Genomic DNA, 144,179 nt, shown 5'->3' with positions numbered 1-144,179 from the left:
CCCCCTGGTGCCTGTGCATTAAAACACCTTAAGTGTCACGCTGCCCGCTAGTGTCTGTCGTACTTCTGCATTCGGGTCCCATGTGACTACAGGCATATCACCTCACACACACCCCCCATGTGCTATAATGCCGGCAGCCACGTGAGGAGCCAATGCAAAAGCATGGCAGACAGCTAAATTATTTTAATGCTCGGGGGCGGGCACATATAACATCTGGGAAGATGTCCAGGGGCAGTGAGGCCAATACCAAACGTTTTCATGCTGAAATCGATCAGGAATCGTCCTGTAGTATATGAGCAACCAAAAGATCTCTCTCTGATCGAGATCTCTCTCTTGGTCATTTTGCCCATACATCGCTACATGTATGGCCACCTTTAGCAAACATGGGTTTACTAAGGACAGGTCTAGTTTGACTAACACGCTCAGCTTTTATGAGGTGGTAAATGTGGATACTGGGAATTCTGTAGATGTGATACTGTATACTTGGGCTTTGCAAAGGCCTCTGATACTGTTTCCCATAACAGGCTGGTGCAGAAGTTGAGGATGCAAGGACTGGGGAAGAGTCTGTGAGAATGGATAAGGAACTGGCTAATGCAGGGGCCCCCAAACGTTTTGGGTCGAGGGCCGGGTCAACATACTTCAGATTGCTGGGGAGTCGGAGTATACATAAAATGATGTAGAAGTCTTTGCTGGAGAGACAGTGAAGCATATCCAGGTAACATCCTGTAGTCCAGTTGGACAGCAGTGTCACATGATGTGGAATTAAATTGGAAACTAGCTAATAAATAGCCATTTGTAAGGTTCCAGAAGGGTGTAAACGGCACTGAGCTTGCATCCATGGACTACATCTCCCAGCATGCATTGAGGCGTGAGAAAGAGACACTTCTGGGAGCTACAAAATGCGGAAGATGCATCTGGTCCAAGGAGAAGGTGGCGAATCCTGCACAGGCTGGGGACCAGAGCAGCAGCACCCTATAGATAAGTTGTGATGCTCACCCCAACCTAAGCTGCCCTCCCCCCTTCACCCCACAGCACAGTTCATTACAAATATCCCTTATGGAGAGGTTTATTGTAAAAAAAAAAGTGTGTGTACAGTGGCTTGCAAAAGTATTCGGCCCACTTGAAATTTTCCACATTTTGTCACACTCCTGTGAAAAACATGGATCAATTTTATTGGAATTCCACGTGAAAGACCAATACAAAGTGGTGTACATGTGAGAAGTGGAACGAAAATCATACATGATTCCAAACATTTTTTAAAATAAATAACTGCAAAGTGGTGTGTGCGTAATTATTCAGCCCCCTTTGGTCTGAGTGCAGTCAGTTGCCCATAGACATTGCCTGATGAGTGCTAATGACTAAATAGAGTGCATCTGTGTGTAATCTAATGTCAGTACAAATACAGCTGCTTTGTGACGGCCTCAGAGGTTGTCTAAGAGAATATTGGGAGCAACAACACCATGAAGTCCAAAGAACACACCAGACAGGTCAGAGATAAAGTTATTGAGAAATTTAAAGCAGGCTTAGGCTACAAAAAGATTTCCAAAGCCTTGAAACATCCCACGGAGCAATGTTCAAGCGCTCATTCAGAAATGGAAGGAGTATGGCACAACTGTACACCTACCAAGACAAGGCCGTACACCTAAACTCACAGGCCAAACAAGGAGAGCGCTGATCAGAAATGCAGTCAAGAGGCCCATGGTGACTGGACGAGCTGCAGAGATCTACAGCTCAGGTGGGGGAATCTGTCCATAGGACAACTATTAGTCGTGCACTGCACAAAGTTGGCCTTTTTGGAAGAGTGGCAAGAAGAAAGCCATTGTTAACAGAAAAGCATAAGAAGTCCCGTTTGCAGTTTGCCGCAAGCCATGTGGGGGACACAGCAACCATGTGGAAGAAGGTGCTCTGGTCAGATGAGACGAAAGTGGAACTTTTTGGCCAAAATGCAAAATGCTATGTGTGGCAGAAAACTAACACTGCACATCACTCTGAACACACCATCCCCACTGCCAAATATGGTGGTGGCAGCATCATGCTCTGGGGGTGCTTCTCTTCAGCAGGTACAGGGAAGCTGGTCAGAGGTGATGGGAAGATGGATGGAGCCAATTACAGGGCAATCTTTGGAGTCTGCAAAAGACTTGAGACTTGGTCGGAAGGTTCACCTTCCAGCAGGACAACGACCCTAAACATAAAGCCAGGGCAACAATGGAATGGTTTAAAACAAAACATATCCATGTGTTAGAATGGCCCAGTCAAAGTCCAGATCTAAATCCAATTGAGAATCTGTGGCAAGATCTGAAAACTGCTGTTCACAAATGCTGTCCATCTAATCTGACTGAGCTGGAGCTGTTTTGCAAAGAAGAATGGGCAAGGATTTCAGTCTCTAGATGTGCCAAGCTTTTAGAGACATACCCTAAAAGACTGGCAACTGTAATGGCAGCAAAAGGTGGTTCTACAAAGTATTGACTCAGGGGGCTGAATAATTATGCACATCCCACTTTGCAGTTATTTATTTTTAAAAAAATGTTTGGAATCATGTATGATTTTCGTTCCACTTTGTATTGGTCTTTCACGTGGAATTCCAATAAAATTGATTCATGTTTGTGGCAGTAATGTGACAAAATGTGGAAAACTTCAAGGGGGCCGAATACTTTTGCAAGTCAAATGTATATGTACAGTATATATTCGACTCATCTCTCTCTTTTATTCCTCATGTTCACCCCATAACCAGCTGCTGCCATCTCCAACTCAAAAACATATCTCGCATCTGACCTTTTCTCACTCAAGACACAACTAAAATATTAATACATGCTCTTATAAAATCTCGTCTGGACTACTGCAACATTTTACTTTGTGGACTACCTTCTAACAGACTGGCCCTGCTCCAGTTGGTACTGAACTCAGCTGCTCATCTCATTCATCTTTCTTCCTGATCTTCCTCTGCTGCCCCTCTCTGTCAAGCTCTTCACTGGCTGCCAATTAACCAGAGGATCCAGTTCACACTCCTAACCCTAATCTACAAAACTCTCCACAATCTCTCTCCCCGGTACAAATCCTCACTAATTTCGAGTGGTCGAAGAAATGAGACCAATTAAGGAAGCAATTGCAGGAATAACATAAAGAATGGAAGTCCTGGAAAAAGAGGTGGAGGCACTGGGTAGAGATGGGCCGAACGGTTCGCCGGCGAACGGTTCCCGGCGAACTTCGGTGGTTCGCGTTCGCCTCCCGCAGGCGAACGTTTCCGGTAGTTCGGTTCGCCCCACAATGCACTATGAGGGTCAACTTTGACCCTCTACATCACAGTCAGCAGGCCCAGTGTAGCCAATTAGGCTACACTAGCCCCTGGAGCCCCACCCCCCTTATATAAGGCAGGCAGCGGCGGCCATTACGGCCACTCGTGTGCCTGCATTAGAGAGAGTAGGGCGAGCTGCTGTCTGTCTCTCATAGGGAAAGATTAGTTAGGCTTAGCTTTTCCTGGCTGCATACCTGTTCAGTGATCCTGCCACTGCATACCTGTTCTGTGAACCCACCCACCACTGCATACCTGTTCAGTGATCCTGCCACTGCATTCCTGTTCTGTGAACCCACCCACCACTGCATACCTGTTCAGTGATCCTGCCACTGCATACCTGTTCTGTGAACCCACCACTGCATACGTGTTCTGTGATCCTGCCACTGCATACCTGTTCTGTGAACCCACCCACCACTGCATACCTGTTCAGTGATCCTGCCACTGCATACCTGTTCTGTGAACCCACCACTGCATACCTGTTCTGTGAACCCACCCACCACTGCATACCTGTTCAGTGATCCTGCCACTGCATACCTGTTCTGTGAACCCACCCACCACTGCATACCTGTTCAGTGATCCTGCCACTGCATACCTGTTCTGTGAACCCACCCACCACTGCATACCTGTTCAGTGATCCTGCCACTGCATACCTGTTCTGTGAACCCACCACTGCATACCTGTTCTGTGAACCCACCCACCACTGCATACCTGTTCAGTGATCCTGCCACTGCATACCTGTTCTGTGAACCCACCCACCACTGCATACCTGTTCAGTGATCCTGCCACTGCATACCTGTTCTGTGAACCCACCACTGCATACCTGTTCTGTGAACCCACCACTGCATACCTGTTCTGTTCAGTGGACCCGCCACTGCATACCTGTTCTGTTCAGTGGACCCGCCACTGTATACCTGTTTAGTGAACCCGCCACTGCATACCTGTTCTGTTCAGTGAACAGTTTGGTGTGTCAGTGTGAAGCAGTACCTTAATTACACTACCTGATTGATGTATACACATGCAAGATGTTTTAAAGCACTTTAGGCCTGTCATTTAGCATTCAATATGATTTCTGTCCTTAAAACGCTGCTTTGCGTCAAATCCAGATTTTTCCTGGGGACTTTTGGCGTATATCCCACTCCGCCATGCCCCCCTCCAGGTGTTAGACCCCTTGAAACATCTTTTCCATCACTTTTGTGGCCAGCATAATTATTTTTTTTTTTCAAAGTTCGCATCCCCATTGAAGTCTATTGCGGTTCGCGAACTTTAACGCGAACCGAACCTTCCGCGGAAGTTCGCGAACCCGGTTCGCGAACCTAAAATCGGAGGTTCGGCCCAACTCTAGCACTGGGCCCAGAGACTAAACGACTGGCAGGAAGACTATTGACACAAGAACAGCAGCTATGGACCTTAAGTTGTAAAGTGGATGATTTGGAGAATAGGGGGAGACGGAACAACATCAAGATTAGGGGAATTCCAGCAGCGGTTCCCCCTCAGGATTTACATGCCACTGTGCAAAAAATGTTTGCAGAGATTCTGGGAGAAAAAACCCCAGCAGTTATAGAGCTCGACAGAGTGCATCGGGTAGGAAAAGAAAGAACTATCAGTACAGGGAGAAGCTTTGATGTACTATGTAGAATACATTTTTTTAAGAAAAAAGAAGAACTAATGAATATCGCCAGGACGAAGGGACGGATGCAGTATCAAGGATACAATATTGAACTGTTTCACGATAATTCAATGCGAACAATTCAAAGAAGACGGTTATTAAAACCCATCCTAGAGGCTGTAAAACAAAAAGGAGGTCGTTATAGATGGGGTTTCCCCCTATCAATTTTCATTACAGTGGATGGAAAAAGCTTCTCCATCCAAGATGGTGAACCACTAGTCGAAGTGCTACCACTCTAAGGGCCTGTTCAGACTATATGCGTTCCTAGCCGTTTTCAGGGAACGCGTACTGGTACCAAAAACGCATAAGAACGGCTCGTAATGCTTTTTAATGGGGTAGTTCACATGTATGCGTATGAGACGCATACGTTTCTCATCCGCATTGCTGCACGCAGTTCTGTGCGATACGCATAGAAACGGACGCAATGAAAGTCTATGGACGCGTATCAAAAACGCGTACTATTGCGTTTTTAGCGTCCGTTTTCCTCTGCGGTTCCCATAATTCTTTTTTTCCCCCTGGGTCACGTGTTTGTGCAAAACACAATAGAAAACGCATTCAAACGCAAGAAAAACGCATGCGTTTTTTCAACTTGCGTTTCTTTGAATTTATACGCGTTCTACAAACGCAGCAAGTCTGAACAGGCCCTTAGGGTTAGACAATGTAAAAATAGAGGGATGGGACAGACCATAGAGTTTGTACTGATTAAAAATCGATTAGTGGATAGGAACTTCCTCCTTACCTAACCGACATAAATCTCAATTGCTTCTTTTTCTTTTTCACTCCTTGTCTTTCTCTTCCTCTCCCTGTCTGTCTCTCTCTCTCCCTGTCTCTCTCTCTCGCTCTCTCTCTCCCCAAGAGCGTATGGTAGTATATCCCCTCCATTCCATGGTAGTAGCAATCCTAGCTACCGCCAACGCATTGAGATTAATAAGATCAATGCGTGGGCAAGAGTGTCTAAGAGACACACGTTGACCACTTAAAGAAATCTGGTGTGGTCGACCATTTGATAATGACTCTGCTGTTGGTTGTATGCGGAATGAATGGTTAGTATGTATGAACCGGGTCTGGCCTCTAGGTTACCGATTTTTTTTTAACTTTCCTATTATAAATAAAAATGAATGTTCTAAGAATTGAAACATTGAATGTCAGAGGTGCAAACTCGCCATTAAAAAGGAGTAGAATTTTAGAAGAATTAAATAGAAATAATATCGATATAGGCTTCTTACAAGAGACACATTTTAAAGAAGGGAAGATCCCATCCCTATTAAATAAAAAATACACGACCTGTATAAACAATGTAAACTCAGTCCAAAAAAACAGAGGAGTTTCGATCTGGGTATGGATATGGGTTTGGACAGCACTGGGGGGATTGGAAACATCTCAAAAAAAGAGAGGGATGTATGCCTAGACCTAATAAAAGCTCACAAACTGGTTGATGCCTGGCGTATATTTAATCTGGGAATTAAGGATTATACTTATTATTCTGAAACGCATAATATGTCCTCGCGACTTGACTATTTTTTGATCCCCCAGGACCAACTCCAGGACATAATCGATATAAGTATTGGTAATAGATCCTTCTCAGATCACGCCCCAGTAAGATTGTCCATAAATGGTTTTAGCGAAATTCATAGTCCCAAAAGTTGGCGGTTGCAGACAGAATTATTAAAAGATAAAGAGATTATAGGAGAGATCCAAGATGCTATAAAGGAATTCTTCGAATTTAATTACTACCCCAGTATATCACAGAATGTATTATGGGACACTTTAAAATGTGTATTAAGAGGCATATTTATTAAAATAAATGCAAGGAAAATAAGAGAAAAAAAAGGTGAGCTTAACGAATTACTGGATGAGTATAATAAATTAGAAAGAATTCTCAAACAAAGTCCGGATGAACCTGTCCGGTCAAAATGGAATATCGTCAGAACTCGGATTAATAAATTATTAGATGATCATTGTCTAAAATATTATAAAGATATTAGGAAAAAATATCGAATTGGAAGGAATAGATCAGGAAAAATTATGGCATCCCTACTAAAAAAAGAAAAAAGTACAGTGTTCATTGAGAAGATAGAGGATGAGAGAGGTGATCTTCAATTTTCAACGCAAAAGATAGGTACAGCATTTGTACATTATTACCAAAAGCTATATAATCTAAATAATAGTCAGGGAACAGAAAATGAGTGTCCTTTTTTAGATAAAACTGACATGCCACATATCACTAAAGAGCTAAAAGAATCATTAGAGGCCCCAATAGAGAAAGAAGAATGTCTGAGAGCAATCAAGTTCTCTGCTAAGGGGAAATGCCCGGGACAAGATGGATTCCCATTGGAATTCTATGAACAATTTTCAGAGTCCTTGGCACCGTTCTTTTGTGCAATGGTTAATGAAGATGGTCGTGAGTTGATGTTCTCTAATAGAACAAATGAAGCCATAATCTCTTTAATACCAAAGGAGGGCAAATCACTCTTGAATTGTTCGGACTTTCGCCCGATCTCTATCATTAACTGCGATATTAAGATCTATTCCAAGATATTAACAAACAGATTGGAAGAGGTGGCGGAGTTGGTCCTGGGGGAACAACAGTCAGGATTTAGGAAATATAGGCATATGAAAGATAATATCTATACAGCCATTGATGTCGCACATAGATCTAGAGCCAGTAAAAAAGAAGCAATACTTGTAGCAATAGATGCAGAAAAAGCATTTGATAGAGTGTCAAGATCTTTTTTGATAAATACATTAAAAAAGATCGGACTAGGGCCGTTATTTATATCTAAAATAGCCCAACTATATAGTAATCAATCAGCTAGAATAAAAGTAAATGACTATATCTCAGAACCGTTTGGGATAACAAACGGGGTACGACAGGGCTGTCCCCTCTCCCCGGTGCTGTTCAATCTCTGTCTGGAATCATTAATCAGAAACATACAATCGGATTCTCAGATAAAAGGTGTCAAAGTGGGAAATGAAGAGGTTAAAATTATAGCTTATGCAGATGACATACTCTTAACTCTATCTGAGCCTAAAAGCTCATTGGAAAAATGTATGAACTTGTTTACTGAGTACGGCAAAGAAACTAACTACAAACTAAACCGACAAAAAACATATGTTTTAGACTTAGGCTGCTCGTCACAGACAAAAGAAACCATCAAAGAGCAATCCGGGTTCCAATGGGAAAAAAAATCGATCAGATATCTGGGGGTGAATGTATGCGCACACTCGCAAGATTTGTACAACCGTAACTTTGGGAATATTTTGAGGGAAAGTAGAGTGGCATTACAAAACTGGGATCGCTCAATTTTTAATATACTGGGAAGAATTGCGATTATTAACCACCCTGGCGTTCTATTAAGATCGCCAGGGCGGCTGCATGAGGGTTTTTTTTTAAATTATTAAAGCCCACTAGAGGGCGCTCCGGAGGCGTTCTTCCGGTCGCCTCCGGCGGCCAAAAGTAACACGGAAGGCCGCAATGAGCAGCCTTCCGTGTTTTGCTTACTTCGTCGCCATGGTGGCGAGCGGAGTGACGTCATGGACGTCAGCCGACGTCCTGACGTCAGCCGCCTCCGATCCAGCCCTTAGCGCTGGCCGGAACTATTTGTTCCGGCTGTGCAGGGCTCAGGCGGCTGGGGGGACCCTCTTTCGCCGCTGCTCGCGGCGATCGGGCAGCACACGCGGCTGGCAAAGTGCCGGCTGCGTGTGCTGCTCTTTATTTCATCAAAATCGGCCCAGCAGGGCCTGAGCGGCACCCTCTGGCGGTAATGGACGAGCTGAGCTCGTCCATACCGCTAAGGTGGTTAAGATGTTGATCTTACCTAAGATATTGTTCCGTTTGCAGTGTGTGCCTATATCCCTCCCAGTTAGGTGGTTCGATGAATGTGGTACCATATTACAAAAATTTATCTGGTCTAGGACTCGGCGCAGACTGTCGTACTCCACGATCTCGAGAGGAAAGAAGTACGGGGTTTGGCTGCCCCGGATATATATAGATACTATGTGGGTACTCACTTGCTACGGGTATTAGAATTGAGAATTGATGATAATAGTAGAACATGGGTGAGATTGGAGAGTGACGATCTGCGCCGCGAATTATTTGAGTCATGGGTACCACAAAAAATTAAACCAGCTGTTCTATCTGCCTCGCATCCATTGCTGACACCGTCAATAGACATCTTCTCTAGGATAATTAAGCAATGGAACCTTAGTGAAGGTCCCTCCCCAATGATGACTCTTGCAGCTGACCCAGATTTCGCTCCGGCCAGAGATAGAGCTTGGTGTAGGACCAATAAATTAGAAACAGATATGAGACTTATTCACATTATGGGTTGTAAAAAACTAAATATCATATCGGTCCTGGATAGTGGGGAGTTAACAGCTTTTAGTAAAGTACAACTTCTTAACTTCTGGAAAAGGTATATAAGAAAAAATGTAGCGTTAAGACAGGATATAAATATATACGAACAGTGGTTCTTGAAGAAACTTAGACCACCTAAGGCACTATCAAAGATCAATAATTTACTAGATGAGACCTCACATAGGACATTGCCCGCATATGCGACCAAATGGGGAAAAGAGGTGGGCTTAAAATTGGATGGGAGGTTATGGGATAGGATCTTCCGCTCAATTTGGATAACTTCGGATACAAGTACCCAATTAACACAATACAAACTCATAACGAGATGGTATCTTACACCGGCAAGGATGGCGAGTAGTGGCCTAATAGCAAATGACACATGTTGGAAATGTATCAATCAATGTGGTACTTTGGTACATATGATGTGGGAATGTCCTATAGTGAGGAATTTTTGGGTGAAGGTAGAACATTTTTTAAAAACTAAATTTACTAAGCAATTAACCATCGATATTATGGGGGCTCTGTTTGGAGTGCTGGAGGGAGCTCAGGGACTGGGTCAGGTATGGGAGTCATTGTTGATCCTGGGAACAGCGGTTGCGAGGAAACTTATTATAAAATTATGGAAAACACAAGGAGCACCATCTGTTCAAGAATGGGTAACTGAAATGACAGTAATTTTGGAGGACGAAGTAGGTAATGAGGTAGTAGAAGAAGCGGAAGATAGAACACAACCTACTTGTAGAATAGGGAAAGAAATGTGTATATTATGGAATAGTAGGATATAATCTGAATTTAATGATGGAGGAGGCCAGTCCCGGAATAAATGGATGATTGGACGGGGTGAATATGGATGAATGGATGTAGTAAGAGGAATGAGGTAGGATGTGGAAGAAGGGGTGGGAAATATCTACCGCCTTATGTGTCTCTCTATTATGATAAAGGAAGTAATAGACCCTTATAGCCAGCAATGAGGCGCGGACGAGAAGAGGATGGGGGGTCTAAAATAGGTCTGGGGCGGTAGAGGGGGGGGGGGGGTGGCATCTGATTCGAAGGATTTAGTGTTTGTTTTTTTCTCTAGCTTAATTTATTATATAATAAAGATGTTTATAGATCAATGCAAACTATGATGCAAATCACTCCCAACTACAGGAGGTCTCTGATGAAGCCAGGTTAACAGGTTGGGACATGGCTTTTGTTGAGCTGCTGACTGTTTGCAAAAAAAAAAAAAAAAAAAAAAAATCCTCACTAATTTCCAGATACAAACCCAATCGCAATCTCAGATCTGCACACGATCTTCTGTTGTCCTCCTCTAGAATCACCTCCTCACATTCACGCTTACAAGATTTGGCACGCGCGTCACCCCTTCTCTGGAACCCCCTCCCACAACACATCCGTCACTCGCCAACCTTTGTCAAGGTCAAGGTTGAACACAAGGAAAGCCTCAGGCCCAGATGGAGTGTCAACAAAAAGAAGGATATAGGGAGCACAGAGCTGGTGTAGTAATAAAGTATGAAAATTTATTGCAACTTCTTATGGCCTATAGACAAACAAAAACAGACAAACATGTACCCTCCCTTAAAAACAATCCCTGGAGCAACTGTGGGGCTATAGCGACTGCGTGAGACCGGAGTGCACTCCTATATAGTCCTTTAGCATGCATATATATACTTTATTTCTTTCTTCAGGCCCAACATTGACTTTAAATCCAGGTACAAACCAGGTACCGTCACCGGCAATAACACTTCTAATCAGCCCGTATTACCATTCATATCATTGTACACCTCTGCAACAGGGTTGCATACGCATCTCATTACTGACACTGCAAACGTGTCAAACCTCCGCTCCCCGCAGATGGACCACAACTTATTGCCCGATCAGTTCCCAAGATTAACAGCAGCCATTCATTAAAACCTGCCGTGGATATATCTCACCACACCAGTATGTCGGTCGTCATCGGGGCAGCCTGCGGCGCTGTGAGGGTTCTTAGTGGTGTCAAACGTAGTGCGGGGGGAGGAAGAGATGCGGAGGTACGGGTGATCCAAGCCGGGACGCACTTCCGGATAGCGCTGTGTGTCACGTGACGCGTTTCGTCACGACCCACGTGACTTCTTCAGACGTGACGTAGGTAGGGGTGTGCTTCCTTTTATGGCTTCAAAGTCCTGTTCTTTGGCTTGAGCCAATCATATGTGAGTTAAAACAGTCCGTTTACTGCCATCTACTGGCCATATCAGCTACATGCACCTAGGAAATGGTAACAGGGCTGTTTTTCAGCGTTTATAAAGCATTAATGTCTGCCTACTTGCGTTTTTTTACAAAAAAGATTTTATGTTCAAGTCCCTATTGAGGCCTTTTGGATATAGACTCTCACACTTATAGATCCACATCGATTCTTTTCTCAAGAGTTGAGTGTCATAGTCCCCGCGACGTGGGCTAATATTTAATTTGTATATGCCCATAAAACGTAGACCAGATACATCAGCATTATGAGTGGTTTTAAAGTGTAGAGCCAGGGGATTCAGTTTCTTTTTATCCACATTGGTACTTTTAATATTAGAGATATGTTCACCAATCCTAGTATTTAGAGGTCTATATGTTTTCCCAATATAAATTAAGTTACATGGACACTTAATCTGATAAATAACCCGAGGGGTATTGCATGAAATATAGTCATTAACGCGGAAGGATTTGGATCCATCAAAATTGGGGAACTGACTACTCTTATGGACATATCGGCACATATCGCAGTCCAAACATTTATGCATACCTTTTTTAGACATTTTACATTTAGGGGGTCCACCCCATCCAAATTCACTTCTAACTAGAAGGTCATTTAGATTATTGCTCCTCTTAGCGGCCATATGTGGGTAGTCACCAACTATTTTTGCCGTGATTGGATCCCTTTTTAGGAGGTGCCAGTGTCTTTGTAAAATATCTTTTATCTCCATGTAGTGAGCACTGTATGGGGTCACGACTCGTGACACACATTTAGTTGAACTTCCGATTCTGGGATAAGATGGGGGTATCCCCGACTGTTCCTCTGTTCTTTTTAAGAGATCCCCCCTATTTCTGGCGAGGGCTCTTTTGTATGCAGTAATAATGATCCTGTTTGGATATCCCCTTGACAGCAGCCTAACCCTCAAATCACCCGCCTCTCTTTCAAAATCACTTATGTTACTACAGTTTCTGCGCAGTCGCAGAAACTGCCCAGTGGGCACAGCCCATTTTTGGGCGGGTAAATGGGAGCTACACGCCGACAAGAGGGTATTACCCGAAGTGGGTTTTCTATACGTGCAGGTCTCTAGGGAGGTCCCTACTTTTTTAATCATCAGGTCAAGGAAGGAGATTTCTCTAGCATCATATGTATAAGTAAGGAAGATGTTTCTATCGTTCAAGTTGAGTTCTGCCACAAATTCTTTTAGTTCAAGATCGTTTCCTTTCCAGAGGAGGAGGATGTCATCCACATAGCGTATCCAGAGGGTGACGTGCTCCGCATACCCACGCGTGCACCTCACCACCTCCTGCTCCCAATATCCTAGGTGAAGGCACGCGTAGGCCGGGGAGCACGCCGCCCCCATTGTAACACCCCTCTTTTGTCTGTATATTGATCCCCCAAACTCGAAATAGTTGTTTTCCAGAATTAGCTTCATAGAGTCCAAGACAAATTCGGCATGGGACTCGTAACCAAGATAATAATTCGTTATTCGATTTTGAAAGAGAGGCGGGTGATTTGAGGGTTAGGCTGCTGTCAAGGGGATATCCAAACAGGATCATTATTACTGCATACAAAAGAGCCCTCGCCAGAAATAGGGGGGATCTCTTAAAAAGAACAGAGGAACAGTCGGGGATACCCCCATCTTATCCCAGAATCGGAAGTTCAACTAAATGTGTGTCACGAGTCGTGACCCCATACAGTGCTCACTACATGGAGATAAAAGATATTTTACAGAGACACTGGCACCTCCTAAAAAGGGATCCAATCACGGCAAAAATAGTTGGTGACTACCCACATATGGCCGCTAAGAGGAGCAATAATCTAAATGACCTAGTTAGAAGTGAATTTGGATGGGGTGGACCCCCTAAATGTAAAATGTCTAAAAAAGGTATGCATAAATGTTTGGACTGCGATATGTGCCGATATGTCCATAAGAGTAGTCAGTTCCCCAATTTTGATGGATCCAAATCCTTCCGCGTTAATGACTATATTTCATGCAATACCCCTCGGGTTATTTATCAGATTAAGTGTCCATGTAACTTAATTTATATTGGGAAAACATATAGACCTCTAAATACTAGGATTGGTGAACATATCTCTAATATTAAAAGTACCAATGTGGATAAAAAGAAACTGAATCCCCTGGCTCTACACTTTAAAACCACTCATAATGCTGATGTATCTGGTCTACGTTTTATGGGCATATACAAATTAAATATTAGCCCACGTCGCGGGGACTATGACACTCAACTCTTGAGAAAAGAATCGATGTGGATCTATAAGTGTGAGAGTCTATATCCAAAAGGCCTCAATAGGGACTTGAACATAAAATCTTTTTTGTAAAAAAACGCAAGTAGGCAGACATTAATGCTTTATAAACGCTGAAAAACAGCCCTGTTACCATTTCCTAGGTGCATGTAGCTGATATGGCCAGTAGATGGCAGTAAACGGACTGTTTTAACTCACATATGATTGGCTCAAGCCAAAGAACAGGACTTTGAAGCCATAAAAGGAAGCACACCCCTACCTACGTCACGTCTGAAGAAGTCACGTGGGTCGTGACGAAACGCGTCACGTGACACACAGCGCTATCCGGAAGTGCGTCCCGGCTTGGATCACCCGTACCTCCGCATCTCTTCCTCCCCCCGCACTACGTTTGACACCACTAAGAACCCTCACAGCGCCGCAGGCTGCCCCGATGACGACCGACATACTGGTGTGGTGAGATATATCCACGGCAGGTTTTAATGAATGGCTGCTGTTAATCTTGGGAACTGATCGGGCAATAAGTTGTGGTCCATCTGCGGGGAGCGGAGGTTTGACACGTTTGCAGTGTCAGTAATGAGATGCGTATGCAACCCTGTTGCAGAGGTGTACAATGATATGAATGGTAATACGGGCTGATTAGAAGTGTTATTGCCGGTGACGGTACCTGGTTTGTACCTGGATTTAAAGTCAATGTTGGGCCTGAAGAAAGAAATAAAGTATATATATGCATGCTAAAGGACTATATAGGAGTGCACTCCGGTCTCACGCAGTCGCTATAGCCCCACAGTTGCTCCAGGGATTGTTTTTAAGGGAGGGTACATGTTTGTCTGTTTTTGTTTGTCTATAGGCCATAAGAAGTTGCAATAAATTGTCATACTTTATTACTACACCAGCTCTGTGCTCCCTATATCCTTCTTTTTGTTGATACTTAATACATGGGTGAGACGAGCCAACTTGAGGTGATATCCCGTACCCCTATATATATATTTTTTGCTTGGTATTTTTTGCTACGGTAGATATCCCTGGTGTACGAATAAAGATAACAACTATACCTTAATTACGAATTAACTTAACCTGGTTCAACTTCATATAATGGCTTATGTACCTAAATTTGACACCTCACAGGACTCTGAAGATCCCTATGAGGGGATAGAGGATGAGGTTGCTAGCGAAGATAAACTGCTATTGGTACGACTATTTCACCAACATAAACGCATTGTTATTAAATTCATTAAGAAAAAGCTAGAAATTATAAGCATGGATAGATACATAGACAAAAACATCATCCCAAGAGGTATTAGAGAAAGAGTAGCCCCGGCCGAACATCTGCAAACTCTACGCATGCTCCCTGAGTGGGAAAAGGAGTGCAAAGCACATGGTCTTAGAATCATGAAAATATTTGTAAAAGAGGATAAAATCCAATTTAAGGATGTTGAAAAAGAACTCGAGATAAGCACACAGAAACTAAATGAATATAAAGATAAAGATTCTTTTCAAGAACTAAACGAGAGATTAAAAAAGGAAATGGAAAAAGAACAGAAAAGAATCAAAGAAATTAAAGAAAAGAAATTTAATCGTGATATTGAGGAATTTAAAAATGGAGACATATTTAATTTAACTGGTCGAAAATATGGAAGCAGGCGTGGACCAGGCAGACGTGTCGGCTGGGGTAGCAACACGGAAGAGTCAGGGACTGATACCTCAGGTCATGAGGACAGTGCTGGCTCCGGCAAACCCAGAAACAGGGGTAAGAAGGGAAAATATAATAGACGTAAAAGAAACAGTAACAAAAATAAGGACAAAAAGCAGACCAAGGGTGATGATCCCCGTTTTTTAGGAAAGGGAAAAGGAGAAGGGGGAGACGAGGAAGAAGAAGAAGAGACAGGGATGCAGTTGAGACAGAGGCAGAACAAAGGGGGGTCGTCCCGCTAGACTTAAGTGAGGGACGCCCCGAGGAATCACTGGATGTAATTAATCTAACACAAGAGGAATTATCTGAAACACAAATTTCCCTTTTACGTAAAGGACGTAGCTTCTGTCCAAGACAGAATGGCTGTGAATTCGAGACCTTCAAAGATATCCAATTATTTTTACGTAGGGTTCTTCTGAGACGCATGCACCTCTCCGATGCCCCCAGTACATCCCTGGATAATGGCAATCCCCCTGCCCCTATAGATATAGATGACTTTGATCTGGACGATCTATTTGAGGAAGCCGAAACGGCCAGTCGCCCCAGAACCTTGCATGTTAATGTCTTCCCAAAATCAAAATATATGCCCCCTCTGAGCTCAAACAGGCATGTGTCCATGTTTATGGACCTTGTGGCCGAAGATCTAAAAAGCATTGATTGGGACAAAAAAGGTCGGGACAACCTATCACAGACAGAAAAAGAGGCCTTAAAAATGCTCCAAACCAACCCTGGGATCATTATAAAAAGAAGTGATAAGGGAGGAAACGTTGTTTTAATGACAGCCAGTAATTATGAACTGGAAGCTAGAAGATTACTTAATGATAGATCAACTTATGAGAGGATTAATGCCAGCCCCTTTAAGGGATTGATGGAAAAAATCAACCTTAAAGTACAATGGGGTTTTCTTGAGGGTGTATTAACTGAGAAAGAATTGAAATTCTTAACTCTAACTGAATATACTATTCCTACTTTTTATTTTTTACCAAAAACCCATAAAAATCTACTTAACCCTCCGGGCCGCCCGATTGTCTCGGGCAACAATGGTCCCCTAGAAAAATTAGCTAGTTACGTTGACTTAAAAATTAAAGATATTGTGACAGCCCTACCCTCTTTTGTAATGGATACCAGGGATGTGCTGGCAGGCATCGAGGGTGTGTGCGTCGAAGAGAGCTGGCTACTCGTGGGACTAGATGTAGAGTCCCTATTTACCTCCATCCCCAATTCTAGGGGTTTGGAGGCTCTTGAATTTTACCTAACGAATTATTATCTTGGTTACGAGTCCCATGCCGAATTTGTCTTGGACTCTATGAAGCTAATTCTGGAAAACAACTATTTCGAGTTTGGGGGATCAATATACAGACAAAAGAGGGGTGTTACAATGGGGGCGGCGTGCTCCCCGGCCTACGCGTGCCTTCACCTAGGATATTGGGAGCAGGAGGTGGTGAGGTGCACGCGTGGGTATGCGGAGCACGTCGCCCTCTGGATACGCTATGTGGATGACATCCTCCTCCTCTGGAAAGGAAACGATCTTGAACTAAAAGAATTTGTGGCAGAACTCAACTTGAACGATAGAAACATCTTCCTTACTTATACATATGATGCTAGAGAAATCTCCTTCCTTGACCTGATGATTAAAAAAGTAGGGACCTCCCTAGAGACCTGCACGTATAGAAAACCCACTGCGGGTAATACCCTCTTGTCGGCGTGTAGCTCCCATTTACCCGCCCAAAAATGGGCTGTGCCCACTGGGCAGTTTCTGCGACTGCGCAGAAACTGTAGTAACATAAGTGATTTTGAAAGAGAGGCGGGTGATTTGAGGGTTAGGCTGCTGTCAAGGGGATATCCAAACAGGATCATTATTACTGCATACAAAAGAGCCCTCGCCAGAAATAGGGGGGATCTCTTAAAAAGAACAGAGGAACAGTCGGGGATACCCCCATCTTATCCCAGAATCGGAAGTTCAACTAAATGTGTGTCACGAGTCGTGACCCCATACAGTGCTCACTACATGGAGATAAAAGATATTTTACAGAGACACTGGCACCTCCTAAAAAGGGATCCAATCACGGCAAAAATAGTTGGTGACTACCCACATATGGCCGCTAAGAGGAGCAATAATCTAAATGACCTTCTAGTTAGAAGTGAATTTGGATGGGGTGGACCCCCTAAATGTAAAATGTCTAAAAAAGGTATGCATAAATGTTTGGACTGCGATATGTGCCGATATGTCCATAAGAGTAGTCAGTTCCCCAATTTTGATGGATCCAAATCCTTCCGCGTTAATGACTATATTTCATGCAATACCCCTCGGGTTATTTATCAGATTAAGTGTCCATGTAACTTAATTTATATTGGGAAAACATATAGACCTCTAAATACTAGGATTGGTGAACATATCTCTAATATTAAAAGTACCAATGTGGATAAAAAGAAACTGAATCCCCTGGCTCTACACTTTAAAACCACTCATAATGCTGATGTATCTGGTCTACGTTTTATAGGCATATACAAATTAAATATTAGCCCACGTCGCGGGGACTATGACACTCAACTCTTGAGAAAAGAATCGATGTGGATCTATAAGTGTGAGAGTCTATATCCAAAAGGCCTCAATAGGGACTTGAACATAAAATCTTTTTTGTAAAAAAACGCAAGTAGGCGGACATTAATGCTTTATAAACGCTGAAAAACAGCCCTGTTACCATTTCCTAGGTGCATGTAGCTGATATGGCCAGTAGATGGCAGTAAACGGACTGTTTTAACTCACATATGATTGGCTCAAGCCAAAGAACAGGACTTTGAAGCCATAAAAGGAAGCACACCCCTACCTACGTCACGTCTGAAGAAGTCACGTGGGTCGTGACGAAACGCGTCACGTGACACACAGCGCTATCCGGAAGTGCGTCCCGGCTTGGATCACCCGTACCTCCGCATCTCTTCCTCCCCCCGCACTACGTTTGACACCACTAAGAACCCTCACAGCGCCGCAGGCTGCCCCGATGACGACCGACATACTGGTGTGGTGAGATATATCCACGGCAGGTTTTAATGAATGGCTGCTGTTAATCTTGGGAACTGATCGGGCAATAAGTTGTGGTCCATCTGCGGGGAGCGGAGGTTTGACACGTTTGCAGTGTCAGTAATGAGATGCGTATGCAACCCTGTTGCAGAGGTGTACAATGATATGAATGGTAATACGGGCTGATTAGAAGTGTTATTGCCGGTGACGGTACCTGGTTTGTACCTGGATTTAAAGTCAATGTTGGGCCTGAAGAAAGAAATAAAGTATATATATGCATGCTAAAGGACTATATAGGAGTGCACTCCGGTCTCACGCAGTCGCTATAGCCCCACAGTTGCTCCAGGGATTGTTTTTAAGGGAGGGTATATGTTTGTCTGTTTTTGTTTGTCTATAGGCCATAAGAAGTTGCAATAAATTTTCATACTTTATTACTACACCAGCTCTGTGCTCCCTATATCCTTCTTTTTGTTGATACTTAATACATGGGTGAGACGAGCCAACTTGAGGTGATATCCCGTACCCCTATATATATATTTTTTGCCAGATGGAGTATCACCAGCCTGTCTGAAAACATGCGCACGGCAGCTCGCTCCTGTTCTCTCCTCCATCTTCAATAAGTCAATTCAGGTCTGCAAAGTCCCTGCTTGCTTCAAGAGGTCCACTATTATCCCTGTCCCTAAAAAACAGGGAGTATCTGACCTCAACAACTTCAGTCCAGTGGCTCTCACATCTGTCATCATGAAGACCTTTGAAAGCATGGTCCTGCCGCTCCTAAAACTATCCACTGAGGTGCTGCTAGACCCTTTCCAGTCTGCGTACAGAACGAACAGATCCACTGATATCACCATAAACATCTGCCTGGAACTTGTTAATGTTCACCTACATAGGCCAGGCTCATACGCTAGGATCCTCCTGCTTGACTTTAGCTCGGCGTTTAACACCATCAGGTCCAAATTCTTCAAGAGAACCTTGCTACCCTCAAGGTCCACCCCACCCTACGCCTGTGGACCACGGACTTCCTAAACATCAGATCCCAGGCCGTCAAGCTGGACACTATCACCTCGCAACCAAGGACCACTGTCACAAGAGCCCTCAGTGGCTGACCGCACTTAGCCTTCTAAACGGTGCCAGCGCACAGATCGTGCGAACTCTGGTCGCAGTCAATGCGCAGGAACCGTTAAGAATTAGCCGCAGACAACTCAGAAGGGAGCCTGTGAGACACGGGTAATTACAACGTCACCTACTGGTTCAGAGTAAACTGCCACCACCGCGGTTACTATGGGACCGTGGGGCCCACTAACTGACTGACTAATCCTGCGAATAAAACGGTTAAACACACGATATTCTGTCTAGCCAACAACAAACAAACAGTAGCGTATCTTCAGAGACCCGGGATCATTTCTGTGTGTGCTGATAAGCAGGGTAGCGAAACAGTGAATGACTTGGGGAAAGTCGTTTATTCACGCAATATAAATAATTAATATATACAGACAATTATGAAAAATCAACAATTATTAAAACAGTAATAGCCAGTATGAAAAATAAAAGAAGGGAGAAAAATACTTAGTTCCTGGAAAGATGTCCTTATTGTGGGAAGAATCATAAAGTCCTTGGTTTCAAAGTCCAGAGTTCAGAGTTCAGACCAGGTGGATACCAGCATATCCTCAAGCTGGCATCTGATGAGTGCAAGATGGTTCAGTGTGGAGGACCCTGAGTTTGGGTCCTCAGCCATTCTTATGCCCCTGCTTCAGTAGGAGGGAGTGAGGGCGGGGAGCTATACACCTCCTTCAAAGATGAGATGAGCCCTCCTCTTGTACTGGGGCTAGAAATCATATCTACCCATATATGGGCTCTATCTCACAGAACCGTACAGGTCAGGGCAGATTTACTAATATTTTCAGATCTGCCTCGATGTACCCAGCAGTCTGATACCAAACATGAGGGGTGGGACCCCTGTGGTACCATTAGGGCACTGTTGGACTGCCTAACGGGCAGTCTTTACCTCAGAAGGTTCTGAAATGTTCTCAGAACCAACGCCAGGCAGGGCCCTACCTGCTCTGTTAGTTTGGAGGGTCTGCCAGCCTGGCAACACAGAAAATATGATACATATAGCAATTTATGGAATATGAGAGACCCCTGGGATTTATACCAGGTCATTCCCAGGCAAAGGTTCTTTGAAGTTGGCAGCAGCAAGCCACATGTCGGCTCCCTGCTGGGAAAAGGAGTCGGAGTGTCTGAGTTTCCTCACTCTAAATTGGTTCTGTCATGGTGTTTGTCACCTTATACCTGATGGATGGGCCATCAGCACAGCTTGAAGCCAGGGACTCTCTGGGCCCAGGCTCATTAGCATATCAAAAGAGCCATCCTGCAGTTAAGGTGATGCTATTCCTCTGCTAAGAAAGGACTGCAGACCTCCTACACAATAAATCCAGATTCTATCGATTTGAAGCGCAATCGACGCAGAGAATCGAGTGCGATCGCTTTTCTTCACGGGCGGTTACAGGACGCGCCTGCGGCCCCGCAACCGTCCGTGACAGCCCTCCCTGGGGAGAAGGCAGATAGACATTCATCAGCAAGATGTGTGTCGTTGCCGCTAACCTGCGAGATCTGATCTAGTTCCCCGTTGGCGTTCTGGGGTCGGCTGCCCGCTGCGTGTCGGCCAACCTGGCTGACGGGTCTCGGGTTGCCGGTGCGGCGGGAAAACCTATTGGAGCCTGTGGCTCGGTTTCCCTGGACCGGGCGCGGTCTGCTACCCTCAGGGTTGACCCGACATGGACCGTTCTGGACAGGGCGTTTGCGCCACTGCAGTCGGACGTGGTGTCTGCCGGGACTGCTGACAACGGGCAGTGGGTTGGTTAGGTCAACAGCCAGCCCACGCAGGGTTCCCCTGCCAAGTGGCTGTGGACCCAAGGGAACCCCGCGGGCATCCCTGGACCTTCCCAGCTCCTGACAGACGGCACATGCCCTGCAGTAGTTCGCTACATCCCTGTTCATCCGGGGCCAATAATACTGTTTCCGAATACCGGCAAGTGTCTTGCGGACACCCGAGTGCCCTGTCAGAGGATTACCATGTGCGGATTTCAGCACATGTCCCCTGAACGCACTCGGGACCACAAGCCATTTGGTATTCGCGTGTGATCTACCGGTAGGGGGCTGTACAGACTCACTGTACAGTCTCCCACCTTCCCAGTACACCTTGAAAGCGGCCCCGTCTGCGAGGGGCTCAGCGGCTTGCTGCCGGAGCACCTCCAGGTTTGGGTCACTTTGTAGTGCGGCTGAGAATACGGCGCTGTCAGTTTCAGCCAACTGGCTCATGTCACACGAGGCCAGCGGCTGAAAGGTCTCATCCCTGCGGTCAGAGGAGGGGGAGGAGGCCGGAACCCCCTCCACCTGTTCTGAGCTCGGGTTCCGAGCAGTGCAGCTGCGCGGTATGGCTAGCACAGGTACACTGTCAGAATGGCACCTATTGGCATTACCTACATCATTGTCACAAGCATTTATAACAGTAACAGGAACATTTTCATCACAGACAGTTTGTACAGTAAACTCAGGTACAGTTACAGCATCATCACAACAGACAGTCTGTACATCAAACTCAGGTGCCTTTGAAGCAGGCACTATTGAACCGGGTACCCTTGAACTGGGCACATTTAACCCACCTCCCCCTGGTGCTCCCCCAAGTGTATAAAGTACCTGGTGGTGGGTGGAGAGTCCGTCTCCTTCCGTGAGCGACAAGGCGGTCGTGGCAGGTTCATAGTAGGACACAAGCTTGCCCAAATCAGTCCCTAGCAACACAGGGACTGGGAGATCCTTCATAACCCCAACAACCCTTTCGTGGACCCCTCCCACTCCCCAATCCAGCTTCACTCTGGCGTGGGCTATGTGGAAAAGGGTGCCCTCTACTCCAGTAAGGGCAAGGGATCGGCTGGAGCTGATGCTCTCCTTTGGCACAAGATGTGAGTGAACTAACGTGATGTCAGCTCCGGTGTCTCGAAATCCGGTGACAACTTTGCCGTTCACTCTAACAAGTTGCTGCTGGTCGGTTCGGTCGCGGATTTCCTTTCCGCGGGCAAACAGGACAAAATCGGATGATCCAGGCTGTGGTTCGCTGGCGGGCTGCCTCTGCTGTGGGTGAGGTGCAGGTGATGCAGATGATCCAGGTGCTGGTGGTGTCTGTCTCCGCTCCGGACAGTCGAATTTCATGTGTCCGGGCTGGCGGCAGTAGTGACAGGTGACCTCTCCAGGCGCTGCAGGCCTGGGTGCAGCAGCTGCGCTGGGTGGCCTCTGTGGCGGATGGCTCACAGGGGCAGGAGAGTCTGCCGAGGTATTGGGCTGACCTCCCCTCCAGCTGGATGGGACAGTCCTGCGGGTATCAGCCACCCGGGTAGTTGCAAAAGTCTCAGCAAGGTCTGCAGCGACAGTGGCTGAAGCCGGCCTGCGTTCTAACACAAACTGTCGTACATCAGCAGGGCAAATGTTCAGAAATTGTTCGAGGACTATCAAGTCCTCCAGGACGCCATAAGACCCTTTGGTGAGGCCTAGCGTCCACTGGCGGAGTGTGGTGAGCAAGCTGCTGGCCACATCTCGGTACGAATCAGAAGACTTTTTCTGCCAGGCCCTAAACTTTTTCCGATAGGCTTCTGGCGTCAGCTGGTACTTAGTAATGATAGCGTCTTTTATAGCAGCATAATCATTATCCTTCTCCGCAGGCAATTCTGCGAAGGCATCAAGCGCTTTGTAGCGCAGCAAAGGTGTCAGATGTCTGGCCCACTGGTCTTGGGACAGACGATACTGACGGCATGCTTTTTCAAAAGACCGCAAAAACAAGTCAATGTCTGTGTCTTTTTCAATATTAGCAAACTTAAATTTTGCACTTACGGGTGCTGCAGCTCCTTCGGCAGGGAGGCTGGGCGGTGAACTCCGGCTGGCCTGTTGAACCTTTGCCATGTTGAGCTCATGCTGTCGTCTCTCCCGCGCCTCTGCGGCATCCCTCTCCGCGTGGCGTTCAGCAGCAGCAGCAGCAGCAGCAGCAGCTTGCCGCTCCCGTTCCTCCCGCATTTGGCGCTCTGTCCGCGCTTCTGCAGATTGGCGCTCCTCACGCATGTACTGCAGGTACTTGTCCAGGTCAGTGTCCATCAGCTTTTGTAATGCCTGCTGCATTAGCGGATCAGTACAAACGGACAGTCCAGTACTGGCCGGTTCCAGGCGAGTACTTTCAGAAACTCTGGGATTGGGGTCCATACTGACAGTCTCTGGCGTAACTGTTGCAACAGGGCCCGCAGGATGCTCAACCTCTGTACGCCTAGGATCTTCAGCCTCTGGTTCCCCTTGCCTTGAGTCAGATGGGGCAGCGTCTACCTCAGCAGACACATCCAGCTCCCGCGGTTGCTGGGTATCCCATTGAAACAAGTCATTTACCATGTCCTGTTTGTTCCTGCGGAGGGTGTCAATGCCCCGCAGCTGACAAAGATTTTCCAGGTCGGATACGGCCATGAGCTTGTAGTTCCCGGACATTTCCATGCCAAATAAAATAAAACTTTTGGGGAGGGGTACTGGCTACACAGTTTCTCTGTATATATAAAAAATATATTGCCTTCCAGCTACACCAACGAATTAGTTCGTTTCTCGATAGCGCTAGCGCTATCGCAGATACTTTCAGCACAACACAGGTCCCAACCGCTGCCTACCACTGTCACAAGAGCCCTCAGTGGCTGACCGCACTTAGCCTTCTAAACGGTGCCAGCGCACAGATCGTGCGAACTCTGGTCGCAGTCAATGCGCAGGAACCGTTAAGAATTAGCCGCAGACAACTCAGAAGGGAGCCTGTGAGACACGGGTAATTACAACGTCACCTACTGGTTCAGAGTAAACTGCCACCACCGCGGTTACTATGGGACCGTGGGGCCCACTAACTGACTGACTAATCCTGCGAATAAAACGGTTAAACACACGATATTCTGTCTAGCCAACAACAAACAAACAGTAGCGTATCTTCAGAGACCCGGGATCATTTCTGTGTGTGCTGATAAGCAGGGTAGCGAAACAGTGAATGACTTGGGGAAAGTCGTTTATTCACGCAATATAAATAATTAATATATACAGACAATTATGAAAAATCAACAATTATTAAAACAGTAATAGCCAGTATGAAAAATAAAAGAAGGGAGAAAAATACTTAGTTCCTGGAAAGATGTCCTTATTGTGGGAAGAATCATAAAGTCCTTGGTTTCAAAGTCCAGAGTTCAGAGTTCAGACCAGGTGGATACCAGCATATCCTCAAGCTGGCATCTGATGAGTGCAAGATGGTTCAGTGTGGAGGACCCTGAGTTTGGGTCCTCAGCCATTCTTATGCCCCTGCTTCAGTAGGAGGGAGTGAGGGCGGGGAGCTATACACCTCCTTCAAAGATGAGATGAGCCCTCCTCTTGTACTGGGGCTAGAAATCATATCTACCCATATATGGGCTCTATCTCACAGAACCGTACAGGTCAGGGCAGATTTACTAATATTTTCAGATCTGCCTCGATGTACCCAGCAGTCTGATACCAAACATGAGGGGTGGGACCCCTGTGGTACCATTAGGGCACTGTTGGACTGCCTAACGGGCAGTCTTTACCTCAGAAGGTTCTGAAATGTTCTCAGAACCAACGCCAGGCAGGGCCCTACCTGCTCTGTTAGTTTGGAGGGTCTGCCAGCCTGGCAACACAGAAAATATGATACATATAGCAATTTATGGAATATGAGAGACCCCTGGGATTTATACCAGGTCATTCCCAGGCAAAGGTTCTTTGAAGTTGGCAGCAGCAAGCCACATGTCGGCTCCCTGCTGGGAAAAGGAGTCGGAGTGTCTGAGTTTCCTCACTCTAAATTGGTTCTGTCATGGTGTTTGTCACCTTATACCTGATGGATGGGCCATCAGCACAGCTTGAAGCCAGGGACTCTCTGGGCCCAGGCTCATTAGCATATCAAAAGAGCCATCCTGCAGTTAAGGTGATGCTATTCCTCTGCTAAGAAAGGACTGCAGACCTCCTACACAATAAATCCAGATTCTATCGATTTGAAGCGCAATCGACGCAGAGAATCGAGTGCGATCGCTTTTCTTCACGGGCGGTTACAGGACGCGCCTGCGGCCCCGCAACCGTCCGTGACAACCACCAACACGGGCCCCTCAAGGATGTGTGCTGTCGCCATTCCTGTTCTCCCTTTATACAAACAACTGCAGGTCCACGGTGAACTCTGTTAAAGTTATCAAGTTCGCTGATGATACCACTATAGTGGGTCTCATCTCTGGGAATGATGAGCAGGAGTACCGCCACCAGGTTGACAGAATTTGCCAGTGGTGTACGGAGAATGGCCTGGTCCTCAACACTGGAAAAAACGTTGAGCTGATTGTTGACTTTAGAAGGCACGCTCCCACCCCGCCTCCGATCTGTATTGATGGCACGGAAGTGGTAAGCGTCCCCTGTGCACGCCTCTTAGGCACTACAATTTCCAAGGACCTGACTTGGAAAGCAAATACGACCTCCATCCAGAAAAAAGCCCAGCATAGGCTATTTTTCCTCCTCCAACTGAAGAAGTTCGGCATGGCCCAGGAACTTCTGACGAGCTTCTGCACTGCCACGATCGAATCTGTCCTCTGCTCCTCCATCTTGGTCTGGTATTCTGGCTCCTCCACCAATGACAGACTCAAACTACAGAGGGTCATAAGATCAGCGGAAAAGATCATTGGGAAACCTCTTCCCTCCCTGGATCAACTTTTTAACTCCAGACTGCGCTCCAGAGCTCTGAGTATCGTCAAGGACCCATCTCATCCGGGCTTCCGCTTCTTCAGCCAGCTTCCCTCGGTGCGGAGAGTCCGGTCAATCTACACCAGGACCACAAGACACAGGAACAGTTTCTTCCCTTCAGCTGTCAACTCTTTGAACTCTCCTCACACCGGACAAAATTAGCGGCCAACTTGATATTTTTGCTATGTTTTAATCTGCTGTATTTTTCTTTAAATATTGTTTGTTTGTTTGTTTGTATGTATGTCCTGTTTCACACTATCCCTGTACCTGCCAAAACCAATTCCGGGAACGACCTAGTCATGCTTGGCGAAATAAAAAGATTCTGATTTTGATTCTGAGTAATACAATGGTAGATTTTACAGGTATTTTACTGCAATTATACCTAACTGTAGGCTCACACAGATCTCTCCCTATCCCTAGACCCCCCCCCCCCCCTTTGTGTAAATATACATAATATAATACATTGTATATATTTCAAATTTGTACTGTAACTACACCTAACTCTACTCTCACACAGAAGAGAACCCTTCCTGTACCTATCCCTAATCCCTAGACCCCCCTGGTGGTGCCTAACCCTATTTGTAAATAGAAAGGACCATAAATAGTTCATGCAGAGTCAGAATCAAAATCAGAATCTGTTTTATTTTGCCAAGAACAGCAAGAGCCATAATCGGAATTATTTGTGGTACACATGGCAAAGACAGAGTAAAGACATACAACACATACACTTTGAAATGCAGTAATCAGATATACAGATAGTGATACAGATAGTGATGCCGGTAAACACTAGTAAAAGGCCCCCGTTTCCGGATAAGAACCGAGGGAGGCAGCGGCGGGGACCAGCTGACCGACCCGGCAACTACGAGTGCAAGCCGGTTCGGGAAAGGTCAAAGTTCAGTGACCGAACGGCTTGGGGGAAGAAGGTGTTCTTCCGCCTGGTGGTTTTAAATAGTATAGTCCTGAAGTGGCGGCCCAACGGGAGGAGCTTGAAGTAGTGGCTGCCAGGGTGAGAAGGGTCACGGGAGATTATGGTGGCCCTCTTCCTCAATCTAGCGGAGTGGAGCAGATCAAGAGGTGGAAGAGGAGACCCGATGATTCTCTCTGCATCAGCTATGACCCTCTGCAGTTTATGCTTATCACTGGCCGTAGCGCCCGCGTACCAAACAATGACTGAGGAGCAGAGGATGGATTCTATGGTGGCCAGGGCCGGATTTGTACTTTCCAGTGCCCTAGGCCTGCAGTCACCAAGCGCCCCCCCTCCCCCCTTGAGAAATGACGCTGATGTATGACCGGTACTTGTCAAGAATACATAACACTGTACCGGCCTCGGTTGCTGTGCACATCTGGGCAGGAGCGAGAAATTACAGGGAGCGCGAGAGGCCCGAGCATGCGCTGCTTCCTTGTCCTCTGTGCGACTGGCTGCAGTCAGAGCCACAGACAGGTGGCAGGGAGTGCGAGTGGCCAGAGCATGCGCTGCTTCTTTGTCCTCTGTGCGACTGGCTGCAGTCAGGGCTGCAGTCAGAGCCACAAACAGGTGACAGGGAGTGCGAGTGGCCAGAGCATGCGCTGCTTCTTTGTCCTCTGTGCGACTGGCTGCAGTCAGGGCTGCAGTCAGAGCCACAAACAGGTGACAGGGAGTGCGAGTGGCCAGAGCATGCGCTGCTTCTTTGTCCTCTGTGCGACTGGCTGCAGTCGGAGCCACAAATAGGTGGCAGGGCAGTGCAAATGGAGAGAAGCCCATCCAAAACAGAGAACAGGTAAGTAGCAAACATTCTGTCAGGACCCACTTTGGATGTTCTGTTGTAATTAGAGTGGACCTGAACTCAGAACTTCCTCTCTGCTCTAAAAGATACGCAACAACATAACCTTTAAATAAAAACATTTCTTTGTTACAGCTGATACAAATCCTGCAATAAATCTGCAGTGTGTCTACTTCCATCTTTTATGGAAGCAGACATATTTTTAACATCCTGTGCTTTCAAATGAGCTTAGCTTTTTTGGCAGTCAGGTGACACAGTGTAGAGATTAAATTACAACTTGTGACACAGAGGAGGGGGAATTAGACAGGCTCTCGAAATACATACAGGGTACATATCTCTGTTTTTGTTCTGTCCTGTGCAAGAGTTCAGCTCCACTTTAAAGCATCTGAATGACATTTATTTATATTTGATGAAAAATCTATGCATCTCTTTTGAATGCTGAATGTACATATGGTGGTGTGCTCTAACATATTGGCAGTACACGGGAACAAAGTCTGAAGAAGGCTTATTTAAATTGCCTTTAAAACGTTTTTTAGGGTAAATGAGGCATGTAGCATCATGTTTTTTTAATGATGTGGGGACTTAAAATCCCTCTCTCTCTCTCAGATGGGAAATCCGAGTTTGCTCTGACAGTGCTATTCAGATTTTAAAAAATATCCGAATTGCTATTCAAAGTTCGGATAGTGGAAAAAGTTCAGATTATCTGGGTAGTTTGGATACCCAAATATTGGATGAGCACCACTGCTCAGGTGTCATTTAAAATTACAATTTAGCAATGAAAGGGAAGAAAACAGCATTTTTTATCCTGCAGTCTCATAGATTTTAGGAGCTGGAGCACAGAAAATTAGTCAGGAAAGAGTTAACTAAGGAACAGAAGAGACCACTGCTAGCTAGGGAAAAAAAAGTCATAACAACAGTCATAAATTAGCATTAGATAAATTAACATCTGCTGAGGTCAGTGTCAAAGCTGTAAAAAGAGGTGAAGAAACTGCATAGCTCACTGATGTTTGGGAATGCCTGCATTAAAACTCAGCGGAACTTAGTTCTATCTGCTTTGTAAAGTAAATCTCTGGTATTTCTCACATCGATCTGTAAGTCCATCATAGAAAGGAATGGATTATCAGATGACTGTTATGATTGATCCTGATTGTTTTATCACATCAGGAAGTGAGAGAGAGATGCAGGGATTGGGGAACTCTGGAATTCAGCTATTAGTGCAGAGCAGGGCGCTGGCTGGCTGCGCTGCGGGACCAGAAGAGATGATTTACTTTGACATATGACCTCTTCTCTCTCCAAGTCATGCCGCCCTTCTTATCTTATCTAATTTTATCGCCCTAGGCCGTGGCCTTTCTGGCCTTTCCAGAAATCCGGCCCTGATGGTGGCAGTATAGAAGCTGGCCAGCAGCTCCCGTGGCATGCCAAATCTCTTCAGTTGGCGCAGGAAGAACAACCTCTGCTGGGATTTCTTTTGAATTTTAGTGGTGTTATGCCCCCATTTCAGGTTATTGGTGAGAGTCGTGCCAAGGAACCGAACCGATGACACTGTAGAGACTTCTGTTTCTCCAATGAGGACAGGTGAGAGGGGGGGAGGGTTCCTCCTGAAGTCTACAACTAGTTCAACAGTCTTTGCTGTGTTGAGAACTAGGTTGTTCTCCCTGCACTAGTTGCATATTCTCTCGACCTCGCTCCGGTATTCATGCTCTCCGTTGCTTCCAATAAGGCCAATAATAGTGGTGTCATCTGCAAATTTGATGACCTTCACAGAGTCAGCGGATGAGATGCAGTCGTTGGTATAAAGGGAGAACAGTAGAGGTGACAGAACGCAGTCTTGTGGAGCCCCAGTATTGGTGGTTCGAATGCTGGAGTAGTAGTTTCCAAGCTTCACCTGCTGTGTTCGATTTGACAGGAAGTCCTTGATCCATGCCCGAAGAGTAGGGTCAACTCCAAACTGCGTCAGATTGGTGATCAGGATGTCAGGGCAGATCGTGTTGAACGCTGAGCTAAAGTCTAGGAACAGGATCCTGGCATAGGAGGCCGGGCTGTCGTTTTAGGTACAAAAAATTATCAAAAATGCTTTATTGACACAAATACAAAAAGACGGTTTCCAAAAAATTACTCTCTGTGAGAGGCTCCTTATAGATATGCAAATATCTTCCAAAACAGGAATATGACAACTTAGTGCAATACAAAAAAGACAGGCAACTACACGTTCGTTTTGGGCACAAGGCCCTTCGTCAGGCCCAATATACAAAGCACTATCGGTCCTGAGGGAAATGCAAGGCAGGAGCGTCAGAGGATGGAAAAAACATCTGTAGCAACTAGATGTAAAAAACACGATTCTGAAGGCTGGTGAACAAACAACACAGCTGCTATATACATATATGCTACGGTGGCGTAGTGGTTAGCTCTCTCGCCTTGCAGCGCTGGGTCCCTGGTTCTAATCCCAGCCAGGGCACTATCTGCAAAGAGTTTGTATGTTCTCTCCGTGTTTGCGTGGGTTTCCTCCGGGCACTCCGGTTTCCTCCCACATTCCAAAAACATACGGATAAGTTAATTGGCTCCCCCTAAAATTGGCCCTAGACTACAGTACTTACACTACATAATATAGACATATGGCAATGGTAGGGATTAGATTGTGAGCTCCTTTGAGGGACAGTTCGTGACAAGATATATATATATATATATATATATACACTGTACAGCGCTGCGTAATATGTCGGCGCTATATAAATACTAAATAATAATAATTATATATATATATATATATATATATATATATATATATATTAGAATAAATAGTCTTACAATCACGTACGCATTAAAAAACTTAAAATAACGTAATATTAAAAACCATATATTAGTAAGATAATAAATCTAAAAACTATAATCAACACATTATTAGTCTAAAAAAACAAAGTTAATACCAAAAGCGATGTATGCATTATACGCATGAAAACGAATTTTAAAAAAATTAGTGTAAAGTTTAAGTGTTAAGTCCTTTGCGCCTGCCCAATAGAGTGGGTCCGATCGACTTCAGCTATTTCCGCCTTAACGGAAAGCCGCTATTGCGCCTGTGCAGGATTGTGAAAGGTAAATATTGTCATGCCTGCGCACCCTTGTCAAGCTTTGTCGAGGGACTTTCAGGGGAGCCAGCACTGAATTTCCCCAAGCTACAGAGGACAGGAAAGTCTCATTGGGACCCTGAGGCTTCCCCCTCCCGAAGTAAGTATCCCCCAGAGGGTTTTTTTTTGGTACAGAGTCTCTTTAAGATGGAGAGAGGAGGGGAGACAGAGGGCGGAGAAAGATTAAACTACCGGTATTCAGAAAAGTAAGGAGTTTAAAGAAAACCTTTTTCGTATAGTTTTATATGTGTTGTAGCACAAAAATCTACAATATTACTGTGCAGTAATTAAAGTGGTATGAAATTCAGCATTTCTTCTTTGCTCTAAAAGATTATTTACAGCCTACAAATCAGAATCGATTTATTTTCGCCGAGCATGATTGGGTCGTGCACGGAATTTGGTTTGGCACAACAACATCTCAGTTGGAAAAGAAATTAAGAACAATAAGAACAATAAGGAATTAAAGAACAATAAATAGTGATCCAGGACAAGTGAGATAGAAATAATGACAGATTGACATGGATATAGCGATATTAAGTGGTCAGACAATAGTAAAAATAGCAATTTTAACAGAAATATGACATAGGAAACAAGAGACACAATTGCAACAGCTTCAGTGCGATACGCAATGCAACACGATGAAAGTGTTACAATCCTTGGTCTATCGTGAGCATTTCACCCATGGCTACAAGGGGGGAAGGGGGGGAGCCCAAAAGGTTGACGGCGAAGGGAAAGAAAGAGTTCCTATGTCTAGTGGTCCTGGTGGAGATGGCCCGAAACCTCTTCCCAGATGGGAGGAGACCGAAGAAGTGGTGGTCTGGATATGAAGGGTCATTTGCAATCCTCTGTTCTCTGTAGCTTGTATCTGTCGCTGTTCAAGGAGCCAGTATACCAGACCAGGATAGATGAACAGAGTACAGATTCTATGGTGGCAGTATAGAAGCTTGCCAGTAGCTCCTGAGGCCATCCTCAGTTGGCAAAGGAAGAATAGTCTTTGCTGGGCCTTCTCCTGGGGGTGGCAGTGTTTGCCTTCCAGCTCAGGTTGTTCGAGATGTGTGTTCCTAGGAGGCAAACACAGGATACCCTTTCGACCTCAGTGCCGTCGATGTAGATTGGGGGTGGGGCATGCTTCTTGAAGTCGATGATCATCTCAACAGTTTTGCCCATGTTGAGAACCAGCCTGTTTGTCCTGCACCAGATGCATATTCTGTCAACCTGCTGATGATAGACCTTCTCATCATTCTTGGTTACAAGACCAATGATGGTAGTGTTGTCAGCAAATTTGATGACCTTGATAGAGTCTGCTGTGGACCGGCAGTTATTGGTGCAGAGGGAACACAGGATCAGTGACAGGATGCATCCCTGTGGTGCACCTGTGTTTGTGACCCTTGTTTGAGAGGAGATCCCACCCAGCCTGATGACTTGGGATCTGTTGGTCAGGAAGTCCATGATCCAAAGCCATAAGATCGGTTGGACATCGAGTGCTGCAAGGTTGTTCTGAAGGATGAAAGGGCAGATTGTATTAAAGGCCGAGCTTAAATCCAGTAGGAGGATTCTGGCGTATGAGTGAGGTATAAACAGCTGATCACCGATGAGCTCCAGGTAGATATTTATGGCATTGTATGCAAACTGAAACGTGTCCAGTCGGGGCAGTGTGGATTGTTTAAGGTTGGATAGGACTACCCTTTCCAAGTTCTTCATGATGACAGAGGTGAGAGTCACTGGCCTGTAGTTATTGATACCCTGCTTCTTGAGGACAGTGAAGATGGTGGACCTCTTGAGGAACTCTGGGACTTTGCCCTTCTGTAGGGACTTGGTGTAGATGGAGGTGAGGACAGGCATTAGCTTCTGTGAATACACTTTTAGGCAGGTCATCAGGGCCAGAGGCTTTCATGGGGTTCAATGTGGCCAAGTAGTGTCGGACATTGGCCTTGCACACACCCGGAGGGGGTAAGCTTAGTCTTAGGGCCACATCAGTGTTTGAGGGGTGGGAGGATGACATTGAGTACTCAGCTGGTGCTGCCTGGTTCTTGTACCTGCAGTAGAAAGCACTGAGCTCTTCGGCTAGCTTAGTGCTAGGTGTTACATGCTTGGGGGGGGGAGGGCGCTTATAGTTGGCCACCTTGAGCCCTTGCCAAACAACTCATGGGTGCCGTTTGAGCTTAGGTTGTGCCTTAACTTCTCAGAGTGCTCTTTTGGGTTTTTTTGTGACCCTGTAGTCCTCCAGGTTGCCTGAATTGTGCACTGTTTCTTTGCTCTTCCGCAGTTGCCCTAGTTTGTTGGAGATCCACAGTTTGTTATTCGGATAGACTACTACCACAAAAAAAAATTAAATAAATAAAATAAATAAATAAAAATGTAGCAAAACAGCATTCAAACAGTTAAACAGCACATACTTCTTCAGTGGAAAGTGCCTTGCCTGAGTGGAAAACTTCTGTCTGCATCCGAAGAGGTGATAACATTGGCCTCAATTCACTAAGCTTATCTCCTGTCTTTAATAACGTTTCTAGAGTGGTCACCATGGTGATGAGGCATGTCGTATTCAGGAAACATTTTACCTCAGGCAAACCTAAAGTTAACTCTTCTGTCTTTAAGTTAACTCTTCAATCCTTAAAATAACTCCACAGTTAAAGACAGGCTGTTTATTAACTGCATGTGAAAATAACTACAGAGGAGGTAAATTAACTACAGAGGAAGTAACTTAACTACAGAGGAGTTAACTTAAGGAATGAAGAGACAAGATAACTCTCTCACTGTGTGGAGGTAACTTTTCTCTTGCCTTATTATCTCCAGCATGATCTTAGTGAATTGAGGCCAATTGTCTTTTTTTTTACATTCCTTTTTGTCTGCTACAGTTAATATTTATTCCTAACTGTGTTAAAAAATGAACTTTCTCTGCTGTAGGAGCAGAGAGCCGAGCAGTGATCACTAGATTTTTATTAAATAATACAGCAACTAATCAATAAAAAGCAATGGCAGCTTTCAGAGCAGATAAACTGTACTTTGGGAGTTTGTAATTTGTAAACAGATAATATTACTTGGAAATACATATATCCAGGCACATCGCCTCTAGTTAGGACATTAAATAAATTATTAGGGAAAGGGAGGTGCTGAAGGGGGTGTGGCTAGAAAACAGCAAAAATCTATTAACCCTTCGCACACTCACATGCAAATGTTCAAACAAATGCATTCACAGATTCACTCATCCAGGCACAACTGTTATCCCTACAGCTAAATTAAAAGCCAGGGTTTTAGTTCACAGAAGAATGCATTCTTATGCTTAGTCACCTATACTGCGTAGACGTACCCAGGTAAACATAGGTGTCCTAACTCTGGCCCTGTAACATGCATAGTGCAGACATGCAAACACATTCATTGCATCAAACCTATCAATGGATTAGGAGCACACATCCTAACTTCCTCTCCTGGGAAAGACGGTGCATCTTACCAATCGCACAAGGGAGCTAACGTTATGTGTCCACGTGCACCATGCGCATACACCAGCATAAGCTGTGTGCATGCTGACAAATACATACAGGGGAAGGAGGGAGTTCTCTGAATTGGACCCTAGCCACAGGGGTCAGTAGTAAAATGGAAATACATATATCCAGGCACATCGCCTCTAGTTAGGACATTAAATAAATTATTAGGGAAAGGGAGGTGCTGAAGGGTGTGTGGCTAGAAAACAGCAAAAATCTATTAACCCTTCGCACACTCACATGCAAATGTTCAAACAAATGCATTCACAGATTCACTCATCCAGGCACAACTGTTATCCCTACAGCTAAATTAAAAGCCAGGGTTTTAGTTCACAGAAGAATGCATTCTCATGCTTAGTCACCTATACTGCGCAGAAGTACCCAGGTAAACATAGGTGTCCTAACTCTGGCCCTGTAACATGCATAGTGCAGACATGCAAACACATTCATTGCATCAAACCTATCAATGGATTAGGAGCACACATCCTAACTTCCTCTCCTGGGAAAGACGGTGCATCTTACCAATCGCACAAGGGAGCTAACGTTATGTGTCCACGTGCACCATGCGCATACACCAGCATAAGCTGTGTGCATGCTGACAAATACATACAGGGTAAGGAGGGAGTTCTCTGAATTGGACCCTAGCCACAGGGGTCAGTAGTAAAATGGAAATACATATATCCAGGCACATCGCCTCTAGTTAGGACATTAAATAAATTATTAGGGAAAGGGAGGTGCTGAAGGGGGTGTGGCTAGAAAACAGCAAAAATCTATTAACCCTTCGCACACTCACATGCAAATGTTCAAACAAATGCATTCACTGATTCACTCATCCAGGCACAACTGTTATCCCTACAGCTAAATTAAAAGCCAGGGTTTTAGTTCACAGAAGAATGCATTCTTATGCTTAGTCACCTATACTGCGCAGAAGTACCCAGGTAAACATAGGTGTCCTAACTCTGGCCCTGTAACATGCATAGTGCAGACATGCAAACACATTCATTGCATCAAACCTATCAATGGATTAGGAGCACACATCCTAACTTCCTCTCCTGGGAAAGACGGTGCATCTTACCAATCGCACAAGGGAGCTAACGTTATGTGTCCACGTGCACCATGCGCATACACCAGCATAAGCACCAGCATATGTGAATGCATTTGTTTGAACATTTGCATGTGAGTGTGCGAAGGGTTAATAGATTTTGGCTGTTTTCTAGCCACACCCCCTTCAGCACCTCCCTTTCCCTAATAATTTATTTAATGTCCTAACTAGAGGCGATGTGCCTGGATATATGTATTTCCATTTTACTACTGACCCCTGTGGCTAGGGTCCAATTCAGAGAACTCCCTCCTTCCCCTGTATGTATTTGTCAGCATGCACACAGCTTATGCTGGTGTATGCGCATGGTGCACGTGGACACATAACGTTAGCTCCCTTGTGCGATTGGTAAGATGCACCGTCTTTCCCAGGAGAGGAAGTTAGGATGTGTGCTCCTAATCCATTGATAGGTTTGATGCAATGAATGTGTTTGCATGTCTGCACTATGCATGTTACAGGGCCAGAGTTAGGACACCTATGTTTACCTGGGTACTTCTGCGCAGTATAGGTGACTAAGCATAAGAATGCATTCTTCTGTGAACTAAAACCCTGGCTTTTAATTTAGCTGTAGGGATAACAGTTGTGCCTGGATGAGTGAATCTGTGAATGCATTTGTTTGAACATTTGCATGTGAGTGTGCGAAGGGTTAATAGATTTTTGCTGTTTTCTAGCCACACCCCCTTCAGCACCTCCCTTTCCCTAATAATTTATTTAATGTCCTAACTAGAGGCGATGTGCCTGGATATATGTATTTCCATTTTACTACTGACCCCTGTGGCTAGGGTCCAATTCAGAGAACTCCCTCCTTCCCCTGTATGTATTTGTCAGCATGCACACAGCTTATGCTGGTGTATGCGCATGGTGCACGTGGACACATAACGTTAGCTCCCTTGTGCGATTGGTAAGATGCACCGTCTTTCCCAGGAGAGGAAGTTAGGATGTGTGCTCCTAATCCATTGATAGGTTTGATGCAATGAATGTGTTTGCATGTCTGCACTATGCATGTTACAGGGCCAGAGTTAGGACACCTATGTTTACCTGGGTACTTCTGCGCAGTATAGGTGACTAAGCATAAGAATGCATTCTTCTGTGAACTAAAACCCTGGCTTTTAATTTAGCTGTAGGGATAACAGTTGTGCCTGGATGAGTGAATCTGTGAATGCATTTGTTTGAACATTTGCATGTGAGTGTGCGAAGGGTTAATAGATTTTTGCTGTTTTCTAGCCACACCCCCTTCAGCACCTCCCTTTCCCTAATAATTTATTTAATGTCCTAACTAGAGGCGATGTGCCTGGATATATGTATTTCCATTTTACTACTGACCCCTGTGGCTACGGTCCAATTCAGAGAACTCCCTCCTTACCCTGTATGTATTTGTCAGCATGCACACAGCTTATGCTGGTGTATGCGCATGGTGCACGTGGACACATAACGTTAGCTCCCTTGTGCGATTGGTAAGATGCACCGTCTTTCCCAGGAGAGGAAGTTAGGATGTGTGCTCCTAATCCATTGATAGGTTTGATGCAATGAATGTGTTTGCATGTCTGCACTATGCATGTTACAGGGCCAGAGTTAGGACACCTATGTTTACCTGGGTACTTCTGCGCAGTATAGGTGACTAAGCATGAGAATGCATTCTTCTGTGAACTAAAACCCTGGCTTTTAATTTAGCTGTAGGGATAACAGTTGTGCCTGGATGAGTGAATCTGTGAATGCATTTGTTTGAACATTTGCATGTGAGTGTGCGAAGGGTTAATAGATTTTTGCTGTTTTCTAGCCACACCCCCTTCAGCACCTCCCTTTCCCTAATAATTTATTTAATGTCCTAACTAGAGGCGATGTGCCTGGATATATGTATTTCCATTTTACTACTGACCCCTGTGGCTAGGGTCCAATTCAGAGAACTCCCTCCTTCCCCTGTATGTATTTGTCAGCATGCACACAGCTTATGCTGGTGTATGCGCATGGTGCACGTGGACACATAACGTTAGCTCCCTTGTGCGATTGGTAAGATGCACCGTCTTTCCCAGGAGAGGAAGTTAGGATGTGTGCTCCTAATCCATTGATAGGTTTGATGCAATGAATGTGTTTGCATGTCTGCACTATGCATGTTACAGGGCCAGAGTTAGGACACCTATGTTTACCTGGGTACGTCTACGCAGTATAGGTGACTAAGCATAAGAATGCATTCTTCTGTGAACTAAAACCCTGGCTTTTAATTTAGCTGTAGGGATAACAGTTGTGCCTGGATGAGTGAATCTGTGAATGCATTTGTTTGAACATTTGCATGTGAGTGTGCGAAGGGTTAATAGATTTTTGCTGTTTTCTAGCCACACCCCCTTCAGCACCTCCCTTTCCCTAATAATTTATTTAATGTCCTAACTAGAGGCGATGTGCCTGGATATATGTATTTCCATTTTACTACTGACCCCTGTGGCTAGGGTCCAATTCAGAGAACTCCCTCCTTCCCCTGTATGTATTTGTCAGCATGCACACAGCTTATGCTGGTGTATGCGCATGGTGCACGTGGACACATAACGTTAGCTCCCTTGTGCGATTGGTAAGATGCACCGTCTTTCCCAGGAGAGGAAGTTAGGATGTGTGCTCCTAATCCATTGATAGGTTTGATGCAATGAATGTGTTTGCATGTCTGCACTATGCATGTTACAGGGCCAGAGTTAGGACACCTATGTTTACCTGGGTACTTCTGCGCAGTATAGGTGACTAAGCATAAGAATGCATTCTTCTGTGAACTAAAACCCTGGCTTTTAATTTAGCTGTAGGGATAACAGTTGTGCCTGGATGAGTGAATCTGTGAATGCATTTGTTTGAACATTTGCATGTGAGTGTGCGAAGGGTTAATAGATTTTTGCTGTTTTCTAGCCACACCCCCTTCAGCACCTCCCTTTCCCTAATAATTTATTTAATGTCCTAACTAGAGGCGATGTGCCTGGATATATGTATTTCCATTTTACTACTGACCCCTGTGGCTAGGGTCCAATTCAGAGAACTCCCTCCTTCCCCTGTATGTATTTGTCAGCATGCACACAGCTTATGCTGGTGTATGCGCATGGTGCACGTGGACACATAACGTTAGCTCCCTTGTGCGATTGGTAAGATGCACCGTCTTTCCCAGGAGAGGAAGTTAGGATGTGTGCTCCTAATCCATTGATAGGTTTGATGCAATGAATGTGTTTGCATGTCTGCACTATGCATGTTACAGGGCCAGAGTTAGGACACCTATGTTTACCTGGGTACTTCTGCGCAGTATAGGTGACTAAGCATAAGAATGCATTCTTCTGTGAACTAAAACCCTGGCTTTTAATTTAGCTGTAGGGATAACAGTTGTGCCTGGATGAGTGAATCTGTGAATGCATTTGTTTGAACATTTGCATGTGAGTGTGCGAAGGGTTAATAGATTTTTGCTGTTTTCTAGCCACACACCCTTCAGCACCTCCCTTTCCCTAATAATTTATTTAATGTCCTAACTAGAGGCGATGTGCCTGGATATATGTATTTCCATTTTACTACTGACCCCTGTGGCTAGGGTCCAATTCAGAGAACTCCCTCCTTCCCCTGTATGTATTTGTCAGCATGCACACAGCTTATGCTGGTGTATGCGCATGGTGCACGTGGACACATAACGTTAGCTCCCTTGTGCGATTGGTAAGATGCACCGTCTTTCCCAGGAGAGGAAGTTAGGATGTGTGCTCCTAATCCATTGATAGGTTTGATGCAATGAATGTGTTTGCATGTCTGCACTATGCATGTTACAGGGCCAGAGTTAGGACACCTATGTTTACCTGGGTACTTCTGCGCAGTATATGTGACTAAGCATAAGAATGCATTCTTCTGTGAACTAAAACCCTGGCTTTTAATTTAGCTGTAGGGATAACAGTTGTGCCTGGATGAGTGAATCTGTGAATGCATTTGTTTGAACATTTGCATGTGAGTGTGCGAAGGGTTAATAGATTTTAGATAATATTACTTGTGCACAAAAACAAATATGGTAACTGGGTGGGTGATACAAGTAGGAAAACACATTTTTATTGAATGTTATGTCAGAGTTTTATCCCACTTTAAAAAATGGTTAATTTTTTTTTTGAGCTGATACAAATGTTACGATAATGTTATATAGGTCTTTACTAGTCAGTATCATTAAGAATTCTTTCTGTATCACTTCTGGCTCCCATTTTTCATGAGAAAGGAAGAAGGAGGAGCACTCCGTAGTGTATTCAAACTTTTTAATATAGAACATACGATTAAAAACACTTCCTCAACAGTAGTGAAAACAGGCATATCTTGGGTAAGAACCCAAACCAATGATCATGAGAGGCAACCTGTTCCTCCTCTGTGGCTAGCAGTGGTGGTTGTCCTGGATGGTGGTGGACAGTGGGAGCCTTTCCTCTGGTCAACGTGTGCAGTGACCTCACTACGTGTGCAGTGACCTCACAAGTGAGGTCACTGCACACGTTGACCAGAGGGAAGGCTTCCAGGTCCACCATCATCCAGGACAACCACCACTGCTGGCCACAGAGGAGGAACAGGTTGCCACTCATGGTCATTGGTTTGGGTTCTTACCCAAGATATGCCTGTTTTCACTACTGTTGAGTAAGTTTTTTTAATCATTGCGTGTTTTATATTAAAAAGTTTTAATACACTATAGAGCGCCCCTCCTTCTTCCTTTCTTTTTGTTACCACAGTCATACCCTTCAGCCGGGGTAGAGGAGCTGATAGTTACTGTATTAACCAACTGCCAACGCTGTGTTTGATTAGCACAAGATTGCACATCACTTTTTTATTGTTCCATTTTCCATGCACTGCAATAATCCATCAAATGCCAAAACAATTGCTGCATGGTTCTTTAAATTACTGAATGAAATACCACAGTAGGTAAATGTTTTGTGAATTTTCATGAAGTTGTTTGATAATTAACTACATGTGTGAACATTTTAGTGAATACTCAAAAAAACAAAAAATACTAAAAAGCTCATGGATTGTTGGAGTAGCTCATGGAGTGTACAGTATAATGTAAAGTACTGCAAGTGTTATTTTATAGGGCAATAATGAAACAACGTTTTACTGAGAAATTCTTTCTGCTTATAAAGATTCTGCCCTTATGCTACTAAATCAGTAACTCAAATGAAATAACTTTTGACACAAAACATCCTCAAGGTGGCGCAATAGATTTACTTTCTTTTTAATCGAATTGAAATATTCCTTTCACTTTTTAATGCATGCGGGAAACTGCATGTTTGTTCTGGCTCTCTGATTCACCACGTGTTCAAGGGAGGGAGATTGACCCAAAATTTATGTGATATGAATTCCTTCCTGGTCGATCACATGTGCCGTGGTAATGACGTGCGATAATCACAAATGTCGAATGCGTCGCAAACCCCCGGCCGCTGTCCCCAAATGGTTTATGTGCTCCTGGTGCCCTTGCATTTATACTTTATCTGTCACGCCATCCCCCGAGTGGCCATGCCGTATTTCCGCATTTGGGTGCCACGGGACTACCAACATAGAGCACGTGCCCCCACGTGCTATAACGCCGGAAGCCAAGTGAGACGCCAATGCCATAGCTCCCAACTGTCCCTCTTTTGGAGGGACAGTCCCTCTTTGGGATCCCTCTGTCCCTCTTTCCTCCTCATTTGTCCCTCTTTCAGGACTTTGTCCCCCTTTCTATGTAAATATATATATTTCTCTACTAAAAAAATGTGTTTGATTGACCCTAAACTTTATTCCCATCCTTTTAATTGATATATTACTCATTTTAAAATGTTAATATGAAGGAAAATGAACCAGGCTAGAAAGGACCAGTGTGGTTTGAATTATAAAACATACCATAAAGATTTCATAAGAAAAATATGTTATGTGACTAGGGGTGTGATGGGGGCGTGATAATGGGTGTGGCAGGGGCATGGCTTAAGGGTCCCTCTTTCTTATCTCAAAAAGATGGGAGGTATGCAATGCCGAAATACAGCATGGACACTCGAGGGACAGCGTGACATGTAAAGCATAAATGCACGGGCACACAAAAGATTTGGGGAGATGTGGCTGGGGGTGGCAAGGCAGCTTCATGAAGGAGTGGTGTTGATACCCCTAAGCTTGCTAAAACAGTCCCCATCCCATAGCTTTTATGACATTGTAGGGTGTAATGGATGAGAACCTCCTGTTGAACATGCACACTTGTATCAATGACATTGTGGGGGGATCCATTCTTTATATATCTATGGAAGGCCCACTGTTGCTGCCACCACCAGGGCCAGTTTTAGCAACAATGGGGCCCCAGGGCAAAATAAACCTGGGGGGCCCCCCAACAGATACCCCGGAACACAAATCGGCATTAAGGGACCTTTTTTGCAGCTGGTATAGTCAGGGTGTGAAGCCCCAATCGGTCGGAGCTCCGCTTTTATGAGGTAGTGAATGCTAATATGGATATTGGGAATGCTGTAGATGTGATATACTTGGACTTTGCAAAGGCCTTCGACACTGTTCCCCACAAAAGTCTGGTGCAAAAGTTGAGGATGCAAGGACTGGGGAAGAGTCTGTGTTCATGGATAGGGAACTGGCTAATGGACAGAAAACAAAGAGTTGTGGTCAATGGATCGTACTCAAAATGGGAGACTGTTAGCAGTGGGGTCCCACAGGGGTCTGTTCTGGGTCCAGTGCTCTTCAATTTATTTATTAATGACCTAGTAGATGCAGTAGTGAGCAATGTTGCTATTTTTGCAGATGATACAAAATTGTGCAGAATCATCAACTCTCAGGAAGATAGTGTCATATTGCAACAGGATCTGGATAGGATGGCTATATGGGCACATACATGGCAGATGAAATTCAATGTTGACAAATGTAAGGTCATGCATTTTGGACGTACTAATGGTCTAGCACCATACAAAATAAATGGGATACAGTTGGGGACATCAAACTTGGAGAAGGACTTAGGAGTACTCATTGACAACAAGTTAAATAATCGTACTCAATGCCAAGCAGCTGCAGCTAAAGCTAACAAAATTTTGGGATGCATTAAAAGGGAAATAAAAACTCGAGATGCTAGCATAATATTGCCCCTGTTTAACTCTCTAGTAAGGCCACATCTGGAATATGGAATTCCGTTCTGGGCACCACATTACAAAAAAGATATTGCAGTTTTAGAGCAGGTGCAGAGACGAGCAACAAAATTGATGCGTGGGATGGAAGGTCTCACTTATCGAGAAAGGTTAGATAAACTGGGTTTATTTAGTCTAGAGAAAAGACGCCTTAGAGGGGATCTAATTAACATGTATAAATACATCAGAGGGCAATATAATACCTTGGCGGATGAGCTTTTTGTCCCTAGGCCTTCTCAAAGGACTAGAGGACATGATCTGCGCATGGAGGAAAAACGTTTTAACCATTTATTTAGGAAAGGGTTCTTTACAGTAAGAGTGATTAAGATGTGGAATGCATTGCCACAGGAAGTCGTTATGGCAAACTCTATACCTGCATTTAAAGGGGGCTTAGATGCTTTCCTTGCGTTGAAAGACATCCATGGCTACAATTACTAGGTAATGCCTAATGATGTTGATCCAGGGATTTTATCTGATTGCCATCTGGAGTCGGGAAGGAATTTTTCCCTTTAGGGGCTAATTGGACCATGCCTTGTAAGGGTTTTTTCGCCTTCCTCTGGATCAACAGGGATATGTGAGGGAGCAGGCTGGTGTTGTACTTTATACTGGTTGAACTCGATGGACGTATGTCTTTTTTCAACCAAAATAACTATGTAACTATGTAACATTCTGGCTATACCAGCCTGCATGGGGACAAGGGGTTAAAAAGTTTCAGGAGGGGGGACCCCACATAATTTTTTTTTTTTTAAAAATGTCCCACACTCTAAACATAAAAAAAAAATTGGGAAAATAGGAAAAAATGCCAGGGATCTTCATACAGCCATATTGCGGTTGTACAGCAATCTCTGGCCAAAGCGTTGTGGCTGCGGAGCTGTTTCCAGGAGAAAACCACATCAGGAAATTAATTGCTCTTTCTTTGGATACATGTAAAATTACACTATCGTTAGGTTTGCTACTAAAAGTGACATTTTCCGCATTTAAAAGTATACAGCTGTACTTTTTTCCTTCAAAACTTTAAAATCGATTTTCTCAAAAACTATAAGGTCTTTTTGAAAAATTGTTTTTTCCTCTTATTCCCAATGAGCGCTGCGTAGTATGTTGGCGCTTTATAAATACAATAAATAAATAAATAATGATCTCCTTAACATATACTGCAAATTTAGGCTTCTATTGAACCATTGAAGGTGGATTTGCTATTAACCGTTAAAGTCGGTGGGTTTTTAAATGCGTATTTTTTTCCTTTGAAACTTTAAAATCGATTTTCTCAAAAACTATAAGGTCTTTTTGAAAAAAATGTTTTCCTCTTGTAGCCACTGGGGGCCCCTACAGGCTCTGGGGCCCTGTGGCAATTGCCTCCTTTGCCTGTATAGTAGCGCCGGCCCTGGCCACCACCCCTTCAAGCTTCAAAAGTATACCCCACAAGGCAGGATGGACCAATAGCCCTAATGAGCACTGAATATTTTGCTGTTGGGGACACCTTAGCAACACAACCCAGGATAGCTCCGCTGGTGGAAAGCAGGAAGAGATGAGAGCTAATACAGGAGAGGGCTGGTGGCAATTATCAAAGTCAAAGATAAGCTGGAGATCAGGGCAAGCAGACTGAGTCTATCAAACTGTAGGACTTGGGCTAGTGGTAGGCTACGTTGGTAAGGGCAGAAATAAGTGAATACAGTAGAATAGCCTGAGGTCAGAAACAATGGTAATAAAATCACGGATGGGTATTTGAGCTAAGGTTTTAGCAGGGAAAGGGGTTCAAATATTTCCTTGACATGTGACACATAGGTCCGGCACTTCCATAAGAGCAATTGCTCCGATACGGCTGTTTTAAGTCCCCCGGGGTCTCCCTCCTTAAAGTGTACTCAAGCTAAAGCTTGGGTACAAGATCATACACCTTACTTACCATAGAAGAGGGAATCCTCTAGATCCTAATGATGCTTCCCTCTCTGTCCCCTGGTCCCCCGTCACAGTCTCACAGAGCATGGACCCTCCATGATTACTGACAAGCCCTTGTCAGAAATCTCTTTGGGGACGCACTCCTCTTCAATGCACGAGTATTGCACCTGCACAAGCGTCTAGGTGCTACTGCGCAGGCTACTGATAAGCTGGAGGGTCTGCAAGCAGCAACAGGGGACCAGAGGACAGCAAGGGAAACCACATTAGGATCCAGAGGCTTCCCTCTCCTTAGGTAAGTATGTGTTTCAGAACCCAAACTTTGGTACCGGTGGTCCCCCTGGGCCCCAATTTGCTGCAGAGTGCACGCAGTGGAGCATTCTCACCTGTCTGGCTGTTGCCCTCTCTTTCTTCAGTGTATTTTCCTCTCCATCCCCATGGCTTTTCTGTCCCTGTGAGCTGCCAGTATGTTATGTGAAGCTGTACATGCCTGCGGGAAATGGAGGAAAGGTGCCAACCGGGATACTGACGGAAAAAAAGGGGGGCGTGCCAGTAGGGTGTGAGGGGACGATGGCCATCTAGTGCTGACATCTAAAGGGTGGGGGACATAGGCCACCTAATGCTGCTATGGGGGAGGGGGCAATAGCACCTAATGCTACTACCTAAAAGGGGGATATAAGGGCCACCTAATGCTGCTATCTGAAAGGTGGTAGTAGATGGGTGGGATTTAGTGTGTATGTGTGTGTGTGTAGGGCAGCCATCATGGGGGACAACTGACACTGCAGTGAGGGGCCCAGGGCTTCTGGGGGCCCTGCCCCCCCCCCCAAAGCGCTGGAAGGGCCGCTTGTGCTGGCTGTGGGCCTGTGGCTCACTAACCAGCACACCGCGTTCCACCACTGAAAGAAGAATAACATCAGCGCTTGAACGTGGGGAGCAGACGAGTAAGCCTGCTACAACGGACTTTCTATACTGGGGCACCACCTATATCTGGCTACAGGCTACCTATACTGGGCCACCACCTATACCTGGCTACCTATACTGGGTCTGGAACCACCTATACCTAGCTACCTATACTGGGGCACCACCTATACCTGGCTGCCTATACTGGGGCACCACCTATACTTGGCTACCTTTACTGAGGGCACCACCTGTACCTGGCTACCTATACTGGAGCACCACCTATACTTGGCTACCTTTACTGAGGGCACCACCTGAACCTGGCTACCTATACTGGAGCACCACCTATAATTGGCAACTTATACTGGGGTGCGTATAGCTTGCTACCTATAATGGGGGCACCTGTACCTGGCTGACCTATACTGGGGCTTCAGCTATACCAGGCTACCTATACTGGGGCATCTAAACCAGGCTACCTATACTGGGGCATCTAAACCAGGCTACCTATACTGGGGCACCACCTATAGCTGGCTACTTATACTGGGGGAACCTATACCTGGCTACCTATACTGGGGGCACCTATGCCTGGATACCTATACTGGAGGCACCTATACCTGGCTAGGGCACTGGGACAGAAGGGAGCAAGAGCAGGGGCGTAGCAATAGGGGGTGCAGAGGTAGCGACCGCATCGGGGCCCTTGGGGCAGAGGGGCCCCGAAGGGCCCACCCTCAATTATAGTATTAGCTCTCTATTGGTCCTGTGCTCATAATAATCACTTCTATAGATACTTTGAACAGTGGTAATCATTAACAAGCTATTCCCCATCCCCTTCTTGCACCTCTGACACTGTAGTTGCCATTGGCAGGTTTTGGTCTGCCGTATCAATTGTTATGTATAGAGTGCTTGGGGGGCCCCATTGTAAAACTTGCATCGGGGCCCACAGCTCCTTAGCTACGCCACTGAGCAAGAGGTAACACAGGGGGATAAAAGAGGCACAGGGGAACAGAGGCAGACAAAAGAGGCACCGGGAGAAAAGAGATGAGACGGGAACATGAGGTCACAAAGAGGGACACAAAAGAGGCACAAACTGAGGTGTGACAGAGGGTGACAAAAGAGGCACAGGAAGAAAAGAGGGGGACAAAAGAGAATGGATAAAGGATACGAACGGACCTACAAGTCCCTATCTCATTTGTTAACCGGGGACTACCTGTATTTTTCTAGTATTCGGCTCCACCCATAACATGCCATGGTCACGCCCACTTTTTGCCACATCTTGTTGTGCATGCCGCAGAGCCATGCACATTTTTCGCCGCAGCACACTTCGCACACGGACACGGGGTAGGGTGGCTAGTGGGCGGGCACAGCAACCAGTGGCTGGGCCCAGGGGGGGGGGGGGGGGCAGGCCTGACAATGTGTGAGAGGCCCCAAAATTTCTGATGGTGGCTGAGTGTGTGTGTGTTTGTGACTAGTACTGCCATCTTGGGGGTGAGGGCACCTACTACTGTCATATTTAGGGGTAAATGGTGGAAGTTTCCGCGTTTAGTACGCTGATATTGCAAAGCAAGAGGTCAGAGGTTCCAGTCCCAGCCAAGACTCTATCTGCACGGAGTTTGTATTCTCTGTTCGGTTTTAATAAAAGATACATTGCAGAGACTGTCCATGCATTTTATCAATTGATTTATGCCTAGAGCTGAGCTTCACTCATCATGCAGATAGTAGCTAGAGCTTAAAATAGAAACTGTCTGTAACTCTCAGGCAGCGTGGGTGTGAATACTGCGCAGGTGTCAATGAGCTGCGCTGAGATTTGTACAGGAAGTGACACCAATCTTCTGACATTCACAAAGAATAAACTGAATGGAATACTTCTGCACATGAAAGTCACATTCTAATACATTTTTGTATAGGCCCATGACTGAATGCATAGCTCCCTTTATAGGAGGGACAGTCCCTCTATGGCAGGCTTTCTCAACCAGGGTTCCTTGAGGACTCTGTAGGGGTTCCTTGGCATTTTCCCCCATCATGGGGGAAGTATAATAGAGCACATTATAATAGGTGGTACTGTAACAAGAAGCACTAAATTGGGGGGTCAGGAGACAGTATAATGAGTGGCAGTGTAATAGGAGATAGTGAAATTAGCAGCCTAACCTATTTAAAGACCATGCCTCCTGAAAAATAAATGTAGGGGTTCCTCGAGACCAAAAAATTGTTTGCAGGGTTTCTTGAGATCCAAAAGTTATTTACAGGGTTCCTCCAAGGTAAAAAGGTTGAGAAAGGCTGCTCTATGGGAACTAAAACCCCCATCCCTCTTTCTTCCTCATTTGCCACTCTTTCAGGTCTGATGTATCGATCTGTGTGTAAATATATGTATTTTTCTACTTTGAAATCAGTTTATTATACTGTATCATTTTGGCTTCCTCCAGGTTGATCGCTCCCTCGCTGTCCTTCTGTGCCTCCTCGATCTTTCGCAATTTGCCCCGGAAAATCTTCCAGTTGGGGCCAGTTGCCACAATCTGGTCGCACTCGTGCCCCCGTTACTTCTGAAAATGCGCAGAATGCTCCCGGCCACGGGTGTGGCTGGGCAGCACCAACGCAGTCCTCCCCGGACAGGAGGACTTTTCATGGCAAATTGCGGAGGATCCAGGCTGCTCAAAAGGACAGCGAGGGACTGATCAGCCTGGAGGGGGCTGGAGGAAGCCCTGGGTATGTATCATTTTTTTCTTTTACTCCATCCCAGGTTTACTTTAAAGCCATCTATCTGGTCCACGTGTTGGCTTATGGAGATGAGGCATGTCATCACAGCGGCCCAGTCTCCTACAATGAGATTTGGGGAGGAATCAGTGGCGTAGCTAAGGAGCTACGGACCCCGATACAAGTTTTACAATGGGGCCCCCCAAGCACTCTATACGTAACAATTGATACGGCGGGACAAAACCTGCCAATGGCAACTACAGTGTCAGAGGTGCAAGAAGGGATGGGGAACAGTATGTTAATGATTACCACTATTCAAAGTATCTATAGAAGTGATTATTATGAGCACAGGACCAATAGAAAGCTAAAACTGCAACTGAGGGCCCCTCTAGCCCAAGGGCCCCGATGCGGTCGCTACCACTGCACCCCCTATTGCTACGCCCCTGAATCTGGCATTCCCACCACTCACTCCTCTCTTCACTAGGGGATGATTGGAAACAGTGGCGGACACAGCCAGCAGTGGGCCCCTGTGCAAAATTGCAATTGTGGGCCCCCATGGCGCGCCGCGGCAAAAAATGGGTGTGGGCACAACCTGCGGCGCAAAAATGGGCGTGGCAATGACCGGATGAGGGTGGAGCTAACTGTAATTTAAAGTGAGCCCGGGGTGAGAGTGATATGGAGGCTGCCATATTTATTTCCTTTTAAACAATACTAGTTGCCTGGTGGCTCTGCTGATCTATCTGGCTGCAGTAATAAACTGAATTACACCAGCAACAAGCATGCAGCTATACAATATTGTCAGAAACCCCTGACCTGCTGCATGCTTGTTCAGGGTCAATGGTTGAAAGAATAAGAGGCAGAGGACCAGCATGGCAGCCAGGCAACTGGTATTGCTTAAAAGGAGAGAAATATAGCAGCCTCAATATTATTCTCACCTCGGGTTCCCTTTAAAAGTGCAATACAAAGACAGTGGGCCAAAGTTTTGGTGACCCTTTCCCCAGAAAATTCACATAATTGTGCAAGTTTTCTCAAGAAAATACACATAATGTGAGCAGATTTGCCCAGAAAATACATTCAATCATGTTGGCAGATATGCCCAGAAAATATGTGCAATCATGTCGGCAGATATGCCCAGAAAATACGTGCAATCATGTCGGCAGATATGCCCAGAAAATACGTGCAATCATGTCAGCAGATATGCCCAGAAAATACGTGCAATCATGTCTGCAGATATGCCCAGAAAATCCATGCAATCATGTCGGCAGATATGCCCAGAAAATATGTGCAATCATGTCAGGAGATATGCCCAGAAAATACGTGTAAATCATGTCGGCAGATATGCCCAGAAAATACATGCAATCATGTTGGCAGATTTGCCCAGAAAATACATGCAATCATGTCGGCAGATTTGCCCAGAAAAAACGTGCAATCATGTCGGGAGATTTGCCCAGAAAATACATGCAATCATTTAGCAGATTTGCCCAGAACATACACCTGCTAATATAAATTAAAACATTTTTTTACTCACCTGCAGCAGCAGACCTCCTGTCCCAGCCTCCATCCAGCGCGCAGCTCCCATGGGTGGTTGGGTGGGTAGACAGCCTGGTGGTTGGGTGGGTAGGTAGCCTGGTGGGTGGGTAGATAGCCTGGTAGGTGGGTAGGTAGGTAGCCTGGTGGGTGGGTGGGTAGCCAGGTGGGTAGGTAGCCTGGTGGGTGGGTGGGTAGGTAGCCTGGTGGGTGAGTAGGTAGCCAGGTGGATAGGTAGCCGGGTGGGTGGGTAGGTAGCCGGGTGGGTAGGTAGGTAAAGGTGTGTGGGGGGGGGGGGGGGTAGGTAGCCTGGTGGGTAGGTAGCCAGGTGGGTAGGTAGCCTGGTTGGTGGATGGGTAGCCTGGTGGGTGGGTAGGTAGGTAGCCTGGTGGGTGGGTAGGTAGGTAGCCTGGTGGGTGGGTAGGTAGCCAGGTGGGTAGGTAGGTAGCCGGGTGGGTAGGTAGCCTGGTGGGTAGGTAGGTAGCCTGGTGGGTGGGTGGGTAGGTAGCCTGGTGGGTAGGTAGCCAGGTGGGTAGGTAGCCTGGTTGGTGGGTGGGTAGGTAGCCTGGTGGGTGGGTAGGTAGGTAGCCTGGTGGGTGGGTGGTTAGGTAGCCGGGTGGGTGGTTAGGTAGCCTGGTGGGTGGGTTGGTAACTAGCCCGGTAGGTAGGTAGCCGGGTGGGTGGGTAGGTAGCCTGGTGGGTGGGTAGGTAGGTAGCTGGGTGGGTGGGTAGGTAGCCGGGTGGGTAGGTAGGTAGCCTGGTGGGTGGGTAGGTAGCCTGGTGGGTGGGTAGGTAGCCTGGTTGGCGGGTGGGTGGGTAGTTAGCCTGGTAGGTAGGTAGCCAGGTGGGTGAGTGGGTAGGTAGGTAGCCAGGTGGGTGTGTAGGTAGCTGGGTAGGTAGCTATCCGAGTGGGGGACTCGACTCCTATCCTTCCTCCCTCACCTCGGGGGGTCCCCCTCCCGGTATGCGCGGCGGGAGAGCCGAGCGGCAAATACAGGAAGTCTCCAGGGCTCCAGCAGGCGCTAGAGGTTCAGCCGCTTGGTCTCCGCTGTCTCCTCTTCTCTGTATATCGCTCGCTACTTCCTGATTTAGTAGCGAGCAGTATACAGAGGAGTGGAGACAGGGGAGACCAAGCGGCTGAGCCTCTAGCGCCTGCTGGAGCCCCGGAGACTTCCTGTATTTGCCGCTCGGCTCTCCCGCCGCGCATACCGGGAGGGGGGCCCCGAGGTGAGGGGGGGAGGATAGGAGTCGGGGCCCCCCAGGAAAAATAATAAACCCCCCCCAAAAAATAAAAAACCCAGCAATACTTAATGGGCCCCTGAAGCAACGGAACTTCAGGGGCCCTCGTGCGGCGGCATGTATGTCCGCCCCTGATTGGAAATGCCAATTACCGATTCCTCAGATTTACGTTTTCTGATTCCAATAAGTATTTTTGGGGGGTTGTTTTTTGCTTTCTCTGATTGGCCACATACTTCCAAGTTGACTCTGCATTCTCTGATTGGTCCAATGCTTCCAAGTTCTGTGATTGGGGTAAAATTACAACCGCTCCGGCTGTGGGAGTCCGGCTCAAGTGGGAACCGAGCCTACATGCAATCCATTGATTGGACCTAAAGTGCCATTATGCCCCATTCACACTAGAGCACTTTTCAGGCGATTTCAGCTTCGATGAAAATCGCTAGCGTTTTGATAAGCGCTTGTGCAATGTTAGTCTATATGGCTGTTCTCATGTAAGCGTTTTGCGGTTTGCAGCGATTAGCTGAAACGCAAACGCGTGGCCTGCAGCATTTTTCTGGCGATTGTGGAGCGATCGCATTAGCATATATAGAACCGCTAATCGTGATCGCTCCAAAAACGCAAATTAGTCCAAATCACCAGCGGAAAACGCTAATGCAAATTGCTAGCATTTAGCGATTTTAGGTGTGAATGGGGCCTTAAAGCACACTTACTTACCTGGGGCTTCTCCCAGCCCCTCATAGTCTGTGAGGTCCCTCAGTATCCTTTGGGTCCCCTTCTTAATCCCGGCCACGCAGCTTGTCTATTCTTCTCCTGCAGCATTCTGTGCATGTGTGACTTGTGACCACGCATACGCATAACTCTCCCGTCTATGGAGGCGCAATCGACAAGGCGCGTAGCTGGGACAGCGCATACGCCCTAACATGTGTTCCCAGTTCAGGTGTACTTTAAACGGTCGCCGCTGAAATGCAGGTGGTACTGTGGCTGATGCCGCTGGCTCTGTGCAAATTCTCCATAAACTGAGCTAGCAAAACTGCACAAAACTGAAATCTGCACTTTCTCTGGGATTGGTAATACTGGGGTACTGGGACTAGGAAAAGGTCTACCCTCTGGTCACTGTGTATTCCCTCTCCACTTACACCGTGTGTTTGCAATAGCTGGCTGAATACTCCCACCTCTGTCCCAATTCCCAATGGCCCCTGTCTCAACCCTGTTAAAGCAAGGGGGCATGGACCAATGGTGATAGCAGGAATTATGCCCATAAAAGAATAGTTAAGGGCAGACTCAGTATAATAATTGTGGCTGCTAAAGCCCAAGCTTAGGAACCCATTTTTTTTTAATTAACCCCTCCATCCCTAACTACATATGGATTTGGAGCACTTAGTTTGGATGCCTGTCCACGCATCATGCGCCTGGGAGCGTTCTGCGCATGCGTACTGCGTAGTTGTGAAGTAGTGCACATGCACAGAGTGCTCCCAGCCGCCAGTGCGCCATCAAGGACTCGTGTCACCTGGCAGCTCCTGCGCAGTCTTCGCCAACCCCTCCAACGAGGAAGTAGCTTCAGAGGGTCAGTACTGAGTAATGGAGGGTGCAGGAGGAGAACGGGGGGAGCGTGTACATGAGGAGAGCCCACTACACCTGCCTGCTCTGCTCCCTCCATTTTAAAATTTTCTTTTGAACTAAGGTATCCTTTATTTTTTCAAAAGTACACACTGTAGCAAAAACCCACCTTTATTTCAAAATCAAATAACCTCCCCATAGATTGTGATAGGAACACAATTTACGTTTTTCGATAAACGGACAAATAGCCAAATAAAATGTATGTGCTTTATCTACACTGGCACTTTTTATTTTTAAACTACAATAGGTAAAACCTAAGAAATAATATATATTTTTTTAATATTTTTTCTTCTTCTTTTTTTTTTTTTTTTACTTTAAAAAGCATAAAAAATAAAAATATTATTGGGAGTGAATACTTGCCAAAGAAAAACTAGTTTTCCCCCCTCAAAGAAGAACAACAAACCCCCAAAAAACGTTATAGTCTTAAAGAGGAACTCCAGTTAAAGTAACGTAATGAGCAAAAGTGATTAATTTTCACAATATTTATGTATAAATGATTTAGTCAGTTTTTGCCCGTAGTAAAATCTTTCCTCTACCTGATTTACATTCTGACATTTATCATATGGTGACATTTTTTCTGCTGGCAAGTGATGTCAGTGGAAGTAGCTGCTGCTTGTTTTTTTGGCAGTTGGAAACGCAACAAGGCTCCCACAGTGATGTCAGCACCATGGTCCTGACATCACACTGTGGGAGGGGTTTCAACACAATATCAGCCACACAGAGCCTCCTGATGATCCGTTTGAGTAAAGGAAAAGATTTCTCATGGGATAGGGAGTATCAGCTACTGATTGGGATGAGGTTCAATCCTGGGCCATGGTTTCTCTTTAAAGGGATACTGTAGGGGGGTCGGGGGAAAATGAGTTGAAGTTACCCAGGGCTTCTAATGGTCCCCCGCAGACATCCTGTGCCCGTGCAGCCACTTACCGATGCTCCGGCCCCACCTCCGGTTCACTTCTTGAATTTCAGACTTTAAAGTATCAAAAAACCACTGCGCCTGCGTTGCTGTGTCCTCGCTTCCCCTGAAGTCCCCCGTCCAGCCCGTCGCACAGCACAGCACAGCAGTACTGGGTGTCATCCGGATAACTACTATCCGGATCACACGAAGATGAATTTAAGCCCATGCTTGCCCGCCGCTGCCCAGACACTGCCCGGACTTAGATTTAAAGTGGAAGGGAGTGCAGAGGGGAGAGCCCCGAGGTGAGGGAGGGGGGGGGGGACTCCCTGCCGAATTGCTGCATGGCTTTCCCCTCATGCTGCGTCCCCTCCAACCCCCACAAAACGGCCCGGGGGAGGGGGGGCGCTCAGAAATTCTGCGGGGGGGCCCGCTCAGAAATTCTGCAGGGGGGCCCGGTGGGGCCTAGTTACGCCCCTGATTGGGGAGTGGCTGCGCGGGCACAGGATGTCTGTGGGGGACCATTAGAAGCCCCGGGTAACTTCAACTCATTTTTCCCTGACCCCCCTACAGTGTCCCTTTAAGTAGTGATAAAGTTTCTCTGATTGAATAGGGACATAGCTAAAACATCAAAACTGCTTTGATCCTTAAGCTTAGTTTTGCACCTGGCCATTGCGTTGCGATGCTCCGCCCCCATCGCAAAAAACTTGATTTATATGACCCTGTGGCAGAGTTCGCCGACAGGGTCATATGCATAGCACCGCGCCCCTTCCTCGGTGACATACTCCCTGCTGGACAGGAAGCAATTCGCTGGGATTCCTGGGTTTCCGTCGTATTCACATCGTTCCGCGCATGTGTGATGCTGCCAACATATTCTCATTTTTTTTTACATTTTCTGCTTCACCCATTGACTTACATGCATTCCGCTGCTGCATTGCTGTGGTAACGCACTGTTGACTTTGCGTTTGGTGGGCTGATCGGAATGGTAAGTGTACTAGGCCCCATTGCCTTACATTGCTCAACTCACACTTGCAAAGCAAGTGTAAAAGGGGACTAAAGGAAACCTGAGATGGACAATACTGCAGTATTTATACTTACCTCAGGCTTCCTCCAGCCCCATGTGGTTTGTGGGCTCCTTCACCGTTCTTCTTTGGTCCTCAGGTAATTTTGCCAGTCACGCCCTTCTGCAGATGCCCGCCACACACATGCTTCCAGTTCTGCTTCCATGGTCGGGAGTGCGTGCAGCCAGGCTGTGCACACGCAAAACAGCGCAACTGGCACAATTACTTTAGGGGACCACGGGACAACAAAGCGTGTCGGGGAGGGCATCGAGGGAGCCCATGGACCACATGGGGATGTATGTAGCACCAGGTAAGTATAAATACCAGTGTTCTCCCCAGAAATTTTTTTCAGCCGGGTGGCATGAAAAAGTAGACGGGTGGAGCAAGATCAGAGAATACAGGGCTGGCGCTTTTTTGCACAACTCTGATTACAGCAGAGGAGGAAGTGAGCCGATGACACCCGGGTGCTCACCAAAACTAGCCGGGTGGAGCACCCGGCTAAAAGAGCCTGAGGAGATCACTGAATACTGCAGTACTATCCATCTCAGGTACACTTATTGGGGGTTTTAGATGTCGGTACTGAAGTGGTTAACCACTTACCGACCGCCTTAAGCCGATGGGCGGCGGCAAGGGCTGGGCCCAAACGACCGCAATACGCCCATCGGCGGTGGCAGGTGTGGTTATGCGGCGATTGCGTCATCCGCGATGCGATCAGCCGCCGGCGACAGGCTCCGTCCGCCTCGCGCTGTAACCCGCCGGCCGTTCGGAAGCGCCGGCGGGTTACTAGCTGCCCGATCGCCGCTGACATGTGTATAATAGGCTTTGTAATGTATACAAAGCCTATTATACATTCTCCCTCCTGCCCTAGTGGTCCCAGTGTCCGAGGGACCACCAGGGCAGGCTGCAGCCACCCTAGTCTGCACCCAAGCACACTGATCTCCCCCCCCTTCCCTCTGATCGCCCACAGCACCTCTCAGACCCCCCCCCCCCCCCTGCCCACCCCCCAGACCACTGTTTGCACCCAATTACCCCCCTAATCACCCATCAATCACTCCCTGTCACTATCTGTCAACGCTATTTTTTTTAACCCTAAACTGCCCCCTGCTCCCTCCTGATCACCCCCCCACCCCTCAGATTCTCCCCAGACCCCCCCCCCCCCCCCCATGTAATGTATGCCTCTATCCCCCCTGTAATAACCCACTGATCACCTGTCAATCACCCATCAATCAACCCTTGTCACTGCCACCCATCAATCAGCCCCTAACCTGCCCCTTGCGGGCAATCTGATCACCCACCCACACCATCAGATTGCCCCTCAGATCCGACGTCAGATCACCTCCCAAGTGCATTGTTTACATCTGTTCTCTCCTCTAAACACCCACTAATTACCCATCAATCACCCATCAATCACACCCTATCACCACCTGTCACTGTTACCCATCAGATTAGACCCTAATCTGCCCCTTGCGGGCACCCAATCACCCGCCCACACGCTCAGATTGCCCTCAGACCCCCCCTTATCAATTCGCCAGTGCATTATTTACATCTGTTCTTCCCTGTAATAACCCACTGATCACCCACTGATCACCTGTCAATCACCTATCAATCACCTATCAATTACCCATCAATCACCTATCAATTACCCATCAATCACAATCAAGAGTGATTAAGATGTGGAATGCATTGCCACAGGAAGTCGTTATGGCAAACTCTATACCTGCATTTAAAGGGGGCTTAGATGCTTTCCTTGCGTTGAAAGACATCCATGGCTACAATTACTAGGTAATGCCTAATGTTGATCCAGGGATTTTATCTGATTGCCATCTGGAGTCGGGAAGGAATTTTTCCCTTTAGGGGCTAATTGGACCATGCCTTGTAAGGGTTTTTTCGCCTTCCTCTGGATCAACAGGGATATGTGAGGGAGCAGGCTGGTGTTGTACTTTATACTGGTTGAACTCGATGGACGTATGTCTTTTTTCAACCAAAATAACTATGTAACTATGTAACTATGTAACCCCCTGTCACTGCCACCCATCAATCACCCCCTGTCACTGCCACCCATCAATCAGCCCCTAACCTGCCCCTTGCAGGCAATCTGATCACCCACCCACACCATCAGATCGCCTGCAGACCCGCCGTCAGATCACCTCCCAAGTGCATTGTTTACATCGATTCTCTCCTCTAAACACCCACTAATTACCCATCAATCACCCCCTGTCACTGCTACCCATCAGATTAGACCCCTATCTGCCCCTAGGGCACTGAATCACCCACCCACACCCTCAGAACGACCTCAGACCCCCCAGACCTCCCCCGTCCTGTGTACTGTATACATCTATTCTCCCTTGTAATCACCCATCATTCACCCGTCAATCACCACCTGTCACTGCCACTTATCAGATCAGACCCTAACCTGCCTCTTACGGGCATCTGATCACCCTCCCACACCATCAGATTGCCCCAGACCTACCCTCAGATCACCTCCGAAGTGCATTGTTTACATCTGTTCTGCCATCTAATCACCCACTGATCACCCATCAATCACCCCCTGTCACTGCTACCCATCAGATTAGACCCCTATCTGCCCCTAGGGCACCCAATCACCCGCCCACACCCTCAGAACGCCCTCAGACCCCAGCCCTGATCACCTCGCCAGTGCATTGCTTGCATCTATTTCCCCCCTCTAATCACACCTTGAGACACCCATCAATCACCTCCTGTCACCCCCTAGCACACCTACCCATCAGATCAGGCCCTAATTTGCCCCATGTGGGCTCCTGATCACTCGGCCAAACCCTCAGATCCCCCTCAGACCCCCTTCCGATCACCTCCCCATTGCATCTATTTTCCCCTCTAACCACCCCCTGAGACACCAATCAATCACCTCCTGTCACCCCCCTAGCACTCCTATCCATCAGATCAGGCCCAATACAACCTGTCATCTAAGAGGCCACCCTGCTTATGACCGGTTCCACAAAATTCGCCCCCTCATAGACCACCTGTCATCAAAATTTGCAGATGCTTATACCCCTGAACAGTCATTTTGAGACATTTGGTTTCCAGACTACTCACAGTTTTGGGCCTGTAAAAATGCTAGGGCAGTATAGGAACCCCACAAGTGACCCCATTTTAGAAAAAAGACACCCCAAGGTATTCTGTTAGGTGTATGACGAGTTCATAGAAGATTTTATTTTTTGTCACCAAGTTAGCGGAAATTGATTTGTATTGGTTTTTTTTTCACAGTGTCAATTTCCGCTAACTTGTGACAAAACAAAATCTTCTATGAACTCACCATACTCCTAACAGAATACCTTGGGGTGTCTTCTTTCTAAATTGGGGTCACTTGTGGGGTTCCTATACTGCCCTGGCATTTTAGGAGCCCTAAACCGTGAGTAGTAGTCTAGAATCCAAATGCCTCAAAATGACCTGTGAATAGGAGGTTAGGCCCCTTAGCGCACCTAGGTTGCAAAAAAGTGTCACACATGTGGTATCACCGTACTCAGAAGTAGTATAATGTGTTTTGGGGTGTATTTTTATACATACCCATGCTGGGTGGGAGAAATCTCTCTGTAAATGGACAATTGTGTGTAAAAAAAAAACAACAAAAAATTGTCATTTACAGAGATATTTCTCCCACCCAGCATGGGTATATGTAAAAATACACCACAAAACACATTATACTTCTCCTGAGTACGGCGATACCAAATGTGCGGCACTTTTTTGCACCCTAAGTGCGCTAAGGGGCCCAAAGTCCAATGAGTACCTTTAGGATTTCACAGGTCATTTTGCGACATTTGGTTTCAAGACTACTCTTTACGGTTTAGGGCCCCTAAAATGCCAGGGCAGTATAGGAACCCCACAAATGACCCCATTTTAGAAAGAAGACACCCAAAGGTATTCCGTTAGGAGTATGGTGAGTTCATAGAAGATTTTATTTTTTGTCACAAGTTAGCAGAAAATGACACTTTGTGAAAAAAAAACAATTAAAATCAATTTCCGCTAACTTGTGACAAAAAAAAAATCTTCTATGAACTCACCATACTCCTAACGGAATACCTTGGGGTGTCTTCTTTCTAAAATGGGGTCATTTGTGGGGTTCCTATATTGCCCTGGCATTTTAGGGGCCATAAACCGCGAGGAGTAGTCTTGAAACCAAATGTCACAAAATGACCTATGAAATCCTAAAGGTACTCATTGGACTTTGGGCCCCTTAGCGCAGTTAGGGTGCTAAAAAGGGCCACACATGTGGTATCGCCGTACTCAGGAGAAGAAGTATAATGTGTTTTGGGGTGTATTTTTACACATACCCATGCTGAGTGGGAGAAATATCTCTGTAAATGGACAATTGTGTGTAAAAAAAAAAAGATCAAAAAATGGTCATTTACAGAGATATTTCTCCCACCCAGCATGGGTATGTGTAAAAATACACCACAAAACACATTATACTACTTCTCCTGAGTACGGCAATACCACATGTGTGGCAATTTTTTGCAGCCTAACTGCGCTAAGGGGTTTAAAGTCCAATGAGCATCTTTAGGCTTTACAGGGGTGCTTACAATTAGGCACTCCCCAAAATGCCAGGACAGTGAACACACCCCACAAATGACCCCATTTTGGAAAGTAGACACTTCAAGGTATTCAGAAAGGAGCATAGTGAGTCCGTGGCAGATTTCATTTTTTTTGTCGCAAGTTAGAAGAAATGGAAACTTTTTTTTTGTCACAAAGTGTAATTTTCCGCTAACTTGTGACAAAAAATAAAATCTTCTATGAACTCACCATGCCTCTCACTGAATACTTTGGGATGACTTATTTCCAAAATGGGGTCATTTGGGGGGTATTTATACTATCCTGGAATTTTAGCACCTCATGAAACATGACAGGTGCTCAGAAAAGTCAGTGATGCTCCAAAATGGGAAAATTCACTTTTGGCACCATAGTTTGTAAACGCTATAACTTTTACCCAAACCAATAAATATACACTGAATGGATTTTTTTGAATCAAAGACATGTAGGTCAATAAATTTGGACAAAAATGTATACAGAAATTTTACTTTATTTGAAAAATGTCAGCACAGAAAATAAAAAAAATATTTTTTTGGGCAAAATTCATGTCTTTTTTGATGAATATAATAAAAACTAAAATTCGCAGCAGCAATCAAATAGCACCAAAAGAAAGCTGTATTAGTGACACGGAGGTAAAATTCATTTAGGTGGTAGGTTGTATGACCGAGCAATAAACCGTGAAAGCTGCAGTGGTCTGAATGGAGAAAAAGGCTCTGGTCCTTAAAGAGACACTGAAGCGAAAAAAAAAATATGATATTATGATTTGTATGTGTACCACAGCTAAGAAATAAAACATTAAGTTCAGATACATCAGTGTAATTGTTTCCAGTACAGGAAGAGTTAAGAAACTACAGTTGTTATCTCTATGCAAAAAAGCCATTAGTCTCTACGACTTTCAAAGTCGTGGAGAGGGCTGTCTTCTGACTTTCATTATCTCAACTATAAGTGAACAGTTTTCTTTTTATCTGCTAGAGGAGAGGTCATTAGTTCACAGACTGCTCTGAAAGAATCATTTTGAATGCAGAGTGTTGTGTAATCTGCACATATTAGAGAATGATGCAATGTTAGAAAAAACACTATATACCTGAAAATAAAAATATGAGAATATTTTCTTTGCTGCTAATCTTCTAGTAATTATTCATAGTACACAACCAATTCATTATATCATATATTTTTTTTCACTTCAGTGTCTCTTTAAGGGGCAAAAAGACTGTGGTCCTCAAGTGGATAATGAAGAAATAAATAAGTGAACAGAGGATAATGGCAGAGGGATATATTGAGGGGGATAGATGCTGATGATTACAGTCATGAAAAAAATTAGGACACACCATTACATATTCAGTTCTTTATTGAGAAATGTTCATACAGAAAGTGATTTAATTGTAGGTAATTTCTAATTGAGAATCACTTCCAATTCAGCCATGGCAGCTACCATACCTATTTCAGCGCTGGAGCTTGGTCACTCGTGGCCTAGGTCACTTGTGCCATTTAATTCCGAAGTGCCATTTATTAGGCCTCTTGCACACTGCAAGCAAATCAGATTCAGATTCAGATTTACATCCGATTCCGATTCAGATTTTTAATCTTTTGCTTTACAACTTACCAAGAATTTACAAAGGATTCCCCCAGGAATTCAAACAGGATTCAACAGCCACAGGACTCTGCTGTGCTGGAAACAACTACTCTGCATCCACAACTGCCTCCAATGCTGTTGCTAAAAATGTCACTGGTGGACATATGTTGCACGGCCAAGTAGACTCTGCTTTTTTACACAGGTTTGCTTGCACTAACTGCATACTCATATAAACTGTTTAGTGGTTGGAAACTTCCTGGTTATAATCAAAGACCATTACCATGTTTACTGCACGTTTTCTTATGTTCTGCCTGTCTGCAAACATCTACAAGTTGCATTGCAATATGCATCCTCCCAGTGTACCACACTTCATATTCATTTCACCTGCTCTGCTTTCCTCACCCTACTCAGCTTCTCATGAACTGTTAGCTCTCCTAAAATCTCTCTCTCCCTCCAGCAGCTCAAAAACCTCACAAACATTTAAATCCCATTCACATGTGCTTACTCTCTCCCTCCTACTCTTACTTGCAGCTGGTGATATATCACCCAATCCTGGGCCACAGCCTGCTGCCAGACAAGCATCCCCTGCTGACCTGCTTCATACACTTCACAGCCCTCTGTCCACAAATAACCTCAACACTCATCCTCACTCCAACCTTATTTCCATCCATCCCACCCACAAACACATGCTCCCCCTACCCTGCAGTCTCTGGAATGCCAGATCCGTCCGCAACAAACTTACAGCAGTCCACGACCTCTTCCTCTCCAAATCCCTCACCATCCTCGCACTCACTGAGACATGGCTCACCCCCTCTGACTCTGCCGCAGAGGCTGCCCTCTCCTACGGGGGCTTCACCTCAGTCACACCCCCAGACCAGACAACAGGACCGGGGGAGGGGTGGGTCTGCTCCTCTCCCCAGCCTGCACCTTCCGTGTCTTCACCCCACCTACCTCTCTACAATTCACATCATTTGAAGCCCACACCATCCGCCTCTACCACCCCCTCCCTGCCATTGTTGCGGTCTTATACCGCCCTCCAGGCTCCACCCCACAATTTCTCGATGACCTTGCCTCCTGGCTCCCTCACATCCTCTCCTCTGACCTCCCCACCATCATCCTTGGGGATTTCAATATTCTCATCGATGAAGCCCAGAGCTCCGCTGTGACCCGGCTACTCACCATTGCCAACTCACTTGGACTAGTACAACACGCCAACACCCCCACTCACACTGCAGGTCATACTCTCGACCTTATATTCACTCAATCCACCACCATTGCAGACCTTGACATCGCACCCTTTCCACCCTCAGACCATCACCTTCTCACCTTTAACCTCCTCACGGAAGGCACCTCCAAATTAGCCAGCCACCCACCTGGTCGATGGCAGCGAGACCTACGCAAGCTCAACCCCAGTATCCTTGCTGACCCCCTCCATGCCCTCTCCTCCACTCTCCCCACCCTAACCTGTCCTAATCTTGCTGCAGCTCAGTATCGCCAAACTCTCTCATCAGCCCTAGAGAAAGCTGCTCCACCAATATTTCGCCGCAACCGACCCCCTAACCCCCAGCCCTGGCACACTACCCATACTCGCATCCTCCAGAGGAAAACACGGGCCACTGAACGGAAATGGAGAAAAACTAGATTTAACCAGGATTTCCTACAGAACAAGACCAACCTGCTGCAGTTCCACACTGCCCTTGCTCATGCGAAGCAGGAATACTTTACCAAGCTCATCGGAGCACAAGCTTCCAACCCCCGGCGTCTTTTTGCCACTTTCAACTCCCTGCCTAACCCCCCCCTCCCCACCCTCCATTTCCTCCCTCTCTGCCACAGATTTAGCCACCCACTTCACCAACAAAATTGTCTCCATCCGCTAGGAAATATCAAATCTCCAATCTTCACCTCCCACCCCCTCCCAACCAGCTCCTCCTCCACCCTATCCTCCCCTCACATCCTTCACTCCTACTACCACCGAGGAAGTCAACCACCTACTGCAGACTTCCCATACCACTACTTCCCCCCTTGACCCCATCCCTTCTGATTTACTCCAGCCTAACTTCACGGAATTGGCCCCAGTCCTCACTACCCTGTTTAAGCTCTCCCTATCCACAGGCACATTCCCCTCAGACTTCAAGCAGGCCACAGTACTACCCCTGCTCAAGAAACACTCCCTCGACCCCTCACTACCCTCCAACTACCGTCCTATCTCCCTCCTCCCCTTTGCCTCAAAACTCCTTGAGCGTCTGGTTCACAAACGCCTGACCCAGTACCTCAATGCCAACTAACTGCTAGACCCACTCCAATCTGGATTTCGGCCTGCCCACTCAACCGAAACTTCTCTCACCAAAGTGGTCAACGACCTTGCCTTAGCTAAAGCTGAAGGTAAATACTCCATTCTCCTCCTCCTTGACCTGTCAGCAGCTTTTGACACAGTAGATCATCCCCTACTCCTCCAGTCCCTCCAGTTCTTGGGCATTCACGATCTCGCCCTGTCCTGGCTTTCATCCTACCTCTCCAACCTTTTCTTCACGACCGCCTTCAATAAGTCCTCGTCCACCCCCAACCACCTCTCGGTGGGAGTCCCCCAAGGTTCGGTCCTTGGCCCCCTACTGTTTACCCTATACACATCCTCCATTGGCAAGGTTATCACCTCCATGGGTTTTAACTATCATCTGTATGCAGATGACACCTAGATCTACCTCCACACCCCTGACATATCCACCACTACCATAGACAAGGTCTCATCCTGCCTATCAGCCATCTCCTCCTGGATGTCCGCTAGTTTCCTGAGACTAAATCTAGACAAAACGGAATTTATTATCTTCCCACCCCGGCCATCCACGAACCTCCCAGATGTGCATGTCACTGTTAACCACACTACCATTCGCCCTACCTCTCAAGCCCGCTGTGTGGATGTCACCCTGGACTCCGCACTCTCATTCACTTCCCACATCCAAAACCTCACAAAGTCCTGCAACTTCCACCTTCGTAACATCTGTAAGATTCGCCCTTTCCTGACCTCTGCCACCACCAAACTCCTCATCCATGCCCTCATAATTTCCCGCCTTGACTACTGCAATGCCCTGCTGTCTGGTCTCCCTATGACCCGAACAGCCCCACTGCAGTCCATCATGAATGTGGCAGCCAGAATGATCCACTGCTCCCATTGCTCCACCACAGCAGATCCCCTCCTAGAATCCCTCCACTGGCTTCCTATCCAGTCCAGAATCAGATTCAAGATACTGTGTCTGACCTACAAATCTGTCCACAAAACCTGTCCAACCTACATTTCCGATCTTACTCAGAGGTACACACCTAGCCGCTCACTCCGCTCTTCCAATGAACTTCGCCTAACCACCCCCCGCATCACCCAGTCCCATGCACGCCTCCAGGACTTCTCAAGAGCTGCTCAAACACTATGGAACTCCCTACCTCCACCCATTAGGGCAGCCCCCTCCTTCAACATCTTCAAGAAAGCCCTCAAAACTCACCTTTTCACTCTGGCCTACTACCCCCTCACAAGTGCTCTAAACCTACAGCTGAACTCTGGTCCCCTACCATCCGTGTCCTTACCTCTCCCTCTAAATTGTAAGCCTTTGGGCAGGGTCCTCCTCCTTTTGTGTCCTACCTGATCTTGCACCTCAATTACTGTGAACCCATGCTATGCATCTGAGTGAACCTAACTTGCCTAATCTCCATGCTCCATCCAGTGACTGACTAAGCATTACCTGGTACTCATACTATGGTGTATGATCTGATTTTCTTGAATTCCTGTATTGTCATATTGCTGTATGTCACCCCTAAATATTGTCTGTAACCTAAATTAATGTTCAGCGCTGCGTAATATGTTGGCGCTTTATAAATACAATAAATAAAATAATAATAAATAGGTAAACAACAAAAATGTGTATTCTAATTGAGGAAAATGATACCTAGCCTCTGAAAGCAACCGTTACCCCCTTTGGCTGAAATAACTGAAGTGAGACTGACACTTCTTGTAGCCATCTACCAGTCTCTGGTCTGAGGAAATTTTGCAATGCCCCAGGCCTCCACGCTGAATTTTTTCAGCAGTGAGGAATGGTTTCCACTAGGAGGTGTGCGACTTACAGGATGCCCGGCTACACTTGAAGTGATGGGAGCCCAGATCCAGATTGCTAAGCCTTGCCATGCACGGCAAGGGTTTCGAGTGTGTGCTGCAGAAATCTGCAGCATGCCATCCACAATCACACGGCAAACAATTGAAAGTTTAGGCAGCGTTTCACTGCCCAACCTGCCTACTGGAAAACGCTGCCGATTCGGACCGCATTTGGTCCAAGTGGAAACAGGCCCCAAGTTGTTTGAGGAGATTCCTGATTGTACAACCCATTTCAAGTCAACCCACAACATCTCACTAGGATTAAGATCTGGACTCTTCATTTCTTATGCTGGTGACAGTGGTATAGGTGGAAGAGGAGTATTGTGGTATATTAGCGATGGAGCTATAGGGAACAGAATATAAGGGGAGTTGGGTTACCCTGACCCTGGAACAAGGCTGTGGGGGGTTAAGCTGGTGACGGGCATAGGTGGCCATGGAGGATGGTTGTAGATATGAGATCAGGAGGTACGTCAGCAATGGAAATATAGGGGCAGGAAATAATGGCAGTTGGCTAACCCTGGCACAAGGCTGAGAGGGCTTATGTTGGTGATAGTGGTATTGGTGGCAGAGGAGGATGGTGATATTTGGCTAGGTTAGAATGGGGGTGAGGGGGTACAAAATTAGTGGTGGTTCTACAGGGGGTAGGATATAACGAGATGTTACCATAGCACTGGAAGAAGGCGGAAAGATGATATTTTAGTGACACTGGTAAGGACAACATGTAGGTTATCACGAGAGCGGCTATAACTGGTGATGGTGTGAAGGGAGGGGCTTATAACCGTAACAGTAATATTGATCATGAGGCTACGCTGCGTGGGCAATATGATGAATTGCAGACACGTGACACACCGGCCTAGGAAGGAAGTGGCATCCCATAATCCTCCACTTTCTCAGGCAGTGCAGGAGGCGGAGATAGGTCGCCTCGCGCGCGAGTCACTACGACGTCCTACCTGGGCGGAGACCTGGTGATGACACAACGATGCCAGGCGGGGATAAGGCGGGGCTGCCTTGATCTCTCTGAGAAAAGGGAGGGCGGAACACAGGGGGGCGGAGGAAAGTGGCACGTCTATGGGGAAGTAGAAGGGGGCAGTTTCTTCTATTACGTCTCCCGACTTGGGGCGGGGCCAGCGGTGACGTCTCCCGGCTCGGCCTGGCGCTCTGGTCTTCCTGTGCGAGGCGGAGGTCGGAGAGCGGGAAGCGGCGCCATGGACCCCAACGTTCTGATCGAGGCCCTCCGGGGCACCATGGACCCGGCGCTGCGGGAGGCTGCTGAGCGGCAGCTGAACGAGGTGAGAGGAGGGCAGGCGGCAGCGAGAGGCCTGCAGAGCCCACCCGGCACGTGTCACTGTGAGGAGAGCGCGGCTGCAGCACGTGTCACCTCGTGCCCGGCTCCCCTGGTAACCGGCCGGCCGCGCGGCGGTTATCAGCAGAGAGCGGGTCACGTTCTGCTCTCTGGTAGCAGCACATGTCACCCCGTGTCCATCTCCTCTGTCAACTCTGTGCCCGTCGGCTCGCTGGTTGCCAGGGGAGACGGCCAAAGTCTGGTCACGTGTGTCCCCTGCCATGCTGTGCATCCCCATAACAGGCTGTGTAGAGAACACATAGACACGTACATACACTGTGGTGAAGATTTATATTCTGGTAAGGCAGCTCAAGGGTAAAGTGGAGCCCATAGCTGGCAATCAAACTTGCCGCAGCAATGGCAGTGTTAACTATGGTTACTGATGGTAACAACTCTCTGCTCCACTTCAGTTACCAGCTGTCAGTGTAGTAAACTGCTTGTAGTGAAGATGACTCCCTTAAGTATATATATTTTATTTATTTTTGGGTAAAAGGTCAAATAATTCCTCTTGGGTGGTTCTCTGGGATCTAGTCTACTTAGGGGACGCAGCATGAAACAGGTGGTTTTGTTGCTGGATGCTGAAAGTAGGAGCTGCTATAGTATGTGCTCTGCACAAGGGTAATTTGGGGAAATGGTGATCGCCTGAGCCCAAATTACTTTCTCCCAGTTGCTACGGCTTGGAGGGGGGAATAGTATTTAACACCGCTAGGTATTTGAGCGGCAGCAGGGTGAGCCATCAGTCAGTGCTCCCTGTGCCCTGCTCACCGCTAGGGCATTAATACGTATGTACCCACCAGGAAGCCTCATGGGGAAATTCAGCTAATGTGATGTGGTGGACAGCATCCTCCTGAAATGCTAGGTTTCTGATAGGTTGTGGGAAAGTAAGCTCTTACTATTCAGCCAATTACAAGGCTTTGTACTTTAGAGGGTGCTGTGAATGGAGAACTGTTTCCTATGAGAATTACTTCCTGGTCCCCTAAAGCAGACTATAGTGTTGTGCTCTAATTTTGTGTACTTAGAGGATTCTGGTTGGCCTGTGACCAGATGAATCCTCTTTCAGGGACGTCTAGCTGCTATTTATTTTATTTGTTTTAGTATTTATATAGCGCCGACATATTACGCAGCCATGTACAGAGTATGTTGTCATGTCACTAACTGTCCCTCAGAGGGCGCAAAATCTAGTCCCTACCATGTATCGTAGTCTAGGGCCAATTTGGGGGCAGCCAATTAACTTATCTGTATGTTTTTGGGATGTGGGAGGAATCTAGAGTGCCTGGAGGAAACCCACGCAGTCTCGGGGAGAACATACAAACTGCTTTCAGATGTTGATTGTCTGTGCAGGATCACTTCCAGCCAGAGAGGGACTTGCTTCTGATGTGCTCAAAAGATAGATCCCTCCCCGGTTGTGGTCTGCACAAAATCTATATAAAGAAAACAAAAATAATCAGTGTATAAGCACAGCAAAGTGCTGACATTAATCTCTCCAGCCGTTGTGCTCATGCTGCTGTGCTCTCTAAGTGCCTGTAGTGCCCTAGCAGCATGTACTCGCTCACATATCCTACTGGTTCATGGGGCCACTATTGGCACTGGGAGATAACAGTGCAGAGGTAGGAGCATGCCAGCTGACAGGGTAAGTGAGAGTGCTTTGCTACACTCTGCATAGGGTGCTAGGAAAGGCCCAGTGGGAATTAGCAGGGGGACGCGTCACTGGCTCTAGACCCAACTGCATAAATAACATGCACCTGATTGACCAGCAAAAAACCCCAAAACTTTTGGCTGCTAAAAATTGAGATTGGACAGCATGTTCGGGCAACCATCTTGGATAAATGCCGCACAGTGTATGGGAACCCTTAGTCGTCTTAGAGTAAATTGATCATCTCTACTCTTCTTTTTCAGAAAGTCATGGAAGGGGGGCATCACCCTGGTAGTTTGGGATACGCCCACTCTGTAAAGCAATATTGATGCCTGTGACTTTAAAGTGAACCTGAGACCTAGGAAGCAAAATGATCTATACTTACCTGGGGCTTCTTCCCACACCCTGTAGCCTGTCTGCTCCCTCAGTCTCTGGTCCCGTCCATTGTACTGCTGTGAGGCTTGCGAGCCACTATGCATTCACTGTCCTGGTGGTGCGTAGCTGGGAGCATTCTGGACAAGTGAAGTTAGGCTGTGAACTGCACATGCACCGAACCAGGGCTGTGCCAGTCAGTACAGAAGTTATCCGACTCCTCGGTTTATAAAACCTTCAACTCCAGGTACCAAAAAATTGCTCCGACTCCACAGCCCTGCACAGAACGCTTACTACTATGGTAGCATGATCAGGGGTTGTAATGCCAGGACAAAGCATGGCACAGTTGCCCGACTCAGCCAAGTCATAGAATTTACAGAGCTGACAGCGGGAACATAGAGGGAGACCTGGTGAGATACGAGGGAGCTAACTGGGCGATAGGGATCTGGAAGAAGCACCAGGTAAGTAAAATACCTTTTTGTTGTGCACTTTCAGGTCCATACACTCTTATTTTTGGTTTTATATATACAATCACTATGCATTGGTCATTAGGATGGCAGATCAGGCCATGAACTTTGGATGGTTCAGTGGAGAGGAGGGTTGATGGAGTGGCATGTGAACAAGTGCGCCCCCCCCAAAAAAAAAAATCTCAGTTGAGGCAGTGCCAAATGACCATCTTGGCTGAATAGTGTGTGTGTGTGTGTGTGTGTGTGTGTGTGTGTGTGTGTGTGTGTGTGTGTGTGTGTGTGTGTGTGTGTGTGTGTGTGTGTGTGTGTGTGTGTGTGTGTGTGTGTGTGTGTGTGTGTGTGTGTATGGGGGTTTCAGTCCTGGATGCAGTGCAGTAAAGCCTCAGTCACACTTGGTTCCTGCAGCACAAGTAATGTTATGGGATTACTCACACTGCAGGTATTGTGAACAGCATTTTCCCAGGGAATGTCTCAATTCTCATTTACTGTAATGAGCATTGCAAAATGAAATCAACAAAAAAATTGTAGAACGCAGCAGAATTGCAATTGCTAGGTGAGTGTGAATGGGGACCAAAGAGGACTAGGAGATGGCTCAGTGGCTGTATCACAACGGTATCAGATGGCAAAAACTAGTGTTTATCAGCATGTGATTTTGGTGACCCAGCGAACAAAACCTCATAGAGAAATTCCGGTAATGCGATTGGTTGCCGTTTCAACAGCCCAATACAATTTTTAGACTTTAGGATTGCCCATGCAAAAAAGTTTATTCAGACCCCTTAAAGAGAATCTGTATTGTTAAAATCGCACAAAAGTAAACATACCAGTGCGTTAGGGGACATCTCCTATTACCCTCTGTCACAATTTCGCCGCTCCTCGCCGAATTAAAAGTGGTTAAAAACAGTTTTAAAAAGTTTGTTTGTAAACAAACAAAATGGCCACCAAAACAGGAAGTAGGTTGATGTACAGTATGTCCACACATAGAAAAATACATCCATACACAAGCAGGCTGTATACAGCATTCCTTTTGAATCTCAAGAGATCATTTGTGGGTTTCTTTCCCCCATGCACTGAAGTTTCAGGCTGCTCTTTTCTTCCTGCAAACAGCTTTGCCCTTGTTTGTAATTCCTCAGTATGTGAAAGCCCAGCCAGCTCAGAGGACGATTTATCCAGCTTGTAAAAAAGAGAGAAGCTGCTCTAATCTAAATAACACACAGGCAGTGTGCAGAGAGGGGCCAGGAAGGGGGAGTTCATAGCAGAACCACAACACTGAAGAACTTGGCAGCCTTCCAGACATAGGCGACAAGTCTGACAGGGGAAAGATACATTGATTTATTACAGAGACAGTGATAGTACAAAGTGCTGCAGTAAGCCCGAACACATTAGAATAGCTTTTGGAACTTGTAGGATGATAAAAAACAGGATGCAATTTTTGTTACGGAGTCTCTTTAAAGCTGACCTACGTTCCTCCAGGGTTATGTGTACCACGTGTTGAGAACCTAGGAACTAAGGAATGCGGATAAGCTTACCATGCACTAGTAGATTTTTCTCACACACTGGTAAAAAAAATCTCCCTGATATTGATCTTTTACTGGGTTGCAACACCAATACTGATCAGGTTTCTGCAGAAATCCATGTTCATCGGAATGCCGCTAACTTAGTACTGCTTGATGTGGCAATCAATCTCCCACACATCAGGAATAGTATAGATATTCCTAGTCAACGGTTCAGACCTATTTAGTTTACAGTCTTAGTTCTAGGTGATAGGAATGACTACTTCAAGAGAACCTGAGAAGGGGTGTAATCAAAAAATGTATTCATACCTGAGGTTCCCTCGCCGCCATACTCCGCTGCCTGCAGCCCCAGCAAATTGCTCCGGAAAGTCCTCCAGTCCAGGGCAGACCATCGGGAGCTCGCACAGCCAGAATGTGTCTGCGTTGACTGGATGACTTACATGGGCCAGCGGCGGCGGCGAGGGAGCGATCAGGTTGGAGGAAGCCCCAGGAATGTATAATTCTTTTTATTGCGCCCAATCTCAGACACTTTAAAGTATCCATTCAATGCATATTCACTCATAGGTATGGTATACAATCAACTTTGTCATTAATGGGTACCTTTAGCTAACTTATTACTTACCCCAGTCGTCTACTGCTGTCTCTAGTCCAGCCGTCAGATGTTCATCTGCCAGTGACCGAACAGCCGGTGGCTCACTCGCTTGCTGTGGAAGTACATTTTGATTGGGTTGAACATCCCGCTGAGTAGGAAATCGCCCAGTTGACAATGGCTTTAGGGCTTTGTGCAGACTAATGACTTCTGTTCCATCAGCACAGTCTATAGCAAAACATTTCTGCATGCTTTTATATTAAAGGCTAAGTGAATTTACAAGGCAACTTAATTTTCCCTGGCTTTCCCAAGAAACTGTAGAGACACTGAATATGTCTCTATGAATCTGTGGTCTCCTGGAGGTCTACTGGTTCCAGCTACATTCATTGCTGCCCCGTGGCCAGCCTCATACTGCCGCATGGACTAGGTCCTGTCTTGCTGACGTCATCAAGCTGGTAACAGGTCCACTTTGCAGTACGGGGGTTGGCTGCGGTGCTGCACAGTGTTACTTCCGGATTTCTGATCTCTGCAAGGAGGGGTTGAGGGGAAACCACTACACCACTAGATACCAGGGAAAAACTATCTCTCATTTAGGTGTAATAGGGATAAAGTTATTGCTGATTAAATGGGGTCATAGCTAAAATGTCAAATCTGCTCTGGTCCATAAGGGGGAAACGAGGTATAGATGTGAAGTAGTTAGGAGAGATTTCCCACAGTACCAAGAATGAATGTTTGGAGGAATATTTAAAGTATGGAAATTAACTTGTGATGACCCAGAACATGTATGATTTATGTAGAGCAGGTGTGATTCACATGCTGCTGAAGCCAAAAGATCAGCACGACAGCCTAGCTACTTTATTCTTTAGAAAAAAGATAAAAAAAATTCCTTGGTATGCTCACATCAGCCTTCTACCGGTGTAGTGGAATCTGTGGGCATAATGTGGTGCATGCACTGCCACATTATGCGCACATTCACCGGTGCAGTGAAGCATACTTTGTACTATTATGATTATTTAGTATTTAAATAGCGCTGACCTCTTTTGCAGAGCAGTACAGAGGGGCTCACAATCTATCCCTGCCGTAGTCGTATGTGTTCAGGGCTGTGGAGGAGTCAGAGCAATTTTGGGTACCTGGAGTCGATGGTTTCATAAAATGAGTCGGATAATTTTTGTACCGACTCCACAGCCCTGAATGTAATGTGTAGTGTGTGTATCCTAGTCTTGGGCCAATTTAGGGGGAAGCTAATTAACTTAAAGCGGACCCAAACCAAAAAATGTTTTAATTCAAAATATTTAGATGCACCACTCTGACACATACAAAGATAAATAAACACTCCTTCAAGCCTATGAGCATTTCAGTGCATGCTTTTCACCCTTCTCTTTTCATAAATAGGGTTATACAGGTGGCAGCCATTAGCAATTCCTCCTTTGCCAGACATTCCACCAGTTTGCCGGATTCTGTCCTGGCAATATGAAAGGAAGGAAGGGGTTCCTCCAATAAATGTAAAATATTTTATATTTGCCATCATGCATCTGAAAAAAGGCTGCTATTTATTATAATTTAGAAAATAGATTTTATTTCTGTAATCTTGTATTTTTAATTTGGGTCCACTTTAAATGTGTTTTGGCATGTGGGAGGAAACGAGTGCCCAGAGGAAAGCCACGGGGAGAACGTACAAACTCCTTGCATATAGTGCCCTGGCTGGGATTAGAACCAGAGACCCAGCGCTGCAAGGTGAATGCTATCCACTACGCCCTGTATGCATCTTGCTATGTTTATAAGGCACATGGTTGGTTTTCCCTGTATTACAATCCGGATCTTGTGGATAAGAAACTCCCCACTGTAAACCTAGCCAGAAAAAAATAGACAGCCTCTGTAGTTCTCTACATACAAATGTCCTTCTTCCATAATTCTTCCCTTTACAGTTGGTCAGTAGGTTGTGGCTGGTGTTTCCATTGTTACGAGTCTGTTGTTAAATGTAACTGGATATGACAATTCTTTTATGAGCTGCCAAAACTACACCTGTAGTGACGATGCAAAAACTGAAGAGCAAACAGAGTGAGCAATGTCTCCTCGCAGACTGGCCCAGTCTGCAGCCTCTTACATACTCGCACATACTCACTCAATGGTTAGGGATAGAATCCATCCACACACTAGGCATAGATTTTTAGCATGAAATGAACAGTCGTGCACTGTGCAGTGCAACGCAAAGGGCTTTTCTGCTGCCAATTTATCTTTTGCCATGGGTGACTGACTAGGCATCGTTTTTCTCAGATTCGAACAGATTGGATACTGAAGGGTGAGGTCTAGTTTATGGCCACCTTTGCATTCCTGATGTAGAACTTGGTCTGACTCTTTTTTTTTTATATTTAGTGTGCTAGGCGGCGGGATTAGCTATGGCATCCACATAAGGCCTGGCTCACACAGACAGTAATGTGGTGGTAAATGGCCTCAGTGCTTGTAGTTAATACACGCTGTCCATATACCTGGATTAAATCGTGCATGAAGAATGTGTAATAGAGGAAGAATCCCCTCATTCTCATGCAGAGTACCTGCACACCACTCTTAAGCTGAATACTCGCCTCCCGAAGCAAGAAGGATCCCAGCAACACCCCACGATTAGTTCCCTGATCCACCTTCCTGCCGGTGGTTATACGCGGAGGAGAGGTCGAGCGATTGCCACTGTACTTATCCAAACATCATTTATGAAATCGTGCACCTGTACCCATGTCTCAAGATCATGGAAACGATCGCTCCTTGTTCACCAAAAATGCTGGGCATCGAAAAAGTACGGCCTTAATATGTACCCAGTTACTCGGCCTTTTTTTTCCCCCTAATAACTCCACTAAAGGATTACCACTATTCAAAGCGCATATAGAGGTGTTTATTACCAGCATAGCATCAATGCAAAGCTAATACAATGGTTGAAGGAGGTCCCATCTGGTCCAGAGGCCCCGATGCGGTCGCAACCTCTGCATCCCCTATTGCTACACCACTGATAAAATACCCTTTATATAGACGGGGAGAGCAAAGCAACAGGCAGTATGGCGCTAGATACGATATAAGGTCTTCTAGGGGTGTCTACTGTCAGGGTATGTTCTTCACTGCATGCTCTGGTTATCTAACATCATTACACTCAACAGAAGAAATACACTGTAGTGCCGTTTTATATATATATATATATCTTCTGCTAAGTAAAATACCCTTTGTTACATGCTTTCAATCAACAAAATTGCTATATACAGTATGTTAGAGGGGTAGGTGTCAGTGGTATCATAAACGTGTCAGAAGGTTTTTGTACAGACTCCATAGCCCTGGTTATCATGGTCACTCTCCACTTCGTGCTGGAGCGATCCGTACTGCGCCTGGGCAAGTACGGCTGTGCCTATGCAGTAAGCCAAAGTCGCTTATACATGAGCGCTCTGTTCAAATATGTAGGTGCAGCCGTACCTGCGCAGACCACACATGCATTGAGTGCGGTCATGATCATGAAGCGGGCCCCGGCAGCAGCAGTGGTCTACAGGAGGATGTAGTAAACCTCTGGAGGATCCGGAGGCCCAGGGCTGTTGAGTCGGTACAAAAATCATCAGACTCCTCAGTTTATGAAACCTTTGACACGAGGTACCCAAAATTGCTCAGACTCCTCGACTCCGACTCATTGTTCTGAAATTTTTTTTATTTTTTTTTTTACAAATTCTATGGATTTGGTTCAAAAATAATCTGACTACAACTCCTCAGTTGAAACCAGCAACTCCCCAAATTGCCCAGACTCCTTAGTCTAATACATACCAGAGCTGTGGAGTCAGTACAAAAATCATCTGACTCAGACTCCTCTTCAGTTTTATTAAACCACTGACTCCGCCTCCAGGTACCCAAAATTACTCCACTGTGGAGTGCTGACTCTACAGCCCTGCGGAGGCCTCACCTGAGATGAAAGAGTCTCGGGCTCCATACTTACCTGTGGCTTCCTTAAGCCCCCTTGAGGCCGCTCATCCCTCGCCGTTTCCCCCGGGTGGCTCCTGTCACTTGCAATTCAGCCCGTAAGCCTGGCAGTGTTGCGCATGTGTGGCCCTGTCAGGTGCACTCCTATCCCTGGGAGAGTTCTGTGCAGTATTACTGCGCAATCACAGAACTCTCCCAGCTGCAGGAGCGAGGCGGGGGGAGCGCGCAATGAAGTGCAACTCGGCCAGGCTTTCGTGTTGAATTGCAAGTGACAGGAGCCACCCGAGGAGACGAGGGACGAGCGGCCTTAAGTGGGCTTAAGGAAGCCCCAGGTAAGTATGGAACCTGAGACGCGTCACAGGTTCCATACTTACCTGGGGCTTCCTTAAGGCCGCTCGTCCCTCGTCTTCTCCCCGGGTGGCTCATATCACTTGCAATTCAACACGAAAGCCAGGCCGAGTTGCACTTTATTGGCTCAGGTACACTTTAATTTGTAGTTTTGGACTGCTTTCTCTTATCAACCCCCCTTGTCTGAATGCCACAGCATATAGTTTGCATTAACCCTTAATGCAAGTTGGTATTATTAGCATCTTGTTGTCCAAATCTGTGGTCTGGATGTAATCAGTTAAGATTTGTGTGTAGATGCAGTTTGCTGTGAAGTCTACATTGATTGCTGGTATTGGTGCAGTGAGGATCTTGGGGTCTGGACAAGGGATCGGATGGGAGAGTGTTTCATGTGGTATTGTAGCAAGAGGAAAAACTTTGGGAAAGTGGGCTTGTAGAACCGCTTGAGTGCAGCATGAAAAGTGAAAGAGCTTGTTGTTGGCAGCAGTCTGGTGTGAGTTTGCTGGATCAGATCAGCCTCATGTTGTCCTTCCTGAGTCACTTCCTGCTCATAAATCTCTCATAGATGACTCAGTGTGATCCGATAACAGCATGGCTTGCTGGTCATCATTCATGTGTCTTCCAAGTCCTCAGATGTGGGGCAGCCAGGGCATCCTCCGCTGGCCACAGGCCGCCACTGCAGTTCTTCTGTCTTAGTAAACCTCACACATGGGTTTTCGTAGTACTCTATGTAGTGTGGTTTTTTTTTTTTTTTTTTTTTTTTTTTTTTTTTCTTTTGCGACGCAGAAGTTTGCAGTTGATATGGGAGTATGTTACCTTGTCATTGTAAAATGAATAAAATTCTAATCTTCTGTCCCCTATTGCCTGACACAAAGTTCTGCCTTTGCTCCATTATGAGGGAGGCATGAGTGTTCTGGACGGCCTGATCTTTATTTGCAGTGCTTGTTAAAAGTTTTGAACTTACAGGAAGAAAGGAGCAAAAGTACAATTTGGAGTCTCTAACGTCCACACACACATTGATTAGTTTTAGGCAATGTGGAGATGGATGCAGAGAAGGGTATAAAATCGTAATTTTGTTTTTAATTCTATAAATGCAGTGTTTGACCCCTGATTTACCTACTGAAATTATAACAGGTGGTGACATTTTTAGTCCCTGTCAGGTGGTCCCTGTGGAATGTTGACTGGGTTCTAAAGCCAGTAAAAAATATACTTGGTTTCTGTGAATGCTTGCTCTCCCACAATGGTCTCTCAGAATGAACTGTTAGATCTATCTATCTATCTATCTATCTATCTATCTATCTATCTATCTATCTATCTATCTATCTATCTATCTATCTATCTATCGTAACCAAGATCCCCTGTCACTGTTTTCCTGGTGTGTGTGTATTCTGGGGGGGGGGGGGATACGTTTTTAGCATACGCTGGTAAATCCCTGAAATGACTGGGCACAGGCTCATTTGGCAGCATGAAGTGAGGATGGCACTTTGGATATAATCTCCCCTTGTGTGTCTCTGGGCTTCAGCTTGTGCAATAAGTAGCACTTGTTGGAGACTTCAGAGAGACTGGCTGGAATGTCCCATATTCCAGGAATTTGGATGGAGCTTGGCTAATGTCACAGAGGGCCCGTCACGCCCCATTTTTCTTTTCCTCCTTCAGAAGAAAATTGTCAGAAGTTCTGTTCTCTCTGCTCACAATCTGGCCCCTTTTTACACACACAGAGGCCTATTTATAAATGCGTGAAATTGATCTGCGCTGTTTCTATGGGAAATGTTAGCAAGAGAAGTTGTTGTGCTGCTTCAGGACAAAGATGTAAGGCATTTCCTCTTGAGACAGCTAATTCCAGTGCAGCGCAGAGCTGTGCTGATAATTTGAGTGCCGTCATAGGCCGTAATGAGAATCACTTATACAGCAGTACTCAATGACTGATTTGGGCGCTGGCGATTGGTCGAATATGTCCCTCTACCCCTTCTCACCACCTACCCCGGGCTATAGTGGGCTGCACTGAGGTGGGTTTTGTGTTGCTTTAAAGTTCAAACTTTAGGAAACTTAAGTGTATTAAAGCCCATCTTTAGCACCAGCCTTCTACATCAGTCAGCTACAACATTAAAATTAACCATGGGGGTTATTTAATATGCTTGATTACCCCATTAAAATGGCACCTGTACCGGAGAAAAATAAATATACTGTAATGTGCAGCAAGTAAAACATCCGTTCTTCAAGCTGATCTTTTGGAAGCCTGGGCCATGAACTGAACAAAACCTTTGTAAAGCGCTTTTTTATCGCAGCACCCAAAGCGGATAAGCTTGTCTCAGTACATAGTGATGTGTTACAGGGAAGAGTTATGTGATCATAAATGCCAAACTAAACAGGTGGCTTTTCAGTTTTGATTTAAATGTTTCCAGGATTGGGGCAGTCTTAAAGAGGAACTTCAGCCTAAACAAACATACTTTCATTAAGTTACATTACTTATGTTATTTAAAAGAACAGGCAAATGTTTGATTTCATAATGGCAGCCATCTTTTTGGTTGTAATGAGGTGACAGGGAGTATGATAGTTACAACTGTCTTGTGTCCTGATCACCCCTCCCAGTTGCTAGGCAACGTGATTAACATAGCAAATCCCATCATGCTCTGCACAGCATCAGGGAAAAAAGCCCGGGCTTTTTTTCTTTGATGGGTGGAGCTTAGATAAAAATACAGCAAAAAATGATGCTTTGGTAAGAAAAACAAAGTTCTGATGCTGTGAAACTGTTAAAGAAACACCAAGCCTTTTCAGTTCTGCTGAGTAGATTTTTAGTCCGGAGGTTCACTTTAAGTTTGGCAAGGTATTCCATGGAGTTTAGGACAGCATGACAGAAAGCTCTGGCTCCAAAGGTTTTTAGTTGCACTCTGGGGGTGGTCAAGTTATTGGATCCTTTTGGTCTTAGGTTGTTGGAGGTGTGACATAGTTGCCAGAATTCTTTAGGTAGCACGGTGGCATAGTGGTTAGCGCTCTCGCTTTGCAGTGGTGGGTCCCCGGTTCAAATCCCAGACATCTGCAAGGAGTTTGTGTGTTCTCCCCGTGTCTGTCGGTTCCCTCTGGGCACTCCTGTTTCCTTCCACAACCCAAAAACATGCAGAGAAGTTAATTGGCTTCCCCTAAATTGGCCCTAGACTGATACATGCACTACACAACACATACATAGACATACAGTATAACCATGGTAGGGACTAGATTTTGATCTCCCCTGAGGGACATTTAGTTCTGTACAACACAGGGTAATATGTCGGCGCTATATAAATACTTAGAGACACTGAAGCGAAAAAAAATGATATAATGGATTGGTTGTATACTATGAATAATTACTAGAAGATTAGCAGCAAAGAAAATATTACTATATTTTCAGGTATATAGTGTTTTCTAACATTGCATCATTCTCGAATATGTGCAGATTACACAACACTCTGCATTAAAAATGATTCTTTCAGAGCAGTCTGTGAATTAATGACCTTTCTGGCAGATAAAAAGAAAACTGTTCACTTACAGTTGAGATAAGTCAGAAGACAGCCCTCTCCACGACTTTAAAAGTTTTTTGGCTTTTTTGCATAGAGATAACTGGAGTTAACTCTTCCTGTACTGGAAAAAATTACACTGATGTATCTGATCTTAATGTTTTATTTCTTAGCTGTGCTACACATACAAATCGTCATAATATCATAATTTTTTTTTCACTTCAGTGTCTCTTTAAATAAGGTATCCAGGACCTAGGTCACGTAGGGATTTGAATGTTGGCATGCCAATTTTGAACTGCGTTTCTCTGTGGGGTGTTTCCGTTGTGCAGTGGTTAGTCAATACTAAAATGGACCTTTAAAAAAGCACCACAGGGGAATTTTACTGATGCCCCAGGCTTATTGCTGCAATAGGAGAGTGTAGGCTTGTCTGCTAAGCTGATCCTACAGAACTGCTGTAGTACAAATTGTACATAATGTTTCCAATTAGAAAGGGGTGTGTCTGAACAGTGTAATGTAAATTGCTGTGTAGTGGCTGACCACTATCCACCGAAAGCTCCTATAATGACCATGTGAGAGTCAAAACTGGACAAGTACAGGGATGGAGGAAACTATTTATTTTGGCCTTCGAATTCCTTTGATCTCAATCCAATGCAGCTTCATTGTGATGTGCCAGCAAAACAACTCTGATCCTTGGAGCACCACCTCACAACTTACAGGACTCGGGTCTGTTAACATGCCAAATGCCACAAGACAAGGGGCTGTGGAGTAGTGTCCAAACTTTATCCAACTCCTCAGTTTGATTCTTCCAACTCCTCTAATTTGCATATAATGTTGTTGATTGAAATTATGTATCTTAAAGGGCATTTCATCACTTCCACAGCTTAGAAGTTTTAAAGCTATATTAAAATGGCATCTGCTATTGGGAACAAAACAAATCTCCTGGCCAGGAAGCTGGCAAACTACCCCAGCAGCCATCCCAGCCTGTCCTTACTAACGTGAAAGCTCTAGCATGTCGTCTGCATAACTCTGACTCAAGGTACTTAAAAATGGATCCCGACTCCACAAACATAACGTCACAATAGACCCTGCAAGGGATGCAGCTGCAGCGGGGCACAGAAGCCGCAGGGGGCCCCATGGGGGGAGAAGTTTATTTTCCCTGTCCTGATAGACTGATAACTAAGGGCACGGAGAGAGAAAAAAAACCTTTCTGCACAATTGTTCTGACTGCTCAGCCACTGATAAGGAATCCTACAAAGATTAGTAGACTGTCCTATTCAGCAGGCTCTTGTGTACATTGCTGCTCTAAGGGCTCTTGTCCACTATGAAATGCGATCGCAATTTCTCCATGCGATTGCGATTGAGCTACTATACTCATATAGTACAGCTCAATCGCATACAAAACGCGGCAGGACAATTGCGCATTGACCAAAATCGCATCGCAATCGGATCGCACTAATGGAAATTGCTGCTGCAGTTTCCATTAGTTTAATGTACCTTGCGATTTGTGATCAAAATCAAATCGCAGGCTAGTGGAAAAAGGCCCTTATCCTCGCTACACCGGCTTAAGTGCCGTGTACTGTAGTGATGCTTGAGGAGTCTGCTCAATTGTTCTAATGACTGAATCTGCTCAGCCACTGATACGAATCGTATAAAGTTTTGTAGACAGTCCCTATTCAGTGTGTGCAAGCTCTTGTGTACAACGCCGAGCTCCCAACCTCTCTACCCCTCCCTAAGTGCTCTGTACTGTAGTGATGCAGGAGGAATCTGCAGAGCCAGTTCTGCTCCATCAGAGATGGACAGAATGAGTGTAATAAGAAGCTGAGGCTGGGAACACAATCGTTGGTTTTGTGGGGTGGGGGGTGTGATTTCTAGTTACACGCCTTTTACACCCCTATCAGGCCTTCTAGAGTCCCATCCATGCCTCGGTCACAATTGTTTGGATGGCACAAGGACGACCTACACCAAAAACTAGGCCGGTGTTTTTATGTTTTGGCTGATTTGTGTATAAATGTGCCCTTAGCAGTTGGCCCAGCATTTGTCGCTTGAGCCTTGTCTTGTGTGGTGGTCCCTGAGCCGCATAATGGATGAATTAATCCCTGCGTTCTGCTACATCCGCTTTATCTGCTGAGCAGGCAATGCTGCAGCCTAGAGAACTACAGAGCATGGCAAATGATGATTCAGGCTGTCACTTTCCCCTCCGTTCAGCACATTCTATACAATCTATACTTCTTGTGTTCCGCTGTGCGCTCAGTCCCAGAACTCTCATCTCCAGCCAGCCTGACGGGAACAAATCTATGAATGGTAGATAAGCAGCTGATGGAGAACCGCTGTGTGTGGGAGACATTAAGATCTCATTGTAAATAAAATGTCTGAACTCGGCACAGGCGGTTGAGGATGGGGTAATCATTGCCTGGAACAAGTATGCCAAATAGGAGGAGCTGGATCACCTGATCTGTGAAGTCTTGGATGACAAACACTGGTCCACATGACAGCCCAGGGGCCCCAGGTCTCTCTCACTCACTGGGGCCCCCAAACCACCATGCGACACCTAGAGGGAAGTGCGGGCAAGTCCTGGACCTCTCACCTCCAGGGAACTCACCCCACCACCTCTAAACTGAATGCCAACTGCAACAAACACAATTGCTAAGTTAGCAATTGTGTTTGTTGAAGTCTTGGATGTCAAGATTGGAATAAAACACCGTTTAACGTTTTAGAGTGAAATAATAATGTAAAAAAGCCAGCCAAGGTTCAGAGGTCTGCTGTACTGTTAGGAGGGATTAAAGCAGACATGAACTCTGAATGTCCTCCCTGCTCTGAAAGATACACAACAGCATAATAACCTTTTAAAGGACTACTGTAGTGAAAGGTGTATGGAGGCTGCCATATTTATTTCCTTTTAAGCAATACCAGTTGCCTGGCAGCCCTGCTGATCTATTTGGCTGTAGCAGTTTCTGAATCACACGAGAAAAAAGCTTGCAGCTAATCTTGTCAGATTTGACAATTGTCAAACGCCTGATCTGCTGCATGCTTGTTCAGGGGCTATGGTTAAAAATTAGAGGCAGAGGATCAGCAGAATAGCCAAGCAACTTGTATTGCTTAAAAGGAAAGCAATATGTTTGTTCATACATACGGTAGTTGGAGTGTTGTGATTGCAAACTACGGACTTCCTGAAATCTGCTGCTGACAGATTGTGAAAACTAGTTCACGGTCAGTTGTTCTGCTAAAGTGAGGTTGCGTGCGCACACGCTGTGGAGACTGAACAATTTTTGGGTACCTGGAGTCGGGGGGGGGGGGGGGGGGGGATGCAGTCTCCTAATCTATTTAAACTGTCTTCATAGATAATATATATATATATATATATATATATATATATATATTAGCTGTGCTTAGGCCACAAAAATGAAATAAACCAATCAAAAAAGTTACTTGTGCTGCTTTAATAAAGCAATCCCTGTATTTTTGAAGTTAGATATATATATCTGATTGTGACTGTATATATGTGTACACAGAGGAATCTCTTATATATACTAAATAACATATATGCTGTAAGAGTAAAGCCTGATGTGTAGCTGTATCACTAATGGAGATGGTCAATGAGCTGAAAACAATTCTGCGTTGATGCTGGTTTATGCACTCCCTTTGTTTATGAAATCAAATAATTTTGATATGTTAAAATTTGGTTTGACTACGAATTAAAGGGTACCTGAGACGGATGAAAAAGTTTATACATACCTGGGGCTTCCTCCAGCCCCCATTCAGGCTAATCAGTCCCTCGCTGTCCTCCTCAGCCACCTGGATCTTCTGCTAGGAGTCCTGGTAATTCAGCCGGTCAGCGCAGTCCGGCCATCTGCCGCTCCCACAGCCAGGAGCATTCTGCACCTGCGCAGGTGTAGTACGCTCCCGGCAGCTGAGTGTGTATGCGCATGGCTCAAGTACCTGAACCCATAGCAGAAGATCCAGGTGGCGGAGGACAGCGAGAGACTGATTAGCCTGAAGGGGAGCTGGAGGAAGCCCCAAGTATATGTATAAAGCTTCAGTTTAATCTGTCTCAGGTTTACTTCGTTACACAGTAGTACTATACTCTACGTATGCACTCCCCACAGAGCTGCAGGGAATCCACTGAGAATGTTGTGCACATTGAACACAGAGGTGTTGTCTATTCCTTATAAACCTGGTTCAGATTGTACATGAAGAATGTGTAATAGAGGAAGAATCCCTTCCTTCCCCTGCAGAGTACCTGCACATCACTCTTATGCTGGATCCACACGGTGCGTTCGCGCACTCGATTTTCCCGTTGATTTGTTTATTTCCAACATGTCAGATTTGGATTTCGATGGATCGTTGGGTCGATTCGCATGCAAAGTATGCCGAATCGACCTAACGATCCATCAAAATCCAAATCTGACATGTTGGAAATGAATCGACGGGAAAATCGAGTGCGCGAACGCACCGTGTGTATCCAGCATTACATGTACCCACAGTCACCTTGCCTAGGGCCTGATAGATGTTCTTTGTTCCTGTCTGTACCTTCTACAAGTACTCTTACCAAGGACTAGTTTTAATCTATGACTAAAAATATTAGAGGCAGAAGATCTGCCAGATATCCAGGTAACTGGTGGTGTTCAAAAGGGAATAAACATGGCAGGCTCCATATCCGTCTCACTTAAAGGGGCACTACAGCAAATAACTGTAAAATATGTGCAAACATTCAAATAAAAAGTACATTTTTCCAGAGTAAAATGAGCCACAAACTACTTTTCTCCTATATTGCTGTCACTTACAGTAGGTGGTAGAAATCTGACAGAAGTGACAGGTTTTGGACTAGTCCATCGCTTTTTATAGGGGATTCTCAGGGATATATTATCAAAAGCACTTAGTGAATGGCATTTGCTCTGTCCAACTGCCAAAAAACTGTGCAGGGAGGCTGGCCAGCATAATTGTTTAAATTATTTTTAGGGAATATCTTTATAAAGAATAAAAGCCTTGGTGAGAATCCCCTATGAAGAGATGGATTAGTCCAAAACCTGGCACTTCTGTCAGATTTCTACAGCCTACTGTAAGTGACCGCATTACACGAGAAACGTAATTTATGGCTGCTTTTACTCAGGAAAAAAATGTACTTCTTATTTGTATATGTTTGCACATATTTTAAATCTTAGTTTTTCGCTGTAGTGCCCATTTTAGTTGTCTTTTAAAATTCCTAAGCGTTGGCAGCTAAGATGCATTTCATGTTATATACTTTCAATCAACAGGATTGCAATATGCAAATAAGAGGAGTCTGTCGGTGGAATCCTAACCTGAGGAGGCGGAGTATTTACACAGACACCCACCACCCCATTCAAATAAAGGTTTGGGGGAGTTGGCAACACTATGGCAGCTCAATATCCCTTTAGATTACTGCTATGGAGTCTCTGGTATTGCTACAGGATTAGTTGTATGTCTGTGTGTTCTGGTATGTGCTGCCTCCTGTTTTAAGCCTGAGGATTGCAGAATACTTCCCGGTGTGGTGTGCTCTGCGTCACCCTGATTTCAGTCATTTCCCGGAGTCTGGGCTCCAGCATGACATAATGGGAAAGGAATGAAAGTGAAACTTTGGGGTTGGGCTGTTAACTCTGCATGTACAGCAGACCTTGCTGCTGGTGTTTACAGGCACTGTGCGGAGCACCTTTAGTAAGGGCTCTTTCACATTAGGGCAGATTTTCTGCGTTTCAACGCAAAGGGTAAAGTTTGCGTTACCCAAGGTGAAAGGAAAGTCCATAGACTTTCATTTTAGCTTTCACATATAACGCAGCCTTTTTGTGCGTTGCGTTACACTGCACCCAGGCGCAGTTTTTTGGCCAACGCTAGCTTTATGCGTTGCAATGTTAGTCAATGTAAAACGCACACTATGCGCGTTTTTAATCCGTTAACGCAGGCAATCAGTCCCAGAATGCAACAGAGGAACAATGTAGAAAGTTGAAAACTAAAAGAAAAAAAAAATACCTGCGTTTTCCTATGTCCTGTAACGCATTGAAAACGGATTAAAAACGCGCACTCACTGCAGTGCAACGTATATCAAAATGCATTAAAATGCATACAACAAAACGTATGCTTTGAGCGTTCTCCAACGCAAGCTCTGATGTGAAAGAGCCCTAAGAGCTCCTGTGGGTTTTAGGAGTTGCTCTGCAGGTGTGACTGTACCTGATTGGGCACAGCCCCTCTTAGAAGCTGACACTCTTCTGTGTGTGTAATACTAATAATACTTTTCAGACTTCAGGTCATTGAAGTGTTTCTGGAGAATCAAAACTGTTGGTATTGATCACCTGAATCATTTGGCAGACTTTGCAGGGAAAATACACAATTGTGTAAATGCATTCTGATGAAGCACCTGCAGCAATAGATCATGTGACCTGGAGATCTCAGTGGTACGATAGAGCAGGTCTTTTCAACCCTGTCCTCAAGTACCACCAACAGTGCATGTTTTGTGGAAATCCAGAGGTAGTTAATCAGCTCTCATGAGGCACTAATTAGCTCACCTGTGCATGTTTGTGGATTTCTGCAAAACATGCACTGTTGGTGGTACTTGAGGACAGGGTTGAAAGGCCCTGCAATAGAGTATCTCAACTAACATGGAAAGCTGTCCTTCTCTAGCCAGTGCTTGTTGTTATCCATTTTATGTAGTGCTGACTTCTTCTGCAGAGTCATGTTACTGTCACTCAGAGGAGCTCACAGTCCTTGAATGGTGTCCCTACTATAATGCAGCGCTGGGCAAACTATGGCGTGCATGTGCTGTAAATGCCACAAGTTATTTTTGAGGGGAAAAATTGAAGTGGTGTACCTCAACACTCCATGGAAACAAAGCTGCTTGAGCTCGGCCACATCTTTTTTAGTGTTAGGCAGCTTCATTTGTATTGTATCTCCCATAGTAGGTAAGCGGTTGGCATAAGCCCATTGGGTGGATAGCAGGCTTTACGTGTTGCGCCGCTGTGTGGGATAAGCCTTGTTGCCTTCAGCGAAGTCATTCATTTCCAGTATAATCTGCTCTATGGCTGTGCTGTGCTTGGTCCATTGCACTCCTCAGAATAGATTGCTCTTCCCAGAGCAGGGCAACCCGTGTGGGTGACTCTGTCCTTGACAGGCCTGCAGAATAAAAAGGTGTTAATTGAACGCGTGTCTCAGGGATCTGTACTCTCTGTAGCGGATTATGGATCGGTCGGAGGAGCATGTCTTTGATTTCAGAAGGGCTGTGCCAGCCATTAATCTTCAGTTGCGTCTCTTTCAGTGTCAGTCTCCGATTCTGCTGTCACATCGCTGCTCTGCATCGCCATCAGGCATACTGCGGCCTACAAAGAGCAGCGGGCAACGTCCTAGTGCTCTTCCTGCACTTCACCCTGATTCACCCTACCTTTCACTTCCATGGTTCATCAAAATTTTGACACAGGAAATTGCTGTCTCTGCTTCGAACATAAAAACAGACATACTGCAACTTCAGCTGAAATAATTCTTGTACTTCTGTGCAGCTTTCTGTGACAGAACTAATGTCAAATGTGTTCTACCTGGTCAGCAGGCAGCTCATTTACCACTTCCTGCAGTAGAGACTTGCAGGCCGTGGGCTTCAGAGAGTGGTCTGTGCCCCGCCGTTTCAGTTTGTACAGAATGATACTAACCTAAAGTTGTGTTCTTTTGGGTTCAAGGTGCGTTTGTAGTTCCTGGGGGGGCTCAGCGCATCTCTGATGGAGGCCATTTGGAGGCGGCCTGGTGTTGCGCCGATCCACCTTTTGCGTAAAGTTGTGTACACATGCACAGTTAGGGCCCGTTTCCACTAGAGCAAATCTGCATGCAGATTTGCATAAACAATACAAGTGGATGGGACTGTTTCCACTTGTCAGGATTTTTTTAGCGTTTTTCTGTGCAGAAAAAAATCTGCCATCAGAATTCGCATACCGCTATGTGATTCGCATACAATGTATTAAATAGAAAATTTGCATGCAGTTTTGGTATGCAAATTTTCATGCAAATTTGCATACGATTTCGCATACAAACAATGGAAAAGTACACAGGCACTGCCATGGTTAAATTTGCATACAGTCATCCATACAAAATCTTATGCGTATTCGCATGAAAATTCGCATCCACATGCAAAATTTTCTGCGGCGGTTCCCACCGCACAAGTGGAAACGGGCCCTTAAAGGTTCCTGTAGGTGTTGGGTTGAACTTACACAATGTATCCACCTTAGACGCACTCACTCCCATGCTTTCTTCAACCCAGGAGGATGCATGGGAGTGACATGGGATGTGAAGAGTATCATCTTGTGGTGCCCATACATGGTACCATTTTTTTTCTCGATTAGGTAATTTTGTTCAATTTCGTTAGAATATAACGATTTTTTCCAACATATCTGCTTAGATTTTTATTGAAAAATAAATGGGATAATTGATTCTTTTTTTTTTTTCTTAATCAAAAAAAATTATTGTAATCCCGACCTGAGCACGCGCTCCACTTCGTGTGCTAGGAGCGGTAATACCGGAAAAATGGCTGCGTGCGCACATTTTCTGGGTCTGGCGCGTGATCAGCGCTGTGCAGCGGGACCCAGGCTTCTCCCCCAGCTACCTACATATGTTTTCGACCGCCGAGATCCCCATGTCCCTGCTATTCTTCCGGGGACCCGGCGGCCAATCGGTGGTTGGGGGCGGGGCTAATTTTAAAGCTAACCTGAATTTTAGGCGTAGGAAAAAGTGAGCCGTGTGTGTCATCTGCCGCCTGCACCGACCTCTGCCTGGATTTTGACTACTCTGCCTGCCTTATTTGTGCAGTTTCACAATTGTTTTTTTTTTTTTAAAGAGGATCTGTAACGTCAAAACGTCCCCTGGGGGGGTACTCGCCTCGGGTGGGGGAAGCCTCCGGATCCTAATGAGGCTTCCCACGCCGTCCTCCGTCCCTCAGGGGTCTCGCTTGTTTTTGAGGTTACAGAGTCTCTAAGTTTATTAATACATTTTATAAATTCAACAAGTTTGTGTTCTAGTCTTCTATTTATAAGCAGAGTGTCTACCAGGCTTTAATTCTGGCATATTTTGGTGAGTTATGACTTAAGAATTATTAGCCTAAAATACTTGAAAAAAATGTACCGCTTTTGACTCATAATTCCAGACAGAAATGCACCGCCAGGGAGGTTAAGGTTTCATACCATTCGATCGCTTTGGTTAATTAAATAGGAAAATTTAAAGTTTTTATTGTACAGTGTATGGGCACCATAAGGTGGGTGCGTTAGGTAAGTTAACTTCCTCGCCAGTATGACCAGTAAAAGGCCAGTATGGTTATCCATGTGTATAGCTATGGGTAGCCTTTTAGAAATGATAGATAAAGCAAGGTTTACTATACAGAGATGGCACAGTGATGCCGTTTGCTGAACTCCTGTTTATCATGTAGATGGGAACAGAGGATTAGGATTCTCCTTTAGTCACTGTGTGTAGCAGGCGCTCCAGCTGTGCACGTTCTGCTGGTGCAGCTGAATTCTGTGGGAAATGAGACTTTGCTTGCAGTTTGTGATGTGTCTGCAATTAGTGGTGTGCAGGCTGCTTCACTAAATGGGGCACCCCCTGCAGTTCATTTCTAGCTATACAAAATTGAAACTTCCAAAATATGCCTGTGATAGTTTGGGTGGAAGGTAGATTTTCTCTGTAAATAGAAATCCTGTTCTAAAGGGGGAGTGTCTCAGTCCCCAATTCACCTTACTTAACCAAGAAAATTTGCGGATGGGTGGCCTGGGTCTTCAAACTTGTGATATGACCAACTTGTAGCTAACTGACACATCAAGAATAGAATATGAATTCTATTGATGTGTCAGCTACAAGTTAGTTATATCGGGCATAAATTGCTAGCTAAACTGTGCAGAGGTGAGTGGCTGGTCCTCTTGGTTGCCTTAGATCCTATAGCCAGTCTGCTGTACTGTAGAGATTGAGCAGTGTTCATGCTTTGAATGAGGTTATTAGCGGGCTTCCTCCTGTGCTGAGATGGCTCTTCCTGTCCTAGAATGAGGGAACGCTTCTGCTGATGACTCAGCGACATGAAGAGCTGACCTCTGCTACCCCTCCAGCAGGCTGACCTCATAGGCCAGGCATCCCTGAGTAATGCACAGCCATGTGCACAACCCACAATGCCTGCTGCCGGTCTGTGCGCTTTATTGAATGGGATGGAAAGGTTATAGTGGGAGGACTAGACTTTTTTTTTTTTTTTTTTTGTTTATTTCAGATTACTGTTGTACTATATATTACATTTTCTTGGTATCAGTGAGAGTAATCTGCCCGTGTGCTGCCTACCTGATCTCCTTTTAGCAGGGCTTCTAAGGGGGCCCATACACACATCAATTTTCCCATTTGATTATCTGCAGATTCAATCCCTTTGATCCTATCCAATAGGAACAGATTCCTTTTAAATGGTACATTCAATAGATTTTGACCAAGAATCAAAAGTATCTAGTTTGGGGGTGGGGCAGGAGCGGTGGACAATCGACGAGCCATAGCAGTGTTCTCCTCAGGCTCTTTAGGCCGGGTGCTCCACCCAGCTAATTTTGACAGCACCCAGCTGTCATGGGCTCGCCTCCTCCTCTGATGTAAGCAGAATTGTCCTGCTGTCCTCTGGTTGCGCCCCACCCAGCTACTTTTTCATGCCGCCCAGCTGGGGAAAAAATTCTGAGAACACTGCATAGTGATGTCGTCCCAGCCCATAGATTCCCTGCTGGAATTTCGTCCTGGGGTTGCATTTCCTCCCACAACCTAAAAACTGTCTCTTTTTTTTTTTTTATTTATTTATTTATTTTTTTTGCATGTATGGTATGACCCTAAACACTCAAAAAATCGCTCTAGTGGGTTCCAGCCGTTAAAGTACCTCCAACATAATTTGAAGCCTTATTTCTTCTAACCTTTAAGTTCCTATACCTGTTCTAATGTGGTCTGGATTACTGCGGCCTTTCCTAGTTGCACAGTGGCTGTATTATCTCTGTTATATAATCTAATCATCTTTCCTCTGACGGCTTTGTCGGGCTCAGGCAGTAATGTGCTGCTCTGCTTGTGATAGGATAGAAGATATACACACTCTCCACGCCCCCTGCAGGCTCTGTATGAGTCAGACTGAGCTCCTCTCAGCCTATCACATGCCATGTGTTTTAGCGGTGCCTAAAACTGGCAATTACACAGAGGGGGCCAGGAGAACATCATGAATAGAATGGGATGCTTTTTATTGTAAGAATTTGAGTACAAATTCTCTTTAAAGAGAACCTGAGGTGGGGGTTCTGACAATGCTATCAGCATACAGAGGCTGGGTCTGCCTATACAGCCCGGCCTCTGTTGCTATCCAGATTCCCCCCCCCCCCCCTTAAGCCCCCCTGCGCTCTGCTAGCCCCCATAAATCACAGCCGCGCTGGGCGGGCTGTTTACCTCTGTAGTGTGTCTCGCAGCTCCCCCTGCCTCCTCCTTAGCTCTGGTCCCCACCCGCGTCCCTTCCCTCCAATCAGCGGGGAGGGAAGGATCGCGGGCGGGGACCGGAGCTATGTGAAGGAGCGGCGAGACTGACAGTACAGAGGTAAACGCAGCCAACTGCGACACGCTGCATGTCGTCAGCTCGGCTGTGATTTATGGGTGATAGCAGACGGCGGGGGGGGCTTAGGGGGGATCTGGATAGCAACAGAGGCTGGGCAGTATAGGCAGACCCAGCCTCTGTATGCGGATAGCATTGTCAGAACCCCACCTCTGGTTCTCTTTAAGGTGAAGAGTTACTAACTAAAATACCAATAGTAACATGGAGGTTGCCATTTATATTTCCTTTTTAAACAGTACAAGTTTTCCATTCACTGCATTTTATATTTCATGCAGATCCTTTCAGGAAAAATAATAGGGACAGCCTGCTGCATTTTTTTTTTTTCAAACCGCACATCTGTTTCCCATGTCATCATTGTCAATTACACTACTCATGAAAACATTTGCATAAAATAACATGAAAAATGCATGCGATATGTAATCTCCCTGTGGAAACGCAGCTAATCCGCCTACCTCTTTAGGAAGGGAAAAAAAATCATTGATCAGGGAGCAGATTGGAACGGATTTCAACCACTCTATGCTAGCCCATTGGCGGCATTAAGCAGGAGCGCGTGCATGTGTATGGGCAGCACCCCTGGGCATATTTCGATCGATGTGCTAATGCAAAACGATAATTTTAAAACATCCATTTTGCATTAATTGGTTAATATTTGTAAGTACAGCTTTTTGAAGCGGACCTGGACTCAACTTCTTCTCTGCTCTGAAACATAAGAAATAGCAGCCCACAGAACTCCTTCCAATATATCTGCACTGTCTACTTCTTTCATCGAAGCAGACTAATGGTGTGTACACACTTGAAAGATCTTATGCTGGGCATACACTTAGTTTTTGCACCGGTTTCGAGCCAGCGCGTCACCGCTTGCCTGTGCGGATCGATTCCCGCTCGTCCCCGCGGGCGCTGCTAATCAGCCGCTCGTTTCTTCCCATTGTTCTCCCCGCCGGTATCGAGCGCAGTATCGATCTAGCAGGGTATTGGACAGGTTGGATCTTATCAATTGAGCCATCAGCGGCTCTATAAGAATTATCTGACAGTGTATGCCCAGCATAAGACCAATTTTACCCCCTTCCTTGTATGAGAGCCATACTCTACACAGTCTATTCTATGGAGCTGAACTCCCCATCACATAAAAATCTTTGCAAGATGCTGCACATAAAGATGCTGTACACATGCAAAAGATCAGTTCCTGCAAAAGATCAGTTCCTGCAAAAGATCAGTTCCTGCAAAAGATCAGTTCCTGCAAAAGATCAGTTCCTGCAAAAGATCAGTTCCTGCAAAAGATCAGTTCCTGCAAAATGCATTCATAGTCTGAGCTCTGCAGAGCCTCATAAACACCTTGTTTAACAGACCTTCATCTGCAGATCAGATCCACCAGGATGGATTTTCAGATCTGCAGGTGATTGTCAGATATGCAGATGAATGTCTGTTAAACAAGGTGTGTATGAGGTGAATGCATTTTGCAGATACTGATCTTTTGCATGTGTACAGCATCTTTGCGTGCAGCATCTTGCAAAGATTTTTATCTGATGGGGAGTTCAGCTCAATAGAATAGACTGTGTAGAGTATGGCTCTCATACTACATGAAGGGTGGTAAGATTGGTCTAAGATCTTTCATTTATCTTTCAAGTGTGTACACACAAGGGTTAACGTGCTGTGTTAACTAATTAGCTGATGCTGCCGAGATTCCTGTGCTGGTGCAGCTGAGAGATCTAAGTACAATTGTAATTACTTGCAGCTGAGGGGTAATTAGACAGGCTCTTCACAAACTGGGTGGATTAATCTGTGTTTTTCTTGTGTTCCGTGCATGAGTTGAGGTCCACTTTAAGTGATTGAGTTCTGTTTGGTGGCTTGATGTTGAGCGGTTTCTGCTCTCGGGTTTAAATGACCTGTTGCGTTTGCCTTTCACCTCACCTTATTTTTCTTGTCTTCCAGGCTCACAAGTCGGTGACTTTTGTATCCACCTTGCTGCAGATTACCATGTCTGAGCAACTGGACCTCCCCGTGCGGCAAGCAGGCAAGTATACATGTGCTGGTGTTTTATTTGCATGTTGCTGTATGAGAGAAGAAGAAAACAAAAAGGGATGAAGGCTGGCACCACCACCAAGTAGTAAATATGCTCCTTTTATTGCATTAGCATAATGCAAACAGGTTTAATTTACGGCAGGGTACACACTTGACTGTTTTCGTGCGCGTTTTCTGCACAGAAAAACTGAGAACTGATGTTAATCAATGAGCTAGTTCACACTTCATGCTTTTTTCGCATGCAGAAAAAACCCTGACATTCTGCAAATGTTGTCAGTTATCTCTATCTGTTACATTAGCTGCTGTAAAAAAAACGCAAACTTTTTCTTTTTTTTTTTTTTTTTTTTTTTTTTTTTTACTGCGTAAAAACACACATGGTGTGCAGAAAAACGCACGCGAAAACTGAAAGACAAGTGTGTTCCCTGCTTAAAGAGACACTTAAGCCTACAAAATAAAATCAGTTTTACTCGCCTGGGGCTTCTACCAGCCCCCTGCTGCTGTCCAGTCCTCTCGCAGTAACGATTGGATCCTCCTGTCCCCCGCCGCCAGCTACTTTCACTTTGCCGATAGACCTGGTCAGGTGTAGCATTCTACGCGTTTCCGTCTGCAATAGCGTCCTACGCAGGGCCCTGTTGCGGACAGGAATGCGTAGGAGACGCATGGCCAGGCCTGCGCAGTAAGCCTGTCGGCCGAAAAAAGTAGCTGGCGGCGGGGGACAGGAGGATCCGATCGTGACTGCGAGGGCACGGGACAGCTGCAGGGAGCTGGTAGAAGCCCCAGGTAACAAAAAATTTTGTGTAGGTTTATGGATCCCTTTAAATGGAAGGTTCAGGGAGGGTGGTTAAAAAATAAAAATCTATTTCCACTTACCTGGGGCTTCCTCCAGCCCGTGGAAGGCAGGAGGTGCCCTCGCCGCCGCTCAGCAGGCTCCCGGTGGCCGACCCGACCTGGCCAGGCCGGCTGCCAGGTCGGGCTCTTCTGCGCTCCAAGGCCCGGCACTTCTGCGTCCCACGCCGGCGCGCTGACGTCATTGGACGTCCGCCGCGCTGTACTGCGCAGGCGCAGAACTACTGCGCCTGCGCAGTACAGCCCGGCGGACGTCCGATGACGCCAGCGTGGGACGCAAAAGTGCCGGGCCTTGGAGCGCAGAAGAGCCCGACCTGGCAGCCGGCCTGGCCAGGTCGGGTCGGCCACCGGAGACCACCGGGAGCCTGCGGAGCGGCGGCGAGGGCACCTCCTGCCTGTCACGGGCTGGAGGAAGCCCCAGGTAAGTGGAAATTGATTTTTATTTTTTAGGCACCCTCCCTGAACCTTCCCTTTTAAGTGAAACTGTTTTCAGTGAAGGTCTGAATGCTTGCCTTACTTGAAAAGGTTTGGCAGCTGGGGTTTCAGGCAGGATGGCAAAAAAATGACTACTGCATACAGAGGTGGCATAAAAGACTGTCACTGGAAATGAAATGTCGTCCACACACCCCAGAGTTTTAGTACAGACAGGGTCTCTTAGCAATCTGCATTGTCTGTAGCTGTGTCAGTTTGCTGTGAACTAAGAATTTACTAATCTCCTTCACAACCCACAGGCGTTATTTATTTAAAAAACATGATCACACAGTATTGGCCGGATAGGGAGCCGACCCCGGGTGAGATCCCAACCCACACAATTCCAGAGGAGGATCGCCACTTTATCCGGGAGAATATTATAGAAGCTATCATCCAGTCGCCAGAGCTGATCAGGTAAGTGTGTGGGAATAGCTTCATCATTGGCCTGGTGTGCTCAGATTTAAGCCCCACTGTAGGCACAAATGTCTTCCTAGATTTGTCCAGCACTCAGCTGAAGAGCTTGTTTTTGTCTCTGTATTATTTCTTTGATTAGCTGATGTCCCTTAAGCTGGTTTCACAGTAGGACGTTGCGTTTTAGGGGACGTTATGGTCGCATAAAGTGCCCCTAACGCAACGCCTGGTGCTCTCTGATGTGGACGCAAGAGTGAGCCGCGTTGTGCAGCTCACTCTGGCGTCCGTGATGCGTACTCTTGGACGCATGCGGCATCACGTGGTCCCGCCCGGCCAATCGCCGCTTCAGGAAGTAAACACTGCACGTCACACCGTGCAGTGAATATTAATTAGCCATGTGCCTGGCCGCTCTCCGCTCCTCCCCAACATTACTGAGCATGTGCAAGCAGTCTAACGCGGCTCTGCCGCTTATAAAGTACTGCATGCAGTACGCTGTCTTATGGTGCAGCGTTACTAAGTAACGCAACGTGGGCACTGTGAACAGCCCATTGATTTTTTTTCATTGCTGTGCGGTGGGGTGCGTTACAGGCTGCTCTAACGTGCGCCTGTAACGTCCCACTGTGAAACCAGCCTAAAGGACCACTATGGCAAGTTAGATGCACCAGAAATTACCTTTCTCCAATATGCCTGTCTCTTACAGTAGACAGTACAAATCTAGCAGATTTTGGGTGAGTCCATCTCCTCATGGGGATTCTTTATTTTTAGATCTTACTGAATGGAAGTTGCTCAGACACACTGACAGATTTAGTGTGAATGGTAGGGAGCCTGACTGGCATTTTAGAATAGAGCTTTTGTAAATCATGGAGATGCTGAGAATCCCCTATAAGGAGATGGACTAGTCCAAAACTTGTCATTTTTACTGCCTACTGTAAGCAATTGCATCATAGTAGAAAAAGAATTTGTAGTGCATTTCACTCTTGGAGAAATTTACATCTTATAAGTATGTGTACACCTGGATTTTAAATTCTGACAATTTTTCATGATGTTGGTCCTTTAAATAACCTCACTCGAGCCCAGTTAAAAACCACTTCCTACACCAAACCCATTATAGGCTGCAATCTTCTCAGTGCCTGTGCCCCGCTCCTTTCACACTTGCGGTGCAATGGACAATATAATTGCATCGAAATGCAACTTTAATTCCCTGGAGCTTTCTACTCTGATCGCTGTGCAGAGTGGCGAGTTGCAACGGAACAATACACACTGCCTGCAGTGCAATACTGTTTACAGGCACTTTGAACGGCTTTGGGAGCACCTGTTCCCATTCACCAATCTGTGCCCTAATGAGCGGCGACGGGAACGCGTGTGGCGGTTGTTTGCGTCAGAGTACATATATCTACGCCCCTGGAGCTAATATGAAGTCTCAAGGTGTGTAGATATACTGTCGCCGGTTCAAGAACTCGGTAACTTGTAAGAAGCACTTGCCACCAACTATGACCTCTGGTGTCCTGTCGTCCCGTTCCCAGTTTTGGCAACTAATGATTTTACTGTTGGGCAGGACAAGCATGTGGCCAGATATGTACTGAAAGCTTTTTTTTTTTTTTTTTTTTTTTTTTTGTGAACTCATGCATGTTTCATGAAGTCTCATGTGCACTGCAGAGGTAAACTCATGACATCAAGCACTTCCAGTACAAGAGGGAAGAAGGGGCTTAAAGGGAACCTAAACTTAGGATATGGGTGTCTCCTTTTAAACAATACCAGTTCCTTGTCAGTCCTGCTGATACTTTTTTTTTTTTTTTATTCCACTGTCAATGGCTTGTCTATTGATTGCTGTAACATTTTTTTTTTTTAAATTTATTATACAGGGTCCAGCTGACCACGTGTATCCATCACATTATCAAACACGATTACCCCAATCGCTGGACGGCTGTAGTAGAGAAGATCGGCTTCTATCTGCAGTCTGATAACAGTGCCTGTTGGTTGGGCATCTTGCTCTGCCTGTACCAGCTGGTGAAGAACTATGAGTAAGTGACAGCATCTCCATTCCTGACCAGTGTAATGGTGCCCATACACGATACAATGAAAACATTCGATTTTCCTGTTTTTTCAATCTAAATAATCGAATGAAAGTAGAATTTTTTTTTTTTTCGATAAAGAAATTCGAACGATTATCCAGTTTTTTTCGACAAACAAAACTGATCGGACATGCTGGAAAAATCTATATATTCGATCTAACGGAATAATTGAACTCAATTATCTAATCAAAAAAATGAAATTGTACCATGTATGGGCACCTTTACAGAAACCGTTCTTGTTTGCATACTGTGTGTAATATCTCATGATTTGCACTGGCAAAGTTTGCAGAATTGTCTTGTGTGAATGTCTGATGCAGGGTTTATACTTGCCTGGGGCTTCCCCAGCCCCCTTGAGGCTGTTCGGAGCTTTGCTGTCTTACTGCAGTACTACTGTGCAGATGCAGGATGCTCCCGGCCAGTCCGCACATGCGTGACTCTGCCCGGGTTCCAGACCATCCAGTGAGGGACAGGAGCAGCCTGGGGAGACAGCGAGCGGCCTCAAGGGAGCTGGAAGAAAGCCCCCAGCTAAGTATAAACCCTGAGAGGACTTTTGTCTAAAGTACACTTTAAGATAGCCATGCACATTGTGTGTGTGATTGACCTTCAGACTCTGTTCTTAACCCAAATCGAAGGTGAATTGTATACTTTTGGCTGTTTAATGAAAGTGGTTTGATGTCTGGCTAAAAAGCAAAATTCTGTCCATTTGAGCATAACATTTTGTCAATTGCACAGTAATCGGCTGTCATTTTGGATACTTTCAATCGATTGTAGAATGATTTACTGTTGCTGATCATGCACTTAGACATCAATCGCATTGTAACTTTGTAATGGAATACGGAGCCCAGGAAGAGGCAGGCAGAGTGATCAGCACAGAGCACTGTACCATATTTAGTGTAAACAGCCCCTCATGTTGCACTACCTGTTCAATTTTGTACTCTGTGGCTTTCCTCCAGGTACAAAAAGCCAGAAGAGAGGACCCCACTGATAGCCGCTATGCAGCATTTCCTGCCCATGCTGAAGGAACGCTTTATCCAGCTTCTCCCCGACACATCCGAACAGTCTGTCCTCATCCAGAAACAGATCTTCAAGATCTTCTATGCCCTCGTCCAGGTGAGTCTTCAGAGGTTGTCGTTCTGTGGAAATGGACCTCCCTGACATTCTATTCCATTGAAGGGATGAGCTTACTGCTTGTGCTTATTTAAAGAGTAACTGTAGGGTATAAAATAAAAATCAATTCTTTATTTTCATCTGATAAACAAGTATTAGGGATGCTAACCAGGCAATCCAAAAGTTAAAATCACTATTACTTGTTAAATGATCATTCCCCAGTTTCCCTGACTCTTATTTGGTAACAAAAAAAATTGGTACGCAAAAAGGAAATTGCAGGGCATGCTGGGTTGTCCTCTTTTTTTTTTTTTTTTTTTTTTTTTTTTTTTCCTGTACTTCCCTCCAGACTTAACTAATGGTGCCTGATTGGCTGAAGCCTCTTTCCCTCCTTGTTTCCCCTCCCACACATCTGTTCCTCTCTGGGCAATATTTCTCATGCTGCGACAATGCACAATAGTGAAAGGCAGGCAAATGGGGCAGAGGAGACTAAGGGAGGAAATAATCAGAATTGGCTTCAAAATAGCCACACTTAAAATTGGAAATTCTAAGGATTTTTTTTTTTACTGTAGAAAAATCACTAAAATCAAAACGTGGGTAGTGCAATACATATGTTATGTAAGTAGAGCCAGTTCTTATCTACCTGAAGTGAGAGGTGTGTGTGTGTGTTTTTTTCTTTTTTCCTCCCCCCTTTTAAAGCAGTAGGATCAGCCATACAATGCCAGGGGAAAAAACACATATATAAGTAGATAAATACTTGATCTACTTACATAACACATGTATTATACTGTCCACGTTTTGATTTCAGTGAATGTTATATAATTATGAGAATTCTGTTAGTGGTAGGGGCCATGTCTTTTGCCCACAGTTAAGGGTAATTCGTGATGTCATTTCTGCCCTTCACTTTTTTTCTTGTCTCCTCCAATCGCTCAGTCGCCTCAGCCTTGCTTGTAAACACAAATGAGTAGGGGATTAGGTTTCAGATAAGCAGCTGGCAGGGAAATAGAGGAAAGAGGAGGAATAGATTATAGATAAAAAGAACCCCTAGCATGCAATTCTTTGGCACCGACTACTAAAGGGCCAGTGCTCCTTAAGTATGTGATAACTCCAAATCATAACAGCAGAAAAAGTTTTGAAAGTTTTTTTTAAATGCAGGATTAGCACCTTTATCACTTAATACACTCAAACCAGTTGATGTTGAAATTTGATTTTTATGGTGACTATACCACTGTAAACAATAACAGTTGCCTGGCAGCCCTGCTAATCATTTTGGCATCAGTGGTGTCTGACAAAAATCTGACTGAATTGGCTGAATGCTTGTTTCAGGTGTGTGATTCAGACATATCTAATCGTATGCTTGTTCTGGGTTTATGGCAACTTTTGCAGCCTTATCCACCATCCGATTTTGATAATTTTATTGAATTGGATGAAAGTTTGTGCTTTAACAAGTATGTCTGGTCAATGATTTGAGTTTGGGTTGAAATCTGTCAAATGCATGGAGATTGCTGGAAAATCTCAATCCGTTGTGGTCAATTGACATGTTGTATAAAAATCTATCTGGCAGGTGAAGCAAACAGAAAATTGTATGGTGTGTACCTAGCACAGTGTTCTCCCCAGGACTGATTAGGTGGGCGGGCCTCCCGGGTGTTTTAAAACCCCGCCCACCTGGCAAAAGTCCGTTCTATAAACTTTAAACTGCAGGCAGTAGCACGCCATAGCCTGCTAGCAATTAGCGGCGTTCAGCTCTCCCATAAAGCTGACACTGTACACAACTGCAGGAGCGCTCCCTCTGCCTGTGTAACCTCATGCTTCCTGGTGATACTGTGATAGGCTGTGCGTGTTGGAGGGGGCGGGACCATCATGCAACAGAAGTCGGGACGAACACGCAGACGCACTAGTGCTGGAGAGAGAGCCTGAAGCTTCAGGCAGACTCTTCTCCCCCAGTGAATCCGGATAATGTGCCTTCTCTGTCCTCCTGAGCTGGCTGCATGAATGTCAGCAGCCAGTCCCATCCTTTCCAGGCAGCTCCGAGGCTGACTCGCATGTAATCAGGCAGTGAGTGCACGAGTTCTGCCGCCCCACCCCCTCTTTCCCGGCTGCTTGTCTCTTGATGCCGGGAGAACTTTGCGCACTCTGCACGTGACCTGTGATCCTCTGGTAGGAGATCTCTGCTAATGTCTTGTAACCAGCAGGAGCACTTTTAATCTGATAAAGTGCAGAGTACACAATGCAAAGTCTCCAAAGGACTTGTAAAGCTGGCCATACACTGGCCCGATTTGCCGCCGTTTCGACAGCAGATTCGATCACTGGGATCGAATCTGCTGCCAATCGTTCACGCTACACGCCGAATTTCGATCCATTTCATCCGATCGCTCTGTGCGGAAAATTACCGTCGATCGCCCGCGGGTAGGGAGCGCGTCGCTAGCGGCGTTCGATTGACCGACGCAATAGAGCCTCATACATTACCTGCTCCGCCGGCGCGACTACCCCCGGTCTCCGCTGCTCCGTGTCCGCGCTGGTCTCCGGCATGCTTCAGTTCCTCCTGCCCGCTCTCTACTGTTTAAACTTCCTGCCGGGCAGGAAGAAGCAAAGCATGCCGGACCTGTAGACAGAGCAGCGGTGACCGGGAGGACTCGCGCCGGCGGAGCAGGTAATATATGCGGGGGGAGTGGCGGCAGCAGCACCACCACCACAACAGATTGTGAACGGTTTCAGGCTGAAATCGGTTCACAATCTGTTTGCAGTAAAGGTAGCCATACGATCCCTCTCTGATCAGATTCGATCAGAGAGGGATCTATCTGTTGGTCGAATCTGATGGCAAATCGACCAGTGAATGGCTACCTTAATGCCAGCTAGGTGACCTAAACAAACAATGATTGCAGTCAGCTGCAATTTAGAGAAGATGACTTGCTGAGGATGGAGGCTGCTGCTGAATGCTGTCTGTCTTAACCCCCACAATAATATTTGGTATAGCGCTGCAGCTCTGTACAGAGTATATTGTCTTGTCATACAACTGCCCCTCAGAGGGGCTCACACTCTAATTCCTACCATAGTCATGTCTATGTACAGTATGTATGATGTAGTGTATATATGTCTAGGGCCAATTTAGGGGAAGTCCATCTATGTTTTGGGATGTGAGAGGAAACCCACACAGACACAGGGAGAACATGCAAACTCCTGCAGCTCGTGCCCTAGCTGGGATTTGAACCAATGACCCAGCTCTGCAAGGCATGAGTGTTATTCACTACACCACTATGCTGCCCAAACACTTCCTCAATTTAAAGGACAACTGAAGTCAGAGTGATATAGAGGTTGTCATATGCATTTCCTTTTAATACCAGTTGCCTGGCTATTCTGTTGAGCCCTTGTCTCTAATACTTTTAGGCGTAGCCCCCTGAACAAGCATGCAGTAGATCAGGTGTTTTTGACATTGCCAGATCTGACAAGATTAGCTGTATGCTTGTTTTTGGTGTGATTCAGAAACTACTGCAGCCAATAGATCAGCAGGACTGACAGGACACTAGTATTGGTTAAAAGGAAATAAATATGGCAGCCTCTATATTCTTCTTACTTCAGTTGTCCTTTAACCACTCTCAATGCAATAATCACCCCAGTGTGAAATTAAACTATAACACCCATATTCAGTGTTCTTACCAGGCTCTTAAAGAGACACTGAAGCGAGAATAATTCTCGCTTCAGAGCTCATAGTTAAAACGCCGCTATCCCGCGGCTAAACGGGGGTCCATTCACCCCAACCCCCCCCCCCCAGCCCTGCCTCTAGTCGTGTCAGAGGCAGGGCTGCGCATCGCCGCCTCTCCCCCGCCCTTCTCAGTGAAGGAAGAAAGGGGCGGGGGGAGAGGCGGAGATACGCGCTGACAGACGCGCGTGGGGCAGGGCTGTGGCGGTTAGCCCTGCCTCAATCCGGAAGAGATCCCCGCCTGCACGGAGGGGGATTTCGGGGGGTAAGGGACCCCCGTTTAGCCACGCGATAGTGGCGGTTTAGCAGGGGCACACATTTTAAAAACGGGTGCTTCACCCAGCTAATTTTGGTGAGCACCAGACTGTCATCGGCTTGCCTCCTCATCCTATGTTGTAAGCAGAGTCCTGGTCCTGCATTCCCCCCCTTGCACCCCACCTGGCTTCTTTTTCGTGCCACCCGGCTGGAAAAAAATCCTGGGGAGAACACTGCTAACAGCCTTTGATGAATTGATGCCACACCATACAATTTTCTGTTAGATTTACCTGCCAGATAGATTTTTCCAACAGGTTGGAAAATTTTTTTTTATCTAGCAAGTAAATCTAACAGAAAATCTTAACAGAAATGTGTATGGTGTGTGTGCCTAGCATATGGTTCACAATGTTTTTGTTAACTTTTTTTTCAGTACACGTTGCCCCTAGAGCTCATCAATCAGGCCAGTTTGACGGACTGGGTTGAGATCTTGAAGACTGTAGTGGATCGGGATGTTCCTGCTGTAAGTCCAGTGATCCTATTCTTTGTGTTTTTGGTATTGAGATTTCTGCAGCTGCCTCACTACTTAGTTAAACGTGAATTGGTGAGAAGGAAATTACTGCTGAACTGGTAAAATATATTTAGCAGGCCTAACAGAACTGAAGGGTAGAAATAGTTGATAACCACGGTAGTTGGAATCCTCTCCATGGTCCAGCTTTATGGATCTTCCTAAATGCCACAATTCCAGTACAAGGTACTTTGCTGGGTCTAATGGAAAAAGGAAATGATCAATTATGAGAAATTCATGATTGAATTTAGTCTGGAGAGGTATGATGACGCAGAATGCAGTGGCATGACTATTACATTGGTAGTTTTGTTCATGGGTAAAGACATTCTGGGGAAAAAAGCCCTAATGCAACTTTTGAATCAAAAATTAGTATAAGATCCGGTCTTCTTTTCAGGGAAATGCTATTTTTCACTGAAAGTGAAATGACGTGTCTATGATCATTTTGATCCAGATTTGGAATTTGTGGAACTGTGAAAATAACAAAATGAATACCTTTTTTTTTAATATTTATTTATAAATGAGTTAGTCAGTGTTTGCTCATTGTAAAATCTTTCCTCACCCTGATTTACTTTGTGAAATATAACAGGTGGCAGCATCTTTAGTCCTGCCAGGTGATGTCTGTGTATAGAACTCTCAGTATATGAGCAATCTGCAAAAGGAGATACTGCTTGCTTGGTAGTTGAAAACAGCTGTTATTTCCCACGATGCAATGAGGTTCAGACAGGAAACTGACATCACACTTTGGGAGGGGTTTCACCACAATATCAGCTATACTGACAACGCTGATGATCTATTTGAAAAAAGATAAACGTTTCTCATGGAAAAAGTGGGTATCGGCTACGGATTGGGATGAAGTTCAGTCCTGGGTTAGCGGTCCTTTTTCAGAAGAACTGATATCGATATCCGATGTAGGCTGCCCACAGCCCTTCACGGAGAACATTGAATGAGTTGTCAAATGTCCCACAGCAGGTTCACAATCCACTGCCATGCCTCAGCTGAGAGAGGCAGTGTTGGTAGGAAGCCAATCAACCAGCCTGTATTGGGGTTTCTACTAGCAGCTCCAATTTCCTGCAGATATCAAAACTATTACACACATGGATGCTATATAAACTGCATGCAGGTAGTGTGCTGGCTGGGGTTCCAATCTGGGCCTCTCACACTGTAAGGTGAGACTCCTGCAACATGACCGTTATTCTGTGACATCGGATAACTCATCCCTTCCTTTCTGGGAACAGGAAACTCTCCAGGTGGAGGAAGATGACCGGCCGGAACTGCCCTGGTGGAAGTGTAAGAAGTGGGCCCTGCACATAATGGCCCGGCTGTTTGAGAGGTAGGTACTGGAGGAAGCAAAGGGCTTGTTGGGGACAGTCTGATTTTTAGCCTTGTTTACAGGATGTTTTGTCGCGTTTCAGATACGGAAGCCCTGGCAACGTCTCTAAAGAGTACAATGAATTTGCAGAGGTTTTCCTGAAGGCCTTCGCCGTTGGAGTTCAGCAGGTAATTCTATTCTGCTAAATGTAGAAGAGCATGCTGGGACTTGCAGTTCTGCTGTAGCTGCATACCCACTAGCTCAGGCTTTCTCAACCAGGGTTCCCTGGAACCCCAGGGTTCCTTGAGCACTCTGCTGGGGTTCCTTGGCATTTTCCCCCATCGTGGGGGAAGTATAGTGAAGTACATTATAATAGGTGGTACTGTAACAAGAAGCACTAAATTGGGGGCTCAGGAGACAGTATAGTGAGTGTCAATGTCATAGGGGGTAGTGAAATAAACAGCCACACATACTTTTAAAGACCATGCCGCCTGCAAAATAAATGCAGGGGTTCCTCGAGATCAAAACATTGTTTGCAGGGGTTCCTTGAGATCCAAAAGTTATTTACAGGGTTCCTCCAGGGTAGAAAGGTTGAGAAAGGCTGCACTAGCTGGACAACAGGGTTCCTCCAGGGTAGAAAGGTTGAGAAAGGCTGCACTAGCTGGACAACACTTAATGAAGCAATCACCTTTCCTGTACGTGGGGGTCACTGTACACCTGTTTTATTCTCAAAAAATTGAATGCCATAAACTACATACATGATGTAGGTTTAAAAGAAATGCCAGGAGGGGGAGGTAATAATGCACATGACGGTAAATGCTTATAAACCATATTGCTTTTACTCTAAAATTTACTGTGGCCTGGTGTGCTGCATAAAACCAGTATGTGGTCTGAAGCACTCAGTATTACATATTTAGTGCTGGCATATTTACCACAGCACTTTACAGAGGACCTTGAACAATTCATCAGAAACTGTCCATCTGTTGTGGTCTGATGTGCTGGTGAACTCAGTCATGTTAGCAGAAGCAGTAAGCAGCTCTCATTCACTTGATGTGGAACATGGGTATAAGGTTTTTTTTTTTGTTCTTCAATGCGCACTCTCGCTCTCTCACTCTCTCTCTCTCTCTCTCTCTCTCTCTCTCTCTCTCTCTCTCTCTCTCTCTCTCTCTCTCTCTCTCTCTCTCTCTCTCTCTCTCTCTCTCTCTCTCTCTCATATATATGGATGTTTGCCTGTGAATTGCATACACATGCACAGGTCCGATCACACTGGCAGCGGTACTGTGTGCGCAGTGTCAGTCTGTGTCTGGTAGAGCAGTGAGTTGGCGTCCTGCTGTCTCATTGTTCTGCTCACACTCATCCTGCAGCCAGAGATAAACACGAGATCATAGTACTGGCCTAGTGATGTCCTCTGGACACTCTCCCACTGGTCAGCCTCCATATTCTCTCACAACACTTTCACAGATTGGTCTCCTTGTGGTTAGCTCCTAATTTTCTTTCACGCAAATTGCTGCTTCATGATCTAAGCAAAACTCTGCACGAGAAGGCCAAACCTAAACTGGGTGTGTCCTGAACTTTATCCAATTCCATATCTGTTTACATATCACTGTTCTTTCATTTAACACAAGACAGCTGTACTTATGGCCGTGTGAAGTCGTTATGTATTTATATACCGATTATACTTTCTGCAGCACTTTACAGAGTACATAGTTATTGGGGATAATCGATGAGCTGAAAATTCCTCCTAATATTCAAATTTCATGGAAATTTTATGCAGCGCGTACTTGGACCAATAGAAATTGACAGGAAGTTATTCTGATTGGTCCAATTTCAAGATGCATAAAATTTTAAGGTACCAGCTGTTTCACTTCATTAAATGTTTTGCAAAGGTAATAGGCTTTTCTTAAAAATGGACAGATTTGCTCAAGCCTTCAGTTGTCTCTGTATAAACCAATACTGCAGCTTTAACGTGCCTCAAAAACCGTGGATTCAGCCTTCTATAATGGTTAACATACATGTGGAGAGAGACGGCCTTGCAGAGTATGTAATCCACTTGTATAATGAGTGAAAACAGGCATTCAGATAAAATCCAATAGCTGCTGGTGTCAGGTAGGGCTGAATTTCGACACTTAAAAGCTTAATTATACAAAGCATTAGGCGTAGGTGCGTCTATACAAAAGTGGTGTGAGGAAAAATGGCCATGCACTGGAGTTTGGCTAGAGTGTAGTGGTATGCTGCCGCCACTATTCTCCTGCAGATTTCCACTACACTGTAGCAAAACTGCTGTCACTATTTTTCAGGCACCCATGTTTCCAGTGGTTGCCAATATTTTCATAGTCTCCTATAGTGCACCCAAATTTCCATTGCAACGCTTCACCTAAATTGTCTGTCTTGGACTTGGGTGATAAGTAAGGACAGTGTTGAAATCTGGGAAAACATAGAGGGGAGTATAGGCTCTAAATATAAAGGGGGGGGGGGGAGGAAGGGGGGTAGTAGCAGAAACAAATTTGGTCAGATTGTAGAGAAGTGGAAGTGAACCAGAGACGAAGCACCCTCATGTATTTTTCCATATATAAGTGGGAGCATTAGAGAAAACTCCTACCCTGCTCTCTGCTTCATCTTTCACTGCTCAGCCTGCTTGTGATTGAGCATTCAGTCCGGCTTTGCTCTGGAATAATTATAGCAGTCTGTCTTCTCTGATGTCTTTTCAAGCCCAAGCCTGCCACCTTCTGGCTCTGCAATAATGACTCAGCTATGATTCCTGAGCAAAGCCAGACTGAATGATCAGTCAGGGATTTTATCAGGGCTGATAACGAGCAGGTTGAGCAGTGAAGGATAAAACAGAGAGCAGGGTAGGTGTTTTCTCTGTTCCACTGATATTGATAGATGGACAGAGACATATACATGGTTTGTCTAGTTCACTTTACGCTTACTTAGTATCTACTTTTCTGTGTAAGGAAAACTAGGTCTAATTATCATAGGATGTTTGGCTTCAGCCTGGCCACATTTAAAAATCAGTATTGCCCTATTTGTGCTCTTTGTATTCCCGTAGATAACTTAATGGTGCAGAATTGCAGAGGGGAGTTCTTGAACGTGTTCAGCACATTTTCTGCAATGCTGATTGCTTGCTCTGTGTGCTGCTTGCAGGTCCTCCTGAAAGTTCTGTACCAGTACAAGGAGAAGCAGTACATGGCTCCCCGAGTCTTGCAGCAAACACTCAACTATCTCAACCAAGGAGTGTCTCATGCAGTAACCTGGAAGAACTTGAAGCCCCACATACAGGTGAGTAGCCAATCAGAACACTGTATTATCCATTCTGTACTCAGGTGGGGAATTCTGGGTAATGGCCTCTTCTTTCTTGTCCTTCCAGGGCATCATTCAGGATGTCATCTTCCCACTGATGTGTTACACAGATTCTGACGAGGATCTGTGGCAGGAGGACCCCTATGAATATATCCGCATGAAGTTTGGTATGAGCATACGTAATGTTTCTCTACTGTGGGGATAAGGCTCAGCTGAAAGGCTCCATTCACAGGATAGCAGGGGTGTTGTATTTACCACAGAGCGATTTCCATTCATATTGATGAATAGCTTTGTCCGGTGCCTCGATAATGCTTGCATCAGTGCCTTGTGTGCAGCAGCAGAGATGCTGAGAAAGGACCCATTTATTTTGTTTGTGACCCTCTGGGGTCACAACGCTGGAAGAGCTGCTCTGTGTCTCACACAGAGCAGGGAGGCGGGGGAGAGGCAGAGCTGCCCAATGACAGCTGGGGAAAGTCTGCAAGAAAGCCCATAGTGGGCGTTTAGCAGGGATTACCTCTCCTCCGTTCCCCTCAAGATTGGCATCGAGCTGCATGTTGCCAATTTTGGGCGTGTTGGGTAGAGTGGGGGGGGGGGGGGGGGGGGCACAGAAGGCATGTCATGCAGCAGGGAACATGCCTCTGTGTCCCATCAGCCCCGCCCCCCTCTCACACACCATCTCAGGTACACTTTAAGTCAGATGCTTGCCCTGTAGAGGAAAGGCTATGGCTCTTATAGAGCCTTCCCTTTCCATTCTTGGTGTCCATGTTCCAGTGCTGTCAACGGTTTGTATTTGTCACCTCTGGGAGGCCTCGGAAGAGCACAGGGGTGACAGCGCTGGAACAAGGGGACCGGAAGAAGACCGGAAGGCTATGTAGGATCCAGAGCATTCACTCTTAAAGGGGAACTGAAGTAAGAGGTATACGGAGGCTGCCATATTTATTTCCTTTTAATCAATACCAGTTGCCTGGCAGCCCTGCTGATCCTCTGCCTCTAATACTATTAGCCATAGCCCCCTGAACAAGCATGCAGCAGATCAGGTGTTTCAGACTTTAAAGTCAGATCTGACAAGACTAGCTGCATGCTTGTTTCTGGTGTTATTTAGATATTACTGCAGAGAAATAGACCAGCAGGGCAACTGGTATTGATTAAAAGGAAATATGGCAGCCTCCGTATACCTCTTACTTCAGTTCCCCCTTTAAAGAGAAACTCTGACCAAGAATTGAACTTTATCCTAAGCAGTAGCTGATACCCCCTTTTACATGAGAAATCTATTCCTTTTCACAAACAGACCATCAGGGGGCGCTGTATGGCTGATATTGTGGTGAAACCCCTCCCACAAACTCTTGAGTATGTGCTCTAGGCAGTTTTCTTGTCTGGGAACCTTGCAGTATTGTGGGAAATGGCGGTTTACAGCTGTTTCCAACTGCCAAAAAATCATGCAGCAGCTACATCACCTGCCAACAGTAAAAATGTCACCATGTGATAAATGTCAGAATGTAAATCAGGGATTTAAAGACTTTGCAATGGGCAAACACTGACTAAATCATTTAGACATAATTATTGTAAAAATGAAGCACTTTTTTTATTACATTATTTTCACTGGAGTTCCTCTAAGGCCCCATTCACACTTGCGTTTTGGCGTGCAAACGGACCGGATCGGATCAGGACCTGATCCGGATCGGAACCGTACGGTTCCGATCTGGTCAATTTGCAACAGGCTGCCATCTGGATCCGTGGGGTAAAAAAAAAAGACAAAATTACCATAAAATTGTTGGGGTCTGCAGAAGGTGCACCTGTACAATCAGGTTCTCCGCTGTAGGCCTTACCTCCACCTCCGACATCTGCCAAACAGCTCCAGCACGTGTCACTGCTGCTCCACTCCAGATATGCTGGGCCCATGTGTCCCCATCCGAAATGGCCGCTATAAATACGCATAGGAAGTGGGGTAGAACGTCCGGTGTTTGTCTCCAGTGTTCTGTGCTTCTGTTTCCCATTGCTTTCATATTTCCGGATGGTGCAGTCAGGCTCCGGTCCGGGTGCGTGGGCCGGATGATCTGGACCGAAAAATTGCGCATGTTGGAAAAGCGACCGGAGTCCGGCTCCGTACTGTATGGAACGGACGCGTGTGAACGTCCGCATAGCCTTTGCATTGCTATGCGGAACGTACGTTCCGTTTGTACAGTATACGGTCCGGATCCGGCCCGGCAAATCCGGACAGGGAACGCTAATGTGGAACTGAATTCAGAACTTGCCCTCTGCTCTAAGATAACAGCATAACCTTTAAATAAAAGTTAATTTGTCACAGCTGATTCAAACCCTGTAATTCTGCAGTGTCTACTTCCTGCTTTCATGGAAGCAGGCATAGGGTTAACATCCTGTTTACAAATTGGTTGCTCTGCTGAGGCAGCCAGCTGCCACAGCTGAAAGCTCAAACAGTTTGTGATTAGTCACAGATGAGGGGGAATTAGAAAGGCTGAACTCTCTAAATACATACAGGGTGCATTTCTCTGTTTTCCTTCTGTCCCGTGCAAGAGTTCAGGTCCACTTTAAAGAGAACCCGAGGTGTGTTTAAAGAATGTTATCTGTATACAGAGGCTGGATCTGTCTATACAGCCCAGCCTCTGTTGCTATCCCAAACCCCACTAAGGTCCCCCTGCACTCTGCAATCCCTCATAAATCACAGCCATGCTGTGAGGCTGTTTACATCTGTAGTGTCAGTCTCAGCTGCTCCTCCGCCTCCTGCATAGCTCCGGTCCCTGCCCCCGTCCCTTCCCTCCAATCAGCAGGGAGGGAAGGGATGCAGGCAGGGACTGGAGTTCTGCAGGAGGCGGGGAGAGCAGCAGACTGACACTATAGAGATAAACACAGCCAGCTCTGACATGCTGTTTGTCAGCAGCGTGGCTGTGATTTATGAGGGATTGCAGAGTGCAGGGGGACCTTAGGGGGGTTTGGGATAGAAACAGAGGCTGGGCTGTATAGGCAGATCCAGCCTCTGTATGCAGATAATATTCTTCAAACCCACCTCGGGTTATTTTTAATTGTTTTTATTCGATTCAGTATCCCCTCTCCTCTAAAGAGAACCAGAGAGGACGACAGAAAAGCTTTTATAAATACCTGGGGCTTCCTCCAGCCCCATACACACGGATCGCTCCCACGCCGCCGTCCTCCGCTGCCTGGATGCGCCGGTACCGGGTCCTGTCATTACCGCCAGTCGGCCAGCGGACGCGGCCAATTGTTCGCATCACAGGGGCTTCCTCCATACCCCTACGCTTGCTGCTGTCTACTGCGCAGCCGCAATGCGCAAGGGTATGGAGGGAGCCCCTGTGATGCGGACAATTGGCTGCGTCCGCCGGAAGTGACAGGGCCGGGTAGCGGCGATAGAGGAAGCGTGGGAGCGATCCAGGCTTATGGGGCTGGAAGAAGCCCCAGGTATGTATAAAAGCGGTTTCTATTTTCAGGCTCCATTCCTCTCTGGTTCCCTTTAAACCAAATTGTACATAGACTCTTATAGAAAAATCGGTAATCGGTTGATTTCATTAGGTGATTGAATTGACCAGAAAATTGAAACTCAATGGATTGGTTAAAATTGTCCCCTTCAGAATGGGACATACATGGGAGGCCTCTAATACCTTTTTGTTGTTGCAGATGTATTTGAAGACTTTATATCCCCAACAACTGCCGCCCAGACGTTGCTCTTCACGTCTTGCAGTAAAAGGAAAGAGGTACAGGATGAGTCTTGTGTGCACAAATCCTCTAAAGAGCACCTGTCTCCAATGCTGGGTACACACAATGCGTTTTTTCGGTCGATTTCCTATTCGATTCTGTTATCTTTTTCTTATCTATTTCCATTCACTTCTATGAGAAATCGATCAGAAAAACAATCAAATAAGATCGGACATGTTGGAAATTATCTGTCAAACCATCTATCTGATGAAAAACCGTATGGTGTATTCCCAGCATAAAGCATCAGCTGGCCATGATTTAGGCCAGGTTTGGCTTACTGAATGTGTGAAAAGGTCTTTATCTTGCTGTGAATACAATGCAATCCCTGAGCTTCACTTTATTCTGTAGGCTCTCAGGAGCAACCCTTCCCTTGTGCTTTGAGTAGCATGAGAAGCCTTGCAACATTTAATCGGAAACTGCTTTTAACTACACAAAATAGAGCTATGCAGTATGATTTGCTCCCACCAGAAATCACCTGTGAAGCTGCATTTATACTGTAGTGCAGAGCAAAGGATGGCCACAGCTCAGTGCACAACCTGTGAAAGACAACTGAAAACGTAATACCTTTTGGGAAGGTTTGGGTGCCCAGGGGTTAGGGGAGTGCAGTTGGCTACCAATGACCTTGATGGTGCACTTCCTTGTGTTGGTTACAATCCTGGCCACACTTCAAAGGACCTACATCAAAAACTTGCTGTAATCTTTAGATTTGTGTGCATCTCCCACTGGGGAAATGTACGTACTACAGCTTCCAGCATGCATTGCGTCCGGGAGCAAGCTCCAAACTCTAGTCTGGCCCTTTAAGTGCAGCAGAGGAAATGGTCACAATCACAGGGAAGGGGGGGTAGGTACAAAAGCAGGCCACGGTAGGTAACCAATCACTTTCCCTCGAACTCTTGCCCTCCTAATGGCTTTCTGTGTTGCAAACCTCTATGGGGGAGGTTCCATGTAAAAGAAAATAATGTGCTCAGTTCCCTTTAATGACACTCAGTAGGCACAGGGTACACGGCACAGGATTGAACATAGAACAGAAATGCATGCAGAACTTCCTTTCAGTATACTGGTGGAGTCCTGAGCTGTGCCATTCAACCGCTCTACAACTGTGCTTTCTCTCTATAGTATTTCTGTGACGGAAGGCTGATATGCCTGATTATACTGAATTCCAGGTTTGTCTAGTTTGCAAAATAAGTACCACTGCTCCACATCTGAATGACAGATGGAGAATTTGCCTACTGTCATCGCCAGATCTAGGGACAACCAGGCTTGGATTTGCATTACTGGAGCCTATAGGCACCCTAGACTTCACCCTCCATGAACCTACAAACCCCCACTGAACCGCACCACAAGTTTGCCGTCTGTCCCAGCTGTTTCTTCTCCCTTACTTCCCTTGCACATCATAGGTAGATATAGGTGTCCCTTAGGTAGTCAGAGGTACCCTGAATATTAAGTAGCTAGAGGTGCCCCCCGACTGCAGGGAGATCTCATCAGTGGAATGCAGAAGGCAAGATGAGTAACCTCTCATTTACGCTCTGTTTGGGACTCTACATAGGGAGGGAGGCGGTAGAGGAGGAGGGTGAGCTGCCTTTCAATCAGGCGCCTGTAGGCACGTGCCTACAGTGCCTCATGGTAAATCCAGCCCTGGGGACAACAGCAAGAGTTGGCGTGTTAGCTTGTGAGAGGTTGGGCTGTGAGATGGGCTTTATTCTGGATACTGTAGAAAGCTGTAGTGGATTTTTTTTTTTTTTTTTTGTACATACGTTCAAATTAACTTTATTTAAATCCGTTACTGTATTGGTGTGTTTTTTCCTCTCAGGTATTGCAGAAAACAATGGGATTTTGTTACCAGATATTGACTGAGCCAGCTACAGATCCCCGTAAGAAAGATGGTGCCCTCCACATGATCGGCTCCTTAGCGGAGATTTTACTTAAGGTGAGTCCCAGTTTGGCTACTATCTGCATTGTACCCAATGAGTCAGGTTAAAAGGGCATCACACTGCTGAGGACATTTGGGCGCCGCCATGGGCTATAAGGTGGATTACGGCTTCAGCGGCGCTCAGAGAGTGAGCAAAAGACTATAAAAACTGTACCCCCTACTATACACTGCCTTGGAGGGGGGGAATAGTAGTTAACGCCGCTGGGAAATTTGCCACAGCAGGTACAAGGTTTTTGTTTTTTTTCCAGCTTCACCCGGTGCCAAAGTTTCCCGTCAGTCTCGCATGTATGCTTGTACCCAACCTTCTTTTACTAAGGAACATCTTGATAGCATGTATACAACACAGAATGAATAACTTATTTAGGGAGCCTAAAAAGAACCTCTCTCTCTCTCTCTCTCTCTCTCTCTCTCTCTCTCTCTCTCTCCTCTCTCTCTCTCTCTCTCTCTCATCTCTCTCTCTCTCTCTCTCTCTCTCTCTCTCTCTCTCTCTCTCTCTCTCTCTCTCTCTCTCTCTCTCTCTCTCTCTCTCTCTCTCTCTCCTCTCTCTCTCTCTCTCTCTCTCCTCTCTCTCTCTCTCTCTCTCCTCTCTCTGATTAGTGACAATATTTGTTGCTATATTGAGGGTAAACATTGATGGGGGGAGCGATTCCTGGTTCAAAAACGCACACCAGGGGTGCTCCCACAGGGTCTATTGGGCAGCTCTCTCTCCTAGCTGCACCCCCTGCCACTTCCCTGCAGGCTGATGAGTCATCTCCTTGCAGCGTCGTGACTCAGAGGTTGCAAAAGTGGGCCATTGCGGCCCACAGGAGTGGCTGTTTTTGAGCAATTTGATCCGCTCAGCCCACCGGATCAAGTAGCTGTAGATAGATTCTTTTGTTTACATTCCTCTCTTGCTACAATTAATAACAGCCAGCCACAGAACTGTACAAGTGTATGAATATGAATAAATTGCAATGACTGCTTTCACAGCAGATAAACTGTACTTTGGGAACTTGTAATTTGAAAACACACAATATTACTTGTGCTCAAAAGCAAATCTAACTGGGTAATAAAAAGTAAATGTTATGTCGGTTGTATTCCACTTTAACTCAGTTGTACTTCTCTCTAAGTCCGTTATATGGGTAACAAGACATTTATATTGCACCTTTTTTCTGGCGGACTCAAAGTACTTGAGCTGCAGCCACTAGGACGCACTCTATAGGTAATAGCAGTGTTGAAGTCTAGCCCAAGGTCTCCTTACTGAACAGGAACTGCTGAGATTTGAACCCTGGTTTCCTTTGTCAGAGGCAAAGCCTGTTAACCATGACACTATGCAGCCACTGTTGGCCACAATATAAATGTGTAACAGTTACTCCTCCATTGAAATTATTGATTAGACATTCTGGAAAATCCCAGGCCAGCAAGCTCACCTCCAAGGTTTCATGCTGAAATTGATCAAGAATACACTTGCGGTTTATGGTAGTTAATAAATCCCCCTCTGATCAGAGATGTTTCTTGGGTTGATCGATTGCCAAAATGGCTTGATGTATGGGCACTTTAAAGCAGTAGGATCAGCCATACTATGCCAGGGGAAAAAACACACATATGTAAGTAGATAAATACTTGATCTACTTGCATAACACATGTATTATACTGTCCACGTTTTGATTTCAGTTAATGTTATATAGTAAATGATGAGAATTCTGTTCCTGGTGGGGGCCATGTCTTTTGCCCACAGTTAAGGCTAACTCGTGATGTCATTTCTGCCCTTTACTTTTTTTTCTTGTCTCCTCCAATGGCTGAGTCGCCTCAGCCTTGCTTGTAAACACAAGTGAGTAGGGGATTAGGCTTCAGATAAGGAGCTGGCAGGGAAATAAAGGGAAGAGGAGGAATAGATTATAGATAAAAAGAACCCCCAGCATGCAATTCTTTGGCCCGACTACTAAAGGGCCAGTGCTCCCTTAAGTATGTGATAACTCCAAATCATAACAGCAGAAAAAGTTTTGAATGCAGGATTAGCGTCTTTATCACTTAATACACTCAGACCAGTTGCTGTTGAAATTAAACCACTTCAGGATCACAGGTTTTTTTCCCTTAAAAACCAAAACAATTTTCACATTTCAGCGCCTCCTCCCATTCATTCGGCGATAACTTTGTTCCTTATCACACTGAAATCATCTATATATTGTTTTTTTTCGCTACAAAATAGGCTTTCTTTGGGTGGTATTTTTTTCCTTTTATTCTCTTTACAAGGCATATAAAATAAAATTCATAGCAAAAACTAGTTACCAGTTTCAGCCATTATAGTTTTAAAATAAAATGTGCTTCGATACATAAAACCCACACATCTTATTTGTCCCGGTTATTACGTTTTGTGTCCCTAGTACAATGTATGGTGAAAATATTTTATCTTGAAATCAGCTTTTTTCAGTTTAGGGATTTTTGATACTATTTCACATATTACAAGACCTTTTTTTGTGAAATTAAACAGTAATATAGTCTCATGACATCCATATTAGAAAAGTACCTAAGGTAACTATTTATGTAAAAAAAAATTTAAATGATGTAATTTTATTAACAAGTGTTTTATTTCTGTAACTGTGGGGCAGGGTTAGAAAGGGTTAAAAGTAATAAAACAAACTTTTCTATGTAAAACAGTATACAGGTATAATTAGGTATATTTTTACTTTTTGGCCACAAGATGGTGCTATTGAGACCGTGTTTCTATTAGTAGAACACGGAACAACACAGAAGTGTTGGTCTGAGACAGGGGTCAGGAACCTATTTGGCTTAGGGGCCCCCCCCCCCCCCCTTTCCCCCACTAGGGGGATTGCTGCTTGGGGGGTCTGATCGCCGCTGGCTCTATTTGCTAAGGGGGGGGGGGGCCTCTTCAAAGCCCCCCCTCCGCAGCATTTTCCGCCCTCTCGCCCGTTCCCTCTCTCATTCAATGGGCCTGCGCAGGACGGATATGCGCGGCCCAGGATAGATGCCGGCCTATCAGAATGCGGCGATCCCCCGGCCAATCAGAAGCCGGGGATCGCTGATCTGCCTTACAGCGCCGGTTTGATGTAAACAGCGGGGATTTCTTCCCCGCGTGTTTACCTTACGTATGCGAGCTGCGACCGGCGGCTCGCACACTCTTCACGGAGACACCCTCCGTGAACTGACATGGAAAGGCCGTTTCCATGGAAATCACTTAAGACCTGCCGACGCCTATCGGCGTTAGCTGGTCGTTAAGTGGTTAAAAATGTAATTCTGTGAGAGCCATACAATATGTTTCAAACTGGCAGTGTGCATGCGCAGCAGAGGGCTCATGTCCTTTTTGCCATGGTGATGTGTATACAGTAGGGCAGCGGAAATGTCACACATCTGAGAGCTTGTGTGACTGTATCAAGCTCTCGGAAGACATGGGAACGGTGATCGGGATTGAGAATAAGATTCTCACATCCCGATCACAGATGGGGGGGCTGCGACGGTGGATCAAAAAATGGCATGGGGATCATGAACGGGACGGTAAGGTAACAGTACGCATATCTACCCCCCCTGATTCGCACGTGAAGTTTAAAGGGGTGTAGATATGCGTACCAGAAATCCTAAAGTGGTTAAGGGGGAGTAAATGTTGTTTAGGGGACAGAAGTAATTGCGAGATCTGCTTGGAAGTTCAGTTCAGACATTGTCACTCTGCACCCCTACATCGAGGCTTGGTTGGGGTTAAGCATGCAAGTTTGTATTGCAGAATATCTGGTAACTAGTCTTAAAAATGAAAATAAGATTTACCTTACTTTAGTTTACATTGTTTTTTTTTTTTTTTTTTTTTTTATTCACAGAAAAAAATCTACAAGGACCAGATGGAGTTTATGCTGCAGAATCACGTGTTCCCTCTCTTTAGCAGTGAGCTGGGTTACATGAGAGCCAGGGTAAGTGTTCTTTATACTAAATGGTTCATAAGTCTACTCGAGGCAAATTAAAATAGAAAATATCAGATGCTTAAGAGGGAAACCTCCTGATTCTGACTCCAAGTGGCTTTACTCGTCGACCCCAGTTTCCACATGAGGACCCACGGAAAATATCCAACATGAGCTTGTAGCATGTGTGATTGCAACTGCATCTCTGCAAGTACAGCTGTGCTCGTGCAATAACTACCTTAGCGGTAATACTGAGTCAGGCTCGGAACGGAAATCCGCAGCTTAGAGCGGTAATCCCATGCCTGAGTGAGTTTATATGCAGGAGCTGTTACAGATCTCTCTTGTGGTAATTTTTTGTTTTGGTCTAAAAGCTTATGAAAAAATTACCACCGGCTTTTAGACCCTCAATCTAGAAATAATCATCATGCCAGGGAGGTTAAGAGTGTGGTGGTGAGGGGGAAAAGTCTCAAATACTGCCGCTCCCGTGGGTCGCAATGACCCACTTTTGTGACCTATGTTATGTTGCTGCACTGAGAGACTCTCATAGCTTGCAGGGAGATGGAGTGGGTGTGGCCAGGGGAGAGAGCTGCCCAGCTCAGGAGACTGCAGGAATGCCCCTGGTGGGCGTTTTTGAACAGGGAATTCCTCTCACCTGTTTACTTCCGGGTTAGCGACAAATCTTGTTGCTAAACTCCGGAGGCTATTGGGGGGGGGGGGGCAGAGCATGGCGGTTGGGGGACACAGAGCCGTGGCAGCTGTCCTGTGCCCTCGCCGCAACTCCGGAGGCTGTCTTCTCCGCTGCAGAACCTGACTTTGCCAGGTCGGGTTCTGGAGTCTTCTATGCTCCACCGCGCAGGTCACGTGGTCTGGCCGACGTCATCAGGACTGTACTGCGCAGAACAGTTCTGTTGTCGGCCGGACCACGTGACCTGCGCGGTGGACCACAGAAGACACCAGAACCCGACCTGGCGAGGTCAGGTTCTGCAGCGGAGAAGACAGCCTCCGGAGCTTGTTTAGCTTGGATGTTTCCTTCAAGGAGACAAACATGCCTCTGTGTCCCATCTTCCCCCTGAAGATCCACCTCGGGTTCTCTTTAAAGGGTAACTTTACTGAATAGACACATTAGAAACCCTTTACAATACTCATTGATAAAGTAGTAAGTGTTATTACCTCACTCTAATCTACATGCTTTATCAGTGATGCCAGCATAATTACTGCTGACAGAATGAATCACTGGGATTTTTTTCCCCATCTGTAGTGAACAGGAACATCAGTTCATTTCCCAGAATGCTCTGGGACAGAATGCTTCATGACCTTAGGCTAGCCTAGGCTAAACATCACTGGAAGGGTCAGGTTACATACCAGTATTCACCATTACTGTATATAGATATGAGCATTTCTGATGCTGAAACCAGGACAATGTAACATAAATATGGGTCTCCTGAAAAACTTTGTTCTGCTGTAAAGAGAACCTGAACTGAAAATTAAAAGTCAAAATAACCATACACAGGTCATGCTTACCTCCCGTGTAGTCTACTACTCAATCTTTCTCCTTTCCTGCATCCCATTTGTCCACTGTGATCAAAGGACTTCTCCATCCTCTATTTTAAAAATGGCCATTACCCCATAACCGCACACTGTTAAACTGTAATATCATCCACTTGAGCCATAGGGAAACATGGACATTACCTTGCACATTCAGTTGTAACTGACAGCAACTGGCATTTCAGTTCTGACAAAATATTGTCAGAACTAGAAGGGATCATTGTAAGAAGAAAATGGTGGGCTTCTGAGAGGAACTGACAGTGAAGTTAGTATGTAGTATTCATTTGCAGCTACGTCATATGTTTATTTTAAATTATTTTCCTAACTTCAGGTTCCCTTTAAGTAGTTATATGCCTTTAATACAATTTGTATGCGGCTTGGCATTGAGCCAGTAACATTGGCAGAATAGTGGCTAGCTGTGGCAGCAGTGCAGTGTGCGCAGTGTCAGTCTGTGTTTGGTGGAGCAGTGAGTTGGCGTCCTGCCTGCTCATTGCTCTGCTCACGCTCCTCCTGCAGCCAGAGATGAACATGAGATCATAGTACTGGTCTAGTGCCGTCCCCTGGACGATTCTATCGCTGATCAGCCTCCGAACTCTCTAACAGGTCTGCCCAGCACCTTTCAAAGCTTTTTGAAAATGCTGTTGCTCTGTAGCAGTTTGTGTTTTTAAAACACTGTGCTTGTATGAAATTGTCAGGTTTATAGTAATTCCCTATTCCACTAGTTGGTTGTGCTTTAGGAAAACAAAGCAATTGCCATTCCTGGCACAGATATATATATTTTTTTCTATTTCTCCTGTACCTGTGCAACATACTCCATCTGTATAGCAGGATGATGTAATCCAAACAGCCCAACCTACAGAGCCTGAAACAAATTTTCACACTTATAGGTGAACTTTGAGCACCCTGATCACGAAGTTGTTAGTGTATTTTCAGATTTTGATCTAGCGATGGGATTTGAATATTCATTATTTCTTAACACATCTACCGTATATACGCTCAAGCAAGCCGACCCACACATAAGCCAACAACCCCCCCCCCCCCCCCCCAACTTTTACCTAAAAATCTGGGAAACAATACAGTCTGGCTAGGTAGTGCATCCCCCCGCTCCCCTCACGGCCGCCGCTGCTATTACTTTAGCTCGGCACCGCTTCTATTCCCCTGTCCTGCTCGTAATTCCCAGCAGCGCACCCCACGGCGGCTGCTGTGATGAGGGAGGAAGCCGTAGAGAGAGCGGCTTCCTGTAGCGGGGCGATGTGTATCGCCGTTGCTATGAGAACCACTCTCTCTCTACGGCTCCCTCCCTCATCACAGCAGCCGCCGTGGGCTGCTGGGAATTATGAGCAGGACAGAGGAATAGAAGCGGCGCCAAGCTAAGGTAATAGCAGCGGCGGCCGTGGGGGGAGCGGGATTTCTACAATATGACTAGCAAGCAAGTAAGCCGAATCCCCCTACTTTTGACCAACTTTTTGGGGGTCAAAAATTTGGCTTGCTTGCGAGTGTATCATCCGGTATTCTAGTGTGAAGTATAAAGAAATATTTGAAATTGCTATTAACTTCATATTCTAGTGGTTTACCTTTTTTTAAAACCATTTATTTATTTATTTACCCCATATTGCACTGTGTGCTGCAATGAAAGATCATGCAGTAGGAATCAGATTTAAAAGCGAACTTGAGACGCAAGTAAGGCAATGATTTTTACTTACCTGGGGCTTTCTCCAGCCCCCTGTCGTAAAAGTCCCGCACTGTCCTCTTGGTCCTCCTGTGAAGTTAGACTACTGTTCATGGGTGGTCCCAGCTGTGCGCATCAACCAAACGTGCTCTGGACGTGTGAACCAATCATGCTTCAGCAGTCAGGAGCGTTCTGCGCAAGCGCAGTTAGTCATTCTCACAATGCTCCTGGCCACAGGACTGTGATTGGGTGGTGCATGCGGCCGTCCATGCGTAAGTAGTCTGCGACTTTACAGGGCTGTCAGGACAGAGGATGGCGAAGTGAGCAGATGAACTATAGAGCGCTGGAGGAAGCCCCCAGGTGTAGGTGTGCGTTTTTGTTTTTCACCAATGTTTCCATTGTATCTGACAGGCCTGCTGGGTGCTTCACTACTTCTGTGAGGTGAAGTTCAAGATTGACCAAAACCTACAGACAGCCCTGGAGCTGACCCGCCGCTGCCTCATTGATGACCGGGAAATGCCGGTGAAGGTAGAAGCTGCCATTGCTCTCCAAGTCCTGATCAGCAACCAGGAGAAAGGTGACTTCCTGTCATGTGACTCAATCCATAACAAGTTCACTTGTCTTAGTCCTGTCCCTATGACAGCAGTTGGGCTACTCTGTAAAAGGCAGATGTTTTAGCCTTGGGGTACAGAAGTTTTTCTGTAGGAATACATATAGTGTTTATCCTCTAGAGACAGGAAGTGTACTCACAGAAAGGGACAGGAAGCAAGGGATAAAACCTGTCAAACAAGTGTTTCTGTCTAAAAAGGTAAATGTATGGAAGATGCACTGAAATCTGCCCTTTTTGTAGTTCTTTGTTAGCGTTGCATGATGTATTGTAGTTTTAGCCACTCATACATTGTATTAATGCCTCTTTTTTTTTTCCCCCTTCATTTGCATCTTTCGTCCAGCCAAGGAGTATATTGCCCCGTTCATCCGGCCGGTCATGCAGGCTTTGCTGCACATAGTCAGGGAGACAGAGAACGATGATCTGACTAATGTGATTCAGAAAATGATCTGCGAGTATAGCGAGGAGGTCACGCCCATCGCGGTGGAAATGACGCAGCATCTGGTGAGTTCTGTCATGGTTAGTGCGGCCCCTTTCACACAGATTTTGGGCTTGTAGTGATTCCTTTTTTATGGTACAAAAAAGGTAGCAGATATTTAAGCAGCTGCCAAATTTCATCTCCCGATTTTCTGGACCGACATAGTTGAAATCTTTGACCTGGTGGCTATGTGGCTCTGACGGGAAGTAGTTTCCAATCACCACTGCGCACTTCACCATGTCCCCACCGTTTGCAGTGCTTTTATGTCCCTGCATGTTTCTGCCTCTGCCAGCAGTTGTCACTGTGACTGCAAAGATTCCACATCTCGAAAATTTGGCTCCTGTGATGACTTAGTGTATTGGCTGTAGTGCAGTTTTGCGCTGTGCAGGAGACGTTGGCAGTAGTGTATTGGCTCTAGTGCAGTGTGCAGACGTAGGAGACGTGAAGATGTGTGGGTGTCTCAGCATCCTGTACAAAGACACAGGATACAAAAACTGGAGCCCATTGGTGTAGTACCGTACGTTATGAATGGACATGGAAGAAAAAAAGGTGGGTTGCAGGGGGGCCAACCGACCACAGGAAGCAGGTGGAGACAATTAACCCGACTCCACTCGGGGTGGTCCCTCGGACCTGGGTGTGGTCGCTCTCCTTGGAAAGAATGGGGACAGATATAGTGTAGGAGACGGGCTGTAGTGCAGTGTGCGCAGTGTCAGTCTGTGTCTGGTAGAGCAGTGTGTTGGCGTCCTGTCTGCTCATTGCTCTGCTCACACCCATCCTGCAGCCAAATATCAATCAGAGATCATAGTACTGGCCTAGTGATATCCTCTGGATAAACCCTCTGCACTGGCCAGCCTCCAAACTCTTACATGTGAAAAGGCCCCATGAGGGTGTCTTATGTGTGATGATCCTGTAAAGGTGGTGGGGTATGGGTGGCTCTTGGCTTTAACATGGAGTCCAGCCAGAGTGATGTTTTATGGAGATGGTTAATTTGTTTTCTGTTTTGACCAGGCAATGACGTTTTAATCAGGTAATCCAGACAGGCCCCGATGAGGAAGGGAACGATGACAAAGCTGTTACGGCAATGGGAATCCTCAATACTATTGATACCTTGCTCAGCGTGGTGGAGGATCATAAAGAGGTGAGCATGCTGATTTATTTACATCACTGGGAGGGTCAGGTTACATATCAATATCCAGCATTCTACAGATGAGCTTTTCTGATGCTGCTGGAACAGGATAATTTTAACATAATGTGGGTATGCTGAAGAACTAAGTTCTGCTATAAGGTGTTACAGGTCCTCTTAAATGCACATTCCAGCTTGGCATTGAGCCAGTAACATTGGCAGAATAGTGGCTAGCTGTGGCAGCAGTGCAGTGTGCGCAGTGTCAGTCTGTGTCTGGTGGAGCAGTGAGTTGGCGTCCTGCCTGCTCATTGCTTTGCTCACGCTCCTCCTGCAGCCAGAGATGAACATGAGATCATAGTACTGGTCTAGTGCCGTCCCATGGACGATTTTATCGCTGACCAGCCTCCAAACTCTCTAACAGGTCTACACAGCACCTTCAAAGCTTTGTTTAAAAACCTGTTTTTTCTGTGATGTGAGGGTTTGTGGAGAGAATTCTGAATCCTAACTGGCCTAGGCCAGTGATTGCTAACCTGGGCACTCCAGCTGTGGTGGAACTAAAAGTCCCATTGAGGTATTTCAATACTCTGCCTCCCCAAGTTATGCTTAGAGTTTTTCAGAGGCATGATGGGATTTGTAGTTTTCACAGCTGGAGTGCCAAGGTCAGCCATCCCTGGCCTAGGCTAAGCCTTAGTGAGAGGGCAGGGATATATGGCAATATACAGTAATATATAGCTATAGGACGTGTTTCTGATGCTGCCAGGATACTATCCTGAATAATTTACTGTAGTTTGTCGTCACTGTCCCTCTCCAATTCACAGAGGTTAATCGGACAAGACACCAGAGACACTAGGGCTAGTTCACACTACAAGAGATGTTTAAGCTCTAGTGATGTGGAAAGCTCTTGCTAATGCTATGGGTAACTTTTATAAAGCACATCACTCAAACAAGAACGTAAGCAAGAGCTTTTAAAATCGCAAGCACTTAAGCATTTGCAGTGTGAACCGGCCCAAAGATTAGGTTTTCTCTTTCAAAACAGAAAACCTTTTTATACAAGTTATGAATTACAAATGATACTCAATGCCTGATCCAGCCACTGGTTCTGGTTGGTTGCATGTGGCATTGGATCAGTGTCCTTGTAGAAGGGCTTGCCTCCTTCTCTTCAGTTTGGACAGTGTATGCTATGACATGGTACAGTATTCAGCCACAGGTCACCTGACCGAAAGTCATTGGAACCTCCAGCCGAAGGCACAGCAATACAAATGTCTGACTTTTCCCAGCTACCCATTACAAAAAATTGGCACTCCAGCCAAAACATTTCCAACAATAACCTCTTTGGGTGAATATTTGGCAGAAGTGTTGCCGTGTTTTATAACGCATTGGCGGTTTTTGTTTTGTTTTACACAGATCACCCAGCAGCTGGAGGGGATCTGTCTGCAGGTGATCGGGACGGTTTTGCAGCAGCATGTTTTAGGTGAGTGGTGATCTCCCCCCTTTGCATTGTGGAGATTATTCCCAGAATCCTTTAGGCTGACATCTCTCTCTCTCTCCTCAGAATTTTATGAAGAGATCTTCTCTCTAGCGCACAGTCTCACCTGCCAGCAGGTGTCCCCTCAGATGTGGCAGCTCCTCACACTGGTATTTGATGTGTTCCAGCAGGATGGCTTTGACTACTTTACAGGTGATATTTTTTTTTTCGACAGCATGTCTGTGTCCCTAGATAACTTGAGACATGAAGATCTGTTCATTCAAGAACCTAGTTATGATTTTTGCTTTTTAAACATCTCTGCCCTGACTGAGTTGGAGTTTAGATTGTGCCATACACAGCATAGGAGTGCCACCATTTTGGAAAAGAGCAATGGGTGTGAACCGCAGTTGTCCAGCAGAGCTCCAGTATTCTCGTACAGGAACAACTTTGGCCTCGATTCATAAAAAAGTGTTCGGTGATGTAAATCAGTGCGGGGAAACTCCGCGCTCGGTATTTCTGACTTCTGGGTGGGCATTCATAAAATGTTGCTAGTTGCGATAGCTGAGCGGAGATTTCCCGCTGTAGGCTGTCGGGAGCCTTGCAGAAACACAGGAGCTGGCTGAGTCCCTCAGTGCGCTGCTCTCTCTGCTGCTGCTTTAGAGGTCTGTCCCATTCACTGCACTGTATTCCGCACGCTTCTCGCCACATCTGAGGTAGTGGTAATCCCTGTCTGCATACCGCTTCCTCTAACCTTTATGAATTGACATTTTGTTACTTTTGTTAAGATAATCACCGCACAAGGCGGTGATTTATCGCTCTTCTCAGGAATGTCGGCTTTCATGCGGAAAAAGCCTTTATGAATACAAGTTTTGCTATGTGGTCGGTAAAGTGAGCTGTTTTCAACATTTCCGCATGCGGGAATGCTTTATGAATCGAAGCCTTTGTGTTGGCTATAATCATGGTTGCTGGGGCAGAACATGACTGTTTGGTCACTTCCCAGCATTCAGTGCTCTCTGCATTTCTTTGCTCTACCTCTTGGCTGCTGACAAGATATGGTTAACAAGGAATCGCTGTAAACAGTAGTTAATATTAATAGCAGCAGATTGCTGACAGTAGCTGCAGCCTGCAGGGGGGAAAACTACAGCAATTACATACATATAGGAAGAGTTTTGATGCTGAAACCAGAAAACTTACTGTAAAAGTGGGTATCCTGAATTTTTTTTTTTTGCTTTCTATTTGTCATGACAGCACCTCTTTAACCCTGACTTGTATGTCTCCCACTAGATATGATGCCCCTCCTACACAATTATGTCACTGTGGACACAGACACCCTCCTGTCTGACACTAAGTATCTGGAGATGATCTACAGCATGTGCAAAAAGGTAGGACTATGGCTGCTTGTAACTTACACTTTATACTGTGGGGATTGGTTTTGCCTTGGAAATGGTGTTGCTTATGCTATTAAGAGTGCCTGTCAGGGTTGTGCTTATCCTCTGCGGTTCAGCTGAAACTTCCATCAATGGCTAATTTTTTCCAAGTTGATGCCGATTCGGTTGCAATTTGTATGCAGATTGAAAGTGGACCAATCACAATCTTCTGCAACTACTGTTGTTTCGGTTAATTAGCTTACAGTCAAAATGGTAGAATGAAAACTGTTTCTAACAATTGGCTGTTTGGACATTTGTTTGCAACACAGCCAGGCAGCAACCAATATCAGTGACTGGAGAAATGAACGTATAGAGAGCAGGACATTAGTTTTCGTGCTTTACTTAGGAATGTCTATCACATGTAGGGAGACGGTGCTCTCTGTAGAACCCAGGTGACTAAATTATTTCTGTTGCAGGTGTTAACGGGTGTGGCCGGAGAAGATGCAGAATGTCACGCAGCCAAACTGCTAGAAGTTATCATCTTACAGTGTAAAGGGCGGGGGATTGACCAGGTAAGACAAAGCAAGGTGTACCTTCAACTCAGAGGAAATAGTACCGGAGGTGATCTGGGTGACATAATGGAGGGGGAGGGGGGGTTTAATCTTCATTCAGTGCCCACATCTACAGCTCCATGACCCCTTGTTGCACACAGGTGATCCCGCTGTTTGTGGAGGCTGCTCTGGAGAGGCTGACTCGGGAGGTAAAAAACCAGTGAGCTGAGGACGATGTGCCTGCAGGTTGCCATTGCTGCATTATATTACAGTCCACTGCTTCTTCTGAACACTCTGGAGAACCTTCGCTTCCCCAACACAGTGGAGCCCGTCACCAGCCACTTTATCAAACAGTGGCTGAATGATGTGGACTGCTTCCTAGGGTAAGTCCCCATCTGTGCTGCTAGGGGTAACTGCGTCACTCCATGCTTTAGGCCTTAACCACCTGAGAGATGGACCCTAATCGGGATTTTACTGCTGTCTGCATCTCCAGGGGAGTGGCCAGGCCGTCCAATAGGGAACAGGAGCGGCCCGGTGAGGCGGCGATGGACAGAGTGGCCTCAAGGGGGCTGGAGAAAGTCCCAGGTAAGTATAAAAACTTGAGACTTCTTTAGTTTTCAGGTACACTTTAAAGTGAACCCGACGTGAAAATAAACTGAGATAAAAATATCCTATATATATATATATACATATACATATATATATATATATATATATATATATATATATATATATATACATATATATATATATATATATATATATATATATATATATATATATATATATATATATATATATATATATATATATATATATGATCTTTTTTTTTTTTTTTATTATATTTAAAGATTTGCAAAGTAAGATGAATGTTATGTCTCTAATCAGTGGCAGTCTAAGTGTCCCAGAGTTAGAAAAAGGTCAGTGGTTCACGTATTTTCTCTCCCTGCCCTCGGAAGTTGTATTATGCCAGAAAAACTTTTATGGCTGTAATTTGCTTACTCGTGATGTTTACTATATTCCCGACAAGGTACCGACAAGACAGAAGCAGTCACTTCCATGCCTAGAAATTAATTCTTGTGGGAAGCAAAATAAAACAAGTAAAACAGCCTAGTTATTAATGTTTTGTACTGCACCTGCTGCACACGTGCTTATCTCATGTCACATATCACCTCGGGTACACTAAGTACTGGGAGGCAAACTTTAGTAGGGCTTTATTCCTGGACTTTTAGCCTAATACAATCCCATAACATTCGTATGTTTCCTGGTCTGCAGTACCTAGAATCTGGGCAAATTCTATGTAATCTTATCTGCGCTTAGTTTTTGTGTGCTTGTCCATGGCAGCAGGTACAATGTCATTTAATAAAAACGGCAAGCACCTTGCAGAAACAAGGATACAGGCATCCTGCTAGTTGTAATACTGAACTTCCAGAGAGCTAAAAGTGATCTTGTGTCTGGCTGATTGTGTGATATCTGAATTGTAACCTTTTTGTTGACATATATTATATTCCCATTTCTCAGATTACACGATCGGAAAATCTGTGTCCTCGGTCTCTGCGCACTTATAGAACTAGAGCAAAAGCCACAGATTCTGAGCGACGTGTCAGCGCAGATCCTTCCCGCCTTCATCCTCCTGTTCAACGGGCTGAAGAGAGCATATGCCTGCCATGCAGAGCAAGAGAACGACAGCGACGATGACGAGGATGGAGAGGAGGATGATGAAGCTGGTGAGTGCCTCTGATTGGCTGACTGACCAGGGAAATCCTATGTATTGTAAGCTTGACATCTTGGGGGTGTGCTTTTGTGATCTTACGCCATGGACTGAATCCTCTGAAGTATCTGCAGACAGCTAGAGATGAAAGAAAAACTGAAGGGGGGGGGGGGGGGGGCAAATGCCTACCATTGGAGAAGCGAAAACTGGATCCTATAAAGCCTTTCTTTCCTGTCATTTATCGCTGTCCTTGTTGCAGCACCAGGGCAGGATTTGTACTTTTTATCGCCCAAGGCCCAATGTCACCAGCCGCCCCCTCCAACTAACAGCACCCCCCCCCCCCCAATCAATACACAAGTGCAAAACACAAACCCTTCCCCCAGCAAACAGATTCGTAACAAAATAAATCTTCTTACGTCGCACTGTTCCAGGACTGGGTCCCTCTCTGGTAAAGTAAATCACTTAAAGATCATATGTATATCGGCGCAACCACAAAACCTAAATTGAATTAAAACATGGTATATAAACAAAGCAGCCAAAGTCCAACACTTCAGTAAAGCATCTGAATCTTGAATAGAATAAAACACTTCAGCGCTGTGTCATATACGTCCACCACCGGAAACACCAGGAAAAACAAATGCGCTTACCGGACAATTCAGACCTTAATTACAGGGTCTGAAATAAAGCCTTATGAGGTCAGCAGCAGGTGTCTTCACAACTGGCCTCCTCTCCAGGTATAACAGTATCAAATATGGTATTTCACCGTTTTTGGGCATGTAGAAATAACAAAAAACAATCCACATCTAAGCGTATCTATTGCGACTTTAATGAAGATCCATAAAAACAACATATAAAACTTTTAAAAGATCACTTACATCTGGGCCCTTATTACAGGGACCCACGATGAACAACAGCAATGAAAATCATAGGACGCCGTCCAGCCACACGTCCGCCTCACCCGACCGGTTTACCTACCAAAGTTTCATCAGGGGCTAAAGGACAAAAGTGGCTGGATGTACCTTTATATAGTCTCTTAACTTCGGATTGACGAGGTTATCCGGGGAGGGTCCCGCTGGGAATCGCCGCGGGAACTTCCGGGAAAATGGCAGTGCGCTCCACGTCGCATCACTTCCGCTTCCGCCCAAAACAATGATGCTCCGCGTGCACACTTCCGGATACTATTCCGTATCCCTATGTGACTCGCGCATGCGTCATGTGTGTGTCCTCCTCGCCTCCTCCTACACCAAATGAGTCTGCGCGGACTGCCATTTTCCCGGAAGTTCCCGCGGCGATTCCCGGCGGGATGAAACTTTGATAGTGAAACCTGATGAAACTTTGGTAGTGAAACCGGTCGGGTGAGGCGGACGTGTGGCTGGACGGCGTCCTATGATTTTCATTGCTGTTGTTCATCGTGGGTCCCTGTAATAAGGGCCCAGATGTAAGTGATCTTTTAAAAGTTTTATATGTTGTTTTTATGGATCTTCATTAAAGTCGCAATAGATACGCTTAGATGTGGATTGTTTTTTGTTATTTCTACATGCCCAAAAACGGTGAAATACCATATTTGATACTGTTATACCTGGAGAGGAGGCCAGTTGTGAAGACACCTGCTGCTGACCTCATAAGGCTTTATTTCAGACCCTGTAATTAAGGTCTGAATTGTCCGGTAAGCGCATTTGTTTTTCCTGGTGTTTCCGGTGGTGGACGTATATGACACAGCGCTGAAGTGTTTTATTCTATTCAAAAGTAAATCACTTAATTGTGCAAGCATGGTCATGGGCTACCATATCCATACTGGGCATGTGGAAGTCTGGTCTGCGCATGCCCAGTAGAACTAGGTTGCTTAGCATTTTTCCTCTGTGCAGAAAAATGGGGGGGCCATGACATTGTATGGGCGGAGCTAGCATAATGTAACAGCGAGGCATAAGAAAGCAGTGTTTACGCCATGATGTGGTCAAACGAGGATTCCCATCATGGGTGTGCAGAAACTGTGTGATGCTATTTAATAGTGTACCGTAACCCCAAAGCAGCAAATATAGCCAACTATGACCATTAAATAATAAATGCAGCAACAGTTGCCCCAGACACCAAAAATAAACGCAAAGTGGGCAACATGTCAGCAGAAAATAAACGCAATGTGAGCAACATGTCAGCACAAAGTAAGCGCAATGTGGGCAACATGTCAGCACAAAATAAAAGCAACATTTTACCTGGAAAATAAAGCATTTACTCTCCTGACAGAAGTCTCCGGCCTCTGGCGCTGCTCCCGGGACTATCTGGCACGCTGCTCCTGCACTGCAATCTCCCGCGCTGACAGGCAGAGCAGGGCTACGGGAAGATGGCGCCGAAGCCCTGTACTGGAGACGCAAATAGTCTCCAGTACAGGGCTTCTGCAGCCATCTTCCCGTAGCCCTGCTCGCCTGCCGGAGACAATGCAGGCTGTTGGAGCGGGGCTGCAGGCTATGAACTGGCACGGCATCTACAGACGCCGCAGCCAGTTCATGCAGATACGGTGGCCAGAGTCCCGAAGGCGGGACGCGTCCCTAGTAAAGCAGGACGTATGGTCACCGTAATTCAACTGTCCGGCCAGTGTGCTTCACCCATCTATGTGCTTCATCATTGTAGACGCCTTATTTCCGTGGCCTGCTAGCATGTACATACTCATATGCCGCTGGGCTAGGGAGATAAAGGAAGATAGAGCACAGAGAAGCACGCTAGACAGGTAAATGCGCTCCTCTGCGAATACGCTGCAGAGGCTCCAGGGGATCACTAATCACTTTGGGGGAGACAAGTTGGTCTACACCAGCCAGCCCTAGGGGGATACACAATACTATATGGAGGAAGGGAATGGAACTGTAGTGCCTCTATGGGGGGGGGGGGGGGGGGGGGGTTGCAGGCAGCTATGGTGACCCTATAGTGGGGGATGGGAATGCTGGTAGCTGTGGTGCCTCTATGGTGTGGGACAACATGCTGAGAGGGAGGGGGGCAAATACTACCTTGGAGGAAAGGGGAGGGTGTACACACAAGCATGCAGCCACACCAGCAGCAGATACTTACAAGCATGCAATCACAGCAGCAGAAGTTTAGGAATGTCAGGAATCCGATCACCCAGCAACATGATGCCTCTTCTGTGCACCATGGAAGGCTGCACACAGAACCCTGCTTCTCCCCATTGTGCGAGCTCCAGTCCAGTCCCGACCAGCTGAGCTAATCAGCTGATCTCTCTCCCTCCCTCGCATGCTTTCAGTGTCTTCCTTCTTCGTTGTCGGGGCTTAAAAGAGAGAAGGGACAAACAGCTGCTGTGGTTCTATCTGTGCACGGAGATCGCTCTTCCTGCTGCGCCCTGGGGGTTTCTGATCTGTCATCCCCAGCACGTGGCGAGACCTCCATGCAGCAGCAGACGTTGTTCCTTCCCACGTCTGTTCGCTGCTGGCGTTCATATCAGCTGATCAGATCACGTCAGCCACGTGCTGGGGCGCAGCAGGCAGTGCGATCTCAGTGGACAGAACCACCGTAGGTTTCCTGACTCATCTGTAGCCGCCCGCTGACTGCACACACAAGGACAAGCTGCAGTGTGCAAAGCGGGCGGCTGTGATGACTGGACTGTGGGAAGAGTACATGTTGCGGGTAGCTCCCCACCCGCCCCAAGCTATCTTCCGCCCTAGGCAGTGGCCTAGCCTGCATGCCCCTAAATCAGGCCCTGTGCAGCACTGTCACCCCCCCCCCCCTGAATATTATATACAGTGCACCTGTATATACAGACTCTCCACCTCCTTCCTGTCAACTGAAATCTCTTGTTACTCTAATGTAGGGTTATTAGCAAATGTAGTCTGGTATCTGCCCTTTTGTTGTAGTTCCTCACAAGGCCTTGCAGCTGTCGGTCACATGTGACTTTTGGGGGTATTCTGACCAGTGCTTTGCACACTTGCCTGTGCACTCTGTTTTATTTTGATTAATAGTTTGCAGCCTTCAGTTTTAGGTTTAGTTGGGGGTTTAAGCCCTACCTAGGAATTTGATGGAGGTGAAGGGAGGATCAAAGGGCAGGTTGGCACTACAGAGAATTGGAATACGAGCTACACATCATGGGCTGTATAAGTGCTTACTCTCTAATGGTGCCAGCAGCGTGCTCTAGCCAACAGTCACCTTACATTTCAATGCAGAAAAGAAGGAACGCTGGCACTGCTGCAAAGATTTCCCTAAAATCTTCAGCAATACAAAAACATTGCAGAAGTGAAGTCACAAGTGCACATACCGTGGATAGAAGAGAGGCACAGAAGATGGTGCAGGGAATAGCCTGACGGCCGTTTACCGCACTATAGCGCTTCTACGGAGGCAGCAGTGCCAGCGTTCCTTCCTTCTTTTCTGCATTGTATTTCTAGGAAAAAGGGGGTTTCTTTACTTGTGATTATTTCTCTTGTTCATTTTAATGAGCTCACTCCAATCATGCAGTGCCTCCTACTGGCCACTCTGTTAAGGTTTTTGCGTTGCTTAGCCTCACTGTAGTTATATTCCTCCCTTGTTGATGTCTACCGCAGAGTTGGGCAGTGATGAGGATGACATTGATGAAGATGGACAGGAATATCTTGAGATGTTGGCAAAGCAAGCTGGAGAGGACGGAGATGATGAAGACTGGGAGGAAGACGATGCAGAAGAAACTGCATTAGAAGGTTACAATACTATTATCGATGATGACGACAACCCAGTTGATGAATATCAAATATTTAAAGCTATATTTCAGAGTAAGTTTAGCTTTACTCCTGTATTATAACATTGCCAAATAAATTATGCTGTATTCTTAGCATATAGTTCATGATACAAGAAGTGGAAACTAACACGTAGTTAACAAGCCAGAGTGCAGCAGCACCATCAATGCTGAACACTGAGGGCCTGTTTCCACTATACGCAGATTGGATGCAGAAAAACTGACTCCAATAAATCCCTATGGGAAAATCTGCATCAGAAAAATCGCGTTTAGTGGAAACAGGCCCATAGACATTCACTGGAGTCAGTTTTTTCTGCATCCAATCTGCGTGTAGTGGAAACAGGCCCTTACTCCTTTTTGCTTCATCACGCACTCCTCTGATTCCCATGTGACGTTTTTGAGAAGCTGTTAACAGCAGGATAAACAGAATAGACATTGGAGACACAACCACTTTCTGCATGTAAGCAAAGGCCAGATGCTACCTGGCCAGACATACAAATCAATCACTATCTACCAGCATGACTGACAGAGGCACTTTTTACGTTAAGTGGTCTATAAATGTAGCTACTCTTAGAGGACCTCTAGTGAAAATAACTTAATGAACAAAAGTGGTTAATTTTTACACTATGTATAAACTAGGCCTAAGACCCGTTTAAAAAACGGGCGCTAGGCTCTTGCCGCATAAGCCGCGCCCTGTTATATACACAATCCATTCCATTTAAGATCCCGTTTACCTGCCCACTCCCAAAAAATCCCCCCAAATAAAATTAAAATTAAAAAAAAAAACTAGTTGCCTAAGGGTCTGAACTTTAATATGCAAGTCAAGCAAGTATACTGTATTACTATACTTTTTTAAATTATAAGCTTGTAAAAAGTGATGGCTGCAAATTGAAAAAATGCACCTTTATTTCCAAATAAAATATTGGTGCCATACATTGATAGGGATATAATTTAAAGGGTGTAATGGGCAAATAAAATACGTGGGTTTTAATTATGGTAGCATGTGTTATAAAACTATAATGGCTGAAAACTGAGAAAGCAGGAGTTTTTTTTTTTTTAAAAAAGTCTTAATAATTCAGTTAAAATGCTTTTCGAAAAAATTCTTCTTAGCAAAATGTACCACCCAAAGAAAGCCTAATTGGTGGCGGAAAAAAACAAGATATAGATCAATTAATTGTGATAAGTAGCGATAAAGTTGGCAAATTAATGGGAGGTGAACGTTGCTCGGATGCATAAGGTGAAAAGACACTGTAGGCTGAAGTGGTTAATGGCACTTGTGCCAATTTATGCCCTGTGAGTAGTAATGTTGGCTATGTGTATGGACTGCAAGTGGAGCACATCAGCTATAGGCGGCATAGGCAAGTTAACCCCCTCTCTGGCGGAGCAGTGCTATCCAATTTTGACTTCCAGTAGCTACGTACTTGTAGCTAACATCACTACCTGGGAATGCTGGGTTTTAGTCTTGCATCGAGATTATAGAACATGATATGCAATTATGGGCACACTCTGCAAATGCAAGTTGTAAATGTTGGTCTAGATTAATCTAATGTGGTGATTTCCTGTTGCAGAGCTGCAGGGACAGGACCCGGCCTGGTATCAAGCGCTTACTCAAGGCCTCAACGAAGAGCAAGGGAAACAGCTACAAGATATAGTAACTCTGGCAGATCAGAGGCGAGCAGCTCATGGTAATTGCCTTTTCATTGCTTATGGATGTACTCTCTTCCACCCGTTCCAAACCATGTAACCTCTGTAATTGGTCAGTGGTGTCTGGCACATCTCCTCACCATGAGATGATTGTAAAGGCGCATACACACGCCGGATTCCTTTAAACAACGGGTCGTCAGACCCCATGGGGCGGCCGTTCTAGCGACAGTTTCCCTGGCTGTACAGTCTGTCGGCAGGCTGAGCGGATTTGTCAAAACCAGCCTTATCAGCCTGCTGACAGACTACACACAGGAAAACTGTCGCTAGAATGGCCGCCCCGCGGGCGGGTCTGACGACCAGTTCTTTAAAGGAATCTGGCGTGTGTACGCGCCTTAAAGAGGAACTGACCTTAACTTTTAACTATAGCTCATAGATAAATATAACAATAAATATGGGTGTTTTTAAAATATTTTTTTAAAAAAGGTTATGATAATAAAGAACCTGTAGCCACGCCCCCAAGCTTCTGTTGCCGCGGCATGGTCCCATCATGCACAGTGTGCTCTTTCACTGGCCGGATCTCGCTCTGTGTGCAGTCTTCTGACATCTCGCGATGCTTCCTCCTGAAGCATCACCTGATGTCACGCTCTGCTGCTGGTGGATAATTTTCCCCAACTGTCTGCTCAATAGGACAGCGCTTGCCCGATCTGCTGCCCTGGCCCAGAATCAGGGTCGCATGACAGCACTGCCTCCCTGTATTCGTTTGTGTGTCATTCCCCGGCGACTGGAAGGGGGAGGGGCGGTGTACACTTGTCTCCTGTCGGTCCGCAGTAAAAATGTGCTCACTCAAGCAGTGCAGCTTATGCTGCTTTCTCCCTGGGCTGGAGTGGACAGACATGACAGAGGGAAAAGCCTGGATACCGCAGCTTCAGCCTTTCAGATAGTGTGTGATGCTCTCTCCCCCCTCGTCAAGTTCAAAGGCTGAGGCTGCCAGTGGTAAAGTGTTTTTTTTTTCTTTGAACTGTCTGATTGTGTCCAGAGCTAGCTAGGGAGGAGGGGCGAGGGGGTTGACAGAGAGAGAGAGAGAGAGTGTGTGTGTGTTTTTGACATTCTGTGTGTCTGTGCCAGAGAGAGAAGGCATGTATGTACACTGTGTGTGTGTGTGTGTGTGTGTGTGTGTGTGTGTGTGTCAGTGTCTGTGTGCCAAAGAGAGAAAGATGTGTGTGCCAGTGTGAGTGTCCAATATGTGTTTGTGTGCACAGCATGTATATGAGTGTTCCAGAGTGTGTATGTGTGTGTGTCCACAATGTGTGTTTGAGTCTGTGTGCACAGCATGTGTATGTGTGTCTGTCCACAGTGTGTATATGTGCGCCAGAGTGTTTGCGTGTCTGTATGTGTACAGTGTGTGTGTGTGTATATATGTACCAGAATGTGTGTCTGAGTGACCACAATGTGAGTGCCAGTGTGTGTGTGCGCCTCTGTGTGTCCATTATGTGTATGTGTCAGAGTATATGCTTGTGTTTTTTGTTTTTGTATAAAGGCATGCTTTCCGGGAATTGGGGAGGGTATTGCCTAGACTGGGGCTGATTGGCATAAGTGCCGTTGGGGGGGGGGTAGTCCGTATAAGAGGTAGGTTTTATGGGAGGAGAGGGGGGTGTCTTGTCTAGGCTGCAAGTGGACTTTTTATAGGGTGGTGTGAAAGACCTTCCCTGCTACCAGGATAGAAAAAAAGTTTCACTTACCTGGGGCTTCCCCCAGCCCCCTGCAGACGTCCTGCACTGTCTCAAACCGATCCTCCAGTCCCCCGCAGGCAGCTTGTTTCGTTTTGGGGCCAGTGTGCCTGCATGGCTCTGGTCATGCACATACTTGATTGTGCTCCCGCCGCCTTGCCCATGTGTGTGATGTCATACGTGCGCTCGTACTAGGAAACTATGTGGGGTGTGCGTGTATGGCTAGGGGAAAGCGGAGGGACAAGCGGAGGCCTGGGAAAGGTAATGTATTGTTACACTGGGCACATACTTTATTAGGAGGGGCGTTGCCAGGGCTATTACAGTATTTATAAAGTGCCGATATATTACGCAGTGCTGTACAGAGTATATTGTCACTAACTGTCCCCCAGAAGGGCTAATCACAATCTAATCCCTACCATAGTCATATGTCTCTGTGTGTATTGTGTAGCGCATATATATATGGTTTTGGGATGTGGGAGGAAATCAAAGTGCCCGGAGGAAACCCATATAGACACAGGGAAACCATACAAACTCCATGCAGATAGAGCCCTGGCTGGAATTTGAACCGGGGACCCAGTGCTGCAAGACGAGCGCTAACTACTATGCCTCTGTGCTGCCCCAAATCCTGGCTTACAAATCTTATGGAGTTGGTTTTTGTTGCAATATGTGGCGGTAGTTAGTGAATTTTTTAATTCATTGTAAGTTGCTAGGTCTTGTGTGGGAGATAACTTGCATTTCATAACTGGTTTAGATATGTGCATTGTGTAAAGCTGGCCATACATCTGGAAACTTGGCAGTCAATCAACCATCTGATTCCACTATTATAACCGAATAAAGATTGGTGCCACCAAGAGCATGCCCAATTGACGATGCAACCAATTTTGTGTTACTTGTATCGATCAGATATGCTGGAAGATATAGGGCCAACAAGCTCAATCTGGTGCACAGCAGAAATGTAGTTGGATATTGTAATGACAAACACAGAACCCCCGGGGATGGCCCCCCTCTCCTAGTGTAAAATGTGCCCAGTGCGGTATACTGACAGTAGAGGAATAACTACAGAGAATAGACAAAATACAGAGAAGAAAAATGACAGGCTTGAAAACACAGACACAGTCATAGACAGGTGCAGCCAGATAACATCACTGTAACTGTACACTATCACAGGCTAATTTGCATACTGATTGGAGAAAGGAGCTGCTTGAGGAAGGAGGGGCTGGAGGAAGTAGAAATCAGCTGAATGGCACTGTAAACCTGCCAACCAACATATGGCTCCACACTGCACTAAAATGCAGTAACAGAAATTAGGACAACTAAAAGGTGTATTACAGCAAACATATATTTTTATTTATTAAAGCAGTATTATGCAACACATCAGATATTTTTTACAGTATCAAATTTTAAGGTCAGTTCCCCTTTAAAGAGAACCAGAGATGAAGCACCCTCTTGTATTTTACCTTATAAATCAGTGGGAACATGACAGTAAACACCTAATCTGCCCTTTGTTTCATTGTTCTCTGTGTAATCTGACTGTTATCACGTTTGATAAGAATCCCCGACTGAGAAGTCAGGCTGCTCCGTCTAGCTTTGCTACAGAAAGATTATAGCTAAGTCTGTCTTCTGTGGTGTTATTTCAAGCCCAAGCCTGCCCCCTTGTGGCTTTGCTATAATGACTCAGCAATAATCATTCCCAGCAAAGCCAGATTTAATTGCTCAGTCTGGGATTCTTGTGACTGCTGTTAACAGACACTTTTAGCAGTGAGGAGGAAACAGAGAGCATGGTAAGTGTTTTCTCTAATGCTGGGAATACACGGTTCGTTTTTGCCTTCGTTTCGATTGTGCCTTTTGTCCTTTTCGATCCCGAAATAATCGGTCATACGGTTAATATCACCACCCACGGTTTCGTTTTTTTTTCCGATTCTGATGGTTTCGTTTTTCCAATGATCGAAGGCTGCAAAGAAACGAAACGAAAATCCCTTTTTACAGGGACGGACTAGCATAAACGAATATATAATCGATCTGAACAGCCATCAAGCCTACCAATGGCTCGATTAGATGGATAAAGAGAGATAATATCAAACATGTTCGATCACTAGTCGTTCGTTTTTGGGGTCTATTAATCGAAACTATAATGAGATTATGACTATTTTCACATACGTTTTCAACACTCGATTCGTTTACCGAACGAATCGAAGGTTTAAACGAAGGCAAAAACGAACTGTGTATTCCCAGCATAATGTTCTTACTGATATACATGGTAAAATACACAAGGGTGCTTCCTCTCTGGTTCCCTTTAAGGCTGAATCTTGTAAGCCTAATCTCACTAACCAAAGATCCCAGGAATGGACTATAGAATCTGGGCTCCAGCTCAGCTAGACATCATTATTAGTTGTATTTGTGAAAGGCTGTGTAATTCCCTGTGGTGCCCCCCCCCCCCCCCCAAACATGTTGTGTAATGGCAATTTACTAAGCTTGTTGCCTCATAGAAAACTGAAATTACTAACTGAGGAAAATGCCCCAATAAATGGCAAGAATAGAGCATGCAGTAAACAAGTGAGATGTTTGTTAGTTACCGACAGCCCCAGGTTGGCGATAAATACCGATCAGCCATTTGTTAAGTTTATAGAAGGGTAATTACAATATTCAGGAAAATAAGGTGGTTAATTATAAAAACCGATTTCCCTTATTTTTGCAATATTGTGTAGTAATTCCAAAGTGTTAAAAATTGTTGGCTCAAACAATTAGTATTATGTAACTATGCATCTTGGTCTTGCCCTTATCTGTACAATTAAAAAGTGATCTTTCACATTTTATCATTTTCCCCCCCCTGTATTGCAATAATCCATCAAATACTAAATTAAATGCTGCATGAATTCTTGAAATACCATGAGGTAAAAATCTTAATTGTCATGCAGTTTTCAGTAAATTCCTGAACTGTTACCACGTGTAAAAAATCTTAGCGATTGCAGAAAAATCTAAAAACCAGAATGCAGTGTTATGGGTTTTTTTTTTTTTTTGTCTTTGTGAATTGAAACCTGTGTGTGCATATTACGAAGTTCTTTCTGGCTACATAGAGGCATTTTTCCCACTGTTACATCTTACTAATATTATAATTGTGAAAGTTTGGATGTTGGTTACTCAATCACGCAAAAACAATGGCTGAACGGATTTGAATGACATTTGGCACACACTTAGTACGTTACCTGGAATAACCTATAGGATACTTTTTATCCCCATAACCACCGTGGGCAGAGATAAATACAAATATCACTGGGAAAATGTAAACTGCAGCCTTCTTACAGAGGAACTGTCGCGAAAATGTTAATATTTAAAACTAATACAAATGAGTACATTTCTTCCAGAGTAAAATGAGCCATAAATGTATTTTCTCATGTTGCCGTCACTTACAGTTGGTAGTAGAAATCTGACTTTGCCGAAAGGCTTTGTTAGTCCATCTCTTCATGGGGGATTCTCAGCATGGCCTTTATTCTTTATAAAGACATTCCCTGAAAAAGATAGATGCTGGCCAGCCTCCCTGCTCGTTGCACACTTTTTTTGGCAGTTGGAGGGAGCAACTGCCATTTTAAATATAAAGAAAACCCTGACTCCACCCCCCCCCCCGTACATGAGAAGATGGACTAGTCCAAAATCTCTCGGTACTGTCAGATTTCTACTACTTACTGTAAGTAACAGCAACATGGGGGATACGTACTTCTTATTTGTATATGTTTACATGGTTTTAAGATTTTTCGCGACAGAGGTCCTTTAACTTTTTAATGGTAGGGTTCTCAAACTTTGCACAGTTGGTCACTGGGTGACTGGGATTAATGTTCAGAAAAGTGGGTGGAACATCAGTCAATCAAAATTCACCTATTGATTTTTAAGGGGAATATTTATTTGCTGCCATTCTTGCACTGTTAATGGAACAAGCCTCAAACCTGGTACAGTTGGTCTTGGGTGACTGGGGCTCAAATTCAGAAAAGTGGTGGAGCCACAAACAGCCAATTATATTTGTTTCATTTCAATGCAATTATTAATGTCAAAGACCGCAAAGCTCACAAACTTGGTCATTGTGTGTTAGAAAAAGTGGGTGCAGCAAACACCATCCAAATGCATACCCGGGCAACACCGGGCCATCAGCTAAGTATATTATAACTTGCATATTATAACTGATTATATAATTTTATTTATTTTTTTTCCTCCCAGAATCCAAAATGATCGAAAAACATGGAGGCTACAAATTCAATGCTCCAGTCGTGCCAAGTTCATTCAATTTTGGCGGCCCGGGCATGAATTGAGCTGCAGCCTCCTTTCCTGCTACCGTGTGACTGATTTGTAGTGAAGAAGCTTGTGTTCCTCCCAGTAGTGGTTCCCGAGCCGGTTCATGCTCTCTGTAACCCGCTCAGAACTCTGACACCATCGGAATCCGGAAATTTCCAGAGCGGAACATGAAGCCGGGCCCTGGGACAGCAAACAGTGGGGTTTCTGAATTTTTATTTGTTTTCAATCTCCTTACTTTTTTATTTTTATTTTTTTTCCCCCTCTTACAATAGGAGCTCCACTTAAAAAAAAATCCAGCAAGGAGATCAGAAACTGGAGGGATGGTGTCATGGAGGCAACTTTGTGTTTTTTCTTCAATCCACATCCTGGGACTATTTATAAGTGCAGCACTCACAAGGGCCAATATTTCATTTTTACTTCACAAGTTTTAGTGTATTAGCTTCTAAACACTTTTTTTGTTTTTGCCTCAGACCTGCGTTCATTCTTTTTTTATTGTACGGAGCAAGAGAAAAAAAACAACCAACCATCCAGGAGGCAAAAGAATTGTAGCCTTAGTCTAGGCTCCTCTCCACGTCCGGATAGACTCGACTGTTCCTGATTGTAGAATGTGCGGAACACTTGTAGCACTACACATGTGACTAACGATGTAAATGACAGCACTTTTATATCGAGGGGGTATCCTGCTCACCCTGTGTACAAAATTGGCAATGTGTACCCACTGTTTATACCTGCAGAATAAGGGATGGTCTGGAGACAGCTTCCAATACCATGATGAACTTCCTGTAAATTATTAAATTTTTTGAGTATTCGGTGATTTGTGGGGAAGTCACTCTCTGGATGTGACTTGAAGCCGGATATTTAAAAAAAAAAAATGTGTTTCTAATAATTCATTGCTGCTACAATTGGCAACACCCTCTGTGTCCTTTTTTTATTTTTTATTTTTTTTCTGACATCTCTCTCTATGTATGAGTTAAATTTGGATACAAATCAAGTTCATGTACGCACTGAGATAAATGTTTTCTCTTCTGACGCATGTGCAGGGGGACATGCAGCTGTACTCTTCCAGAATGTCATCTGTGTGGATGGGACATCTAAACATGCAATCTATTAAAGAAAAGAGTTGAATTCGGCTACCTCCTGCCTCTGTTTCTTGGCTTTTCAAACACCTGGGCGGATTGTGTTTAACCGACTGGGTGCCGTGTGGATTTGGCCCCTTAAATCGCACTAAGCACAGAAAAAATTATTAGTTACTTACAGGGGGCTGCTCGTGTAGCCCCCACATCCCTGTGATGGTAGCCATCCATAGCCAGCCTCACTTCAGAGGAACCACGTCTAAAGCGTACTCCTAGCGACAATGCATGCTGGGAGCTGTAGTCTAGATCAGGGTTGCGGAGTCTGTACAAAAATCATCCAACTCCGACTGCTTAGTTTATGAAACCACCGACTCCGTCTCTAGGTATCCAATATTGCTCCGACTCCTTGACTCCGACTGCACAGCCCTGGTCTTGATGTGCGTACTACAGCTCCCAGAAAGCATTTCTGCATACAGCTCCCAGCATGCATTGCGGCCAGGCGAGCTTCAGATGTGGGTCATTTAGTGTTACGAACCTCCCTTAGGGGAAAAAAATAAATTACATTGAAACTACCCATGTCTGTGCTCAGTTCCCTTTACGCACCAGAAAACTTTATCATTTTTCACTTTGTGATTACTGTGATTGGCTCCTAACTGTGGTACGGAACTCAGCTGGCATTAACTAACTTTAGTTCCAGTGGGGACGAGCGATCACGTCACACGAGATGGAGCCGATGTAGTAAAAAATAGGTCACACCAGGCATAAGCAGCCACAAGTGAGGCTTAGATTTTACTATGGGCGGACCTAAAGTAGTTAAAATCTCTTAAATTTCACCCACAGGGAAAAGGCACCCCCTCCACCAACACCATGGGGGAACACCTCAGTATTGGGAAGCTTCTTGAAGCGTGCTGGGTCACTCTAAACCTATTCAACTGGAGCTTATCAAACATGCATCTCATGGCTGAAGCTGTATTGGCATGTGTGAGTAAGGTCCATGCATGCCCAGCAAAATTAAATTTGTGCAGTCCCTGCCCCCTTCCCCACCACCCCATGCACAAGTGCTTAGTTCTACTGGGCATGCTCAGAGCTTTCTCGCACATGCCCAGTACAAATAACCTCATACATGGATGGGAGGCAGTAATAGGAATGACAACCATTGCAAGCCTGTCACTACCAAGATTAACCATTTCAGCCTGCGGGTGGCTTTCACTTTATGGACGAGAGGAATTTTCACATTTCAGTGCTCCTCCCGTTCACTCCCTAATAACGTTATAACTACTTATCACAACAAGACGATCTATACCTTGGTTTTTCTGCCACCAATTAGGCTTTGAGTGGTACATTATGCTAAGAATTTTATTTTAAATGAGTTGTAATCGGAATAAGATAAAATTAAAAATTCATTTCTCAGTTTTCGACCATTATAGTTGTAAAACAAAACGTTCTACTGTGGATAAAAGACACACACATTTTATTTGCCAATTTGTCCCGGTTATTGCAATGTTTAATGTATATCCCTAGTACAATGTATGGCGACAATATTTTGTGAAATAAAGGTGCTTTTTTCAGTTTTGCGTCAATCACCAATTACAAGCCCATAATGTAACTAATATACCCTCTTAACATACATATTCAAACATTCAGTGCTTTATGTATGTAGGTGTAATTTTGCTATTTGGCCACCAGATGTCCTAGCGCATTATTTTCTATTGTGTACTGCAAGTACGCAAATGGGAAGCAATGCGTGGCTGTTATTTCAGAACGAACGCATGCATCTCATTGATGCCAACAATCACAGGGACTTAGATTAATGAATGGTAACTTTGCTCCCATTCATTCAACTACCCTCTAATTATCGGCTGCGGGAGGGAGCGCGGGGGCACAGTCATCCTACATCTAAATGTTTTTGAACAAAACCAGTGATCATTCTTGCTGCACAAGCATGGATTGGCTCAGGGGACTTGGGTGCCCTGCCACTAATCCCCCCGTCACCATCGCGATAACAGGCTTCTGACTGCATGATCTCGCGTGCAGCCCTACAAATTGCATGGACGGGAGTCTCGTCCATACGGCTGTAGGAGCACCAGCTGCGGACGTGAGACTCACACCTCGTCTTTTGCGGTGGGTGCGTGGATACTTGTCGCCGCCTGTTAGATTAATGAATGGGAACTCCCATTCATTGATCTCCCGTCTGATGCTGGGCATACACGGCTCGTTTTTGAGCAATTAAGATGGTTTAATAGATAATTTCTGACATGTCCGATTTCCCGCCTGATCGTTTTGCTGCTCGATTCCAGATAGCCGAGAATGGAAATAGATAAGAAATGAGTGGAAGATAAGAGACTTGACTGTGGAATTGAGCGGCAAAAACGAGGCGTGTATGCCCAGCATAAGTCCCTGTATCAATGATCATTGGCATCAGTGATGCCTGCATTCATTGTAACTAGGAAGCAACACATCCACGCACTACTTCCTGTTCTTATAGTATGCTCATAGAAAAGTGTGTAGGTGTAATTTTATTTTTCCTATTTAACACCTACACTCGCATTAAAAGTTGACTTCTTACCTCCCACAGTACCCAAATATATTTTTGCATTAAGACGATTGAAAACCGTTACCCTAGGAACTGAATTTTTTTTTTGTATGTCAAAGTATATTACTGTTGGTTTTTTTAACTTATTGGTGTGTAATTGGGGATGGATGCAAAACTGAAAAAATGCGGCTTTATTTCCAAATAAAATATTTGCACCATACATTGTACTGGGGAAATATATTAAACCTTGCAATAGCTGGGACAGATGGGCAAATAAAATGTGGCTTTTATCCACAGTAGAACATTTTATTTTAAAAGTATAATGGCCGAAAACTGAAAAATGATTTTTCCCCTTATTGTATAAAATTATATTGTATACAGTATAAAATTATACTTTATTTTTCAGCACACACAAAGCATTACATTAGCAAGTGCTTTTCAAATCACTGGCGCTCACAAAGTGATCATAGTGTAAGCCATCCCTAAAATGCTGATAGCTATAGTAACTGGATATGGAGTATATGGAACTGACGGGAAGTGTTTTTGATTGTTCGGTTCCAAGTTGCATATATCTCACTAGATGTATGTGCAACTTGATATTCTGGAGTATTTGCAAATTGCCATCATAAATACTGAAGCAGCAAATGTCGTGAAAACCAGTATTTGTGCCGTTCTCAAAACTTTTGGCAAGGACTATTCACACCGGATGAAACTATCGGGAAGAATTGTTTTGGCCAAGGAAAATGTAAATGTGTACACACTGTAATGTATTGCATAACCTGCTACTGTATAATAGATGTAAGTAGTTGTATGTAAACAAGGCAGAGCATGGAAGTAATAAGGCTATAGAAGACACATACACACGTTTTTACTTGGGGCCTTTTCCAGACCCTTGTAGTCTCTCCCTCAATGTCCTTCCAGTCTGCTTTGTTATGCTGTTGTCAGCCCTGGTAAAGTCTGATGCTGGGTACATGCGATACGTTTTTCTGCTTGATTTTCCACCCAATCGGCTTTCCGTCTGATTCTGCACTCTATGCTCTTATTGGCTGCTCGTTTTTTTTCTTTTTCCATTCACTTTTATGAGAAATCGAGCACAGAATCAATTGGAAGGAAAATCAGACATATCGGGAATGATCGATCGAGCTCTGTACAGACTAGACGGCGGTTTTGCTGTCTAACACTCTCCTAGCGGTTATTGCCGCTGGGAGGCTGATGGAGTGGAGCTCTGTTATTAAAGTATGCATTAGTGCAGGCATGGGCAAACTTGGCCCTCCAGCTGCTAAGGAATTACAAGTCCCACAATGCATTACAGGAGTCTTACAGCCACAGTAATGACACATAAAGGCAAATGCATTGTGGGACTTGTAGTTCCTTAACAGCTGGAGGGCCAAGTTTGCCCATGCCTGGATTAGCGCGTGTAATCTCCTGCAAAACAGGCCCACGAGACCTTACGCCGATTGGAGTTGGGCAGTCCTGGGGCTGCTGCCACGCCTATCGGCGTGATGCGGTTGGCTAGAGGTTGAAGTGGACCTGAACTCTTGCACAAGATGTAAGGAAAACAGAAATTCAAACACACTGGAGATTTATTGCAGGATTTGAGTCAGCTGTAACAAATGTTTTCTTTAAAGGTCATTATGATGCTTCTTGTCTTTTTAGAGCAGAGGAATTTCCTCCTTGGCATCTATAAAATCTAAAAGACTGCATGTGGCCTGAATGTATGTTTGGAACTAAGAGACATTTCTTCTCTGCCTCCTACTCCCTTAAAATAGCCATGAACTTCAGCAAACACAGCTTAAAAAGCTCCATCATCCTAGTCAGCAGTGGAGAAGTGAAAAATATCACTTGGTATTTGTAGGTGATAAAAAAAAAAATCCTGGACTAAGACCAAGTGGCACACTTTTTCAATTGAG

General features: G+C 45.5%; 1 protein-coding gene and 4 non-coding genes across 5 annotated transcripts; all 5 read left to right on the top strand.

The window, feature by feature from the left end:
* The first annotated feature begins 66,006 nt into the window (after positions 1 to 66,006).
* IPO7 (importin 7) lies at positions 66,007 to 139,796 on the top strand. The gene is given in 27 exon segments (XM_068260931.1): positions 66,007 to 66,232; positions 92,137 to 92,218; positions 93,804 to 93,957; positions 95,817 to 95,975; positions 96,980 to 97,136; positions 101,513 to 101,602; positions 102,883 to 102,977; positions 103,060 to 103,144; positions 106,101 to 106,235; positions 106,324 to 106,423; positions 109,902 to 109,978; positions 111,790 to 111,906; positions 115,716 to 115,805; positions 119,419 to 119,584; positions 119,958 to 120,118; positions 121,101 to 121,109; positions 121,111 to 121,230; positions 122,620 to 122,686; positions 122,768 to 122,893; positions 123,965 to 124,062; positions 124,524 to 124,619; positions 124,760 to 124,810; positions 124,812 to 124,981; positions 126,120 to 126,325; positions 130,845 to 131,048; positions 132,580 to 132,696; positions 138,589 to 139,796. Coding segments are annotated over 27 exon segments (3,108 nt in total). The 5' UTR covers positions 66,007 to 66,148; the 3' UTR covers positions 138,681 to 139,796.
* LOC137539274 (small nucleolar RNA SNORA23) lies at positions 104,229 to 104,408 on the top strand. Its single transcript, XR_011024975.1, has one exon. It is a non-coding gene; the product is annotated as a small nucleolar RNA SNORA23 (small nucleolar RNA).
* On the top strand, positions 117,763 to 117,943 carry LOC137539277 (small nucleolar RNA SNORA23). The gene has a single exon (XR_011024978.1). It is a non-coding gene; the product is annotated as a small nucleolar RNA SNORA23 (small nucleolar RNA).
* On the top strand, positions 120,782 to 120,962 carry LOC137539279 (small nucleolar RNA SNORA23). Its single transcript, XR_011024979.1, has one exon. It is a non-coding gene; the product is annotated as a small nucleolar RNA SNORA23 (small nucleolar RNA).
* LOC137539275 (small nucleolar RNA SNORA23) lies at positions 121,458 to 121,638 on the top strand. Its single transcript, XR_011024976.1, has one exon. It is a non-coding gene; the product is annotated as a small nucleolar RNA SNORA23 (small nucleolar RNA).
* Positions 139,797 to 144,179: the final 4,383 nt, after the last annotated feature.

The sequence above is a fragment of the Hyperolius riggenbachi genome, chromosome 11 (genome assembly GCF_040937935.1).
Source record: "Hyperolius riggenbachi isolate aHypRig1 chromosome 11, aHypRig1.pri, whole genome shotgun sequence".
NCBI lineage: Eukaryota > Metazoa > Chordata > Amphibia > Anura > Hyperoliidae > Hyperolius > Hyperolius riggenbachi.
The sequence above is the reverse complement of the archived record's forward strand: the minus strand, read 5'-3'. Positions and strand labels throughout refer to the sequence as shown.